This window comes from Schistocerca nitens, chromosome 3, assembly GCF_023898315.1.
Source record: "Schistocerca nitens isolate TAMUIC-IGC-003100 chromosome 3, iqSchNite1.1, whole genome shotgun sequence".
Taxonomy (NCBI): domain Eukaryota; kingdom Metazoa; phylum Arthropoda; class Insecta; order Orthoptera; family Acrididae; genus Schistocerca; species Schistocerca nitens.
The window spans coordinates 325,423,511-325,567,689 of record NC_064616.1 but is presented as its reverse complement, the minus strand read 5'-3'; the positions used below and the strand labels follow the sequence as shown (position 1 = coordinate 325,567,689).

At 43.6% G+C, this 144,179-nt stretch overlaps 1 pseudogene; it reads left to right on the top strand.

Annotated features, from left to right (window-relative positions):
- The first annotated feature begins 117,753 nt into the window (after positions 1-117,753).
- On the top strand, positions 117,754-117,870 carry LOC126250319 (5S ribosomal RNA; annotated as a pseudogene).
- Positions 117,871-144,179: the final 26,309 nt, after the last annotated feature.

Here is a 144,179-nt window from a genome sequence, read left to right as displayed (position 1 = left end):
ATAAGTAGATTTAGATGTGGCAATTGGAGATTCTCCGAATCCGGACGCAAGGGAGTTATTTTAGCTTTGTAGCTAGCGAGTCATATAAATCCCTCTAAAGGCGTTTAGGGCGTGCTATAGAGTCCATCGGTGGCAGGACTGCTGTCTTTGAGCCTTTGGCCTTGCTTCTCTTTTCTTTCCGAGATCCACCCTCTCGACTCGTCCGCCGTTAAGACTGCTGCCCGTGTTTTACTTAAAGCTGTAGACGCAGGGCCTACCACCCGGAGCCAGATGGACACCAAGTTTTTACCCTTCCTCTGCTTCTGCTCCCATCTCTTGTGGAATGGGGTTTTTTGCTTGGTACCGACAGTGGCGTGGTTCTCTCAAAGTGGTGCCGTCGATGTTAAAGCTATTGATGTAATCGGAAAATTTTCAGGCGAAAGCTGGATTGTTCTTGGAGCTCCTTTCCGTAGTCCGTGGACGTTAGGCATGTGGCTGCAAAATTGGAAAACAGCGAATGACTTGGTTCGAATTAAGTAGGCAGCGACGTGTCTACCACCGGCAATGTTTTCGTTGCAAGTCCTCGGCTGTGTGCCAAGTTTCCCGTCACGTAATATATTTACAGGCGCGTGAGTACGGCACACGTTTCAACGGAACCGTCTGGTTTCGCGAACGCATAGCTTTTTAGCTACTCTCTTCCATTCGTAGTGAGCTATAATGTACCCTGTCAGTGTCATGATGCTGCAGGTTTCATAAAAATTCTACGGTATATGATCTACTATGTTCACAGGCTTAGAGAGCTGTATGTCCGAGTTTTACATTGATTGTATCGTATGTTGTCATCATTATCCAGGTTACAGGGAGTGAAGTTGACGCCCCTTCCAGATTATTGATGTCTGCAAGGCAGTGTTGTGTGTGTGTGTGTGTTGTTTTGTTTATATTTTTTGTCATATTTTTGAGCGGACCGAAAAGAGTCTCCCTATAAATTACACAACGGATTTTTCTACCAATTTTCATGGGAATGTGAAATGTAAAAAACAGGGTAATTAACTCACCAGCGTGAGGTCTAGTTTTGCAAAAAAGTATTTAACTGAAACTTTGTAATGTTGTTGCATTCATTTGTTATGAAAGCGGTGCTGATAGACCATAAAAGCAGGTTAACAGCTGTGAGCTATCTGAGGAAGTTAACCTTGCATTACTGCGCAACTGTTTCACCAGGTATCCAGTCTAGCTTACCAAATTCCCAACCAGACTAACATTAATTATAATCTTTTAGTACTCATCTTACGATAACCGATGATTATATATATATATATATATATATATATATATATATATATATATATATATATATATATACAATTTAAATAAATAAATCAGTTTATATTTGGACATTTATTTTAACATTGATCATTGTTCCGTTATAATTTCAGCATATCAAACTTGATTCATAACTAAACTGGTGCCTTATTTAGGATTGTGTAAATGTGAGTTTGTAATCTTACGGAACACATCAAATAGGGAGTCAAGATTGGGAGACTACATACAACACTGCATTCATAAAATAACACACGAAGAACGTTGAAACATATGCAAGAGGAAATTAACCACAACCAACCGATTCAATTTTCACCCAAAGAAGTTATGTTCGTAGCGCAATCCTGTCCGTCATGAAATTACCACACACTGGTATACTAAATTCATACTAACTCTCTGTGAAATCTTCCCGAAAAGAATAGCTGAGGGCTACTTTGATGCTTACACCACATGCTTCACGTGGTCAACTTGGTTTACACAAAGAGTGTAACTCCACAATAATTTTGATAATTAAAATAAATTACATCGAAACGCAATTTACAAAAGAAAAACCTCGAACTGGTTACTATCGTCTTACTATTAACCTGATGGGTCAAACAATTGTATAAGCACGTGGTACTGGTCTCACAATGTACACCCCACGTGGGTTGAACATAAAGAAAAGTTGCTATATTGAAACATATTGTCAAGACGAGACGTTATAATCTCACGCACATTCGCATTTAGGATTGATGATCTTAGAGTTAATGATCAACACGTGGTTCCACTTTACTCAGAAAGTAGTGACAAAGCAACTACTGGAAGATACTCTGAACTTCACACTCGAAATACACTGTGTTGCAATTTAAGATAACATTAGATATTTTAGAGCTAAACCTGAAATAAAGGTGATTAAATTTTCAGTTAAGCTGAACTTAAGAAATCCATTGTCCTACGAACTTAGCAGACACGCGCTTAGCCAGAGGTCTTACCACTTCAGACGCTCGCCGCGGACAGACTGACCTGGGATCCTACCGAGCGTGCTTAACAGATACAAACGGAAGTGACCAGATAGGCAGCTTCCTATACCAACATGACAAGGGACGGACAGGACCATACTAAGAATAGAAACCTCTCTGCTTTTAGAAATCGTAGCTACCTGCTCCGACGTTGGTCCTACTGTTCTCTAGCAGACAGGCTTGTCTGCTACCATCCAGCATGCAACTAGAAATACATTTGCTCATTCATCCTCTCACACAGAAGGGAAGGGGTATGACAGTATCTTATGATATACAGTATATAAAAGAAAGCGGATGCAGGTTCTGTATGAGACTGTGTGACATGAATTACATATAAACTGTGTTTTAAAGTGTAGTAATGTGACAGATCGTTCTTGTTTATGTGTAAAAGTAACACCTTTCACTGCTCAGTCTCCTCCCAGATAGCCAGAAACACCACAGTAAATGTAGAAGAGGAATTTATGCCGTAAATGACAAAAGATTTAAGAAATTAACATGAAAGGAATCCAACAGAGACCTTTCAACTTTCTTTGGGTGAAAACTGTGTGCCAGATTGGACTCGAACCTGAGACGTTTGCCTTTCGCGGGCAAGTGCTCTATCGACAGAGCTACCTTTTTCCTCTTGACCGGAAAATTTTGAAAATGAAGCGCACGTTGTAAAACGAATATAACTACATTCTTTCTTATTATGCCTAATTGTCTTTTTTTATTTGTGTATGATGTAAAGTCTAAACTTAATGACTTCCCATCCTGTTATTATTGTCTTGTCTACGCCCCTTGTAGAACATTATATGGAATCCAAAATAACGAAGGGGGGGGGGGGGGAAAGGAAAAGAAGAAAAATGCACTGTTGAAATAAAGCCGCACGAATGTTGACTCAAACTTTGTTAGTAAGAATCCTGTCGGAGGAACATCCGCAATTGAGCATTATACCAGAGGTTGAAAATACCGCTACAGGTGCAAGGTTCTTTCATTTAACACATGACTGGTTTCGGGCTCTTATACTCCCATCTTCAGGTGTCGTACTGAAAACAGCAAGAGACGGGAGATAATTTTTACACGCAGCAATGCACATAAAAAGCAAAAATTCCATAAAAAATTTAAAAACTACCGATCGGGCTAGGTGATGTGAAACCTAAGCCAATGTCAAAGTCACACCAGGCAGTACTACGGGCGACTGCCTGGGTAAAGAAACATGCAAAGAATACCAGGACACTTACAGTTGGTGCTGTGACACCGAGGGCCACGGTGTACTTGTACAAGACACGGTGTGCTACAAACGAGTGCAGAGCATGGAGCAGCGGACGCGATGGAGGAAGCAAAGTGGTAAACCAGAATGACGAAAGTACTGCCATTTTTTAAAAATATTTTTAACCGGTCGTGTGTTAAATAAAAAAAACTTACAACTATAGCGGTATTTTCAACCTTTGGTTTGTTATTAACGTGTTACACAATTGTATATTTTTAAAAAAAATTAGCATTAGTCTCTTTATATTTCTTCGTCATGGTCATGTTGTGATACTGCGTGATAAGTTATAGCCAAATGTCTTCCTTGCATTTGGTATTTGCCGTCAGGAAGTAATGGATTGTACGTACCTTAAGCCGGCTGGCGACATTTCTTTTCGCGTTGTGGTATGAAACTCCATCCGAATGCATAAAGTCAGCCAGTGTGATATTATTTGGTAATATAGTGGATGCGCAAGCTAACTTCCTAATAATGGTTTGCCAAATGTCCTTCACTTTTTCACACACAAATCTGTCTTCCCCAATATCCATTAAGCTACAAGAAGCACACAAAGGCAACTTATTTTGGCGGATAGCTTGAAATTCGGATGTGGTTGGTACTTTTTTATTCACATCTTTGTGTCACGTCACTTTCATATTCGAAGTTAAATTTCAATGGCTGATGTTTTTCCAGAACTCCTGTGGGTATTTCTGTTCTGATCTTCCATTAATTTCTGATATAAGTGTTTCAAATTTGTCACATTCTTAGCAATGAGTTTCATTTGGGTATAGCTAAATTCTATTAACTACAGCCTAAAATGATAAAATTCTTTTGGAATGTGCTGCACACCTAAGGGTGGGTTCAAATTGACAGGAGTGACGTTCTTCAGTAACTGGGCTGTTAAAACTATTGGGCCCCTTTGTAGACACCTGTCGGCCGGGGTGGCCGAGCGGTTCTAAGCGCTACAGTCTGGAACCACGCGACCGCTACGGTCGCAGGTTCGAATCCTGCTTCGGGCATGGATGTGTGAGATGTTCTTAGGTTAGTTAGGTTTAAGTAGTTCTAAGTTCGAGGGAACTGGTGACCTCAGATGTTAAGTCCCATAGTGCTCAGAGCCATTTGAACCATTTTTGTATACAGCTTGAAGGTGCTAATCACGTGTAACGTTTGCGATTTGAAACTAACGTCAGTGAGGTTTAATCGACTATTTTCTGCCAGGAGAGAGGGGGAGAGAGAGAGAGAGAGAGAGAGAGAGAGAGAGACTGTCAAATTTTGCTTTAGAAATATTGCTACAGCTTACGTAACGTTCTAATGCGACATTATTCTCATGGCAATATCTTTCGAAACTGGTAAAACTTAGGCGACATAGTTTAATTTGGATATGATGTGTGTATCGGCAGGTCCTAGTGTGTGGACCTCGTCCACCTTCCTTATGCTGTTTTCCTGGATGCAGCACATACGAGTATGTAGTTTATTTTACACTTCTAGTCCTACATGATGTCTAACGTTTGCATGTGGGAGACCACTTTTATCTCTCCGGTGTTTTACATAGGTAGTCCCCATCCTACGGTTATTGTAATTAATTTCGCCTTATTCAGTTCTGCACCTGACGCGAGTTCGTATCTGTTGTATCTCAGGTGGTCACAACAATAATTCGATTAGGAACATCAGACGGAGCAGGGTAGCCGGGTACACTGCAGAATATCAATAGATAGTTCTGTAACTGAATAACCAAACATATGTAGTTATCTTTTGAGAAGCAGTAATTCAGAACATAACAACTATTTCCCATCTATGAATAAAATCTTTTATGATTTCAACGGCAGACTACTTTTCTAGCTGCGCTGGTACTCTCAGACGTAACTAACTATGAAATCGGCAGCCGCTGTCCCGTGGAGCTGAGCTGTCAAACTGAGGAGACGATCTGCGCTGATGAACTGGCCCCCGAGAGCTGTCGCTTGCGTTCGTTATGCCATAGTGGGTGCTGGAGTCGTGTAGTCGTCCCAAGAGAGGTGAGGTGCGGCGCCTGATTTGCGTGTGCTGCACTCTGGCGCCACCCCTCGGGGTCCGCAGGTACAGACGTTCGCGCTGGCGGGCTTTTGCCGGCCATCATACGAGTGGTGTATTACGATGACATCACAGTATTAGCTTGTGATCTGTAGTGTGATCTGTTACCACAACACGTGCGTTGTCGGCGTATGCTTTGCAGAAAATGTTACGCTGTGTGTGTATAGTCCTCGAAGCTTTTGCTGCAGGGTGGCAAGCAGAGGTTCAATAGCAATGGCAAACAGGGCTATCGACATTGGGCAGCCCTGCTTCAAGGAACTTCTAAACTCAAAGCTCTTCGATAAGTGACCTTTGATCATGATCCTACATGATCTGTTTTTTTAGTACTATATGTATCATGTTGATAAACCGTAGTGGGAATCTCATTGAGCTGGTCGTCTCTAATGGTACCAATTGTTTACAAAATCGAAAACCTTTTTGAAACTAATGACATCATTACACATCTAAATGCAAGAACATTTGTTATAGCTCGTATAATGTATCTATAATCACCCACGATGTGGTGGAATAACGTGTCATAGTCTGTACAACTTTGATAGGAACCGCTGACCCTTTTGAGCCTTTGTGCAGGGATACGGGCCAACATTTTGTAGTCAGTGTTGAGCAGTAGGTTTCCGAGAAACACACTTCGTTGATTTTTTCCGGTAGGAGTACAATAATTCCTTCCAATAAATCTTTTGGGGTTTCGAAGTCACGGCTCGTACATTGTTAAATACTTTTAATAACTTAGGGATCATTTGCGCCCGGATACTCTGGTAAAAGACTGCAGAAGTGCCATCCGGCTCAGGCGAATGAGTTTCCGGATTATGTACTACGGCAGCATGTAGATCATCATTCTTCTATGTAAAACTGTCAGATGCAGCAGCATCAAGTGTCTCTTAAAGATTTCGAAACAAACCATCTGTGCATTGTTATCAACAGCACTGTGGCACATTCTACTAAATGTCTGTATATCGCTCCTTTAATTTCATTTTGGGTGCTTAAAACGATTCTACCTTTCATATGAAATTCTGTGAATAAATTCCTTTTCCCCCTCTCCCTTTTGGTGAAACATGAAACATTGAAGTTTCTTCGGGAAAAAAAAGTGTCCTGCCTACTCGACCGAGCTCTGTGGCGCTCTAACTGTTTGCGCTTCAGAGCCAAGATTTTCGATTTTACTTTCCTGATATGGACATAATTCTCGATCGCTCATGCATGACGTTTATGGAATACCAGCCGACACTACCAATAAAATTCAACCGGTCTCTTACGCCAAAAACGTTTTTCGGCCAAATAGTCCACTAACGTTTCTCTTAATTTTGGTTTAACAAATTGAAGCCGCCATGTCACAGCAGATTTATAGGAAGTCAACTTACCATGTATTGCTAAAACGCTCGCGACATGCGGAATCTCTGAGGCGGGCAACATTTAACTTCCAGTATCCCTATGTTCCGTAGGTTTCTTGCCGCGCCATATTTTATTTGGTTACGTAAGCGGCATAGTCGGAAAATCGCGTAGGCCACACTTAGCGTTGCAGTACTCTGTTCTTCAAGTTGTTAGAGATGTAGATCGCGTCTAATCGGCTCGCTGAAGTATTCTACATCTACATCGATACTCCGCAAGCCACAGTACAGTGCGTGGCGGAGGGTGGGTGTACCACTTCTTGTCAATTCCTTTCTTCTTCCACTCTCAAACAGAACGAGGGAAAAATGACACTCTGTATGCCTCCGTATGAAACCTAATTTTTCTTATCTTACCTTCGAGGTCCTTAGGCGCAATGTATGTTGGCGGCAGTAGAATTATCCGGCAGGCAGCTGCAAATGCCGGTTCTCTAAATTTTCTCAATAGTGTTTCTGGAAAAGAACGTCGCCTTCCCTCCAGGGATTTCCATGTGAGTTCCCGAACCATCTCCGTAACACTCTAACACTTACGTGTTGTTCGAACCCACCGGTAACATATCTAGCACCCCGCCTCTGAAGTGCTTCGATGTCTTCCTTCATTCCGACCTGGTACGGATACCATACACTCTTGCAGTATTCAAGAATAGGTCGCACCAGCGTCCTATATGCGATCTCCTATACAGGCGAACCACTCTTTCCTAAAATTCTCCCAATAAACCGAAGTCGACCATTCGCCTTCCCTGCTACAGTTCTCACATGCTCGTTCCACTTCATATCGATTTGCAACGTTACGTCCAGATATTTAAATGACTTGAAAGTGTCAGCAGGACACTAGGAAAACTGTATCCGAAGATTGTGGGGTTGATCCTTCTCCTCATCAGCATTAATTTACATTATTCCACCTTTTAGGGCAAAATGCCGTTTATCACACCAACTGGAAATTTTGTCTAAGTCATCTGATATCTTCCTACTGTCACTCAACTGCGATACCTTATCTTACACCACAGCATCATCAGCAGACAACCGCAGATTGCTGCCCACCCTGTCCACCAAATTATTTACGTATATAGAGAACAACAGCGATCCTATCACACTTCCCTGGGGCACTCATGACGGTACCCTTGTCTCTGATGAACACTCGCCGTCGGGGATAACATAATGGGTCCTATTAAGTAAGAAATCTTCGAGCCACTCACATATCTGTGAACTTATTCTTTATGCTCGTTCCTTCGTTAACAGCCTGCAATGGGGCACCGTTTAAAAAGGGTTTCCGGAAATCTAGAAATATGGATTCTGCCTGTTGCCCTTCATCCATAGTTATCAGTATATCATATGAGAAAAGGGCAAGCTGAGTTTCGCACGAGCGATACTTTCCAAAACCATGCTGATTCGTGGACATTAGATTCTCAGTCTCAAGAAACTTTTTTGTATTCGAAATAAGAATATGTTCAAGGATTCTGCGACAAACCGAAGTTAAGGATATTGGTCCGTAATTTTGCGGGTCCGTTCTTTTTACTCTTCTTATATACTGGAGTTACATGCGTCTTTTTTTTTCAGTCGCTTGGGACTTTGTGCTGGTCGAAAGATTCCTGATGAATGCAAGTCATGTAAGGGGCCAATGCCGTAGAGTACTCTGTCTAAAATCGAACTGGAATTGCATCCTGACCTGGTGATTTATTTGCTTTCAAATCTTTCAGTTGTTTCTCTATGTCAGTTATGCTTATTACTATGTCGTCAATACGGGAGTCTGTCGGATGACAAAATGACTGCATATTTGTACGATTCTCCTTGTGAGCGATTTCTTGAACGTGAAATTTAAAACTTCAGCTTTCGTTTTGCTATCTTCAACTGCCACACCACAGTGGTCAAAAAGGGGCTGGATAGAAGTCTCAGATTCACTTAGCGATTTTATGTAGGACAATAATTTTCTCGGGTTCTCTGCAAGATCTTTTTCTAAGGTGTGACGGTGGTAGTTGTTGTATGCTTTGCGCATAGATCTTTTCACAGACGCACGAATATCTACTAACCTTCGCATGTCGTCATTTGCGCGTTCCCTTTTGAACTGAGAGTGCAACAGCTTCTGCTTCCTCAGCGTCCGCCAAATGTCGTTATTAAACCATGGTTGGTCTTTCCAACCTTTATCCACTTACTAGGCACATACCTCTCCAGATCACGATTTATAATTTGCTTATACCTTGCCCATAATTCCTCTACATCCTCTCACTTACATAGTGAACTGGCATCACTTAGTTCCAGTAAACTAAGTGATGTCAGTTCACTATGTAAGTGAGAGACTAGTAACTGATTATCTGCTCTTTCTCCTAGCTTTTTTAACTGATTTATTAACTTTCGTAATCATAGTTGCTATAATGACATCATGATCGCTAATGCCCGTTTCTATACCGACGTTGTCGATAAAGTCTGCCCTATTCGTAGCTACAAGTTCTACGATATCTCCACTGCGTGTGGGCTGCCTAATTAGCTGCTCAAGACAGTTTTCAGAAAATGTGTTCAGAAGTGTCTGTACCCCCTACAATGAATCCATAGACATCCCAGGCTATACTCGGCAGGTTAAAGTCGCCTCCAACTAGTACTGCAAGCTCTGTATTTACGCTCTATTGAACAAAGACCTTTTTTTAAATGACTCTAGAACCGTCACAGCAGAATCGGGTGGTCGGTAAAAACATTCAACAATTAACTCGGTTTTACCTGCACCTGTTACACACAAGCAGACGACTTTACTGCCACACTCAGCTTCGACCTCAGTAGAGACAATATTTTTGTCAATTGCAATGAACACTCTCTCTCCCATGGTCTCTAATCTGTCTTTCCGATATGCGTTCCACGACTCGCTAAATATCTGAGAGCTTTCCACTTCGGGTTTCAGTCAGCTCTCGGTCCCAGGAATAATTTGAGCGCAAGAACTTTCCTGGACGGCAGTAAATTCGGGAACTTTATTACGAGTACTTCTACAGTTTACTGACAAAATTGTGACAGTCGAAGTGTCTTTATTCTGAACGCTGTTTGACTTCCCTTGCTGCATATCGACTGGCGAGTGTTCATCACAGCATCTTAAATTACTGCCTAGCCTAAAAAAAACCTCATGTGCACACCACAAGCTACCCGAGCAGCCGCTTTCTTTGTGTAGTGCGCCCCGTGATCTATGAAAGGGGAAAGGGAGTTCTATAAATCCCCACATGATATTGGCGGTCTAGAAATCTGCAGCCAAAGTCGACGAAGCCTTTGTTCGAGACCTTCCACTCGACTCCAAACCAAAGGACCCCGATCAGCTCTGGGAACGATGCTGCCAGTTGCGACCTCTGCTTGCACCCCGAGCGCGAAGCCAGAAGTCTTCACCACCTCCGCGAGCCGCCTATACGTACTGAGGATCACCTCAGAACCCATGCGACAGGTGTCGCTGGTGCCGACGTAAGCCACAACATGCAGACGACTGCACCATGCACGCCCGATGGTCACAGGCAAGGCCACTTTCCCGTCCCAGATGAGGCCCCACGGCAGACATACCGAGTGCACATTGGCTTTCTATCCAGCCATAAACACTATGTGCCTAAAGGGCTCCGTAATGCGCCTAACATTGGAGCTCCCAGTAACTAGTAAACCACTCCCCCGTGTGCCTGCTCGGACCCTGCTGAAGGAGGGACCACATGTCCACTCACAGGGTGAATAGGCGAGGCCAGGCGCCAGATTGGCCCTCCGCCTCGAGCGACGCGAACGCGTTACCATCCGCCATTCATCCTGCTGTGAGAGCGGATACACCGCGTTGGATTCACTAGGAGATGCCTCGAAGGCAGAGCCCGTGGGCAAAACAAGCGACACCTGCAGTGTCCAACGTGACGCGTCATATTCTTCGCTACCGCTACACCCCGAGGCAGCAGCCTCAAGGTGACTGACCGTAGCCAGGAGCACATTCAGCTGGTCGCAAACTGCGGCAAACTGCGGCAAGCTGCTCCTACATCAGCACAAAGCATGCACACAATCTAGACATTCGAGCAAGACTAACTGAAGAAGTGAACTATAAAAGCAGGCAATTCTAGATATAAAATGTACCCTCCTGGTATGTCACCAATGGACGCTGATGCGTTAATGAGCTACGTAACTGGGTGTTCAGTGAGCAACTATTGCGTTACAGACTGAATGAATTTACACATACAAAAACGCGAGAGATAGCCTCTTCAACCGAGAAACACGCACGAAATTTAATAAATATACTACAGGAAAACACAGAAAAAGATAAACATTTAACTTGCCGCTCTGTAGTAGTACTCGTATATCAGCCGAAAACTGCAGCCTGACTCGTAATAAAAGTGAATCCAGGAGCATTGCATTTTTTGTGCTCCCACGTGCCAGACTGGCTAAACTGTTTCACTATGTAACCAAACTCTATGTACGTGCTAAAATTGGGGACTTGATCTCTGAGCTTTAGGACACAGTTAAAAGTAACTGAAATTCTTTCACTTTTTGAATAAAGACAAAGTCGGTATCGGCGTCATATAAAAAGTCTTTCGCACTATTTAATTTCAGTGAACTTCGAACACTCGAATAATCAAGGCTACAATGCGATAAGCTTGAAGGGAGGTCATGATTTATTGAACGATATTGAATTAAGAGTCCCATCACTAACACTCGTCACTGACTCTTTTAATACACTATCGGAAAAAAAGATTATTACATTCTTATCGAAGACCCTTTTAGAGGTTTCTGTTTCACTCAAGATTCATTGTTGCGACAGTGTATATGGAGTTCATGAAATGATTACGTTTACAAACCAATAGCACAAAGGTTTCTGAGGTACCAGGTATCGACCCATGCTGAAACACCCGTATTAGTGCGTGGTGTAGCCTCCACGGGAGGCAATGCATGCGCTGACTCTGGCATCCGTTATGCCATATGCGCTCGACCTGTTCACGTAATTCTGTAAGAGTTGTTGGTTGACAAGTCGCACGAATCACTTCCTGTCCTCTCATATTCCACACGAGAGTTGTAGCTTACAGCACCCAAGATTATAGGGCTCGGGGTGGTCCCAGTGTGCCTTGGACGAATGCACTTCACGAGACAAAAATGTTCAAATGTGTGTGAAATCTTATGGGACTTAACTGCTAAGGTCATCAGTCCCTAAGCTTACACACTACTTAACCAAAATTATCTTAATGACAAACACACACACCCATGCCCGAGGGAGGACTCGAACCTCCGCCGGGACGAGCCACATAGTCCGTGACTGCAGCGCCTTAGACCTTCACGAGACGGCCTCACCAGGTCTACGTCGTACGCGCAAACGGCCACGACCTCTGTGCAGATGAATCTGATTTCATCGTTGAGGAGCATGGGACGCCATTCCGCCATCCAAGTGATCCTCTGACAGTGTCAGTCGAGCCGTACACATTGATGCTGTGGTGTGAGTGGAATACGGGCTAGAGGTGTGCATGGCCGTAGACTATCGTGTATTGGTGTGAGAATGTTCACTGATACCGGCATCTTTGCACAACTGACACAGCACGTCCGAATTGTGTGGCAGTTTCTGCGAAAGGACCATCCCACCACTCGGAAGGTCACAATTTGACCCCTTTCAAACACACTCAGTTGGCTGTAGGAAGCACGAGTGCATCTCCATGGCATCGTTGCCTGCTTACTTCACCCGTTTGCACCACACTGAACCTTTTGGCTGTGAACATTCCCTATTAAAGGGTAGACACAGATGGTGCTATGCCACTACGGTATCTGTTGGCGGACGGCGTTGAAACCATTATCGCTACATGTGCTATCCACCAGGTGGCATATGCCGACAACGGATCAAAATCGAATTCGTCTTTCCAGGTGTTCAAATTCAAATGGCTCTAAGCACTATGGGACTTCACATCTGAGATCGTCTTTCCAGGTGTTCAAATTCAAATGGCTCTAAGCACTATGGTACTTCATGTCTGAGATCATCAGTCCCCTAGACTTAGAACTACTTAAACCTAACTAACCTAAGGAAATCACACACGACCATGTCCAAGGCAGGATTCGAACCCGTGACCATAGCAGACACATGGTTCTGGACTGAAGAGCCTAGAACAGCACGACCACAATGGCTGGCTTTCCAGTTGTACTAATTTTTTTTGGTATTGTATGTGTCCGACACATAACCACTTCCCATTGTCTAATCGGTTAGAGTCACACTTTTACTGCCTAACTGCGTCTTCGTAGAGTCGGTTTTTTCTTCATTATTAGGTACCGCTATTTCACTTATCTCTTCATCCTCGGTTGGTTCGCCTTCCCATTTCTGTTGACTAGAATATTTTTGCCCTTAGTCGTGAAGGATCTGTTCTGCATCTTTAGCATTTGCTGCACTTGTAGTCTGATTTAATTTACAAGGAGTGTTGCACTGCTGGCGGCTGATACTAGCGGATTTTTGGACAGAGGTTCCCACATAACCTTCGTTGATTTTACTGGCTACTTGTTTAGCCATCACACGTGTTAGCGAAGCAGTTCGCTCCGTGCTTTGCTGCAAAAGCCATCGCTTTTTATGTTTTCTAGGGGAACGGCTTTTTGTTGGATTCCCTGAAATTTCCGTTGAAGTTCTCTGTTCTTGATAGAGAATGTCATCGTCAGCAGACGCTTCCTCATTGATTCTAGTGTTACAGTCGATATGCAGCCGGATTTTAGAACATATATTGTATTCGAACATTATGAATTACCTCGAAGGAAACGGTCTATTGACACACAGTCAGCATGGGTTTAGAAAACATCCTTCTTGTGAAACACAACTTGCTCTTTATTCACATGAAGTGCTGAGTGCTATTGACAAGGGATTTCAGATCGATTCCGTATTTCTGGATTTCCGGAAGGCTTTTGACACTGTACCACACAAGCGACTCGTAGTGAAATTGCGTGCTTATGGAATATCGTTTCAGTTATGTGACTGGATCTGTGATTTCCTGTCAGAGAGGTCACAGTTCGTAGTAACTGACGGAAAGTCATCGATTAAAACAGAAGTAATTTCTGGCGTTCCCCAAGGTAGTGTTATAGGCCCTTTGCTGTTCCTTATCTATATAAACGATTTGGGAGGCAATCTGACCAGCCGTCTTCGGTTGTTTGCAGATGACGCTGTCGTTTATCGACTAATAAAGTCATCAGAAGATCAAAACAAACTGCAAAACGATTTAGAAAAAATATCTGAATGGTGCGAAAAGTGGCAGTTGACCTTAAATAACGAAAAGTGTGAGGTCATCCACATGAGTGCTAAAAGGAACTCATTAAACTTCGGTTACACGATAAATCAGTCTTATCTAAAAGCCGTAAATTCAACTAAATGCCGGCCAGAGTGGTCGAGCGGTTCTAGGCGCTACAGTCTGGAACCGCGCAACCGCTACGGTAGCAGGTTCGAATGGCTCTGAGCACTATGGGACAACTGCTGAGGTCATTAGTCCCCTAGAACTTAGAACTAGTTAAACCTAACTAACCTAAGGACATCACAAACATCCATGCCCGAGGCAGGATTCGAACCTGCGACCGTAGCGGTCTTGCGGTTCCAGACTGCAGCGCCTTTAACCGCACGGCCACTTCGGCCGGCCCGCAGGTTCGAATCCTGCCTCGGGCATGGATGTGTGTGATGTCCTTAGGTTAGTTAGGTTTAAGTAGTTCTAAATTCTAGGAGACTGATGACCTCAGCAGTTAAGTCTCATAGTGCTCAGAGCCATTTTTTTCAACTAAATACCTAGGTATTACAATTACGAACAACTTAAATTGGAAGGAACACACAGAAAATGATGTGGAGAAGGCTAACCAAAGACACCGTTTTATTGGCAGGACACTTAGAAAATGTAACAGACCTACTAAGGAGACTGCCTACGCTACGCTTGTCCGTCCTCTTTTAGAATAGTGCTGCGCGGTGTGGGATCCTTACTAGATAGGACTGACGGAGTACATCGAAAAAGTTCAAAGAAAGGCAGCACGTTTTGTATTATCGCTAAATATGGGAAAAAGCGGCACAGAAATGATACAGGATTTGGGATGGACATAATTTAAAAAAAGGCATTTTACGTTGCGACGGGATCTTCTCACGAAATTCCAATCACCAACTTTCTCCTCCGAATGCGAAAATATTTTGTTGACACTGACTTACATAGGGAGGAACGATCACCAAGATAAAATAAGGGAAATCAGAGCTCGTACGGAAAGATATAGGTGTTCATTCTTTCCGTGCGCTGTACGAGATTAGAATAATAGAGAATTGTGATGGTGGTTCGATGCAACCTCTGCCAGGCACTTAAATTTGATTGGCAGAGTATCCATGTAGATGTGGATGTAGACCTAGGATGCTGGTGGCTGGGGATTTTGTCACAGGTTCTGCAGAGATCGATCATAGATCAACAGAATAAGTATGTGGTCTTTGCAGCCCCTGTTTGGTTACTGTACAGGAGTTTAATACTTTTAGAGTTTCTGATTAAACTGTATGTGGTGCTCAATATAGCAGAGCAATGCTAGGGATAGCATGTCAGGGTGATGGAATGCTAATAATAACGTCTCATTCGTGGAAACATCTCAGACAAGTAAGAAACTTAAACCGTCCAGTTATTCAATTAGAGGGTGTTAAAGTGTAACACTGGCAACAGTTCCCTATATGCAGTTGTTATCTCGCTCCCTGAGGCTGGTAGTGGCTGTCTCCACGTTTCTCTCTTCCTGCTGCGTGGTGGAGCGGTTATTATGTTTATTCATGTTTGCTGGCCACATCCCAACCTTGCGGTCCCTCTGGCCACGCTATTAAATTCATCCACACACTGGACCCCCAGTCAATCAGAGGCGGTGGTGGGTGGCATGAGCTATCGCTGGCAGGAGCCCAAGTGGCAGCAGCAATGGCTGTGGTCCAGCACGAAGTGTTACATACTCCGCAGATCTCTAATGACACGCGGCTCAGCGGCAGCAGCATTGGTGGTGTCCTCCTTGTACAGTATTTGTTTATATACATAAACGTTCCTGTCAAATTCTATGCTACAACACGCGTGTAGCCGTAATTGCCTAACAATTTAAAGTTTCGTATTTATGATAATCCATGTGTGTCTTAGGATGACGATCCTAAAATGAGTCCTGGTAATGTTGTCTGGTCTGAGAACAAGTTCCTTACAGTGGCTACGTTTATAAGAGTTCCTGATTCACGATTAATAATACTAGACAGTTGTTATACAACGTATTTTATGCCATCTTATGCATAGCACAGTGCTGGCGATGCCCGTGACAAGAGATTTTTAACATAATAAGAGTAGATATATTTATAGACCATGCCATATCACTTGGAGTTTTTTAATTTCCAGCCATGTTTACATGTCCTTGCTATAGTGTCTGATTTACCTCGGGCATCATGATGGCGATGACATAGTTTTTTGGCCATACTTTGTCATAAATTATACTAATTAAGGTAAGTGGGAAAACATCTGGTGAGCATATTGTATGATAAATTATAGCGATGAATGTAAAAATGACATCAATACACATGTCGCCATGCCCGAGACAGGATTCGAACCTGCGACCGTAGCGGTCGCGCGGTTCCAGACTGTAGCGCCTAGAACAGCTCGGCCACTCCGGCCGTCCATTAGTGGAGGAGGAGGAGACTAGTGTTTAACGTCCCGTCGACAACGAGGTCATTAGAGACGGAGCACAATCTCAGATTAGGGAAGGATGGTGAAGGAAATCGGCCATGCTCTTTCAAAGCAACCGTCCCGGCATGTGCCTGAAGCGATTTAGGCAATTCATGGAAAACCTAAATCAGGATGGCCGGATTTGAACGTCATCCTCCCAAACGCGAGTCCAGTGTGCCAACCACTGCGCCATCTCGCTTGGTATGACACTAGTACGGCCGATGCTTTTATATGGTTGTGAAACCTGGGCGACATTAGCAACAACTGGAAAAACGATCTGTGGCTTCGAGAGGAAGGTACTTCGAAAGATCTGTGGTCCCGTGTACAGTATTAAGGAAAGTACGAGCGTTTTGGAAAGCCAAATGTTGGCCTACTATTAGGGCACAAGCGGCTACAGTGGTTTGGCCACATCCTTCGAGCTGACGGATTCCTCTCATACCGCGTCCTCCATTCTCAACCTGCTGGGAAACGCTCAAGTGGACGTCGAAGAGCACGATGGAAGGATCGAGTATTAACAACGCTTAAAGAAGTGCAGCCGACAACATTGGAAGACAAAGCTGGAGAGCGACAACGATGGACTACTATCTGCAGTACATATCTCCTTCTTGTGACCGACTGACCTCCTTTTTATTATGCTTTTTGTAATTGTGTCTTTTATAATATTTTATAGAGTGCTGTTTTTCTCCTTTTGTAGTGTGATTATTACCTTTGTTTTCGGCTGTACGCTTTAAAGACCGCTTAATGCAATAGATGATGAGGCTGATTATGATGATGATGATGATGATGATAATGACGACGATGAAGAAACAAAGCATAAGCTTAGAGTAAACAAAGATGGGCAGGATTTCGTCTGCAGCCTTTACAACGGAACCATCAGGACATTTGCCTGATGTGATCGAAGAAGCCAGAGGTTGGTTAAAACACCGCTCCTCATCACTATGAGTCCAGCTCCTTACCTTGAGTACAAGGTTTATGACAGTGACTAATACTGTCGTCGTTGTTTTGGTTCTTGTGATCTTCAGTTCGGAAACTGGTTTGATGCAGCTCTCCATGCTAGTCTAGCCTGTGCAAGCCACTTCATTGATGCGTAATTACTGCGACCTTCATCCGTATGAACCCGTTTACTGTAGTCAAGCCTTGGTCTCCCTCTACAACTTTTACCTTCCACATTTCCATATTGACTATTCCTTGATTCCTCAAGACGTCACTTATCACGCGATCCCTTCTTTTGGTGAAGTTGTGCCACACATTTCTTTTCTCCTTAGTTCGCTTCAGTCTCTCCTCATAAGTTATCCCTTCTAGCCACCTAATCTTTAGCGTTCTTGGGTAACATCTCATTTCGAAAACTTCTGTTCGCTTCCTATATGTACCGTCCACTTTTCACTTCTATGTCAGGCTACATGCCATACAAGCCATTTTAGAAAATATTGTCTATCATTACAGTTTTGTATTCGAATTGAACATATTTCTCTTTTTCGGGAACACTTTTCTTGCTAAAACATGTCTGCTGTGTGTTTGCCTGTCTTCAGTCTGTCTTCTTGGCTCGCGTGTGGTGCTCATGCACGCATGCGAATATCTCTCTCCGACGTGAGTACTTCCTCTTTACATCGCCACGTTGTGTCTGTGGGAAGAGCGGAAAACTGTGAAAGTACCACATGCGGCATGTGGGTCTGCTTCATAATTCATCTTTCTCAACAGCATATATCACCTGCAAAACAAATTTCTGGTATTATTTAATTATTTTTGGGGCGCAGAAGATTAAGTAAAATTTATGTCTGGTACAAACTGTCAGCATAGGGATGGATTCTGACAATTTCGCAGATTTTCTTCACTCAGGTTGCCGCGTAATCGTGACATATTTAGTTCATGTTCAAAAAAAGATGTTTTCGCAAATATGTTGATCAGAATATTGATATCACGCAAGTAACCTCATTATCGAGAAGTGGAAAATCTTTCGGAGGAGCTGACCGCGGTGGCCGCGCGGTTCTAGGCGCTTCAGTTCGGAACCGCGTGACTGCTACGGTTGCAGGTTCGAATCCTCCCTCTGGCATTGATGTGTGTGATTTCCTTAGGTTAGTTAGGTTTAAATAGTTCTAAGTTCTAGGGGGCTGTTGACCACAGATGTTAAGTCCCATAGTGCTCAGAGCCATTTGAACCATTTTTTCTTTCGGAGGAAAACACTGTAGAACTCCTGGACAGTTTTAACGTTAAAGAATTTCTCTTTCGCCTTCAACTGAAATGACAAACGGCCTCAAAAACAAATGTAAGATCGGCAGTTTCCTCAAACGCTTAGAATACCTGCAATTCTTTCAATGTCATAATCGATTGTTCAAACTTCGCGTCTTTTTTTAAAGCCAGTATGCTTAGGGAAATGGACGGTGTTTCTTGTCAGAAACTATCCCTTCCACTACGCGATTCTCTTTTTAAATGCATCTACTTTTGCCATGAAATCAGGAATAATTTTCTTCTCACCTTGCAATGTGTTACTGAGGGCAGTCTGCAGACAACTCTATTTTAAATGCAAGGTCTGCAATCCCCGGATCTTCTAATCATCGTTCTTGCTTTACTTTTGCCTTCATAAATTCATCAATAGTGGGTCTTAAATAGAAAACTCGTTACATGCATGTCGTTGGACTTAGCCAGCGTATTTTGCAGTATTATATAGCGTCTCCATACTCTCTGTTTAGTTCCATCAAAGACGGTTGCAACTGACGAGGTAATAATGGGCGCGACTTCAAAAAATTTACTATTCGCAACACCAATTCTGTCACGTATTCCATGCCTGCATGTCTAACACAAAGTGCTTCTTCACGTATAAAACAATGAATTCCGTAGATTGTTATAATTTTTAGCTCTTTCATCGTCAACGAAATCTTCAACTACTTTCTGCGCGGTGTTGCAATGCAATTTCGTAGAAAATTTGTGGTACCCGTGGATTATGCAACTAAAGAGTACTCATCCTTCTCCTGTGTGGTTCCCATTCATTTTTAAAGTACTGCGGCGATAGATCGCTAGATTGCCACTTTTTGCGCAAACAGCCCCTGGACCTGTGAGCTTCCTGTATACCACGGTAAATAGCAGAGTATAACAGCGCTTATGTCACGATTCTGCCGAACTGAAGAAAGTCGTGCCTATAAAAATGACCCCGCAAGCGATCAACACATCGTGCATGAGTGAAATTCTGCACGCCGTGATCGCCTCTGTTCTAAGATAAGTCTATACATTCTTGTGTAAATAGTTCATGTTAGTATTTTGCTACCTGGACTTTTTACACTGAAGCACCTGTCTACTTTGGAACTGGAAGTATTGGAGTCTTCTTGAATCTGAAGGTATTTCACCTGTCTCATATGTCTTGCATTCCACGTGCAATATTTTTGTCACAGAATATTGAAGATATTACTAATATTCATCTGCATTAATGTCCACTCAAGAAACCATTGAGCTTGTAGATGATAAAACTCCACTGCGGTTTCGGTAAACATAATGTGAAATTAACCCCCATCAGTATTAGTTCATTGCTACCTAAGGAGCAGTGGGCGAGCACACGAAGTTAGCTTTTAATTTGATTCATCTGGTCAAAAGTGGTTCGGTCATGCACTGTTGTTTTCAACCCTCTTATGAGCAAAGGTTATTCATGAAGCATCTTAATTAACAAAGACAGGAGTGAAATAATTAAATAAATAAATAATAGTGATTATTAAAAGCAAAAAATTAAGAAAAGATCCCTTAACATAATAATGTGGGGTACAACAGACCCTTGACTATATGTTTATTCATATAATGATATCAATGTGTTAACCAGAATGGTAGCCTCGCACAGCCTGTAAACTCAAAATAATTAAATCCAAATACCACTGAATGATTAATTTTTAATTTGTAGTGCAAACAGTGCATTTCACAGTCAGTAGCACTGCAGATTAAGTGCACGAGCCAAGCAACAAAATGAGACAAACTTGCAAGGATAATCACGAAGTCCAACAGTTGTACAGTAGTCTTTAAATATTAAGAAATTTTACTTTGGTTAGGATTATTCAGTCACTGATAATCAGCCTGTGACTGTACAAGGAGACCACATTACAGTCAGTTTTTACAATTTTTATGTTTATGGTAAGAGATTCTCACAACACAAGTGTCAATCGTCAACAGCAGTTCTATGCAACTCTAAAAATTTCTCTAAGGAATCGATTTTGAAGTTTTCCGAGTATTTTTAATTCCCTAAAGCTAAAAGGATATTTTCGCTTGACCACGTGGGCTGTGACAGAATGCTTGCTGGCCATGTGGGCAGCACAGGTTTGATTCGCAGCCGATGTAAATTTTCAAGCAAATGTATATATTCAGTGTGCATTTCCGTGAAGTGTAAAATACGTAACGATGAGAAAAAAAGGAATCGGTGGCTCTCGAGACTGGTAATCGCTGGTTTGAGTCTTTTCTTGATCATTATTTATTTCTGAATTTTCCGTTCGGCTAGAATACCAAACTCATTGAAATATCACATTTTTTTCAAGCATATGCTAATCAACACATATCTAATCGTCATTTACTATTAAAAATGCGATTCTTATTATTTCGAATTACACCACACTCAAAATGCCAGTTTTCGTTGCAAATATAAATTATTAATTAGGTACAGCTCTCTTCTATAAAATATTGTTAATAATGATTGTTTAAATTGAAAAAAAATAAATATTATGCTTTCAACGTTATGTATTTTTAACATTTCACAGAAAAACTCGTAAAATAAGCACTTTTGTTTAAAAATTTGCGTCAGACGGTAATCGAAATTGGGTCACCCGCAAGACAGATTAGAAATTTACCAAAGTTTGAAAAGTTGACGGCAGCTGGGAGAACGTGTGCTGATCCCCATAGCCCTCAACACCACATCAAAATGAGAAATGACATTATTGGCAGAGGATGAGACGGCACCCGGTAGACATCGCATAGTTTGTACACCGAGAAAAGCGTTTCCGTGATCAACACACTAGACTCGCATTTAATTTCCTATCTAGCCACCCAGGTTAAGGTTTTACGTAGTTTCCACAAAATCGTTTGCAGCGAGTTCCGGTGTGGTTCCTTAGGGGGCACACGGCCCATTTCCTTCAAATCTGAGTCCAGTCCGGTCTTTTTTCGTTGTTCAGTGGTCAGCGCCCCTGACTGCTACGCGGAGGACCAGGGTTTCATTCTCGGTACTGCCAGGGACACTTTCCTTGGTGGGAGGACTGCACCGGGACACACTCAGCCTAGTAATGCCAATTGAATAGCTACTTGAGTGAGTGAGAAGTAGTGGCTCTAAGGCTTGGGAAGCTGAGAAAGGCCGGGAGACCGGTGTGCTTACTCCATGCCCCTCCGTGCCGGATTCAAATTACGCCGGTGGTAGAGGATGACTCGGCGGCCGTTCGGTACCGAATGGGCCGACGGAACCAATAGAAGGAGCTTTTCCAATCCGAGGATGTGCTCTGTCTTTAGTGACATCGTCATCAGTGGGGCATTATTACCAAATCTTCCTTTAATATTATCTATATTTCGGATCAGAAATATTAAAAATACCAACACAACTCACAGTACTGGAAGGATTACTAAACGAAATATGATACCCTCTACCCCTAAGAGGAAGACGTTGTTTTATTGCGTTTTGAGGCATTCGGCATCAAGGACCATAATCTTCTCGGAGGTCAACAGGAATAAAGTATTCGAACGAATATGATAGCAAAGAACGACATAGAAGATAACGTACCTTATTCCAGTTTCGAAAGAAACTTGACCCAAGGTTCCTGCATTTCTTGCGCACGCTCATACGGACGAGACACGCTTCCTGCTCGCCATCTGTTTGTGACCTCGCGTTTGTAGCGGTAATAGAACAGGTAACCGAGAAGCAACATCCTGCAAGTTGCTGCCTGTCTGAGTCTTCATCGGCGGGGCGTGTGATCCGGCAACAGGATACGATTGGGAGGCTGAGGAAAATACGCAACAGGAACTAGGATGGCTGGCCGTGGCCGCGGTCGCCCCCGGAATCAATAGCGGATCCTCCGCGCCAAAGGCCAGTCTGCCGGGCTCAAACACCCTACGCTCTTCCAGCTACGTCCTGTCTTCAAATCTGCTAACTTACCACAGTTGTAACGTCGTTATTACTGTTGAAAGCCACCAAGTCCCTTGCAGCTTCTGGAGGCACAGGGCATAGTGTCTTTTTCTTATATTTTTCTTTCAATTTGGTATTAGGATGTGCCGGCCGAAGTGGCCGTGCGGTTAAAGGCGCTGCAGTCTGGAACCGCAAGACCGCTACGGTCGCAGGTTCGAATCCTGCCTCGGGCATGGATGTTTGTGATGTCCTTAGGTTAGTTAGGTTTAACTAGTTCTAAGTTCTAGGGAACTAATGACCTCAGCAGTTGAGTCCCATAGTGCTCAGAGCCATTTGAACCATTTTTTGTTAGGATGTGGTGTTGTTGCGGTCTTCAGTCGGAAGACTGGTTTGATGTAGCTCTCCACGCTAGCCTACCGTGTACAGGCCTCCCTATCTCTATGTACTTAGTGCAACATACACCCACTTGAAGGTGCTTACTATAGCCAGGTCCATTAATCTCCCTCTACAAATCTTACCATCCACACTGCCGTCCATTACCAAATTAGCTGTTGCTTGGTGCCTCAGGATTTTTCTTCTCAACCGTGTCGATGCGTTTATTAAGTTGCGCCACAAAGCCATTCCTAGACGCTCGATTCGCTAACCTTTACACTTTTAACTCGCTATACCCATCTAATCTTCAGCATTCTTCTGTGGCATTACATTCCAAAACCTTCTTTTCCTTTCTCTGTAAAGTTTCGCGCTCACGATTCACTTTCGTGTAATACTACACTCCAAACACACTAAAAAAGAGAAGAATAAAACGTGTAATACCTAAATTTATATTCGAGTCTCACATATTTTTCTTATTCAGGAAAGCGTTTATTGTCATTTCCAGTCTTCTTTTTGTATCGACTTTACTCCTGACGTAATCGTCATTATTACTGTCCAAACTGTAAAACCTACCTTCTACCTTTAGTGTCTCATTTCTCAATTTAATTCCTTCAGCTTGTCCTGATTTAATTCTATTATACTTTATTATCCTTATTTTACTTGTTTATGTTCCTCTTATAACTTGTTTTTAAGACACTATCCATTCCGTTCAAATGATCTTCCCAATTCTTTCCTGCGTGTGACAGAAGTACTATATCAAAAATGGTTCAAATGGCTCTGAGCGCTATGGGACTCAACAGTCCCCTAGAACTTAGAACTACTTAAACCCAACTAACCAAAGGACATCACACACATCCATGCCCGAGGCAGGATTCGAACCTGAGGCCGTAGCGGTCACGCGGTTCCAGACTGTAGCGCCTAGAACCGCTCGGCCACTCCGGCTGGCAGTACTATATCATCTACAAACTTACGGTTTTTATTTTTTCTCATTGAACTTCAATTGTTTTCCAGAGTTGTCTTCGGTCATTTTTACTACTGACTCTATGTAAAGATAAAATAACGTGTGGGCTATGCTACTAGCGCCGCGTCGCATTACCTTCTCAGTCACTGCCTCCCTTCCATGTTCTACGACTCTTGTACTGCAGTCCGATTCCTGTACAAGTTTTTCGCTCACTATATGTTATCCGTGTTATTTTCAGAATTCCAGAGATTGTAGTCCAGTCAAGATTGTTAAAAATCTCTTTTTCAGATTATAAGTGCTGTTAATGTAGGTTTATCTAGAATGTAGCTTGTAAAAATATGTTGTAGGGCCCATATTACTTCGTGTGTTCCTGCATTTCTCCAGAAGCTAAAATGATCATCCCGCAAATCGTCTTCTATCATGTGTCCCATTCTTCCGTAGATAATTCGTACCAGTAGTTTGCTACCATTATTTATTGCACTGACGCTTCGGTAATACTGATCTAGTGACTGCTTCAAATGGTCGAGATACACGTAACTGACAAAACAGGATTCTGAGAGACAACAAATTCTTAGTAAGTGTCCGATAACTGGCGTAGCGAGAACACAATATAGACATTCACGGTAACATAGCGCTGGATGTGAGGTACAGGGATGAAAATGAAATACATTGCTATTTACAGGGTATATTTTCTGTAGTAAATACATGACGGGTCACTTAAATTGCAATAATCTTTTTTCCGAGCCTGTGTAAAGAATATGGCTCAGTAGCACTAACAGGTGATTCTGAAGCTGTTTTTATCGTACAGCCAGAGATTGCGCTACAAAACTGCTTCATCGTCATTGCTCAACGCTGCTGAATTATACAGTATACTTTACACACGTCCCCCTCTTCCCCTCACCCCCAAAAAACTGTGGTAGTTTATATCCGAGCATCTCTCTCAGTAAAATATATTTATTTTGTGTAGATAGACGCTTAATTTCAGTTTCATGCCTTGTTATTTCAAGTTGTTTTCACTGTAGTCAGAATGACAGCAAAATATCAGAAATAACTTTCAGTGATGCATTACCGTAGTTCTAAATTTGACGAATCCATTTACAGAATTGACATGTTATGAAGTAACAGAAACATGCAACACTACGATTGTTTAAACATCACAGCAGCTTTATGGTTTAGTAGCTGATTTATAAATACCTTGTTCCTTCAGTCTATCCAGTATATAGCCGTTCTCTTCCCTAAGAGCGAAGTTTAAGTCGTGTTTAAGAGAACTGAGTAATACACTGTCGAGTTAAATTAATGCCACCGCCTGTTAAAAAGCCTGGGTAACTGACTTTTGCAGCGCGAACCGCTGCAAGACTTTGAGGAAGAGAGTCACTGACGTGGAAGGTACCCTCTGTTGAGGATGCATGGCGCGACCGGCCCGATCGAGGTGGTCCCACAGATTACAAATTATGGTATATCCTGGGAGTTTATCGGCCAGGAAAGTTCGGTAAACTCATCCTAGTGCTCTTTGAACCATGCAGGTACTCTGCGAGCTGTGTGACTCGTTGCATTGTCCTGCTGGTAGATGCCATCGTGCCGGCGAAGAACAAACTGCATGCATTGGTGGACATGGTCTCCAGGGATAGATGCATACTTCTGTTGATCCATTGTGCCTTCCAGAACGACGAAATCACCTGGGGAATGCCACGAAAATATTCCCCAGACATAACGCTCCCTCCCCCGGCCTGGACCCTTCTGACGATTGCTGTAGGGTTGCTTTCCGTCCGAAGGAGCAAAAAACGTGACCCATCTCAAAAGGCACCTGGCACCACTCAGTGGCCGTCTAGTCGCGGTAATGGCGTGCAAATCCCAGCCTTCGTCGCCGATGAACAGCGTTCACCATGGGTGCATGAACCAGACGCCTGCTGCGGAGGCCCATACGTAGCAGCGTTCGCTGAAAGGTCTTTGAGGAGACACTGTTGGTAGCTCCTTAGTTCATGTGTGTGGTCAACTGCTCAACAGTTGCACGTCTATTCCACCGTACACATCTACGCAACCATTCTTCGGCCCCCTTATCTATGGGCCGTGGTGCACTACAGTTGGCTCGGCTCCGGTTTTGGATAGCGCCATTTTCAATGCTCGGTATATTTTAACCATAGTGCCACGCGAACTGTTTAGAAACTTTGCCGTTTCAGATATGCTTCCACCCCTGGACGGAAAGCAAATGATCACGCGCTTTTGGACGTCAGAAAAATCGCTCTGTTTCTTTAATGCGACAAAGACTGCACTGTTTTCCGCGTTCCCCGATTAGGTTTATTTACCCTCCACTGCTAATGCTGTCACCTGCCGTCGCACGTTGAAGCCGGTGCAGTGTTACGTGGCTTTATGCTTAATTACAGACTTACTATTTTATCAGTTGATTTGTTTTCACCACGTAACGCCCGCTGTTTATGCCCTTCTTCGTTGCTGAGCGATGTATCACTTTTCGTTCTGACGCCGCAACTCTTCCTATCCTATATCTTTACTGCTTTTTATCTATATAAATGATGAACTATTGGTTTTGCCGTTTAACAACTTTTTAATAACTGTGGAAGTATTACAGGCATCGGGTCTCACCTAATGCGTCACCCGCCTATACGTTTTACATGAACCTTTCAAGACTCGATCGATCTGTTTACAAAGAGAAAGCAGAATATCTCTTCCTTTGACGTTGTCCAACAACGACCTAGGAAGCTCGACGCCCTCGCGGCCCAGACTCTTCCATGGCTCGCGGTACTTTGCAGCATTCGTTTTGTCCCTTACCCACTTGCCGCTACGTCGAACTTTCGTGGTGATCGTTGGGCAACGTCTTCCACGTTATCTACAACATAAATAAACTTTCTTCCCACAGTATTTCTGAAAAACCAAAAACAAACTTAAAGAACATAATAATAATAACTGTTTTTACAATTATTCGTACAAGTCTTGGTCGATTTAATGAGGGGTGGGACAGGCCTAAGCCTTGTGACACCACACCGGCTATGACCACATTAATGTGACTGGGCGGTGTATTCTGAATGTGCGAAATTCGAATTCATATTCCACCATCCAGCTTTTCAGTTCGTGGTTTACTAAACAATTCGAATAGAATGTTGGGCTTGTTCCTACAACGGAACTAATTTTCTTTTTACCATCCTACTGCAACATAGTGAACAAGCCGTTTATACTTGCGTTTCATTGTTGATGAGGCATCAAAATTCCCTTTTTTTCTCATGGTATGCCCCAAAGAAGCATAAGTACTAACTGATTACTACACTCCTGGAAATGGAAAAAAAGAACACATCGACACCGGTGTGTCAGACCCACCATACTTGCTCCGGACACTGCGAGAGGGCTGTACAAGCAATGATCACACGCACGGCACAGCGGACACACCAGGAACCGCGGTGTTAGCCGTCGAATGGCGCTAGCTGCGCAGCATTTGTGCACCGCCGCCGTCAGTGTCAGCCAGTTTGCCGTGGCATACGGAGCTCCATCGCAGTCTTTAACACTGGTAGCATGCCGCGACAGCGTGGACGTGAACCGTATGTGCAGTTGACGGACTTTGAGCGAGGGCGTATAGTGGGCATGCGGGAGGCCGGGTGGACGTACCGCCGAATTGCTCAACACGTGGGGCGTGAGGTCTCCACAGTGCATCGATGTTGTCGCCAGTGGTCGGCGGAAGGTGCACGTGCCCGTCGACCTGGGACCGGACCGCAGCGACGCACGGATGCACGCCAAGACCGTAGGATCCTACGAGTGCCGTAGGGGACCGCACCGCCACTTCCCAGCAAATTAGGGACACTGTTGCTCCTGGGGTATCGGCGAGGACCATTCGCAACCGTCTCCATGAAGCTAGGCTACGGTCCTGCACACCGTTAGGCCGTCTTCCGCTCACGCCCCAACATCGTGCAGCCCGCCTCCAGAGGTGTCGCGACAGGCGTGAATGGAGGGACGAATGCAGACGTGTCGTCTTCAGCGATGAGAGTCGCTTCTGCCTTGGTGCCAATGATGGTCGTATGCGTGTTTGGCGCCGTGCAGGTGAGCGCCACAATCAGGACTGCATACGACCGAGGCACACAGGGCCAACACCCGGCATCATGGTGTGGGGAGCGATCTCCTACACTGGCCGTACACCACTGGTGATCGTCGAGGGGACACTGAATAGTGCACGGTACATCCAAACCGTCATCGAACCCATCGTTCTACCATTCCTAGACCGGCAAGGGAACTTGCTGTTCCAACAGGACAATGCACGTCCGCATGTATCCCGTGCCACCCAACGTGCTCTAGAAGGTGTAAGTCAACTACCCTGGCCAGCAAGATCTCCGGATCTGTCCCCCATTGAGCATGTTTGGGACTGGATGAAGCGTCGTCTCACGCGGTCTGCACGTCCAGCACGAACGCTGGTCCAACTGAGGCGCCAGGTGGAAATGGCATGGCAAGCCGTTCCACAGGACTACATCCAGCATCTCTACGATCGTCTCCATGGGAGAATAGCAGCCTGCATTGCTGCGAAAGGTGGATATACACTGTACTAGTGCCGACATTGTGCATGCTCTGTTGCCTGTGTCTATGTGCCTGTGGTTCTGTCAGTGTGATCATGTGATGTATCTGACCCCAGGAATGTGTCAATGAAGTTTCCCCTTCCTGGGACAATGAATTCACGGTGTTCTTATTTCAATTTCCAGGAGTGTACTTTCAGAGCCATTCTTGTAAGTTTTACCTGATTATCCTAGTGTGAGAGAATTCGCCGGCTCAATACGTTATCAGGGAAAGCCACGTACAGACTTCTATCGTGTCTCTCAACGTAAGAAAAGCTTTATGGGTACAATACAAGGCATCAGTAATACACCACAACAGACAATGCGGCACCAGTGGAAAGAAAGAACTGTGTATCTCAGTGATAGGACAACACCCGCAGAAGTACTCCCTCTAAGCCACATCGAGACATGAACGACCTGGAAGTCTATTGACTGTGCTGTGAAGTTGCAGGGTTCAAAGAAAGCACCTGGAGGAGGGGGGGGGGGGGGGGGAGCTCGTTTACGAACAGATTCAGTTTGGCTGCAGATACCTGCAGACTACCAGCCACCCCCTGTAGAGTGAGTTGTGTTCAAACACCTGCACTACGAAGGATCTATACAAGGACATCCCAACATCACTGGACGTGGCCAGCTTTTGATGTAAGACAGTATAATCTAAAACAATATCATAAAACATCAGTATAAGTTTTGCGTCACCCTGATATGTCGTGCAAGTGTCTTGCAATTCTGACTGTTGCTCTACCGCCGGCCGAAGTGGCCGTGCGGTTCTAGGCGGTGCAGTCTGGAACCGCGAGACCGCTACGGTCGCAGGTTCGAATCCTGCCTCGGGCATGGATGTGTGTGATGTCCTTAGGTTAGTTAGGTTTAAGTAGTTCGAAGTTCTAGGGGACTAATGACCTTAGAAGTTGAGTCCCATAGTGCTCAGAGCCATTTTTTGTTGCTCTACCCCTGAGGTTGTAAACTGACAGTTACCTTGACTATGGTGTCTGTTCTTTCGGACACGCCACACATTCATGTAATTTGATAGGCTTATATGGGCAATGAATCCATCTTCTTCAGTGCGGATGCAGAAATACGTCCTACCTCCTGTGGGAATCACGGCAGAGTGAATTTGGGGGAAATGGACAAGGATCGTGGATAGGTGGCGAGCGATGGGAGTGTAGATCGGCCGTGAGGCGAGCTGAGATAGTCTGTGCCGTTGCGGTAACACTGTGTCCCGGATGGCGCAGTGGTGACCGCATCCGCCTAGTAAGCAAGAGATCACGGGTTCGAATCCCTGTCCGGTATACATTTTCACTCGTCACCGCTGATTCCATGTAATGTCCCGAAACTCGCTGCCTCCATCAACGGCTACAAGCTGCAAGACACCAAAGTAACATGTATGGCATATGCCGATGACTTGAGCATTTTCGTGGACGGTAAAGAGGATATCGACAAAGCCCTCCCAATAATAGAGTCATTTGGGAAGGCATCTGGGGCGAAAACCAACCCCAAAAAAACAGTTCTGCTCCCGATAGGAAACGTCAAACTGAGAGGGGTCAGACCATGGTACCATGTGACTGACATATATAAGGTGCTAGGTGTTCAGCTGCAGGCGTGCCCACTCAAAATGGCCGCAGAAAACTGGCGGAACATCCTTAACACCACCAGAGGGCTCGTCAGGACACACGCCAACAGAAACCTAAAGTTGGATCAGAAAACGCAGCTGATCAACGAAACGATCCTGGCGAAGGCTTGGTACATGGCACAAGTCATAAACGTACCAATGGAGATAGGGAAGTCTATAAGTAGCGCTGTGTACTACCTGCTGTGGAGGCGGGAAATCTTCAAAGTGTCGCAAGCCACCAGCACTCTCCCTAGAGAAGAAGGGGGGCTGGGCCTGATAGATGTCACGACAAAATGCGCGGCACTGTTGCTCCATCGAGCTCTACAAATGGAGGACAGAAGTGTAGACTGTACCACGTCGTCTCTACTGAAGGAACACAGACCCGATTCCGAGGAAGCGCCGGTAGACGTCAGTAGAATACCCTTCAAGATGCGCTACTTGAAGCAAATAATAATGGACAGTAGCTACATAACATCCACCCTAGCAGTGAAGGAGGTGAGAACTGCAGCGAAAATCTATCGCGCACTGAGAGGCAAACAAGGCAGAAGCAGAACAGAGACGAATCTCCCAGGCCATGACTGGCCACAAGTCTGGAAGCATCTCTCCGAGAAAGCCATACCTCCAGAAGCTAGAGACACGTGGTACAAAGTCGTACACAACAAGATACCCACGAACGAGCGTCTAGCGCGCATCGGCATGCGCGAGTCGCCGCACTGCGAAGCGTGCAACGAGATCGACACCGTGGAACACCGCTTCACATGTCCGACAAGTCAGGCGATATGGGAGACATGCAGAAAAATGGTGGCACTCATGAACATAGCGGACCACCGAACTATAGAAGCTACAGCCCTCACGATCCCGGCTCAAAATGTTTCCCACGACCCAAACGAGTCGCGACCATGTGGACGTTCGCGATGACAGCGCACGCCATAATCGCGAAAAAACAAACGGACGTAGTGCAGTTCCTCACCGATCTCTGGGAGGAACACAAGCGAGCCAAGCGGAAAAACAACTACCGGCAGACGTTCGAAAACTACCTACAGATAGCGCTGGACGCCGCCTTCAAGGACGCCCTCCGTCCCCACATGCCGCGACCGCCTCCGACGCCGCCGACGCCGCCGCCACACCACGCCCCCCCTAGCCCTCCACGCCTCCGTCGTCGCTGATGCAGAGACCCTCCAACGCCCCCAAAGTGTTGTGTGTTTTTAAAAGTGACTGCGGTGTAAAATTTGTGCAGTGCAATCACAGTGTCTGCAACGCAAAATACTGCGACAAGACGAAAATATCGTCGTCTCAAATGGAAAATATATTAAGAAAAAAAAAAGTGTAAATATTATTAGATGAGTGCTACGGCTACACATATAACGCATAACCAGGTAGCGTTCATACAAATGTGCGAAACATCACTCGCTACGCCGAAGATGACTATGTGAGTACACTAACGAAAGAAACATCTCTCTGCAATTCCTATCTAATCATGTTAAGCTTACCTAGAATATGTTTTGTCCACTTACAGAGTTTTTTTAATTGTCTCAATGTGTTCCTTATCGCCCCCCCCCCCCCCCTCTCTCTCTCTCTCTCTCTCTCTCTCTCTCTCTCTCTCTCTCTCTTCCCCTCAACCACCATCTCGTAGACACCTCGCAATATATATAATATTCAGTCATACATATTTGTCATTGTTCTTTGTTTCCTAGATGTAAGCCTTAGCCAATAAAACAACTCTACAAATTAGTTACATGCCACATAATGGCACCAGACCAATAACTCTACCTAAAGTCAAGAACTTAGAAGTGTTTGAATCAACAACCCATAAAATTAACAAAAATGCAAACAAAACTGAAAAAATTAAATATTTTTGCTCCTCTGACTTACAAATCAGTGCAACAGTGTAAATCAACCTGCAAACGTACAAACATATAACGAAACAGACAACTGCAACAAAGCTACATATCAGAAAAGAAAAGAAAAAGACTCGATAACTAACAGAAATAGAAATTGAAAGTACCTTCGAATCTCATAACTGTATTTGTTATTTTGTAAATAAAAGTTTATTACGTTTAAAAAAAATGTAGCTGACAGCAATGATCGCTCACTTTTCGTTTCCTTCGTTTCCTTTCTTCCCCCTCCACTTTCAGTTTACATATACTTGTCTTTCTGTCTCCGTGGTCCCTACCACACGTTTGTGAAAGTGAACATGAATATAACTAATTCCAGGGCATGAAGGAAGAAATATGCATTCCAACTATTTTGCTAAAAAAGTAACGAGATCAACCAGTATCCTTGATTAAATCAGTCATTTCAGCAGCCTATTCTCTCAGTACGTGTTACTATGACCGTATGCGAAGCGCGTGTGTTTTAGAGGTTTGTGTGCCGAGTATCAGAGGCAGAAAAGCGCTGCCAGCGAGGAGTGCATTTGGACAGTTGTGGTAAGCCGCGCGACGACCGCATCGGCATGCTAACTGAAACGTCGTTGATTGACAGCTCCAGCTTACGAAATGCAGCGAACCGACTAATTAGCTGTGAACATTCAGCATAAGCGCCATCCATTCCTTTGAGATTTTTCATTCGTTCGAGTTCAGATGCAGTATGTGTCATAATTCTATAAATTTTCTGATAATGTTGCCCAGATAGAAATAAAGGAGGAGGATTAGGGTTTAACGTGCATTCGACGACTATGTCACTATGGACGGAGCACAGGCTCGTTTAGGAAGAGGATGCAAAATTGTCTATTAAAACTGACTGAAGCGATTTAGAGAAACCAAGGACAATGTGAATTAACATGGTTGGACAGGGACTACAATCCTGCACATCCAGTGTCATAACATGTACGCCACTTCGCAAACTGTGTGGAAGTAGCTGTTGCTGTGTTTTGGTCGAACGTGCCACCGTCGTGGGCAAATATATCGCGAAACACTTTTTTGTCACGGGATTTTTGTTTTTTCATTTGTCTTCCCATACGAATTACTGCACTCATCAAACGTTTCAAATGGCTGTGAGCACTATGGGACTTAACATCTGAGGTATCAGTCCCCTAGAACTTAGAACTACTTAAACCTAACTAACCTAAGGACATCACACGCATCCATGCCCGAGGCAGGATTCGAACCTGCGATCGTAGCGGTCGCGCGGTTCCAGACTGAATCGCCTAGAACCGCTCGGCCACACCGGCCAGCACTGCACTCATCAATCCTTTACCTGACAAGCGCCCCAAGGAAGTGCGATATGACAGCTCTTGTTGTCTATCTACATAAAATATCTGCAGATTAATGTCTGTCGAGGTCCGGTGTGCCGGCCAGTCTATGGATGGTTTTTAAGACGGTTTTCCATCTGCCTCGGCCAATGTTGCCTGGTTCCCGTTATTCCGCCTTAGTTTCACTATGTCGGCGATTGCTGCGCAAACACTGTCTCCACGTACGCGTACACCATAATTACTCTACCACGCAAACATTTGGGGTTACACTTGTCTGGTATGAGACGTTCCCATGTAGAAGGAGGGGGGGGGGGGTGTTCACTGGGAGCCGAACCGCACAACCACTCTGGTTTCGGTGTGGGGCGGTGGTGGGGTGAGTGGAGGGTGGACTGCTATGGCCTGTTGTGGGGTTGTGAACCACTGAGGGCTACTGCGGGACGAAGCCTCCCCATCGTTTCTAGGTCCCCGGTTCAATACACAATAAACATAAAGTATCTGACGGATAGGGTGAGCACCAACCTGCGAATGTGTTTGCTGACGAAGCTGTAGTGTACGGGAAAACATCGTCGTTGAGTGACTGTAGATGGGTATAGGATCGCTGGAAGAGAATTTCTATTGGGATGGTGGATGACAGTTTGCTTTAAATGTGGAAAAAGTGTAAGTTAATGTTAATGAGTACGGCAAACAGTACTGTAAAGTTGGAATATAGTATTGGTGGTGTAGTGTGTGTTAAACAGAAGGAACTTGCGTTTGCTCAAGGCAGAACCAGATTCCCATAATTACACCGCAGTGTGTTGCTTGACACAGTCGCGTAGATTAAATATCTTAACGTTGTAAAGCGACATGAAATGGAAATAACACGTAAGGTCGGTTGTATGGATGGTGAATGGGCGACTTCGGCTTCTTGAGAGGATTCTAGGAAAGCGTAGCTCATCTTTAGACGAGACAGCTTACAGAACAATTGTACGATCCATTATTGAGTACTGACTGAGTGTTCGGGACCCCTACCAGGTCGGATGAAAGAAAGACATCGAATCAGTACAAAGGCTTGCTGCTAAATATATTACCGATAGGCTCAATCGGCACGTGAGTATTGAGGGAATGCTTCGTGACCTAGTGGGGATCCCTCGAGGGAGGAAGCGAATCACTGTTGTGAAACTTTCGAGAACCTGCATATTTGACAGCCTGCAGAACGATCCTATTGCCACCAAAATACATATCGATCAAGGACTGCAAAGATAAGGTAAGTGAAATAAGAGCACGTACGGTAACAAATTGTTTTTTCCCTCACACCATTTGCGAATTGAATACAAAAGGAAATGACTAGCAGTGATTTAAAGGACCCTCCGCTTTGCATCGTATGGTAGGTTGCGGAGTATGTTAATGGATACAGATTTAGAATAAAACACATTTTTATTACTTCTGTCGTTACCCTGAATTGCAAGGACCAGAACGTTCGTGTCAACTTTATTCAGGGTATTTTCGTTATTCATATATTTGAGCGTTGTGTTTCTAGGGCGGAAATGGGTTCCTAGTCTGGCATTCACCTAATTGGTTGTGGGATCTGCCACAAAGCCGCATCCAGACCCTCAGCTGTACCACATCTATGGTTGGTAATTCTGTGTTAGTTTGATATTGGTGTGGCCAACCTACTGTTCAAAACGAAACATTGTTGTGTTTCAGACATTTATAGATTGTTATTTTTGTTTTTGAAGTTCATGTTGTGAAGTTGTGCTTGAGTTCACATAATTGAGTTTTTCATCCGTGGCTGTGATTTGTTGACCAGTTCTACTATATCGTTTGAGCATACATCACGTTCCAAGATGTTACTCCAGATGGGTGTAAAAATGAATGTGCGCAACAGAAAATAATAAACGCTAAAATTATGATTTGGCCCTGTCTGACTACCCCCTGAAACAGATCTTAGGAGTTCTTAATGCTCTTTTTAACATATAAATTACAATCTAAACATAAATGAATGATGAAGGCAACTAATACTACTAAATAATAAACGTTGTTGTTAAATATATATTTATTATAGATTAAAAGCAACCCTTTAAGTACAATTGTCTATACTTCCTAACTAAAATTATTAATCAATTGCCCAACTCTGCCCCTTATTATGACTGCGCAGTCTAATATCACTAACGCGAAATGACTGACATCATCTACGTACCAAACACTAGAAGACACTACTTTCAAAGATGATGTACAGTGGTGTGGAAACTCAGTGGAAATAAACTAACGTGATCATAGCTGTTTAGCTTTATAGCCTTAATAAGCCGAAGCAATTTGCGATATCGCTGTATGTACTGCGTCTGGTGCGTCGAAGTGATGGTTCTTGTACTCGTCTGCGACGATGGAAGAACTCCAGCCACAAATAAACGCTTTCAGACACTAGGACGGCAGAAAGCGGTCCTCTGACTAATATACTCTAATACTGTCTTCTCCTGTCTGTGTTCTACAGACGAGAAACGCAAACTCCCAGCCACAAGGACGGAGTTCAGATAACGTTTCAACGTAAGTATAGGCTGAAGAAGTGCTCTCAATTACTGAACGCTGCGTACTCAACGACGACTTCCAACCCAGAGGTGAAGTCCAGAATGGTATAGGTTCGCAACAGTATAGTGCCTAACTGCTCTAACTATAAACTCTCCTGAGAGCAAAGACAGCAAGTCCGTCTGTACCAACAAAGCTGATACCGAGCGACCGTCGGCACACGAGCGCTCACAACGGAAGACCTCGTCTCTCCACCGCTGGCTTCCCAGCAATTCACGGCTCCCCACCCTCGTAATTCCGAAAACGAATCATATTTCCGAAACCACGGAATATTCTCCCTCTCTACAGATTCTTCCGAACGCCGACCAACCATATTTTAGTCTTTTGTCGTCCAGTGCGGAAAGTTTGCGAGGAACAATCTATACTCGTACAATGGCATGCTTCTGAGTAAAAATCCTTGGAAATAACTCAGCCTCCGTGGTTTACGAGGTGTCGCTTCTTCGTTCCTCTCACCCGCATCCAAGATTTGCAGAGTTCCCAGCTATTCCTCCGGTCCTGCTACAATAGCGGCCGGCCGTCGCCCTATTGTGCTCCAGAGCTCAGGTGCCACGACGTCCATCTAGCTACTTCCTGTTTTTAAGCAGGACCAACACCTGTGCGGGCCTTCCACCCAGAGCTTGAGTTCTGCCTGCCATTCCATCTCCACTGGCGTTCCAACCTTTACTAGTATAGGCAATCATTCATTACGCTCTTCTGATAATAAAGAAAATCCGTCACCTTTCATGCAATAAGCGTTAACAATTATTTACAAGGCGTACGTGACAATGTCAGTCTCCTTTAAATATTCATATATACGATGTACAACTTATCAAATGATACCTAATTGTGGTTGTAGTTCACGGCAAAGTATGTGGATGAGTGCTTGTAAGGTGCAAAATTATAGCCACCTTACAACGTATTTACAAATTCTGATTAGTATCGGTGAACAGGTTTTGTAATGGAAACACTGCTTCTGCTTGTAGAGAATACAGTAGACGATTTAACTGTAGGGTCCGAGTTTCAGTAGTGTTTACTCATGTTTTCACTAAACTTCTTTAGAAAGGTGCAGTGCGCGGCAGTCATATTTCATCTGAACGTGCGACGAAGTTGAAGACTTTATTGAGTTGGTAGATTGAAGTCCTTTTTCCAACACGCATGCTCAGGATTTCTACACGTATCGGTGCTCCACATCCAAGCAATTGGTGGACTTACGTATACAAGACCTCTTTTCTATCATTTACAGCGGATTGAACATCTTTGAGAAGGAGATGAAGGTAGACAATTGGTTTTAGGTAATGGTAAACTGTTGAGTAATCCCGTGAACACTGTTTGCTGATGAAGCCACATTCACACGTGACGGAATCATTAACACTTGTAACTCACATCGGTGGGGTGACGAAACGCGACATGCCTGTGTGGAGACATATTTTCAGGAACGCTTCTCTGTATGTATATGGTGTGGTACGATAGACAATCAGTCGATTGGTCATGTTGTATTACCGCATCATCTTACGGGGCCCCTTATCCTGTCTTTCTTGTTGTAAGAGGCCACTCTGCCTGCGTGGATGTGTTATCCCGGTATGACGGGGCCCTTGCTCATTCTAGTCGTCAGCTAGCGCATCATCTAAACCTAACATTCGCCTTAAGATGAAACAGAAAAAATGGCCATTTGTGTTTTTTGAAATCCGCCTTATGGAAAACATTGTTCCTTTTCATTCACCCACACCTGTTTCGACACCTGTGTGCCTTCTTCTGTGCGTTAAGTTTATTGCTGTAAGGTATGACATAAAATTTATATAATCATTTATTTATTTCAGGCCAAAACATTATAACGTATATTTTGTTTGATCTGTTTCGATTGCTCGCCTGTAAGTTACATTGCCAGTGAAAATCCGTTTTTACAGATCGGTTTTGTACCATTTTTTGTCAGCTTGACAGCATGCCCTATGTGCAAAGCGGTCATGAAGAAATTTGTGCATTTTTGAAGCCTAAATTGTCGTGGGTAGTGTTTTGTACGTTACATTTTTCGTCCTGTTGTGTATCTCTGGTGGACATCTCTTACTGCTACTATTGATTACACCTTTTGCACGCCATTTTTATGTAATGTCACTTTCACATTTACTTGACTCGTATTTCCCCGAAACGTGATTTGAGCAGACTCTTCTGTCTCCTTATTCGTTGAGAGGAGCTTCGTTATTGTCGCTGCTCACTTGTTCACGACATGAGGTGTTCTTCCATTGCAAGCAGAGATAACTTCGTACCTGTCTGTGCTTGCTGAAAATTAACGGGCCTTATTAACTTGTGATTTTATTTGTTCCACTCATTTTTTTCTTGTTGCAACCCTTGTTCACAGTACGAGCAGCCCTTGGCGGCTCGCCATCTCACAACTATTCATGATGTCGCCTTTCCGGCTTAGATCTTTTTTAATATGTGACTTGTAAGTACTGCAACTTTTCCAGTCAGTACAAACTTTAATTTTATTAATGTATTACATACCTAATATGTTTTAGAGCAGTTAGTCTAATTGTGAAGACGACGCTCATAGTAACGTCGAAACCTGGTCAATTTTGACTTAATATTTGTGACCGAGGGCTTATTTGTTCTAATATCATTTTTTTTCTACTAAATAAAAAATAGCTAAATGTATTTCAACTGTCTTCGCTGGCGTGGTTGGGTAGCCTCTGCACAGAATTGTGTCTCTTTGGTCGCTCCATGTAAAAGCGAGGAACTGTGACATGATTAGAATAAGACTAAGAGCAATATTACTCGCTAAAGGTACTGAAAACTCTACTGTTAAAATAAAGATGATCTAACGCTTCACTCACCAATTTACATGCGTACGAAGTACCACCGAAGGCTCTATTGCTAACTGAAGAAGCAGTTGATAGTCTGCTATTTTCATAGTGTAAATGACGAGTCCCCCTTATACTTGCGGTCACCGTAACCTGTAGAGGGGTTATACCGCAGAGTCATTAAGACGGGAGCCTGCAAGGCTATTGTCTGAGCGTGGGAAGTGCTGTCGTCGACAGCCCGGATGCCATGCCGTGGAGGCTAGAGGTTCGCGATCCGGATACTGCTGCCTAGGAAAGTCTTCTGAGGCAGCGCCACCACGACAACGACGTCAAAGGCACCATCAAAGATCATTATTTTATTTGTTGTTTCTTTATCAATTCCTCTTAGAAATTATTAGATTCTAACGTATCTCGTGCGTGTAGAACCATTTAAGTGATACAAGAGCAAGTGTGTACGTTTTTTTCTACACTGCAGGACCTTCTGAATGAAAGCATGTTATAATTTACAGTGTGTGTCTCAACGGTTGGGTGCAAGCGTTTCAGTTGGATGCCACTTCTGCGAAGTGTGTGTTCCTAAGCTACTACAGTTATCCAACCGAGGAAAAGGGACCTACCGTTTAACTTGAAATCAAAACCATGTGTCATTGCTGGCGACTCCTCATGTCGTTGAGTGCTGAAGGCTAGATTAAAAGCAGACTGAAAATTTCCGTGGTCTGACCGGGTTTGGTATGGCAACCTCTTGGTTTCCAGGCACGCGTTTTACCACTATACCACCACGCCCGTGAGAAATGCACTGTAATCCTCATAGTTGATAATCTTTTTATCCAATTAACAACTGTAGACACAATACCCGGTAATATGGTACAGCAATCAGGCGTCACATTTAGACAAACGGTGTCTCATTCCGCTGATGGTCCGTATCTTAACAATATTACTACGTTACTGATACCATTGAAAATGTAAAAATTATCAGTCTCGGCGAACTGCAACCGCTGCTTCATGGAGTAGATGCTGGCCGGGATGCGAAACCTCTTATTGTACACCTCTTTACCTCCAACAAAGCAACAGTTTGTGTCAGTCTCTGTAAACATACTAGGCGTTTGTAAGGGGGAATTTAGAAATACTCTGTAAACTATTTTTAGATTGGTAAGTAGCGAAAAGGCCTCCTAGCCTTCACTTGCTTCTCAAAAATTTTCATTACGGTTATAATCCAGGAGATACGATGAGAGCGAATTAATTATTCCGGAATACTTCATGAATACTAGCACTTGATATTTCTTGAGCATCACTGAGAGAGAAGGAATTCGTCCCACCTCCGACGTTTCCTAATTTAAGGCTCCTCACTCCCTGGCACAGCGTTTAGTGTGCTCACTAATGCGTGCCTCTATCTAACAAAGGGGCGCTTGTTCGAACCATGCTACGATTGTGAGTACTGATTTTAATCTGTGTTGCGTTCGTCTGTACTATGGTCAGTTTTGTCTTCTGTTATCAGTCATGTGCAATGATGACCATATTTTATGGATTCCCGCCTTTATGGTCAGCAGCTGTATTGATGTAATTTGCCGAAAACTTCAAGAGCCCGTTTAAAGTTCTTCGCAGCAAGATATAATATCATAGGCAAATTCAGGAAGAGTAAAGACGGGCATGCCCTTCGTGTATCGACTCTATCATTACAGTCTTCAACATGTAATGAAAATTATCTTTTTTTATTGAGCCGCGTAAATAGCACTAATGTTGTTTAACTGGTGAAGTAAAAATTAATGCTCGTGGAAGGAGAATAATTTGGAAACCATAGACCACATGTACGACTGCATTGTGACGCTTGTGACCATTCGGTGTCTCTAGCACAAGAAACGTATGTTGTGTATGAACTTTTGCTAATTGGTGTCAATCGGTATTCATAAAACTTATCCCTAAACGGGAGAGTGTGCACTTGGCATCCTTATTGATACTACCTTCATGTTTACAAAAACGCTGATATTGAGTGAAGTTGTTATGATGAAATTAAAAGTGCTTGTTAGTGACCCTAGTCCGCAGCTCGTGGTCTCGCGGTAGCGTTCTCGCTTCCCGAGCACGGGGTCCCGGGTTCGATTCCCGGCGGGGTCAGGGATTTTCTCTGCCTCGTGATGACTGGGTGTGTGTGTTGTCCTTAGGTTAGTTAGGTTTAAGTAGTTCTAAGTTCTATGGGACTCATGACCATAGCAGTTAAGTCCCATAGTGCTCAGAGCCATTTTGTTAGTGACCTTATGATTATTTAGTGTGAATACAATGTCTGTCAATTTTCCAAACTAATATCTTGATATAGTTTGTCATTTTCTTTCTTTTTGTTGTAGTTAAATTAGTGAAAAATTAGTAAAGGCCAAGAATGGAAGAACAACTTGCACAGTTGTCTGCTTGTATATAACAGGAAACTGAATTAAAGTTCAGTCGGAAGGTTAAGTCCCGTCAATTCATCAGTGGTTGGTTATCAGGGTGGCAGCTTCCATTCCGGTTTCTTTGAGGAAGTTTGTTTGTTTGTGTTTGTGTGTGTGTGTGTGTTTTTTAAATTAGCAGGACCGTTACGTTCCGCAGTTTGTGAGGCAAACCTCTGGTTGTACGCTGATTTCTTTCGCTTCAAGGACACTTCCGGTTTTTTCAACGATAAATGAGTCCGCGAAAGGGGCAACTTGTCTCCAGTAATGTCTGTGAGTAACTGCCATACAGGAAACCTGCATATCCTCCGCACCTAGTCCCACAAGTTTCAAACTTGTTTTTAAACGATTCAGCAGTGAATCACTACATGAAGGTGGTGTACATTTATTGTGATTTTAGGGTAATATTTTCTGACAGCTATTTTTTCATGTGTACTAGTCAGGCGTGAAAATATCCTGACAGTTTTTCACAAAATTCAAGCGTTTATTTCCTTATTAGATTTTGTGAAATTTCCACCAGTACCGAAGTACCTATTATCTTCACACCTGTCTCCTGTTTAAACAGTGTGACTCCAAATGATTCTTTTAAGGAAAGGACGGAGATAAAGAGTTTTTGTTCCGTTGACGACGAGATCAGTAAAGGCGGAGTACAAGCTCGGACTGGGGAAGAACAGGGAAGTAAACTGGTCGTGTCCTTTTAAAAGGAACCATCCCGGTATTTGCCTTAAGCGATTTCAGGAAAGCATAACAAACCTATGTAGGAGGGTCGAATGGGGATTTATACCGCCGCTTACAGAATGAGAGTGGGGTGTGTACTACTTCAGCACCTTACTCGTTTTCTCTGTCAGTTAGTGGTCGTTTCTCATGAGCGCAGGGATGTCACAACGAGATAATGACATGGATCACCGACGACACCTGCGAATTGCAGTAAGGATAGATGGGTGACAGTAGACTATATGACTCCTTAATTCTTTATAGGACAACACTTCATGACCTGCTAAATCCCCACTGCCATCTCATAATGTAGTACAGAAGCTACCGCCCAATGTGTGAACCTCTGATCACCACACGTCGTAGGGCACAGAGATTAACGTGTAGCCGGCCGCGGTGGCCGTGCGGTTCTGGCGCTGCAGTCCGGAACCGCGGGACTGCTGCGGTCGCAGGTTCGAATCCTGCCTCGGGCATGGGTGTGTGTGATGTCCTTAGGTTGGTTAGGTTTAAGTAGTTCTAAGTTCTAGGGGACTTATGACCTAAGATGTTGAGTCCCATAGTGCTCAGAGCCATTTGAACCATTAACGTGTACACTGGAACACCATCTATGGACTCTGGTAGGAAGACAAAGGTCCTCAGGACTGATAAGTTATGGTTCACGTAATTACACACCGATGACAGAATACAAGTGGGTGGAAAACTCTATGAGGAGATTTTTCATGCTTGCAGAAAGTATGCCGTTGGAACAAGTGTTCGAGGAATTCTCGTGTGGTGTATGCTTAAATGGGATGAACTGAGGTCCCGCGTTCACCTAGCATCGATGAACGATAAGGAAACGTACTATCTGATCATGTACACCCATTTATTCGTTAATAGCAAACCGCAGGTGACCTGTACCTTCAACAAGACTATGAACCACTGTAAACCTGCTGAATCTTGTGAGATAATTGGCAACAGGGTACCTGTGTGGCCCTCCATCCTATGAAGCATATCTGAGATGCAATCGAGTGATATTTGCGCGCCTTGGATTAATTTCCATCCAGTCTCAGTTAGTTCTCAATGGCGGCTGACCCGTTATGGATAAGTAAGGCTCTTTGACACCCTCGGTGTATTGTGCTCTCTCCTTCAGACAAAATGACTGCAATCATCAGTCGAAAGGGCGTGCCATACGGTGCTGCGTAGATGTGTCTAACTCGACTGATCGTATGTGCATGTGACATTTGATTCACTATTCGACATTTCTGTGAGACACATTGCTTTCGTAATACTGTAACAACAGTAAGTATGTAATAATTGAAATACGAGCCTAGTGCCTAGTCTCGTACCTGAAATTAGGATATGATAACACTTAAAAATTAGCTTGCATTTGACGACGAATGTTTGTTGGCAGGGATAAAAAACAGTGCACGAAAATTTATCTACAACTTATACAGAAACCAGACAACAGTTTTAAGACTCAAAGGGCACGAAAGGGAATCAGTAGTTGAAAAATGAGTTTGATCGATTTGTACATTGATCAAGCTGTGAAGGAAATCAAGAAGAAATTTGGAAAGGAAATTAAAGTTCAGTGAGAAGAAATTGAAGGAAGTTTGGAAGGTAGGAGACGAGATACTGGCAGAAGTAAAGCTGTGAGGACGGGGCGTGAGTCGTGCTCGGGTAGCTCAGATGGTAGAGCACTTGTCCGCGAATGGCAAAGGTCCCGAGTTCGAGTCTCGGTCCGGCACACAGTTTTAATCTGCCAGAAAGCTTCAAGAAATTGAAACTTTGAGGTTTGCCGACGACATTATAATTCTGTTAGAGACGGAAGAAGACTTGGAGGATCAGCGATACGAAATGGGTAGGTTATCAATACTAGTAATAAATGATGTTGTTGTTCGTCCGTGTGTACCAATGTAACTCCACAACCGACTTCTGCAGCCCCATAGGGAGTTATGTGGTATCACAGGCCTTCACTCCACATCCAAAATGGTGGTTTCATTTGAAACTGCAGGGGCTTGGTTAAAATTTGTGGATGAAAAAAAGAGGGCATCGCACCATTGGAGTTCTCATGGGAGGTCTCTAAAGCAACTAGGAATCGAGTGGCCAAGAGGCTGAGTCTGGCCGGAATGTTATTCCTAGAATACTTGAGAATTTTGACGAATGTAATCGGTTAAGATTAAAAACAGAACAACTAATTAATTTTTTGAGAAATTTAAATTTACCAAGATCATGTAACAGTGAAGCAGATTACGAAATACAGAATTGGAACAAAATCAATGTCAGGAAATGATAAAGGAAAAACAGTATTTGTTCCGAGGATTCTATTTATATCCACAGAACTAACGTTTCGGTTCAAAAGACGGCAATTTCCAGTAAGATCAGCGTTAAGTATCACTGTAAATAAGGCACAAGAAAGAAATTTAAGATACTGTGGTATTAACAGAATGAAGCATTCTCACGATCACTTACGTATATGTAGCTTGCTCTAGAGTGATAAAACCAAAGAATTTCTATATTAACACACCAAATAATATGTCAAATGTAGTTCATAAGAAAGTGTTGTAATAGAATAACTTAATTACGTATAAAATAAAGGGTTAATAAACCAGAGTTTACTTTCATTGAATTAAATACAACTGTACTGAGAATATGATGATTTAGTTTAACTTTATAATTTCTATATTTAAAATTTAATTTTTTAAGTTCTTTTGACAGGAGCTGGCTGGCTTTGTCCGAGCGAGACGAGGGTAACTCCTGCTGTTTATAGGAGACTTTACCCACTCCCAATCACTGGTTTTTATGTCTGCTGCTACCCTTGGTACCCTTGCTGTGCATTATAGTGGTTGTGGGGTGGTAGTTGTTGTGGTTATGGAGATGTGACTCTCTGAAGTAGCCGGTATCATATTGTGGTGGTCACCATAAAATCTTTATTTCGCATTAATGTATATTTCAAGGGGAAAAATAAGAGATTTATATATCATGTTCTCGAGCTTTTACGGATATTCATGAATTGTAATGAAAATTTTCAAACATTCCCTAATTTTCTAGAATACTCTAGAGTGTTATAGATTATTCTGGAGTAGTCTTTAACGTTGCCGAAAGTTCTTGAAGTTTTCGGAATGTTCTGTAGTACTGTAGAAACTTCCAGAGTTTTATTCAACATTCTCGAATATTTATGAATGTTTTGGAAAGTTCTGGAATGTTTGAAATGTTCTCGATATTCTACAAAGAAGTGAATAGGTGAGTGTCAGAGTATTTTAAACTAGGGGATTGAATAATACTTAACTCATTTACATCATGAAGAGCTGTGGTCGCAGTGAAAGCAGAAGTGAAAGTGTATGTCATTGTAAAAAGTGTGGTGTTGCTCTACATTTAGAACAATTTTTGGAGGCCTACCATACCCAACAATCGTCCTGGCTGATATATAAAAAACTAAAATCTGACTCCACAGCAACCAGTAGGACATTTCAATTCGACATTATTGAGTTAAGTGGATTTGCAAGTACTTGGGCGGGAAATACTAACATATTTATGATTTTTGAATGTTAATTTTTACGATGCTTTCGAATGTTCTCGAGTGGTATGGAATGTTCTCAGTAAGCAAATGAAAATAAAGAACAAGCGTAGCTGGGTCATTTTCAGGTATTAAGATGAATAACAACAAAAATAATATAAGAGTAATGGCAGTTTTCGAATTAAGGCTGTGAAGGCATTAGATTAGGAACTAAGGCACTAAGAGTAGTAGATGAATTCTGTTATGAGGGCAGCAAAAACTAAACTAAACTCCACCCAAACAGGCCATGAAGGCCCAACGGTTCCGACCGGCCGCCGTGTCATCCTCAGCCCACAGGCATCACTGGATGCGGATATGGAGGGCCATGTGGTCAGCACACCGCTCTCCCGGCCGTATGTCAGTTTACGAGACCGGAGCTGCTACTTCTCAATCAACTAGCTCCTCAATTTGCCTCAAAGTGCTGAGTGCACCTCTCTTGCCAACAGCGGCCGGCAGACTGGATGGTCACCCATCCAAGTGCTAGCCCAGCCCGACAGCGCTTAACTTCGGTGATCTGACGGGATCCGGTGTTACCACTGCGGCAGGAAAGTAACTTACAATGGCCGATGTAGAGATAATATAAAATTTAGTCTTTTCTGAAAAAGAGAAACTTGTAACTCCGAATATAAATTTAAATGTTAGAAAGACTTTTCTTAATGTATTTATGTGAAGTATAGTCTTGCACGAAAGTGAAACGTCTACGATAAACTATTCAGACACGGAGAGAATGGAAGTTTTTAAAACGTGATGCTACAGGAGAATGCTGAATATTATCTGTATACGTCGGATTGAAGAGGTGCTGATTTGAATTGGGTGAAAATAAATTTATGATACAACTTGATTAAAAGAAGGGATTAATTGACAGGGCACACGCAGAGACATCAGTGAATCATTAGTTTGATAATGAAAGGTAATGTGTGTGGGAGGGCGGGGGGCGGAGGGAGGGAGTAATATGGTAGAGGGAAAACAATTACAGAGAACTACTACAGCAAGCAGATTCAAATGAATGTTAGGTGCAGTAAATATGCAGCGACGAAGAGGCTTAAAATGATAGATCAGCGTGGAAACCTGTATTAAACCGGTCTTCGGACCGAAGACAGCAGCAGCAACAACAACAAGAGTTGTTCTCTCCCAAACTAACATAAACACATTTGTCTAAGACAATAAACGAAACCTTGGGAATACACGTAACACTCTTTAAAGATAATGTTACTGCAATTTAATATGCTTAGAACTGTTTGTGATTATCTTCTTGCCTGAGACACCAAAGCTGTCGGGCTAGAGCATTAGCCAAAATCTGAATCAGCGTTCTACGTGTAAAATAATGGCATGCTTGGGAATCCAGCTGACAAGAAGAATTCCTGGAAAACAGCAGTGTGTTTCATATTATGCCTGTGACAGGTTTGTCGAGGTTCAAGAATGTTGCTCTACATGTAGAAATTCCATTTGAACATTATCATTAACTCTATAAATAGATCGTTGCGATACTTTCTAAATGGTTGCCTGGTGGCTCAGAGTTATACTGGGTCGGTATATAGTTTTTAATCGATTGCTGTAGCCTTTAAATCATATACACAGTGCTCCTTTAATCAAGGATTCCACATTTTACTTCAGATGGCTAAGTTGCCCGTAATACAAGCTAGTTGGTATGGCAACCATTAAAAGAAAGGCGGTTGTCATCGCGACTAGATTTTTTTCGAAATTCCAGTCAGCAGCTTTCTCTTCTGAATGAAAAAACATGTTGATTCTCACCTACATAGGGAGAAATGGTCATTGTAATAAAGTAAGAGAAATCAGAGCTCGCCTAGAAAGATTTATGTGTTCATTTTCCCCTCGTCCTTTTCGAGAGCGGAACGGTCGAGAAATAATCTGAAAGTGATTTTGTTTATCCTCTGCCAAACAGTTAAGTGTGAACTGCAGAGTAATCATGTAGGTTTAGATGTAGATGAAGTCATGTAGTCTGAGAGGAGAACGGGCAAGTATTGTCATGTCCGTCAAGTGTTTTTGAAACCATTCTGGTGTAGTACGGAAGTGTCTGGACGGTGGATTGTCTTCCTGGGGGTACGAATCCTGTTGCCTCCTTTGTGTGAATATGTTTCTGTATGATTCCACTGGGAGATGGTGGTAGACTGTCTGGGACTCAGTTTTATCCCATGCGAACATACCTCTCATGAAGGTAGCTACTCGTCCCAAAACACTGCTCTGATGGGAAGTAGAATGGATCACTTCATGTGATGATGGACGTACTCGAACACAACTTACTGCGTGAAACAACTTATTTTGCAGCTCTTCCATCCTGGTGACCTACTTCCCGTGCTTCGACCATTCATTGGTGTTGCTGCGCCAATTCGTAGTGACACGTGTGGACCAATAACTTCTGTACTGAATGGCATGGTTGGTCGACAGTTGTTGTCGTTAGCCGCAGCGATATGCTGCACAGTATCCCTTCAGTCAGGTGATTCATCTGACTCTAGTAGTCGCGATTTTCCCGAATCGAGGGACTCGCGCCGGCCGAAGTGGCCGTGCGGTTAAAGGCGCTGCAGTCTGGAACCGCAAGACCGCTACGGTCGCAGGTTCGAATCCTGCCTCGGGCATGGATGTTTGTGATGTCCTTAGGTTAGTTAGGTTTAACTAGTTCTAAGTTCTAGGGGACTAATGACCTCAGCAGTTGAGTCCCATAGTGCTCAGAGCCATTTGAACCGAGGGACTCGCGGCAGATACTTGACACGGTGGCATGTTAGTCCTCTCAGTAGACGGAAGCAGGGAAGGAAGAAAGGAAGATTAGGGTTTCGCTCCCGTCGACATCGAGGTGTTTGGAGACGGAGCACAAGGAAGGAAATCGGCCGTGTCCCTTCAAAGGAACCATCCCAGCATCCGCCTGGAGCTATTCAGGGAAATCACGGAAAACTAAATCTGAATGGCCGACGCTGATCTGAACCCTCATCCTCCCGAATGTGTGTCTAGTGTCCTCGCTTCAGAATGTCCCACATGTCGTGCACCCAAGACGTTGCTCCGTTTTGGTGATCCTGCTCTCTACTGGCATCCAACACAAGGTCTGACGACACTTCAATCGCGTAACATGCCGCTTCTATACAACAGCCTTTGTTCCACTGGCAGGTGGCCACACTGCTCTAAATGTTGTATGTTTGATTTACGTCTCACCACTCTGGTGGAGTTAACAGGGTTATAATATAGTATCACTCACATAACAACACAATAGTATACGTTTCGAACAGGCCTTCGCTAGACCTCCTGATCAAAACCGTCGGTAACTGTGCATGTTGTACCTACATTTTTCATATAGCGGCGATAATGCAATGTAGTTACCAAAAGCTCGACGTAAATTACATGCGACAACTAAGGTATAAGGTTCGCCTTAACATGAGACTGCAGTCTTAAGTTCTTAATCTCTTAATTTGGCGTAAATTAACGCAAAATTACAGTCATAATAAGTGCTCATTATAAATCTGACATACTGTATGTGAAAGACGTCATATAACAGTTTAAAAATGAAAAGTGTTAAAACACTTGAGCAAACAATTATTAACAAAATAACATCAAAAATAAAGTTATTTTTCACTGTACATCCCATGTATTTCTACACTGAAAACTTCCTTGCGAAGATGAAGCCTCGCTGAAATTAGCAGGAGTTAAACACAGTGTTTTAGTTGTCGGCAGTCTCACAAATCCCACATTGGTTTCTGCAAAGAGGGAAGAATGAGGAGAAAAACAAAAGTGTACCGTTAATCTTGCTTTTTTTCCCTCATCATCCACCGTTGCTACATGTTGACTCCTGGCCGTCCACTCAGTCATAAATTGTTTGCAGCGTACACACGTTTCCACTCCTGATTTTGGTGTTTTTTATAGACAGAACAGGTCCTTAAATGTACACGTTGTTTTACGAAGGAGTATAGTCTGAATAAAACTTCGCTAGAAGCGTCCGTGCATCAGATTCTATACGCCTTGCACAATGTCACGGCTGTTCTCGAGAGACATTACAACTTCCTGCGCCTTAAAAATTAACGCGCAGAGCACAAATTAATTGCAGATTTGGTAACAAACTGTTACTCTACTTTGTAATACAAAATGTGCTTGGCTTTTTTTCATGGCAACATATATTTTTTGTTAATGAAACGTTATCTCACACTATAGGAGTCGTTATCATCATTATTGTTCACGTAAGAGTAGGTAGGCTGCAGTTTATTACCAAATCTGTAACTACCTCGTAATTTTGTTTTAATTTTTAAACCGCTGAAAGGTGTTTCACGACAACATCTGTGGCACGTAGAAAGCTATATATTATTGCCTGGTCGTAGCCGCTGACAAAAATGTTCGTCTGCAGAGAAACCTCTTTCGAAACACATCTGTAGCTGGTCTGTGACTTGCAGTGCAATACCCATGTGAAAAAGTATGTCTAATGCAAATGATTTATGATTTATTTAGGGGCCAGTAGTGTCTCGCCACGATATGTTACGAAAAATAAACACTTGTAATCTGCGAAGACCCAAGGGTAAAATGAAGTTGCATTACAAATAAAGGTTAAGTGTTAACGTTAATTGGTTCTATACGGTACAGCAGAAAAAGTTTTTTACTAGAAATTTTGATTTTTTCTTTCTTTAAAAGCCTATATTTGTAAATCCTATTTGTGGGCGAAATATAAAATTCGGTATTGCATAACTGAACTGTCTATTTATAATCTGTTAGTACCAAGCAGTATCTTATAGATATGAAACTTGTCATTGTAATTTTTTATATACTGTAATTTTTGAAGATGATGGAACTAGTGAAGGGAGTCTAATTAGATTCAACAGGAAGCCCCTTGACCCTAACCATAACAGGTAAAATAAACTGAAACAAAGAAAGAAAAAGCAGAATCCAGCTGTGCTCGTGTTTACGGACATATTACGGTTGACAAGTGATGGGTTAGCCTCGAAACGTCTAAAACCCACTCGTGAGACATAATTTTTATTTAACAACTAAAACACCTTACAATCATATATGTAACGTGAAACCTTCATTTGGTAAGATGATGCCACCATAATGACTTGATTGCTTTACAGAATGACGTTGAATGAGGTTTTTCTACTTCTTGTTCTTCTTGAAGCCGTTATTTCCTTGAGGAAAGCTGATGTCAGATCTGCATGTATATTATTGAAACAAAAAAATACTGTCCATAATTCGTGTTATGTATAAAGATTGTTATTTATAAGTAATAATTGTCTAAATTTTGCCAAGTAGTTAGCTGTCACTGGCCTTAGATGGTGGGCGTCGTCAAAATGGAGTATGACTCAGTGGTTATGTGTGAAGATGAATGTGCGGGAGCAATGAGGGATTACTACTGCAGCAATAATGGGTGACGCTAAATTGTGTATAAGATAGCAAGTAGCTCTCCGTTAGTGGTACATATGTTACAAAACGAAAAGGTGAATAAGAAAAATGGCCCTAAGCACAATGGGACTTAACATCTGAGGTCATCAGTCCCATAGACTTTAAACTACTTACACCTAACCAACCTAAGGACATCACACACATGCATGCACGAGGCAGGATTCGAACCTGCGACCGTAGCAGCAGCGCGGTTCTGTCAAGAACCGCTCGGCCAGAGCGGCCGGCGGTGAATAAGGTATGTTACATATAGCAACATCTGAAGTGGGATACCATTTTACATTATAATGATGGGATGTAACTTTCCTTCTTTCATTACTTTACTTGTAGATTTAAATATTGCCTAGTGCATCTGAAACTTGTCATGTCAGTAAAACAGGAGATTCAATATATTTTGTCCAAGCGGTACTATATTGTTTCCAAACCACCGGGATGCTGCAGTATGACGTTACTTTATCCAGTGATTCGTTTCGATAGCATTTTCATCATGTTGCCGCACTTATTGACACAAAATATTCCTTTAGAGAGTGAATAGAGGGGCAGTGCCGGTACAGACGCAGATAAAGGTCTTATATCAAGTTCACTGATAAGATAAGATCTCCACTGACAAAACTTCTGGGTTATCATGTTGCAACTCAGGCAGCAGCGCGAGATATATTCAAGGTACCACCCCTTCCCCCCTCCTGGGGACGCTTTGTCTCTTTACCAATAAGAATAAAGCACACACCTCCCTCTTCTATTACTAGAGCAATTTCATGGGCAATATTATTCGAGGTCTGTTCACCATATTGAAAGGATCAACATCAGTGCCAGCAACAGCAGTCATTAGCCAGCGCCCCCCAGGGAGAATAAAAATAATTACAATTGACCTACCACAACACGTTATTTAAACAAATAAGCTTTTGCTGCATATTTAATCTACGTCACACCTACATTATTAGTGTTGTGTGTTGTGTGTATGTGTGTGTGTGTGTGTGTGTGTGTGTGTGTGTGTGTGTGTGTGTGACGTCATACTTTGTGTTAAAATAGGTGCGTTGTCCTATCGGCAGAATTACTATTATTTTCATTTTTATCTGTTTTCCGTCTTTCCCTTAGTTGCTCTAAATTCGTAGAGGTTTGTACCGTCTATGCAACTAAATGAAGGCAGTTTTTTTTCCTGCTATATGCGTTTCGCTTCTTTTATTTGGGAAGCATCATCAGTGGCCTGAAATACATTTTTCTTTTTGTACATATAATAAACGTATTATGTGATAGATATAATATGCTGCTATATTACATTTTGTCTTGTTTTTCTCTTGCTTTTTAGGCTAGAAGCAACTTTTTTGCACAAGTTACGTGTTGTGAATGTATCATTCGATGTTACTTAAGATTTCCAGCGCTGTTAACACATGTGTGTGGGCCTGTGTGCTGGTGTTTTTTGTAAGCACTACAAAGCATGACCACCACCCAGTTTTCAAAAACACATATAGAAGATATTTAAATGTTTAACAAATTCCATTATACATTATTTTACAACAAATACGTTCTTGCTAAGTACCAAGTATACCAGTTGATGAAAAAGTCAGTATAAATTTGAAAACTGAATAAATCACGGAATAATGCAGATAGAGAGGTACAAATTGACACACATGCTTGGAATGATTTAGAACCAAAAAAATACAAAAGTTCAAAAAATGTCCGACAGATGTCGCTTCATCTGATCAGAATAGCAATAAATAGCATAACAAGTAAGACAAAGCAAAGATGATGTTCTTTACAGGAAATGCTCAATACGTCCACCATCACTCCTCAACAATAGCTGTAGTCGAGGAATAATGTTGTGAACAGCACTGAAAAGCATGTCCGGAGTTATGGTGAGGCATTGGCGTCGGATGTTATCTTTCAGCATCCCTAGAGATGTCGGTCGATCACGATACACTTGCGACTTCAGGTAACCCCAAAGCCAATAATCGCACGGACTGAGGTCTGGGGACCTGGGAGGCCAAGCATGACGAAAGTGGCGGCTGAGCACACGATCATCACCAAACGACGCGCGCAAGAGATCTTTCACGCGTCTAGCAATATGGGGTGGAGCGCCATCCTGCGTACAAATCGTACGTTCCAGCAGGTGTTTATCACCCGTCACGGTAGCAGTTTTGCTGTCCAGCGCCATCTGTCGGACATTTTGTGAACTTTGTTTTGTTTTGGTTCTAATGAAACCCGATGTCATTCCAAGCATGTGTGTCAATTTGTACCTCTCTATTTACATTATTCCGTGGTTTATTAAGTTTTCAAATTTATACAGACTTTTTGATCACCCGGTACATTATCTCTGCATTATTAGTATGTGACTTCACTATAAGGAAACCTTGGAGATATCTGGCGGGATAGTATTATAGTATACATGTAAATAACTATGGAAAAATCCGAGAATGTATATCTACAAAACTTCGTTAAATTCACACTGTAAGCTATTTCGTCACAGCCATACTTTGGGGATAGGATAGACATGCACTTTATTCAAAAACTAATTAAAAATGCATATGCAATCTTCTTCTGCGCGATGAATATTGTAACCGTGTGGGAGACACACGACCACCGTTGGCCACCAGTAACGGACTCGCCACAGCTAGAACTGCAGCAGCCGCGATGCAACAGCGCCTGAACATCACGCAAGCACCGGACGAGAGAGAAATAGTAGCTCCACGACCGTTAGAAATCGAGAAAGGAACCAGTGAATGCCCAGAATTCCTACTTGCCGGTAGCACCTGTGATCATATATAAGATGCTAACAGCTGGAAGCAGAGAACTGGTAAGACAGGCAGGGTACCACCAGTCGAAGCACAGAGCAGAGGCGAAAGCAGTCAGTATCAAATTCTCTAATAATAACTTTTATTATGTGTCTCTCTAATTACTGGGAATGTAATGAACGTGCTTGTTGAAATGTTTAACTATGTCAGACATACGAGGGTGAGTCAAATGAAAACCTTAAATTTGTAATAACAAATCTGAATTTCGCGCCGTTATCCTGTAAGTTGGTAAGAGTGCAACAAACAGCGTGCAGAATGGCCTGTAGGTGGCAGCATAGTGCAGATGGACACAAACCGTCGCAGTATCAATATAAAGATGGCCGCCCCACTTGCGACTTGCACCAGGGAAGAAAAGCGTTCTGTTATTCGGTTTTTGCGTAGTGAAGGTGTGAAACCTATTGAAATTCATCGACGAATGAAGGTTCAGTACGGTGATACACGTTTGTCTCAGCAGCAAGTCTATGAATGGTGTAGGAAGTTCGCAAATGGTGTGACTTCAGTGGAAGATGCTCCTCGTCCAGGTCAGGCACAACGAGTTGTGACTCCACAGAACATTGCAGCAGTTGAAGCCATAGTGAAGGAAAACCGCCGAGTGACACTGAATGACATTGCAGTATGTTTACAGATTAGTCACGGGTCAGCACACCATATTGTGCATAATGTGCTCCAGTTTCACAAAGTGTCTGCAAGATGGGTGCCACAGCAGCTGACTCCTGAAATGAGAGAACGGCGTGTTGATGCTTGTGAAGAACTTCTTCGGCGCTTTGAACGAGAAGGTGATGGCTTCTTTGCAAGAATCGTTACTGGGGACGAAACCTGGGTTCACATCCACCAACCGGAAACGAAGAGACCGAGCAAGGGATTGCACCATTCCTCATCACCAAGTGATTTCCATATGTTTGGACCACTCAAAAACGCAATGGAACGAAAGAAGTTCAGTTCTGATGAAGAGGTACGCCACATGGTGCATGAGTGGTTGCGCGGCCTACCAAACGAATTTTTTCCTAAAGAAATTTATGCACTTCGTAAGCGTTGCAGGATTTGCATTGAGCGTGGGGGAGATTATGTTGAAAAGTGATACAACTTTGTACCACTTCTGCACAATAAATAATGTTTTTAAAAAAGTTTAAGGTTTTCATTTGACTCACCCTCGTGTATTAACATTTCACCATGTACTTAAGAATGGCTATAAAGCCAAAATTATGATTTTGTAAAATAAATGAACAACTAACACTCAAATAGCGGAAATTTCTTTAAAAAATGTCGATAAGTTTTTGGAATTAACGTGTCCAAACCATATGCTAAAAATGTTTAATTATTTGTGTCACATGATGAAAATGATTCGCCGTAGTTAACCACTAAGACTCAGTGACAGAAGTTGTTACATCATGTTTCGATATGTCTTTAGGTATTGTCAGTTATGTAGCCTTTGAATCCTTTCTAAGTCAGGATGTTGTGTTAATAGCTATGATCAGATAATAATAATAATAATAATAATAATCCCCGTGGAGGCCCGGGAAAAGAATAGGCCTCCGGTATGTTCTGCCAGTCGTAAAAGGCGACGAAAAGAACAAACCACTAGTAGGGCTAACCCCCCTTTTAGTGTGATTACTTGGTTCAGGACAGAACTAAAGAAGCCTCGGACAAGCGCCGTCATGGTCGGGGACGACGCTTGAACCCTATGCCCGCCCACAATGGTAACGACACTGCTAGCAAACTGGAAAATGATTTAAATCCAAATAGAGGTGTTTTGCAGGATATGCTTCCTGCAACCACCCTAGAAGGAAAAGAAAGACAGAGGATGAGATGGTCAGATGAAGTTAATCGACACCTCATGTTCTGTTATTACCAAGCAACAAACCTAGGAACCAACACAACTGGATACAGATCACAAGTATACACAACATTTATTACCAGATACCCAGAATTAAAATTTTTAACAGAACAACGACTAGCTGATCAGATCCGTGTAATAATAAAAAATAACAGGATACCCCAGTCAGAATTAGAAAACATCAAACAACAAGTACAACAAATACTGGAACAAAATAATGTGCAATCAGAAGAAGAAGAAAATACAGTAATGGACTCAAACATCCCAGAGCAAACAAACAAGGAACAACACACATCAATTAAACAATCAGAGGAAAACGAAATCTTAAGACAGCCACCAGAACAAGCACAAATAGAACACGAACTGACACACATGTTAGATATAGAAGAAAAATTTCAGCTGACATATATAGAATACAAAGACACAAATACAGACATTAGACCATTCTTGCATAGACCGCCAAATAACCCACAAGTCGAAACAACAATAAAAACTATAAACACAATCTCATACACAACAAAATAAATGAAAACACAACTATGGAAGAGTTACAACTACTGGTTTATATAGGAGCACTCACTACACTAAATATACACACTAGGCAGAGATCAGAACCAACCAACACATAGAAGAAACCCACAAAACCAGCATGGCAACACAGGCTACAGTTCAGAATAAGATTACCAAAAAGCTTTTGATAGCGTACCCCACTCATGGTTACTACAAATATTGGAAATATACAAAGTAGATCCCAAATTGATACAGTTCCTAAACATAGTAATGAAAAATTGGAAAACCCCACTTAATATCCAAACAAATTCAAATAATATCACATCACAGCCAATACAGATTAAGCGTGAAATATACTAAGGAGACTCATTAAGTCCTTTCTGGTTCTGCCTTGCTCTGAACCCACTATCCAACATGCTAAATAATACAAATTATGAATACAATATTACTGGAACACACCCACACAAAATCACACATTTGCTATACATGGATGATCTAAAACTACTGGCAGCAACAAATCAACAACTCAACCAACTACTAAAGATAACAGAAGTATTCAGCAATGATATAAATATAGCTTTTGGAACAGACAAATGTAAGAAAAATAGCATAGTCAAGGGAAAACACACTAAACAGGAAGATTACATATTGGATAACCACAGCGACTGCATAGAAGCGATGGAAAAAACAGATGCCTATAAATATCTAGGATACAGACAAAAAATGGGAATAGATAATACAAATATTAAAGAAGAACTAAAAGAAAAATATAGACAAAGACTGACAAAAATATTGAAAACAGAACTGACAGCAAGAAACAAGACAAAAGCTATAAATACTTAGCTATACCAATATTGACCTACTCATTTGGAGTAGTGAAATGGAGTAACACAGACCTAGAAGCACTCAATACACTTACACGATCACAATGCCACAAATATAGAATACATCACATACATTCAGCAACAGGAAGATTCACAGTAAGCAGAAAGGAAGGAGGAAGGGGATTTATCGACATAAAAAACCTACATTATGGACAGGTAGACAATTTAAGAAAATTCTTTATAGAACGAGCAGAAACTAGCAAAATACACAAAGCAATCACTCATATAAATACACTCCTGGAAATGGAAAAAAGAACACATTGACACCGGTGTGTCAGACCCACCATACTTGCTCCGGACACTGCGAGAGGGCTGTACAAGCAATGATCACACGCACGGCACAGCGGACACACCAGGAACCGCGGTGTTGGCCGTCGAATGGCGCTAGCTGCGCAGCATTTGTGCACCGCCGCCGTCAGTGTCAGCCAGTTTGCCGTGGTATACGGAGCTCCATCGCAGTCTTTAACACTGGTAGCATGCCGCGACAGCGTGGACGTGAACCGTATGTGCAGTTGACGGACTTTGAGCGAGGGCGTATAGTGGGCATGCGGGAGGCCGGGTGGACGTACCGCCGAATTGCTCAACACGTGGGGCGTGAGGTCTCCACAGTACATCGATGTTGTCGCCAGTGGTCGGAGGAAGGTGCACGTGCCCGTCGACCTGGGACCGGACCGCAGCGACGCACGGATGCACGCCAAGACCGTAGGATCCTACGCAGTGCCGTAGGGGACCGCACCGCCACTTCCCAGCAAATTAGGGACACTGTTGCTCCTGGGGTATCGGCGAGGACCATTCGCAACCGTCTCCATGAAGCTGGGCTACGGTCCCGCACACCGTTAGGCCGTCTTCCGCTCACGCCCCAACATCGTGCAGCCCGCCTCCAGTGGTGTCGCGACAGGCGTGAATGGAGGGACGAATGGAGACGTGTCGTCTTCAGCGATGAGAGTCGCTTCTGCCTTGGTGCCAATGATGGTCGTATGCGTGTTTGGCGCCGTGCAGGGGAGCGCCACAATCAGGACTGCATACGACCGAGGCACACAGGGCCAACACCCGGCATCATGGTGTGGGGAGCGATCTCCTACACTGGCCGTACACCACTGGTGATCGTCGAGGGGACACTGAATAGTGCACGGTACATCCAAACCGTCATCGAACACATCGTTCTACCATTCCTAGACCGGCAAGGGAACTTGCTGTTCCAACAGGACAATGCACGTCCGCATGTATCCCGTGCCACCCAACGTGCTCTAGAAGGTGTAAGTCGACTACCCTGGCCAGCAAGATCTCCGGATCTGTCCCCCATTGAGCATGTTTGGGACTGGATGAAGCGTCGTCTCACGCGGTCTGCACGTCCAGCACGAACGCTGGTCCAACTGAGGCGCCAGGTGGAAATGGCATGGCAAGCCGTTCCACAGGACTACATCCAGCATCTCTACGATCGTCTCCATGGGAGAATAGCAGCCTGCATTGCTGCGAAAGGTGAATATACACTGTACTAGTGCCGACATTGTGCATGCTCTGTTGCCTGTGTCTATGTGCCTGTGGTTCTGTCAGTGTGATCATGTGATGTATCTGACCCCAGGAATGTGTCAATAAAGTTTCCCCTTCCTGGGACAATGAATTCACGGTGTTCTTATTTCAATTTCCAGGAGTGTACATCGGCTACACCACTACAATTTCATAACCACCTCTACAACCCCTTAGATCACATAACATCAACAGATACGAAGAAAGTAAATTGGAAAAACAAAACGCTACATGGCAAGCACCCGTATCGTCTAACACAGCCACACATCGATCAAGACGCATCCAACACATGGCTAAGAAAAGGCAATATATACAGTGAGACGGAAGGATTCATGATTCCAATACAGGATCAAACAATAAACACCAGATATTACAGCAAGCATATTATTAAAGATCCCAATACCACAACAGATAAATGCAGACTTTGCAAACAACAAATAGAAACAGTAGATCACATCACAAGCGGATGTACAATACTAGCAAATACAGAATACTCCAGAAGACATGACAATGTAGCAAAAATAATACATCAACAACTTGCCATACAACATAAACTTATAAAACAACACGTTCCCACATACAAGTATGCACCACAAAATATACTGGAGAATGATGGATACAAATTATACTGGAACAGAACCATTATAACAGATGAAACAACACCAAATAACAAACCTGACATCATAGTTACCAATAAAAAGAAGAAATTAACACAACTAATCGAAATATCCATACCCAATACAACAAATATACAAAAGAAAGCAGGAGAAAAAATTGAAAAATACATCCAACTGGCTGAGGAAGTCAAGAACATGTGGCATCAGGATAAAGTTGACATTATACCAATTATACTATCAACTACAGGAGTCATACCACACAATATCCACCAATACATCAATGCAATACAGCTACATCCAAACTTATATATACAAGTACAGAAATCCGTAATTATTGATACATGTTCAATTACCCGAAAGTTCCTAAATGCAATATAACATATACCGTAGAGTTAAAGGGAAGTCACGCTTGATCAAGGTCCGCATCACTTTCCATTTTTAACCAGACATAACGTCTGAGACAAGAAAGAATAATAATAATAATTATTATTATTATTATTTTGCTACCAAAACTAGCCGTAGAATAAAGTTAAGTCATATTATAGATTACTGGAAGATCTAGACTGTGCTTGTTTAGAAAAATCATGATATAAGATGATGGTTTCTTCTGGCAATACAGGTCCGCCTTCGTGTCTATAGCGTCTGTGGACGTTATTTCCGTTTCTGTTACGATGTGACCTAGATGAAGTCTGTCTTTGTTTCGCAGCTATTTCTGGAAGTGTTAGGATGCTGTGAGGAGGTCTCGGCGGAGTGCGGGTTAATCCCATCAGGGGCAGGACGTCGTTGGGGCAAACTCCCGAGGTCACGGATTACCGCGTTCCGGTAACAAAAAAAAAACAAAAAAAAAAAGTCGCTATCAGCTCTTCTCTGAAAGAGCGCCTGTAGACGGTGTTAAAAGGCGATTTATTTCCTCTCCAACCACCACCAAGTCTCTCCAACATCGTTTCAGAAACGACGATATTTAAAATATACACTTTTACACAAGAGACAATTACTAAACTGATGACATGTTTAAAAATATTTTATTGTTTCTTGCTATTGCTGGTGTAGAGCACCTTTTCATCATCAGATGGGTTCATTGCATTTACAGAATGGACTATTAACCATCTTCTGCCCTATAATGGAAAACAGCAATGAACTGAGAATTCGAAACGGAAGGATAAACCCAGGTTGAAAACAACAGCGTAAATGTATGGTCCGTGTACTTAGGAAGAAACGTCTGTTATTTTCGAAAATATGCGTATTACGTGTAGTGTGAAGTAGAGCTGTGATACTTTTAGTACTGTAATGTATGCTTTTGTCAACACAGCCACCAACGTTTCGAGAGAGTGGATCACCAGTAACCACAGTTCACTGAGCCGTTTGATCTCACATTCAAACCTCGTGTTTTAACGTGCACTGATAGCATACAGAGATATTACGATGCAGGGCGAAGCAGCTAAGACCGGTCACTCCAGATTTATCCAGAACGAGTAAATATGTCGCATGCTATTCCCACTAAGTTACAGCGGAAAATGGAACGAATTTTGTACCGTACATAAATAATTTTTAACATTTATCACTCCCAAGTTATGACACCGACTTTTTTTTAATGCATACGATGTGTGTCTCGACAGTTGTCAGACACATTGTTTCTGGTGTTTCAGCTATCTGCAGCTGCGTTTTTGCAATTTGTAGATGGAGTCGTGCAAAGCAAATCTGCTCATGACATGTTTCATGTGATGTCCGGTGTTAAGGGGAAGTGTCGGTTTGTTTCCTGGTACAAGCAAAATGATTTTTAAAGCGGAGAGCCCATTAGGTAGAGTGGTCTCCAATTTTGTCTTGTGCGATATTCGTTTTATCGATCTGTATTAACAGGAACAGTAAAACAGGAAGAATTATCGGTACTCCAGAAGCAGTTGTTGCCCAACTTACGCCGTCTCGGGTGCCGCCCAGCCCCACGCTGTCTTCTTCCGCCATGCAGCAGCACTACTCGGTCGTTGTTGGAGTACTGATTATTCTCCGTGTGTACTGTCACTGTTAATACATATGTATAAAACGAATATCGCCCTAGCCTAATTTGGGACCCGTACATCGAACGGGCACGTAAAATTCCGATTAAAAATGATTTTGTTTGTTACGGGAATAGAACTAGGAACAGCCTTCGAAGAGGACTTCAGTGACTTAACATGCGTGGAACTTGATCACACAGTATCAAAATAACACTGCCGAAGGTCACAAACAACGCCACAGAATTCTGCGCTATTGTATTAACTGACGATTATTGAGAACTTCACTGAGCTGTCGGGGTCGGACATCCTAGTGCCGTACTCTCCTGAGACGTTCCAGAAGAAATGGCCGCTGGTGGGTCATATGAAGATGTTCCACTCTGAGGGTGTGGAACCACGAATCTGATACCAAGAAAAATTTCCTGATGGCAGGCTGGACATCTCACATTTTGAGAAAATAAAATGATTTTGTGTCTGAAAGACTTCCAGTGGAATGGTTAATGTAACATGAAACAGAGTAATTCAACGGAAGTCCCATTGTAGAAAAATGTTCAGTTGTTATAGTGAGTGACAATACTGTGTTACCTTTCGATAGTGAAGTATAAATTCTTAGTGCTGGCGCACCTGTACGTCCAGAGATATCAGGTCATAAACCTAGGTAAAAAATAATCAAAGTTACATTACACAAACCAAATAAGCCACATATGTACTTAAAGTGGGGTAAGTAGTGTGCTGTGAAGATAGCATTTCATGCTACACGAGCCCAATAACCCCTGCATACGGGAAGTTACCCCTCGCCCCTTACTCCCCGTCACACACACACACACACACACACACACACACACACACACACACCGAAAAACGAACACCAACGTCATGCAGAGCCACAAAAGTAATGAGAAAATAATTCGTCCTCGGTTGTACATCGCGACGAATAGTCGACTCTTTCCTTGGTTCTTAACTATAGCGCGTTTTTTTCACCACGCATTAAGTGACCACGATTTCCAAACGAGAATCATCTTTGGCACCTGGTTGCTAAATCACAATATAGACTTTGCGAATGTCATATTGTAGAATGAGGAAGCCACTTTCAGATGGAATGACGAGGAACAATACTCATAGAAGAAAACCATCACTTGTTATTTAACTGTTTATAGTAACAATTTCAATACGTATGGATACAGCCTGTACTTAAATTGTACGTAACATGTTACAGTGTGATAAATGAATAAAAATAAATACTTCCAAAGCGATTAGTTTGCTACTGAAAATTCGTTGCCTCGGTCACGCGGAGCAAGATTCCCACGGACGGTAGAGCAGCTGCCTGCCTGGAAGCGGTTTTTCCACATTCGTTCACACAACGGCTGAGCCGCTCTGCAACATCCGCTTCACATACAATACGTGAAACATGAAGTGCTGTGATGCAAGAGCACATCTGTTTCTGTTTCTTCGCACTTGCATTATTTGTGTAAGCCGGCTGAACTATGTTTTAACAACTAACCATTCCCTTTACGGCTGCATCATCTAGTTTTTCTCAGTACGTATTATTTTCGTAGCAGGGACGACATGGCTTACTTGCGAACAATACTTTTCCTTCTTATTCTTTCAAGTGTAGACGATTTTCTGGATAAATAGGAAGTTGGTGCGACGTTTCCTTGGTCTTCCATTATACAGAGTGATTCAAAAAGAATACCACAACTTTAAAAATGTGTATTTAATGAAAGAAACATAATATAACCTTCTGTTATACATCATTACAAAGAGTATTTAAAAAGGTTTTTTTTCACTCAAAAACAAGTTCAGAGATGTTCAATATGGCCCCCTCCAGACACACGAGCAATATCAACCCGATACTCCAACTCGTTCCACACTCTCTGTAGCATATCAGGCGTAACAGTTTGGATAGCTGCTGTTATTTCTCGTTTCAAATCATCAATGGTGGCTGGGAGAGGTGGCCGAAACATCATATCCTTAACATACGCCCATAAGAAAAAATCGCAGGGGGTAAGATCAGGGCTTCTTGGAGGCCAGTGATGAAGTGCTCTGTCACGGGCTGCCTGGCGGCCGATCCATCGCCTCGGGTAGTTGACGTTCAGGTAGTTACGGACAGATAAGTGCCAATGTGGTGGCGCTCCATCCTGCTGAAATATGAATTGTTGTGCTTCTTGTTCGAGCTGAGGGAACAGCCAATTCTCTAACATCCCCAGATACTGTAGTCCAGTTACAGTAGCTCCTTCGAAGAAAAAGGGACCAAAAACTTTATTGGCTGAAATGGCACAGAAAACGTTCACCTTAGGCGAGTCACGTTCATACTGAGTTGTTTCCCGCGGATTCTCAGTGCCCCATATACAAACATTGTGACGGCTGACTTTCCCGTTCGTGTGGAAAGTTGCTTCATCACTAAACACAATCTTTGAAACGAAAGATTCATCTGTTTCCATTTGAGCAAGGATAAAATCACATAAATCGACTCTTTTAATCTTATCAGCTGCAGACAGTGCTTGAACCAATTTCAGACGATAAGGTTTCATAACTAACCTTTTTCGTAGGACTCTCCATACAGTTGATTGTGGAATTTGCAGCTCTCTGCTAGCTCTGCGAGTCGATTTTCCTGGGCTGCGAACAAATGCTTGCTGGATGCGTGCTACATTTTCATCACTCGTTCTCGGCCATCCAGAACGTTTCCCTTTGCACAAACACCCATCCTCTGTAAACTGTTTATACCAACGTTTAATACACCACCTATCAGGAGGTTTAACACCATACTTCGTTCGAAATGCACGCTGAACAACTGTCGTCGATTCACTTCTGCCGTACTCAATAACACAAAAAGCTTTCTGTTGAGCGGTCGCCATCTTAGCATCAACTGACGCTGACGCCTAGTCAACAGCGCCTCAAGCGAACAAATGTACAACTAAATGAAACTTTATAGCTCCCTTAATTCGCCGACAGATAATGCTTAGCTCTGCCTTTTGTCGTTGCAGAGTTTTAAATTCCTAAAGTTGTGGTATTCTTTTTGAATCACCCTGTATATTTCGTCACTTGGTCTGAATGATAAAATGTACTTCCTTCTTGAATTCTGTTCAGGTCTTGGAACCATTTTCTTTATTTCGGTTTCTTCAGTCTTATATTTTACAAATATTCGATTCTCTCTTCTCATCGTCCTTTGACTGATACGGTTTACCAGTTTTTATTGTTACACGCATTAGGAACTTCACATACATTGCACAACAAGTTTCATAAATGACTAACAACTAATAAATGATCAAGAGTACAAGAACTATACAATTTCAACCCAAAGACGAAACAGTGCACTCCACTGGGCAACACAGATACAGGTATTTATAGGAACACTGCCCAGGGCACAGAAGACGGAAGTACTTACTTGTAACTGTCGCCGTCGCACCACACTCGCAGCATCAAGCAAACCCTCGTCGTCTAGAGTTTCACTGCATCTGGCAACATCAGTCCTATGTCGGCTCATAGATTTCCATGTAGTCTAACTCACCTCGTATCCAGCTGCGAACTCTTCTAATGGTGACAACCTATGCTGTTACTAGGTTTTTATGCGCTCCCCAGTGGGGAAGTAGTTTTTTGCAAGATTGTATCTCAACTTCCATCGTACAGTGGCTTGTATGTGATGAAGCGATTGTCGTGTGGAAATATAGTTCCGCTCTCTTCCTGAAGAGAGTCACTTACTTCTGATTATTAGAGGTTCATTGCCGGACAAATAATAATGTTTCTGATTTGACAGTGGCCTTAGACAGTCAGTCTTCGGTCTGTAGCTCGTATTTAGGGCACAGTCGACTTTCTTGATACGTTTGTGAAGCCTGACATTGTCTGGGAGGAGATGGCGATCATAATGTAGTTTATGAAATAAATAAATAAATTATTGTAAAAAGCTTTTAATGACTATATCGCCAATTTATCGTGACGTAATTGTATACTGAAAACTCCGGTCCACGCATAGAAAGTTTTTTACAATAAAAAATTACTTCCTAAATTCTTCATTTGTACCGATTTAAAAGACGCTGTGGCACCATACTAGTCATTGAGAAATAAATGATCAAAGCCGTGGTTATCACAAATGATCCTCTGGAACGCTACGTTGTTTCATTTGATGTCCTAAGTAAGCTTACTGGACAAAATATTAGCAGGCACCCTGTCGTACCTAGATTTTGCCGCTAAATCATCCTACACTTAAATGAATTTTTCGCTCTGCAGCGGAGTGTGCGTTGATATGAAATTTATGGCAGATTAAGACTATATACCGAACCAAGACTCGAACTCGCGACCTTTGCCTTTTGTAGGTAAGTGCTCTACCTGTTGAGCTGCCCAAGCACGACTTAAGGTCGTTCCTCATATCTGCACTTCCGTCTTACCTTTTAAACTTCACAGACGTTCTCCTGTGGAACTTGCGGGACCAGCACTCCTGAAAGAAAGGATATTGCGGTGACATGGCTTAGCCGCAGCTGGGGCGATGTTTCCAGAACGAATTTTTCACTCTGCAGCGGAGTGTGCGCTGATAGGAAACTTCGTGTGTGCCGGACCGAAAGTCGAACTCGGGACCTTTGTCTCTTGCGGGCAAGTGCTCTATCAGCTGAGCCATGTCTCCGAAATATCCTTTCTTCCAGCAGTACTAGTTTCGCAGGAGAACCTCTGTGAAGTTTGGAATGTAGGAGACGAGTTACTGACAGAAGTAAAGCTGTGAGGAGGTGTCTTGAGTAATGCTCGGGCATCTCAATTGATAGCTCACTTGCTCGCGAAAGGCAAAGTTCTCGAGTTGGATTCTCGATCAGGCATACACTCTTAATATTCCAGGAAGTTTCACCGTATACTTAATCCATACGAAATATCTGGGGCAACTTAGATCAGTTGTTAAAAAGTAGCAGTCAACATCCCTGCGATTTGGTAGCTCTACTGATCTAATTGTTAATGAGGGGCTTCAGTTTAAGGAACTTGTGGACTCTCTTCCTTGGCTCACTGAGGCTGTTTTCAAGGCCAGACTACAGAGTCGGAGGACATGATAGGGGGCCAGTAGTAAAGAAGAATGTGAGAAAAGTTTGTAGCATATCGTGCATATTAGTCAATCTGTACACTAAGCAAGCAGTAAAGAAAAGACTAGAAAGGGAATTAAATTTCAGGAAGAAGGAATGAAAATTTTGGCATTTCCCAATGACATTGTATTTCTCGCAGAGACGGCAAAGGACTTGCAAGAGCAGTTGAACGGCATGTATAGCGTCTTGAAACGAGATTATAAAATAAACATCAACAAAAGTGGATGTAAACCAGGCGAAGTTGAGGAAATTAGTTTAGAAAACGACACACTAAAACTAGTAGATGAACTGTGCTATTTGGTCACCAAAATAACTGGTCACGTGCAAAGTACAGAGGATATATAACGCAGACTGTGAACTACAAGAAAAACTTTTCTGAAGACGAGAAATGTGTTGACATTGAATATAAATTTAAGTGCTAGGAAGTCTCTTCTGAAGGTATTTGTGTGGAGTGTAGCCTCTACGGAAGTGAAACGTGAATGTTAAACAGTTCGGAAAGGAACAGAACAGAAGCATTTAAAATGTGGTTCTAGAAGAAATTTCTGGGGGTTATATGATGAGATCGGATAACTAATAAGGAGATTTACCGAAATGCGGAGAAAAGAAACTTTTAGCACAACTTGACTAAGAGGATGGATCGGTTGGTACGATACATCCGGACTCCAAGCAACAGCCAGTCTGGTGATGGAAGTAAGTGTCGAGGGTTAAAACTGTAGATGGAGACCAAGGCTTGAATACAGCATTCAGATTCAAATGGATGTAGGTTGTAGTAGTCTCGTAGAGACGCATAAGCTTGCCTGGAGAGCTGCATCAACATACTCTGAAGACCAGCACCACCACAACCACCACCATCATAACAACAACAACAACGGCTGTGCCGGTCGAAAAACCACTCGTCGGCATTGTAGTGGCAGATACTACACATACACTAAATATTAGAGCTCTTTATTATAACTTGAACAAGATAAAATGCTTTGAAACAATCCATGTGCACAGGACCGTCTATGTATATTTGTTATTGTCACTGGACACTAACAGATTACTTGATACAGTAGAAGATAGTAGTCTTTCCTTTCCATGTGCAACTGACTAAAAACTTTGCTGCATAGTTCTGTCTAATAAAGTTCTCGCGCTGCTGGTTCTGTAGTGAGACGATGCTGTTGTCTTCGGTGATGATTGCAGGTAGGTCTGAACGGCACTCCGCTTTGACGTAACTACGTAAGTCTTCAACAGCGGTGGCGTATGAACTCCTGAAGGTGTGTCTAATCTCTCATTCGCCGCTGCGTCTGGCAGCGAATGTGCTTACTTGTGGTTTCGTCGTAAGGTACCAACTTTGTTATTGTTCCGCGTTCCTCGGACGACATCACAGCAACAACAACAACAAAAACAATAACAGTGAAAACATTATTGGTAGAGGCGGTGTTATGCGGTACTTTTCGAGGGTCAATAATTGTTAGTCAAATATGCTTAAATTATTTGTATCACTGATCTTCAGATTGGTACTGGAACAATTTTTCTGAAGTTAGTGTGATTGGCATAGTGGGGAGGGGATGAGGTATGGGTGCAGGTGGTTCGCTGGATAACCTTGCGCAATTGCCTCTGTTGCTTGGGCTATGGCTGCTCTTCGGAGGGGGTGGGGGTTTCATCCAGATCCCTCAGGTGTAATACACCTTTCTTATTTTATCAGTTCCTGGAATTACCTTTGTCTTATTAATTTCTGATATTAGATCATTATCGCAGCCAATATGTGCACTATAACCTACTTATACTGTGTGTAGTACATGATTAATAAGTTATTTGTTTTCTAATTTGTCTAATTTTTTGCACTGATGAGGCGAGTAGGATAATTATGTGTGGCATCAGAATAACCACTTAATCTTTTGGTTTCAAATAAGTTATCTTCAAACAGAGATACATTGATTTTGAATATCTCGACAAATGTGAGATTAGATACTTACAACGTTTGACATTTACATCCTTCATTTGTCTGCCCATGTCGTTTTAGACTTTCCTCCGCCATTTCTATCCGTCTCTTTATAAGCTACCGAGCGACGTGGTGCAGTGGTTAGCACACTGAACTCGCATTCTGGAGGAAGACTGTTCAAATCACCGTCCATCCATCCAGATGTAGATTTTCCGTGATTGCCCTAAATCGCACCGGGGATGTACCTTATAGTTCCTTTCAGAAGGGCACGACCGATTTCTACCCGTCATTTTTTAATCCGATCTTGTAATCCATCACTAATGACGACACTATCGACGGAATGTTAACTCTAATCTTCCTTTCTTGTTTATAAATTAGTATTAATTTGGGAAGGCGTGCGTTGTTACATACAAGGTGTTACAGTATTTAACTTCACTACATTCAGTTCTCTCTACTTCTAAGTCTTCTATGAATTTGGTTTCATACGTGGTCTGCTCTTGTGTATTAGACATTTTAAATTTTTCTCGCGTACTATACCGTGGTCCCAAGAGTTCTATGTAAAATCTTAAGATTTGGTCTTCATCTCTTAAGTGGAGCTTAATTTGAAGTCGGGGTTTCGGTGCCACTGGTGTACTTACTTATAAGATTCCAAAGTCTTAAGGTAAGTTTTACACACGCCTCGGTTCTACATTCTCTAGTTTAATCTGAGCTTATTATCATAATTGGGCTAGAGTTTTCTCTGAAATGCCTCTCACCACAATTCGCGTTGCTATACTTCTTTTCAAAAAAATGGTTCAAATGGCTCTGAGCATTATGGGACTTAACTGCTGAGATCATCAGTCCCCTAGAACTTAGAACTACTTAAACCTAACCAACCTAAGGACATCACACATCCATGCCCGAGGCAGGATTCGAACCTGCGACCGTAGCGGTCGCGCGGTTCCCGATTGTAGCGCCTAGAACCGCTCGGCCACTCCGGCGTGCCATACTTATTTTCTCTTGTTAAAAAAAATAGTAGAAGTTGCATGCGTTTTACCATCGGAAATTATAGCTATAAATTGTTTATTTATAAAATAATAATGAGAAGTTTCCCGTCAGGTCATTATCAAATTTATTACACAACATTCACTTATTTTTAATTTCGAATTTTCGTAATTCGCATCCACTGCAACATTATCGTAGGCAGTATTTTTCTTCCAATCACATATACAGTTTATTTCAGTACGGATCCATGTATAAGAACTAGAATTCCGGACTGACCCCGCTACATGATTTCCGTCCGGAAAGAAACGTCAGAAGCCAATCAGAAATGGGTAAACACTTGATAGCATTCATATTCTAACAAAACCTTGAATACAGACCTGCAACAGCAGGGCAGAATATGTTACATAGTACGCAGTGTCACGTGCACATTAAACTTTATTAACAACCGGTTTCGATGTCAAGCCTCCATTTTCAAGTTTCAAAGAGCGATGAAGCCACTACTTGGTTGCAGAGAAGCGGTGGCTTCGTCGCTAATTGAAAACCGACGCTTGACTACCTAAACGGGTTGTTAATAAAGTTTGAGGCACATGTGGGGCTGTGTGCTACATACTAAATAGCATCAGTTTCTCGTTTTGCTAACATTTCATGTCAGTATACAGAGGCAGGGGTTTATAAGAATAGCGGATGATTTTATAAATCCCATGGCTGAGGAGCAGTAGTGGCGGAACATAAACTTGGAGAATATTTCGCATACATTTCCTGGTCGTGGTGTAGTTTTAGATGGAGATTTAAACTTACCAGATACAGAGTGGGAGAAAATTTGGAAACTTGTGGTAAGTTCCTAGGGCACCAAACTGCTGAAGTCCCTAGCCTTACACACTACTTAAACTTAGGCTAAGGACAACACAAACACACCCATGCCTGAGGGAGGACTCGAACCTCCGACGGGGTGATACGAGAGTGGGAGACAAGTGATTAGGGCGGATATCAGGGACAAGGAATCGTGTGCAATCGATTTAAATGCCTTATCCGAAAATTAGCTTGAGCAGTTAATCAGAGCACCAACTCATGAAGGTAACATGTTAGATCTGCTGGTACAATGAGCCGAACTTCCGACCAGTTAACGTAGAATAGGGGATCAGTTACCGTAATGGCGTTACAGCATCACTGAATACGGCTTTAAATAGGAATACAAAGAAAGGCAGGAAGATGTTTCTGCTTAGCTAGAGCGACAAGAAACAGATTATCTGATCGATCAGCACGAAATTTCTTCTCCAGCACTTACAAAGTTGACTGTCAATGAACAGCGTTCAAAAGCTTTGTAAAATACGCTTTAGACAGGTTTGTACCGAGAAAAGTTGTAAGAGAAGGAAAAGACCCGCCTTGATTCGACAGCCATGTCAGAAAGCTGATACGAAAACAAACAGAGCTTCACTGCAAATTTAAACGAAGCCAAAACCTCAAACACAAACAATAATTAAACGAAGCTAAAGTCAGCGTGACCAGAACCATGCATGAAGCGTTCCACAAATTCAAAAGTAAAATTCTGTCCGCCGGCTTGACAGGAAACCCTAAGAAGTTTTGGTCTTACGTTAAATTAGAAACAGATCGAAGCCATGTGTCCAGACACTGTGACATAATGGCATTGACACGGAAGACGACACAGAAAAGGCCGAAATACTAAACGTCTTTTTCCAAAACTGTTCACAGAGGAAGATCGCACTGTGGTGACTACTTTCAATCGTCGTACGAAGGAAAAAATAAGTGACCGTGGGATAGAAATCAAATGAAATCGCTCAACATAGGAAAGGCCACTGGACCTGACGGGATATCAGTTCTGACCTAAACAGAGTATGCGAAAGAACTTGGCCGTCTTAGCGGCAATGTGCGGCAGGTGTGGAGCAAAGTACTCCCGCTGAATGGGAAAAGTACAAGACATTCCCGTTTTCAAGAAAGGTGGCCAAGGAGACGCACGAAACTGTAGGTTTGCGTCTCTAACGACTGTCAGCTGTAGAATTTTTGAATATGTTCTATGCTGGCGTATTATGACATTTATGGAGACCGAAAATCTCCTCTTTGGGAATGAACGAGGATTCAGACAACAACGATCGTGTGAAACCCAGCTTGCTCTGTTCGTCCACGAGACCCAAAAGGCGGTACATGTCCAGATAGATGTCGTGTTCCTTGACATCTGTTAGGCAATCGATACTGTTCCGCGCTGCCTAATAAACGAAATACGAGCGTACTGGGTATCAGACCAACTGTCTGATTTTTACTGAAGAGTTTCTAACAAACGGAACACAGCATGTCATTCTCAATGGAGAGAAGTCTTCAGACGTAAAAGCGAATTCGGACCTACCCCCAAGAGAGTGTAATAGGTCCATTACTTTTCACAACATATACGTAAATGACATAGTAGACAACATCGGGAGTTCCATGAGACTTTTCGCTGTTGATTCTGAAGTATAGTGTATACAGAGAAGTCGCGTCGCTAGAAGATTGTAGCAAAACCTGCAGAGGATCGAGCTTGGTGCGGAAAGTGGCATTTGACTCTCAAACAAGTCATGTATTGCGTGTACAGAGAGAGGAAGACCCATTATTTTATGAATACACGATTGTAGAACCATCGATGGAAGCAGCTACTCCCATTTAAAAAAATCCAAGAGTGTGCGTACAGGATGATTTTAAGTGGAACTACCACATAAAACTAATGGTAGGAAAGACAGATGGCAGAATGAGATTAACTGGAAGAGTGCTCAGGAAATGTAGCCCATCAAAAAAGAAGGTAGCTTACAAAGCTCTCGTTCAACCGATACATGAATATTGTTCGTCAGTGTGGGGTCCGTGAGAGATAGAGGAAATAGGGGAGATCCAAAGAAATGCAACACGTATAGTTGCAGGTTCATTTAGGAAGCACAAAAGCGTCACAGAGATGATCAATCAACTTCAATGATAGACGCTACAAGAGAGGCGTTCAGCATCACGGTGTTGTTTACTGTTAAAGTACCGACTGCACACTTTCCTTGAAGAATCAACAAATATAATGTTTTCTCCTATTTATACCTCGCAAAAAACACGATGAGGATAAAATTAAAGAAATACGAGCCCACACGGAGGCTTATCGGCAGTCGTACTTCCTGGAAACTATTGGCGGCCGCTGTGACCGAGCGGTTCTAGCCGCTTCAATCCGGAACCGCGCTGCTGATACGTTCGCAAGTTCGAATCCTGCCTCTGGCATGGATGTGTGTGATGTCCTTACGTTAGTTAGGTTTAAGGAGTTCTAGATTCTAGGGGACTGATGACCTGAGATGTTAAGTCCCATAGTGCTCAAAAAAAAAAAAAATGGCTCTGAGCATTATGGGACGTAACTTCTGAGGTCATCAGTCCCCTAGAACTTAGAACTACTTAAACCTAACTAACCTAAGAACATCACACACATCCATGCCCGAGGCAGGATTCGAACCTGCGACCGCAGCGGTCGCGCGGTTCCAGACTGTAGCGCCTAGAACCGCTCGGCCATAGTGCTCAGAGCCATTAGAACCATTTGATCCTGGGAACTATTAGCGACTTAGATAGGAGTGGTACACGTAGTACCCATCCGCCACACATCGCAAGGTAGCCTGCAGAATGTAGACGCAGATGTAGATTATGGGCCGGCCGCGGTGGTCTAGCGGTTCTAGGCGCTCAGTCCGGAACCGCGCGACTGCTACGGTCGCAGGTTCGAATCCTGCCTCGAGCATGGATGTATGTGATGTCCTTAGGTTGGTTGGGTTTAAATAGTTCTAAGTTCTAGGGGACTGATGACCACAGATGTTAAGTCCCATAGTGCTCAGAGCCATTTGAACCATGTGGATTATGGTACATACGCCAAATACTTTGTATGACTTTTTAGTCATAACAAAAATGTACATTTAGCGGTAGGAATATTTGTGGTCGACAAGTCTACGCAGCCATGGGAGTAACTCTTCTACGTTGCATTTTCTGTACCGGAAATCATATTCTATTCTACTTTGCACCTCGCTCTTTATAGTTAAAGCTATGAGAATATTTTACAGTACAACATATCGTAGTAAATAAAACCTTTTTTTGTTCACCATCGTTATGACAGATACCAGTTGACACGGTACCCTGCATTACGTTTTTTTTCTCTGATATTCTGATGAACCACGCCCGAAAAGCGTAAGTTAAAAAAAAATTAACATCTAATGGACTCCTGTTATTAAATGTCAAAAACCGGTGACAAGTACGTGCTCAGTTCATTTATTCGTCTGACCGTCGTATTGTCCACGTACAGCCGACCACGACTACACATCATATATATACACTACTGGCCATTAAGATTGCTACACCAAGAAGAAATGCAGATGATAAACGGGTATACATTGGACAAATATATTATACTAGAACTGACATGTGATTACATTTTCACGCAATTTGGGTGCATAGATCCTGAGAAATCAGTAACCAGAACAACCACCTCTGGCCGTAATAACGGCCTTCATACGCCTTGGCATTGAGCCAAACACAGTTTGGATTGCGTGTACAGGTACAGCTGCCCATGCATCTTCAACACGATACCACAGTTCATCAAAAGTAGTGACTGGCGTATTGTAACGAGCCAGTTGCTCGGCCACCATTGGCCAGACATTTACAATTGGTGAGAGATATGGAGAATGTGCTGGCCAGGGAAGCAGTCGAACATATTATGTATTCAAAGAGGCCCGTACAGGACCTGCAACATGCGGTCGTCCATTATCCTGCTGAAATGTATGGTTTCGCAGGGATCGAATGAAGGGTAGAACCACGGGTCGTAACACATGTGAAATGTAGCGTCCACTATTCAAAGTGCCGTCAATGCGAACAAGAGGTGACCGAGAGGTGTAACCAATGGTACCCCATACCATCACGCCAGGTGATACGCCAGTATGGCGATGACGAATACACGCTTCCAATGTGCGTTCACCGCGATGTCGCCAAACACGGATGCGACCATCATGATGCTGTAAACAGAACTTGGATTCATCCGAAAAAATGTTTTGCCGTTTGTGCACCCAGGTTCGTCGCTGAGTACACCATAGCAGGTGCTCCTGTCTGTGATGCAGCGTCAAGGGTAACCGCAGCCACGGTCTCCGAGCTGATAGTTCATGCTGCTGCAAACGTCGTCGAACTGTTCGTGCAGATGGTTGTTTTCTTGCAAACGTCCCCATCTGTTGACTCAGGGACCGAGGCGTGGCTTCACGATCCGTTACAGCCATGCGGATAAGATGCCTGTCATCTCGACTGCTAGTGATACGAGGCCGTTGGGATCTAGCACGGCGTTCCGTATTACACTCCTGAACCCACCGATTCCATATTCTGCAAACAGTCATTGGATCTCGACCAACGCGAGCAGCAATGTCGAGATACGATAAACCGCAATCGTGATAGGCTACAATCCGACATTTATCAAAGTCGGTAAGGTGATGGTACGCATTTCTCCTCCTTACACGAGGCATCACAACAACGTTTCACCAAGGAACGCCGGTCAACTGCTGTTTGTGTATGAGAAATCGATTGGAAAGTTTCCTCATGTGAGCACGTTGTACGTGTCGCCACCGGCGCCAACCTTGTGTGAATGCTCTGAAAAGCTATTCATTTGCATATCACAGCATCTTCATCCTGTCGGTTAAGTTTCGGGTCTGTAGCACGTCACTTTCGTGGTGTAGCAATTGTAATGGCTAGTAGTGTATATATATATCCACAGACTGACGTGGCTCATTGCTGATGTTATCGGAAAATAGAAACAAAATTTGCCATGTCCTACATAGCCGTTTTTGCTATGGTGGTCTGAAAATTTGTGGACACGTACCTTACCTAGTCTTTTACTTCAGTACTTCACAGGTACCCTTTGTAATATTAAAATTGATTGTAACAGTATTCGACAGCTCGAAAAAAGCTGATGGCGATATGATGTGTGATATCCTATCAGAAAGGTCACTGTAGCAGTAATCGATGGAAAATCATGGAGTAAACCAGAAGTGATATCCGGCGTTCCTCAAGGAAATGTTATAGACCCGCCCCTGGTCCTACTCTATATAAACGATCAGGAGACAATCTGGGCAGCCATCTTAGCTTGTCTGCGGATGATACTCCCATTTACCATACCGTGAAATCATCAGAAGATCAAAACCAACTGCAAAATTGTTTAGACAATATCTGTGTAGTGCAAAAAGTGGCAGTTGTCTCCGAATAAGGAAAAGTATGAGGTCTTCCACATGAATACGAAAAGAAATCCGTTAAATTTCCGTTACACCATAAACTACACAAATTCAGAGGCTGTCAGTTCGACTAAAACTTACGAATTATAATTACGAACACCTTAAATTTGAACGATCACATAGATGATGTGGTGGGGAAGGCAAACGAAAGACTGCGTTTTATTGGCAGAACAGAAGATGCAACAGATCTACTAAAGAGACTCGCTATACTACACTTGTCCGTCCTCTGCGGATTGCTGTGCGGTATGGGATCCCTGCCATATAGGATTGACGGAAGACATCGACAAAGACCACATAGGAGGAGTTCGTTTTGTATTATCGCGAAATAGGGGAGAGAGTGTCACGGATATGATAAACGAGGTGGCATAGCAAACATTTAAAACAGGCGTTTTTCGTTGGGGCGAGAGTTTTTCACGAAATTTCAATCACCAACTTTCTCCTCTGAATGTGAGATTATTTTATTGTCCTGATCTACATAAGGAGAAACGATCATCGTAATAAAATAAGAAAAATTAGAGCTCGTGCAGAGAAACTTAAGAGTTTTTACACACGCGCTTTTAGAGATTGTAACAGAAGAGGAATAGAGTGAAGGTGGTTCGAAGAACCCTCTGTCTGGCACTTAAGTGTGAATTACAGAGCAATCATGTAGATGCAGACGTCCTTGAGCGCATCTCAACGCTGGTCTTTAACTGCAAAAAAAGGAATGACATTATATAAGTGAATAAACATTTCCAAGAATGCATGTCAAACAATTTAAAGAAGTTGCAACAAACATATACTTGATTATGGTTGTTGCTAACAGTATCAATCCATACGATATTGCAGTGCCTGTGTTGTTCAGAAGTGCGACGCAATACCGTGTTTATCCGTCGACAATGGGCAAGCGACATCCTGTTAAAGTGTCCCCCTGTACGGGAATGTACACTAACCAAATGGTTCAAAATGGCTCTGAGCACAATGGGACTTAACATCTGAGGTCATCAGTCCCCTAGAACTTAGAACTACTTAAACCTAACTAACCTAAGGACATAACACACATCCATGCCCGACGCAGGATTCCAACCTGCGACCGTAACAGTCGCGTGGTTCCGGACTGAAGCGCCTAGAACCGCTCCGCCACAGCGGCCGGCCTACACTAACCAGCCAGAACATTATGTCCCCCGACATACTGTCGATATAAATCTGTCGAGGCGATAGCAGCTCACCTGGAGAGGAATGTCTAGTAATCACAGACACGCACGGTGCATGTAGTATCAGTGAGCCTTCTGTCCGTCTGTAGAATAGGAAAGGCGAGCGGTCCATCTGAGTTTGACCGACGGCAGATTTTGATAGCCCGGAGGCTCGCCACAAGCATTTCGGAAACTGTATGACTTGTGTGTTAGAGGAGTGCTGTGGTGAGTGTCTTCAAAACGTGGGGAAACTAAGGTGAAACCATGTCCAGACGTAGTGGGGTTGGGCAGCCACCCCTAATTACAGGTGTCGGGCGTTGTGGGCTAGGCAGACTGGTAAAACAGGACAGGCGGCGAACTGTGGGGGAACTGACATCAGACTTGAATGCTTGGCAGAGTACAACTGTGTCTGAACACACAGTGCGCCGAACACTTCTAACGATGGGCCTCCGTAACCGATGAGCTATGAGTGTGCCAATGGTAACACCACGACATCGGCAACTACGACAGAAATGGATGGTTCAAATGGCTCTGAGCACTATGGGACTCAACTGCTGAGGTCATTAGTCCCCTAGAACTTAGAACTAGTTAAACCTAACTAACCTAAGGACATCACAAACATCCATGCCCGAGGCAGGATTCGAACCTGCGACCGTAGCGGTCTTGCGGTTCCAGACTGCAGCGCCTTTAACCGCACGGCCACTTCGGCCGGCCACAGAAATGGACACACGACCATCGGCACTGGACGCTGGCGCAGTGGTAGAGCGTTGCATCGTCTGATGAATCACGATGGCAGGACGCGAGCCGGCCTGTGTGGCCGAGCGGTTCTAGGCGCTTCAGTCTGGAATCGTGCGACCGCTGCGGTCACAAGTTCGAATCCTGCCTCGGGCATGGATGTGTGTGATGTCCTTATGTTAGTTAGGTTTAAGTAGTTCTAAGTTCTAGGGGACTGATGACCTCAGATGTTAAGTCCCATTGTGCTCAGAGCCATTTGAACTATTTTTTGGAGGGCGCGAATCCGTCTTTTCCAGGGGAACAGATTTTTGACAGCCGTACTGTGGTACGGAGACGAGTTGGCGGTGACTCCATTATGTTCCGGGGAACATTCGCATGGGCCTCCATGGAGCTCATGCAACAAGACGGCCAAGGATTACGTACACTGGTTGCAGGCCAAGTGCACCCCTTCATGATGATCATGTTTCCCAACTGCAGTGGCACTTTTGAGCAATATAATGCTCCATTTCACAATGCCAGGAATGTGATGGAGTGGTTCGAGGAGTTCCAGTTGATGTGCTGGTCTCCCAAGTCGCCAGATCTGAATCTGATTGAACACATCTGGGATATAATTGAACGCGGCGTCAGAGCTCATCACTCCCCTCCCTTGAATTTACGGGAATTAGGGACTTGTGTGCGTTTCTGCAGATGTGGTGCCAACTCCCTCCAGAGACCTACCAAAGCCACACTGCTTGCATGCCACGAAGCGTCGCCACTGTTACCGAATTTAGATAGGTGCTCATAATTTTTTGGCTGATCAGTTTACGTAATGTATTTACGATACAGGTTGCATACACATGGTTGACGACATATGGAAGTTTGGGTCTGGCCATGAGTCCTGCTCCGATAGCGTAATGGTAAGGTGACCGCTCGCGACTAGCGGGAATTCGGGTTCGAGTACCGATCCGGCACAAATTCTCACTGTCGTTATTCCAGTATACAGCTGATGGTCGCTCATATTCACAACTGGGAATACATTTCATGTGTCAGTCCACGTCTCCTGTGAAACAGTCATTCCCACATATAAAATACTGCAGAGGTTGAAGGATAAGATTCTTGGAATGCTATCCATGAACGTACTGGGTTCAACCGACTGAAAATTGTATCTGATGTCTGCACGAATGATGTCCTGCCACGCTGGATCCGAGACCCTGCTTGTTACTTTAAAATAATGGCTGCATTGGTGAGGAGGAGTGGAAGCACGGCTCAATGTTTGGAGCATCTGACCCAAAAACGGTCCCGATTCTTCTGATTTTCAGCCGAGTGGAAGAGTTAGGTCAGAAGCTCCTACTCTGGTAGCAATATACGTGTGATGTACTCATGGGCGGGGGTTTCAGATTAGAGCAACCTCTACATAGGTTCAGTGATGAGTTGCCTGCTGTGACCGGAGAAAGATCAGTCACATTAATGTCGCAGAAGATCATATGACCTTACAGACCAGTACGACAAAATTTTAATGTGGTATCAGTAAACTGCAGGAGCATACATGTTGAAAATTCAGAATAGTCGCACTTATAAAAGGCAATAACATCCACGTAGTAATAGGAACAGAAAGCTGGCGGAAACCGAAGGCGAATAGCAGCGAAATCCTACACTAAAAATTTGAATATATATCGAAAGAGTAGGCTAAACACTAATGGCGGCGTTTTAGTTACTCCCGTTAGGATCCACACTATTAACTGAGGGCCGGCAGCTGTGGCCGAGAGGTTCTGGACGCTTCATTCGGGAACCGCGCTGCTGCTACGGTCGCAGGCTCGAATCCTGCCTCGGGCATGGATGTGTGTGATGTCCTTAGGATAGTTAGGTTTAAGTAGTTCTATGTCTAGGGGACTGATGACCTCAGATGTTAAGTCCCATAGTGCTTAGGGCCATTTGAACCATTTTTTACTAACTGAGGTTATTACTGATACCGAATGTGAAATGATATGGGGAAAGATAGGCATCAACGGTGGATGAAACATGGTAATCGGATGACGTCATAGACCATATGCTTGAGGAACAGTAGTAGCTGAGCGATTTCGAAAAACCCTGGAGAATATCGCGAGTAATCGGGCAGCAATAGATCCTTGCGATTAAAATTGGTGCCAAACATAGGGATTCATGTGAAATTGTTCTGAACTGTCTCCTGAGGAGTAGGACAAGATGTTAAGTAGATAACCTACTTGTGAGAACAATGTCTTAGAGTTCTTGGTAACCAACAGACTCGAAATTTTCGAACCAGTTGACAAAGAATAGAAAAGAAGTGACGGTAAAGCAAGTAAAGTAACAGTGACTATCAACAAGGAATGTTTGTAAGGGTAATAACATATTTTTACTTCGAAAGATTATCAGAAGACAAATGGTAAATTAAGTGAGCAGTCAATATCAAATATGCAAACTTGCGAACGAAGATGTGAAGTACAACAGGATAAAATTCAAAACCACTGCACAATCTAATCAGCCAACTACTATGAACTGTAAATTACACCGTCTGTGACGGTGCTCTTGTTAAATTGACCAAAACCGGCCAGCCAAGAGACTGAGCGCGACTTGTGACAGTCCTGAAAATCTTAATTTCAACGGTCGCTGTTTCACCTGCAGCTTAGGCCTGCTCTGGCTACAATACGCCTTAGACAAGAACATACCGAGCAAGTCTGTGAGGCATGTGAAAGATTCTCTATAGTTCAATAGCCATGGAAGCAAACGGAACTTCGGCGGTCGAAATGGCCGAGCGGTTCTAGGCGCTACAGTCTGGAACCGCGCTACGACTACGGCCGCAGGTTCGAATCCTGCCTCGGGTATGGATGTGTGTGATGTCCTTAGGTTGGTTAGGTTTAAGTAGTTCTAAGCTCTAGGGGACTGATGATCTCAGCAGTTAAGTCCCATAGTGCTCAGAGCCATTTGAAGCAAACAGAACTTCACTATTTTTTCCGGCCAAGTAGAAGTCTTATTGGCAAACAACAGCTGAAAGAAGCCAAAATGAGCGTAAGGAGACCAATGTGAGAGCTGTTCTGTGAATTCGAAAGTAAAGTTCTTCGAACTAATATGACCAAAAACAGCAAGACGTTTGAGTTTTCTAAAAATCAGTAATAGAACTAAATTGTTCAGTCTGTTCTGTGATGATATCACAATGCTGTACGCCCTTGCACACTTATCTACAAAGGACTTCGGGACTATGCATGGACTAAAACAAGAACTTCGGCCCACTGTCCGTCTTACGATTGACCACGCACAGCCGTAATATGTGCTTCAGATTAAAGTAACACATTTGTAATGGCTGCAATTATATCACGTACTTTGATCAAAACGATATACTATAAATAATTTCACCTTCAAGAATTTGTGATTTTGGTACGTTTATTCGGATCCAAAAGAGTTCTAAACAGATGCGACTTGAAACAATTTCCACATGACTTGACGCTCTTTGAAAGACGCTGTCTTCGTAATAAGGAATAGTCGGACGTCAGATTCAGAAAGCAAATATACCAGCATGTATCTCTCTCTCTCTCTCTCTCTCTCTCTCTCTCTCTCTCTCTCTCTCCCTCCCTCCCTCCCTCCCTCCCTCCCTCCCTCCCTATCTATCTGTCTATCTTACTTGATTATACATCATTTCTACGGTCAGAAAGCAAATATACCATCATGAAGCTCTCTCTCTTTCTCTCTCACCGTATATATCCATCTATCTTACTTAATTATACATCATTTCTATGGTCTCAACCGACGTTACGATTTCCATGTAGCGTGCTTCCGTCAGCTCCCTCATCACTCGAAACTGTCACTCTCCCCCCACCGTATCTCAGACATTCCTTTCTCTCCCCTCACTCTCTCCGATCGTGCCATTCTGACGTATAATACCAAAAACTGTGAAATCGAAACAGAAGGTGATTTAGAGAAATACTAAATTTCGTTTTCCGAAATTGTTTCACAGCAGAAGATTGTAACAGGACTCCTCCTCTCAATGATAATACGAACACTGAAATTGCAGGTATTGAGATAAGTTATTGCGGAATAGAAAATTAATCGCTCAAAAGTGGGAAGGCAAATAGATCGAATGCGGTACCTGTGAGATTCTACAGCGATGAGAACTTGCACCCTTTCTAGCAGCCGTCTATCGTAGGTCGCTGGAGCCGCAACTGCCCAATCAACGTAGGCCAAAAAAGGTCCAGTAGGAGAAAAAAATAGTGTAGTCGCCAATTTTTGTACAGTGATAGGAGAGCGTTTCGTGAACAAACCCCGGCCGGTAGGATGGAGCGTGTGACGTTACTCTCGAGCTTCCTTCTCCGACTCCTTACGTTGTGTAGCCCCCCCCCCCCCCCCCCCTTTCGATACAGACAGTTACGACGCAGCAGTAAGTTCAGCCAAAGTCTGGACAATGTACGGCCATAAACTAACTTTGAGTGCGGCTCGTTATCATCAATAAGGTCCGCAGCTCGTGGTCGTGCGGTAGCGTTCTCGCTTCCCACGCCCGGGTTCCCGGGTTCGATTCCCGGCGGGGTCAGGGATTTTCTCTGCCTCGTGATGACTGGGTGTTGTGTGATGTCCTTAGGTTAGTTAGGTTTAAATAGTTCTAAGTTCTAGGGGACTGATGACCATAGATGTTAAGTCCCATAGTGCTCAGAGCCATTTGAACCATCAATAAGGGGTGGCTTTATACCGTCGCTCTACAGGCCAACAATTGAACACAATAATGTTTATACCTAACCATTATACAAAGAGTGAGACACATTAGCGAATAATTAAATAAAATATTAACTGAGATTGGATCTGTTGGCTGAAATCCTGAAGGCTAATAATATTACTCAAAACAGATTTATTTTAAGTTTGATATAAATCCCTTTTATTCTTCAGAAATGCAAAGTGTATGCTAATGATAGTCACATACAAATAATTCATTGAGCAACTGTTCAGTATCTATCAGCGGAGCAAAAAGTTTGGAATTACGTTGTGCAGGTGTAGCATTTACACTCAGCAGCATGCGCTGAATAATAAAGTACATCAGTGCAATAAACTCTTGAAAATCTGAGCTGTCTCTTAACGTTCTTTAGCATGGGCTTTATCATTCGCAGCGAATCTCAATTTTATAGTCTCTAGTGCTGTTGCAACGAAATGGGTTCAATTCAGTCACAATATAAATCTGTTAAACCACAAGTCTTTACATGTTCACCACTGCATTGATGTACAACAGAAACTAAAGTCGGCTCATGCGAGATCTCGTCACTAACTAAACTGCCTCTAAAGCTTGAAATCAGAATCACGAGATTTCCAAACTATCACACGCGTACAAAATTATTCTAAGTCTCGCTACCCGAACGTTACATATGCATCATACACACCGCTCATAACTTTACGGACTCCAGATGAAACCAAAAACTCCAGACTCAAGACGACAGACGAAAGACAACGAGCTCTGCCCTGCACGTTTGTTTAAAGGTTCGATCACATGACCACTTCTCGGTTCAGTACACTTACTATCATCCTCACCACCATTCATAATTTCCACAATAATTTCATGTAGATACTTATGATAAAACATACAGAAAATCTCTGCGATCAGTTTGAGACCTCTTAATAAAATAACTTATGTCTTAATTCAACAATTTTAAACAAATCTCAAACATATAAATCGCCATATCCGACACTTGAGTCGAAATACTGACTTGTCCTATTTTATATATCACAACAATAATTAATAAGTATAAATTGAAAGTTATTGGAATATTAAGGAAGGAAAGTCATGCCGTTAAGATCATTTGGGTCTCTGTGAAGGATTCCATCGTTATAGCACTATTTACGTAAATAAATTAAATTGTTAATAACATTTTTTATATTTGTTTAATTAGAAAAGTGTTCTGTTCATTATATTGCTGACATCATCCTCTTTCATTTGACGTATCGCTAGTGTGACTTTAGTGATGAGTTCGGTTGTTACAATTTCTTATAAGCAATAAAGGCAATAATGTTTATAACTTTTTAAATACTGCAGCTTCAAACATGGTTTTTTGTTCAATGGCCTCGTCCCATTGCCACGGTTCCAAAGCTGTCGTTGATGTCTTTTAGTATGCTTGCAAGGCATTTTACATATTTTCATTATAATTATATTATTGACGCTATATTCCAAGTCACCGGTCACTCCATATTCGCTTTGCCGCCGGAACACACCCCTGTTTCCGCCCGAGAAAACGGCAATAACCGCTGGGCGTCGTGGCTTGCTGGCCACCTTTACCTGCGCTCAGCTGGCCAGACACAGTGCGTCCGATAGCTGGCCGGCACAACAAACATTCACGTCGGCCAACAGCTGACCTGTCAGATTCAGTACGCTCAGCGGCAGTCGAACCAGCAACTTGTAACGTTAAAAGCGTAAGGGGTGGAAAGGGGTTTAAAGGCTTCTTTCACGTTTTTCGTGAACAGTTCGAAAACTACGGCTTCTAGAGAAAATATTTCCTACAGAAAAGGTTCTGTTCATGTTTTCTCTATGACTAACAGTTTCCGCCCCCCCCCCTCCCCCCCCCCCCATGAACCTTGGACCTTGCCGTTGGTGGGGAGGCTTGCGTGCCTCAGCGATACAGATAGCCATACCGTAGGTGCAACCACAACGGAGGGGTATCTGTTGAGAGGCCAGACAAACGTGTGGTTCCTGAAGAGGGGGCAGCAGCCTTTTCAGTAGTTGCAAGGGCAACAGTCTGGATGATTGACTGATGTGGCCTTGTAACAATAACCAAAACGGCCTTGCTGTGCTGGTACTGCGAACGGCCGAAAGCAGGGGGAAACTACAGCCGTAATTTTTCACGACGGCATGCAGCTTTACAGTATGATTAAATGATGATGGCGTCCTCTTGGGTAAAATATTCCGGAGTTAAAATAGTCCCCCATTCGGATCTCCGGGCGGGGACTACTCAAGAGGATGTCGTTATCAGGAGAAAGAAAACTGGCGTTCTGCGGATCGGAGCGTGGAATGTCAGATCCCTTAATCGGGCAGGTAGGTTAGAAAATTTAAAAAGGGAAATGGATAGGTTAAAGTTAGATGTAGTGGGAATTAGTGAAGTTCGGTGGCAGGAGGAACAAGACTTCTGGTCAGGTGACTACAGGGTTATAAACACAAAATCAAATAGGGGTAATGCAGGAGTAGGTTTAGTAATGAATAGGAAAATAGGAATGCGGGTAAGCTACTACAAACAACATAGTGAACGCATTATTGTGGCCAGGATAGATACGAAGCCCACACCTACTACAGTAGTACAAGTTTATATGCCAACTAGCTCTGCAGATGACGAAGAAATTGAAGAAATGTATGATGAAATAAAAGAAATTATTCAGATAGTGAAGAGAGACGAAAATTTAATAGTCATGGGTGACTGGAATTCGAGTGTAGGAAAAGGGAGAGAAGGAAACGTAGTAGGTGAATATGGATTGGGGCTAAGAAATGAAAGAGGAAGCCGCCTGGTAGAATTTTGCACAGAGCACAACATAATCATAGCTAACACTTGCTTTAAGAATCAAGAAAGAAGGTTGTATACATGGAAGAACCCTGCAGATACTAAAAGGTATCAGATAGATTATATAATGGTAAGACAGAGATTTAGGAACCAGGTTTTAAATTGTAAGACATTTCCAGGGGCAGATGTGGACTCTGACCACAATCTATTGGTTATGACCTGTAGATTTAAACTGAAGAAACTGCAAAAAGGTGGGAATTTAAGGAGATGGTACCTGGATAAACTGAAAGAACCAGAGGTTGTAGATAGTTTCAGAGTGAGCATTATTGAGCGATTGGCAAGAATGGGGGAAAGAAATACAGTAGAAGACGAATGGGTAGCTTTGAGAGATGCAGTAGTGAAGGCAGCAGAGGATCAAGTAGGTAAAAAGACGAGGGCTAGTAGAAATCCTCGGGTAACAGAAGAAATATTGAATTTAATTGATGAAAGGAGAAAATATAAAAAAGCAGTAAATGAAGCAGGCAAAAAGGAATACAAACGTCTCAAAAATGAGATCGACAGGAAGTGAAAAATAGCTAAGCAGGGATGGCTAGAGGACAAATGTAAGGATGTAGAGGCTTATCTCACTAGGGGTAAGATACATACTGCCTACAGGAAAATTAAAGAGACCTTTGGAGAGAAGAGAACCACTTGTATGAACATCAAGAGCTCAGATGGAAACCCAGTTCTAAGCAAAGAAGGGAAAGCAGAAAGGTGGAAGGAGTATATAGAGGGTCTATACAAGGGCGATGTACTTGAGGACAATATTACGGAAATGGAAGAGGATGTAGATGAAGATGAAATGGGAGATACGATACTGCGGGAAGAGTTTGACAGAGCACTGAAAGACATGAGTCGAAACAAGGCCCCCGGAGTAGACAACATTCCATTGGAAGTACTGACGGCCTTGGGAGAGCCAGTCCTGACAAAACTCTACCATCTGGTGAGCAAGATGTATGAAACAGGCGAAATACCCTCAGACTTCAAGAAGAATATAATAATTCCAATCCCAAAGAATGTAGGTGTTGACAGATGTGAAAATTACCGAACAATCAGTTTAATAAGCCACAGCTGCAAAATACTGACACGAATTCTTTAGAGACGAATGGGAAAACTAGTAGAAACCGACCTCGGGGAAGATCAGTTTGGATTCCGTAGAAACAATGGAACACGTGAGGCAATACTGACCTTACGACTTATCTTAGAAGAAAGATTAAGGAAAGGCAAACCTACGTTTCTAGCATTTGTAGACTTAGAGAAAGCTTGTGACAATGTTGACTGGAATACTCTGTTTCAAATTCTAAAGGTGGCAGGGGTAAAATACAGGAAGCGAAAGGCTATTTACAATTTGTACAGAAACCAGATGGCAGTTATAAGAGTCGAGGGGCATGAAAGGGAAGCAGTGGTTGGGAAGGGAGTGAAACAGGGTTGTAGCCTCTCCCCGATGTTATTCAATCTGTATATTGAGCAAGCAGTAAAGGAAACAAAAGAAAAATTCGGAGTAGGTATTAAAATCCATGGAGAAGAAATAAAAACTTTGAGGTTCGCCGATGACATTGTAATTCTGTCAGAGACAGCAAAGGACTTGGAAGAGCAGTTGAATGGAATGGAAAGTGTCTTGAAAGGAGGATATAAAATGAACACCAACAAAAGCAAAACGAGGATACTGGAATGTAGTCGAATTAAGTCGGGTGATGCTGAGGGAATTAGATTAGGAAATGAGACACTTAAAGTAGTACAGGAGTTTTGCTATTTGGGGAGCAAAATAACTGATGATGGTCGAAGTAGAGAGGATATAAAATGTAGACTGGCAATGGCAAGGAAATCGTTTCTGAAGAAGAGAAATTTGTTAACATCGAGTATAGATTTAAGTGTCAGGAAGACATTTCTGAAAGTATTTGTATGGAGTGTAGCCATGTATGGAAGTGAAACATGGACGATAAATAGTTTGGACAAGAAGAGAATAGAAGCTTTCGAAATGTGGTGCTACAGAAGAATGCTGAAGATTAGATGGGTAAATCACATAACTAATGACGAGATATTGAATAGGATTGGGGAGAAGAGAAGTTTGTGGCACAACTTGACTAGAAGAAGGGATCGGTTGGTAGAACATGTTCTGAGGCATCAAGGGATCACCAATTTAGTATTAGAGGGCAGCGTGGAGGGTAAAAATCGTAGAGGGAGACCAAGAGATGAATACACTAAGCAGATTCAGAAGGATGTAGGTTGCAGTAGGTACTGGGAGATGAAGAAGCTTGCACAGGATAGAGTAGCATGGAGAGCTGCATCAAACCAGTCTCAGGACTGAAGACCACAACAACACACAACAACAACAACAGTTTCCACGTTGCAGGGAATGGAAAAACCGCGGATTTTTTAAAATAGTATTTTAATGGTATGAAATTAATGCAATGTCGTGTGACTAGGGCCTCCCGTCCGGCAGACGGTTGGCCGGGTGCAAGTCTTTCGATTTGACGCCACTTCGGCGACTTGCGCGTCGATGGGGATGAAATGCTGGTGATTAGGACAACACAACACCCATTCCCTGAGCAGAGAAAATCTCCAACCCAGCCGGAAATCGAATCCGGGTCCTTACGATTTACATTCTGTGGCGCTGTCCACTCTTTTTTGTCTGTTTTTAGTTGTGTTTGGTGTTTGCGGACGTCACATGACTTCCGTTCAAATTCGTTGTTTATCCTGTCACTCAGTTTTTTTTATTACAGAGGCCAACCAGCTCTCTGACCGAACACGCTGAGCTACCGTGCCGGCATCCACTCAGCTACCGGGTGCGGATATAAAATTAATCTTTACTGTTAACTGAAGTGGGTTAAGAACAAATATTAAATGTGTGTACGACGTCTAAGTGCAGCAGCGCTGTAGTAAGGGATATATGGGCATTTGTCGTAAGTTCTTATAGGGCCAAACTGCTGAGGTCATCGGTCACTAGGCTTACACACTACTTAACCTAACTTAAACTTACTTACGCTAAGGACAACACACTCACCCATGCCCGACGGAGGACTCGAACCTCCGACTGGGGGAGCCACGCGAGTAAGGGATACACTGTGTTCTGGTGTGTAACAGGATGGAAGCGAGGAGGGGCAGGGGCGGTGGGTAGAAACGCTAGGAAAGGTAGGTCGCCGAATTGTTGGCATGGAATTTCCTCCTTCATAGGTCTACAAACTACAGAGCGAGCAGGTGGCTCCCCTATATCGATAACCCCCTACATAACAAGAAACAACTTCGAGGTGTTGGCCCTCCGCATCGCGCCTCATGAATCACTGGCGACTCAGTGCTCACACATGCCCGACGTTCGGGGTGTTTATTTTTTACAAAGTGCTTTCATGAACACTACATGGAACACAGAAATGAGTTACTAATAACGCTGGCCGTCCGGTTAAAGGCGCTGCAGTCTGGAACCGCAAGACCGCTACGGTCGCAGGTTCGAATCCTGCCTCGGGCATGGATGTTTGTGATGTCCTTAGGTTAGTTAGGTTTAACTAGTTCTAAGTTCTAGGGGACTAATGACCTCAGCAGTTGAGTCCCATAGTGCTCAAAAAAAAAAAAAAAAAAAAAAAAAAAACTAATAACGCTAAGGCAAGAAACGCATATGGACAGAATCTTCATATGTCTCCTGCTCACTGTGCTGTACTGCTGGAGGGTAAATTGATTCTCAGTCATCTTGTACAGCAGCTGCCCGCCACCCCCCCCCCCCCTCCCTTTTCCCTTGCTTTTCAGTTTACAGACAGACAACACGTCGCCAGCAGTCCCTATCCAGTTCTCTGATGTGAGTAGGCAAAATGACTTCACTAAGCACGTGTTTATGTAGTGAACTTACTTTTCGTTTATTAAGTGAGTACTTATTTGCAGGTGTTACGGGAGCTATTATGTAACCAATTTCAACAGCTGGTGCTGTCAACCGTGTACCGCACTGAAGAGCGCCAAGTTCAAGAATGGTTCAAATGGCTCTGAGCACTATGGGATTTAACATCTGAGCTCATCAGTCCCCTAGAACTTAGAACTACTTAAACCTAACTAACCTAAGGACATCACACACACCCATGCCCGAGACAAAATTCGAACCGCGACCGTAGCAATCGCGCGGTTCCGGACTGAAGCGCCTAGAACCACTCGTCCACCGCGGCCGGCAAGAGCACCAGTGTAACATCCTGTTAACATGTATTTGACAATGTCGATTTCATTGTCTCCACTATCACTGGCTGTAATACGTCTCACAGTATAAGGGGGTACGAAATGCATCACCTGAGCCGCGTGGCGTAGCCGCACAGTCTTGTGCACCTTGCCACGGTTCGCACTGCTCTCCCCGTAGCAGGTTCTAGTCCTCCCTCGGGCATGGATGTGTGTGTTGTCCTTAGGGTAAGTTAGTTTTAGCTAGCTCAAGTAGTATGTAAGCCTAGGGACCGATGATCTCAGCAGTTTGGTCCCATAGGACCTTACCCTCACCGCTACATCACCCCAGCCTCAGCTCTCCCAACATCTGAAGCAGCCCAGAGGCTTAAATTGTCTCCCTTACTTTATGTCACTATTTCTTTACTGGATGCCCTTAACAGTAACATCTTAAAGGTGCTGATAAAGCACAAAACTTTACCTTTGCACTCCGCAGGCATCGTTCCTTGCGTGAGTACCGTATAAGGTGACGATCAAAAAGTTTCCGTTCGAAGGTCATACAGTCTAGTATCGGTATGCCAATCAGGCAAAATCACCTTCATCATTAAGTCAATCATCTCACCGGCGAGCCTGCTGCACATCCTCGTCCGACAGGAATCGTCAAACCTTCAAGGACGTTTTTAAGGGACTGAAGGCGTGATAAAGTCATAGTGAGAGACCAGAACAATGGGGCGGGCGCTCGAGTGTCTCCCACTTAGCTGGCGAAACTTTTGCCTTACGACGTTCGCGTCGTCATGAAGCAGCAACACCCAGCACGGAGTCTAGAGCACCATATGACAACTGTGGTTTGCGACAGCGTGCTCCCCCATGCTCATTCTTCATTCTCCGATGGATGTCTCCCGGTGTTTGTGCTTTGACAGCCAAGAAAAGAATAACAGCAATTTGGTCCTGTTTGGGCACATTTGACTATAACCTCGCCTTGGTTCGCCTTTCCACATTTACCGCTCGCACGTCCGAAAGACACTAATGCTTCAATAATCCCTTGCCTACGTGGCACTGCTTGTACACTCGCATCGGAATCGCGTTACGTTGCATATACCCTGTATTAACACCCTCAGACGGAAACTGTTTGGTCGCCGCTTGTAATAAGACCACTACTTCATTTTACATCACGTAAGATCATTATGTGTAAAATACATAATGTTTCATCGATCTCAGTAGGCACAACTGTTACCATAATCGCAGTTTAACGGCGTCACAGACGTTTCGGTTTGTCAGGTTCATTAGCCAATCACAATATTATTGCACATGGGAGCGACAGCGCTTCGGTCGGATTGTCGTGAGCTTCTGTCGCCATATTTCAAAAGGACACTCGGAATCACATGATACTATACGCATAACATCCCTGAAATTGTTCACAGATTACCTTGCGTAGATGTGATGCTTACACACAGGCTACGGTAAACTTCAGTGGTGACCATGGCTTCGATCGTAAGAAAAAGCGCCTGTTGCTTGCTTTTAAAACACAAGAAACGTGGGAAGTGATGTAAGGAATATCTTTTGAAAAGTAGTCAGCACAACCACATCTACAATCACATTTAGACTCCGAATCCATCTTATGGTTCGTGGTGGAGGGTACTCTTCATACCATTGTTAGGTCCCCAATTTCTATTCCAGTCCAGAATGGCCGGAGGGAATAGCAACTCTTAGCCTCATTGTGAGCTGGAATTTCTCTAATTTTACCTTCATGCCTTTCCGTAGAATATACGTTGCTGGAAGGCAATATATTGATTGACTCTTCTAGGAACGTACGCTTTCGGAGTTTGAAAAATACACAATACGTGATGCAGAATGCCTCTATTGAAGCGTCTGTCATTGGAGTTGGCTAAGCATATCCGTGACTCTTTCACACTTACTAAATGAGCTTGTAACGATGCTCGCTGCTCTTCATTCGCTCTTTTGTATATCCTGTCAGTCCTTCTGGTATGGATCCCAGACTGACGAGAAATATCCAAGTATCGGTCTAACGAGAGTTTTGTAAACTACCTCCTTTCTGGGTGGACTAAATTTCTCGACTATTCTTGCAGTAAATCTCAGTCTGGCAGGTGCCTTACCTGCGATTAGTTTTATGTGGTCGTTCCACTTTAGATCGCTCTCCCAGATATTTAATGGGTCCGGTTCTCCTCCAGTACCTGTTCTCCAATCGTCTAATCATACAATAAGGGACCTTTCTGTCTATTTGTGCGCAGTATTTACAGTTGTTTAGATTGATATTCAAATACCAGTCCTTGCAATAAGCATAGATACTCTGCAGGTCTTCCTGCATTTCGCTGTAATTCTCTAGCTTTGTGGCTTCTGTGAATACAACAGCATCATCCGTAAAAAGCTTTCTGATCTGACCCCTTAGGCCATATATTGCTGACTGTGAAAAGTAATGATCCAATAATATCCGCCTTGGGGTACTCCCAAAGTTAATTTTAGATCTGAATATTGTTTTCTGTTAAGAATGACATGTGTTCTGTTTGCTGATAACTCTAAAATCCAGTCAAAAAGTTGATCCGAAATTCCGTATCCTCTTATTTTGTTCATTAGGCGGCAGTGCGGAGCTGCATCGAACGCTTTCTGTAAGTCAAGAAACACGGTACCAGTTTAGTCCCTGGTATCTACTACCTTCTGGGTCTCGTGGACGAACAGAGCTAGCTGGTTTTCACACGATTGTTATTTTCAGAATCAATGTTGATTCCTACATAAGAGTCATGGCGTCCAGAAATGGCATTTTTCGTGAACAAAAATATACTCCAAAAATCTACCAGATGCTGATGCCAGCCATATCAGCCTATTGCTTTGCGCGTCTGTTCAACGGCACTTCTTGAAAACGGAAATTACCTTCGCTTTTCTATATAATTAAGAATGCTTCATTCCTCCAGTGACCCACGGTATATTACTACTAGATGAGGGACAAGTTCTTTCGCATACTCTGCGTATAATCTGATACGCATCCCGCCAACTCTATCTCCATTCTTTTGCTGAGCGAGTTCAGTCGATTTTCTGTCTTGTAGTCACTTACTTCGATAATGGTCTGTTTGAAGTTCGTGCGGAGATTTAAAGGAAGAACCGTAGTTCGATTTCTTCAGTGAAACACTTTTTGAAAAAGAAGTTTTAGTGTTCCGGTCTTCTCTCTGTTATCGTCAGTTCCCATAACATTATGGTACAGTGTGTGTGGACAGACTCCTTTGATACGTTTACTGATTTAACACAGAACCAATTTTTTTAGGATTTTCTTTTAGATCCGTAGAAAGAATTTTACTTTAGAATTCGTTGAGAGCTTCAAGCGTGGCCCTACTTACTTGCAAAATAAATTCAAGACTGCATACGTGAAGCTACTGTCTGTTGTAAACTCCGTTATTAGAATTAAAGGTATTGTGATGTGAAAATCCACATCCACTCGCGAAAGACTGTGACTCCTCGCAAGTCGGTCTTCATGTGTGAGTGCCTTCGTAGTTTTTCTCCATCCTGAGATTGCCGTAATCTTTCAGAAAACCATACAAGTCATAATATTACAACGATTGCTCGCAAACGTCCTCTTAAAAGTATTTCAGTGAATGTTTCTTTTTATTCTGTTTGTGGTGGTGGCTTCACTATTGCTTTCCTTTCGGGATCCTTTGTTTATTCCGCCATTTTTGTGTAAGCAGCCTTTCGCGTTCGTCGGTCGTGATACTCGTTGCTTTTTGTTTTCCATGTATACACTACTGGCCATTAAGATTGCTACACCAAGAAGAAATGCAGATGATAAACGGGTATTCATTGGACAAATATACTATACTAGAACTGACATGTGATTACATCATCACGCGATTTGGGTGCATAGATCCTGAGCAGTCAGTACCCAGAACAACCACCTCTGGCCGTAATAACGGCCTTGATACACCTGGGCATTGAGTCAAACAGAGCTTGGATGGCGTGTACAGGTACAGCTGCCCATGCAGCTTCAACACGATACCACAGTTCATCAAGAGTAGTGACTGGCATATTGTGACGAGCCAGTTGCTCGGCCACCAATGACCAGACGTTTTCAGTTGGTGAGAGATCTGGAGAATGTGCTAGCCAGGGCAGCAGTCGAACATTTTTTGTATCCAGAAAGGCCCGTACAAGACCTGCAACATCCGGTCGTGTATTATCCTGCTGAAATGTAGGGTTTCACAGGGATCGAATGAAGGGTAGAGCCACGGGTCGTAACACATCTGAAATGTAACGTCCACAGGTCAGAGTGCCGTCAATGCGAACAAGAGGTGACCGAGACGTGTAAGCAATGGCACCCCATACCATCACGCCGGGTGATACGCCAGTATGGCGATGACGAATACACGCTTCTAATGTGCATTCACCGAGATGTCGCCAAACACGGATGTGACCATCATGATGCTGTAAACAGATACTGGATTCATCCGAAAAAATGTCGTTTTGCCATTTGTGTACCCAGGTTCGTCGTTGAGTACACCATCGCAGGCGCTCCTGTCTGTGATGCAGAGCCAGGGGTATCCGCAGCCACGGTCTCCGAGCTGATAGTCCGTACTGCTGCAAACGTTGTCGAACTGTTCGTGCAGATGGTTGTTGTCTTGCAAACGTCCCCATATGTTGACTCAGGGATCGAGACGTGGCTGCACGATCCGTTACAGCCATGCGGGTAAGATGCCTGTCATCTCGTCTGCTAGTGATATGAGGCCGTTGGGATCCAGCACGGCGTTCCGTATTACCCTCCTGAACCCACCGATTCCATATTCTGCTAACAGTCACTGAATATCAACCAACGCGAGCAGCAATGTCGCGATACGATAAACCGCAGTTGCGATAGGTTAGAATCCGACCTTTATCAAAGTCGGTAAGGTGATGGTACGCATTTCTCCTCCTTACACGAGGCATCACAACAACGTTTCACCAGGCAACGCCGGTCAACTGCTGTTTGTGTATGAGAAATCGGTTGGAAACTTTCCTCATGTCAGCACGTTGTAGGTGTGGCCACCTGCACCAACCTTGTATGAATGCTCTGAAAAGCTAATTATTTGCATATCACAGCATGTTCTTCCTGTCGGTTAAATTTCGCGTCATCTTCGTCGTGTAGCAATTTTAATAGCCAGTAGTGTAAGAGTTGATGTATAACGTTCAATGAATTCGTCGAAGGTGTTGCTCTTTTACGATCTGACGTGTTGGTAAACGAACATAAGGTCCAAACCAAATGACACTATAAACTGAAATTAGCACAACACAAACAAAGTGTCTCACTTTTGAAGTTCTCATGTGCCGACAAGAAGGAGACGGGCGAACACCCCAGTAATCCCGAAACCTGCATAGGCAGCTCGCAACTCGCTCGGTCTGGATACTTCCGCAGATAAAAAGAATCCAATCTTGATTCTTCTACGGTCGACTGTTCTGGCATCTTAACGTGCACATCTTTGTTCACAAAACAATCCGATTCTCCTGTTCAGGTATGCCGGAACATATTGGGCGGGGGAAGAGAATTATTGTAAAAGTTCACAGTGACAGCCACCAACCATAAGTACCCAGACGTATTACTACAGCACATTTTTTGTCAGTTTCTTTTTTGATGTGTTGCTTGAGCAACGCAGTGCTTCCAGTTGAACGATCTGCTACGCTATGATTATGTTATTCCGCGCCATTTGTGGTTATGAAGGGCATTTCTTACTATATGATTCGTGTGTGAAATAGAGCGTAAGCAGCGACGACGTGTACTGGAACATGCAGTGTGACTGGACCGCTTGGTTCAAATGGCTCTAAGCACTATGGGACTTAACATCTGAGGTTATTAGTCCCCTAGACGTATAATTACTTCAACCTAACTAACCTAAGAAATCACACACATCCATGCCCGAGGCAGGATTCGAACCTGCGACCTTATCAGCAGCGCGGTTCCGGACTGAAGTGCCTGGAACCGCTCGTCCATAGCTGCCGGCGACTGGACCGCTTGAAAATCCTCACGTGGTTTACACAGCTACAGCGGCGCTTTCAGCTACACCCCCACAGGAGCACTTACACGAGTGCACATCTTTCTCTGTCGACGGTTCGGTGCCTTCTGCTGCAGTCCTAAGTGGTGGCACTCAAGCCATGGCTTCGGATTGTTACCCTGATGACATAAACGCAACAGGCAGGCGAACGTCTCATCGATTTTCTCTGTCTACTACTGCTTCTGTCGCCTATGTCAATGATTTGCAATGTGAAAAATGTAAAGTTGTATCGTGGTTCAGAGGCCACGCTGAACTGTGGGCCTCCCTATAACTGGCTGGCTTAATCAGTTCTAAGATCGGGGAAGGTAAGGGCATACCTCCTCCAGTAGGAACATGCGTAGTAAAGCACTGTGGTGTTCAAAGTAACCTTCTGGTTGATGACAGGTTTACCTTAATAATGAAACACGTTGACGAATAATTAAGTGAAAGAGTAAATGTAAACTTACCATCGTTTAAGAGCTACTACTTTATTGTCATATTGTAGTCTAACACTAGTGCTTGAATATAAATTTTGCCGTTGTATTTATGTTTTTTATGTGTACATAATGTTTACTGAAGTTGAGTATAAAGACCTTTTGGTTGGAACCCTAAAAAATGAAACAAAAAGAGAGAATCTAAAAGCCTATAATACTAAGTATTTATTATGTTGTCATGTACGAAACCTACGATACAAAACTGATTTCAGTCAAAAGTTACCTGCTTAGTGTTGCAGCTTTCACGAATGTAACTACTTACGGTACAGTACGAAATGGTAAATACCACGTAGTTAATTGTGTTCCAGATATATGCTATACATAATAACATTACTGTAATTGTAAAAAATATACGTTACAAAGACATTGAGGACTGAGGACATGTTTTTTTATGCGTACCTATTGTTTACAGTAGCTGAGTATAAAGACCTTTTGTTGGCGTCCTAAAAAATGAAACAAAAAAAGAGAATCTTAAAGTCTATAATACTAAGTATTTTGCCACGCGGGATTAGCCGAGCGGTCTTACGGCGCTGCAGTTATGGACTGTGCGGCTGCTCCCGGCGGAGGTTCGAGTCCTCCCTCGGGCATGGGTGTGTGTGTGTTTGTCTTTAGGATAATTTAGGTTAAGTAGTGTGTAAGCTTAGGGACTGATGACCTTAGCAGTTAAGTCCCATAAGATTTCACACACATTTTTACTAAGTATTTATTATGTTGTCATGCACCAAACCTACTATACAAAACTGATTTCAGTCAAACGTGCCCTGCTTAGTGTTGCAGCTTTCACGAATGTAATTATTTACGGTACAGTACGAAATGATAAATACCACGTAGTTAATTCTGTTCCAGATATATGCTATACATAATAACATTGCTGTAAATGTAAAACAACACACGCTGCAAAGACATTGAGGACTGAGGACATCGAACGACATTTCTACGATTGTAGGTTTCTGTATTTTGTTTTTTTATGTTGGTGCGCTGTTGGAAACGTCCGATTGTAAAATTTAATTAAAGCAGGTATTTTTTCCAGAATTTCATATGATCTTTTGACAGCTCAGTGCCCATGTTATACATCAAAACATGTGACGCTACATTAGCAGTTGTCAAGCAAGGCACTTTATAGATGGAAAACGAGGAAGTTTTTGAATATTCTGTGACGGCGTAAGACCAGCGCTGCGGGTTCTATCATCTCGTTAACCACGCCCAGATATGTATGAAAACGAAGTAATAAGCATGCCCTTTCAGCACCTGCACGTTGTTATGGAGGCACTGATCTCTGTATACAAAGCCTTAGGGCACAAAGGATCTTCTGAAGACGACCCTTCAACACCGGGAATACCTTTTCACTCTGTCTGCTTATGAATGACCCGACGCTCATTTCGTAGCAGACTGACGTAGCTTGCGTCCTTCTCAGCCGAGAAATGAGATCAACGACGGTGCGAATATTTCACCGTCAAATATACGAGACACATACGAGATCCCAGATAAAAGTGGAGAGACGTCCACAGAAAACCCTTTGAAACTTCAGTCAGCAGACAATGGTGAATAATATCTTCGAGTACGTTCATTAAAGGAAAAGATTAATTTTCTTTTTTGAAGTTGTTACCATTTTCTACCAAGCACGAACGGAAAATTCCATTAAAGTTCCCTTGACATACAGTTTTCAAATGGAAAAATGTGAAAATAAAATTGTCACTGAGAGGGATAACTATTGTTTATCTCGAACAGTCTATCGATTGCTTTTAACTAGAGTTCAGTATCCTTTGTAGTGCGTTTGGAGGAATCAATAGTGCGCAATTTTAACGTTTCTGGCATTTAACAATGATGGAAAAAGAAGACACGCTAATGCTAAAGGCGTGACATAATGTGCTGTTCGAAGAAATTGTAGGATTCTAAATGTTAGTTGGTAGCTGTTCTTTCCGAACATTACCACACTGCTGTTGTCTGAACACAATAAATTACTGCCAATGCAGTTTGTTCTGTCATATTATTAAAACATCATCTAACGCAAATTACAATCAAGATGAGGCATCTTTATCAAAAGAAGTCCTTATACTGCAAAGGCTGTTCATTTCAAATAAAAATGACTTCTTTTAAAACACTTGTAGCGGCTGTGGACCCCTTTCTAAGAAGGACTGTTGAGTGGTAACTTGTTGTAATACCAATTTCAAGCATACACTCTGTCCCAAATTTGACTATATGTCACCCAGTGAGCATTATTTTTGAACGGCGGTTTTCTAGAAACACACTGATTAGTTTCGATCAGCTGTAGAGAGGAATTGTAAAACAAGGATGCAAGCATTGCTCGGCAGATGTGTAAATTTCTAGTCAACTGTATTTTTAGTTTATACGATATTGGCCACTAAAGGGACTGAAGATATTATCTTGTTCTTGAGAATCACGTAGACTAATTGAATTCGGACTCAAGATAACACTTCCCTCATAGCGTGATTGCGCTGGGTAGTTATGAAGCTTTAATTTTCACCTCGAAAAATATTTATATATACATGGTAGGCAGCCTGTAAAAGGAAAAAGAAGGCGTATCAAAAATGGCTACATACTAGAACTCAGGTAGACAGAGAAAGTTATGTTGAAGAAAGAAACAAAGCCAAACAGACAATTGCAGCATCCAAGAAGGAATCTTGGGAAGACTTTGGAAACAGGTTGCAGACTATGGGTCAAGCTGCTGGAAAACCATTCTGGAGTGTAATTAGCAGTCTTCGAAAGGGAGGTAAGAAGGAAATGACAAGTATTTTGGACAGGTCAGGAAAACTGCTGGTGAATCCTGTGGATGCCTTTGGCAGACGGAGGGAATATTTTGAAGAGTTGCTCAAAGTAGGTGAAACTGTGCGAGGTGCCGGGGCTAGCAGTGTATTTAACACTAAATTCTTCTAGAATCTACATATGTAAATGATGCTCTAAGCCCCCCCTATTCTAACTCCGACTTTTGCTGTTGCACATGGATTAAAAAAAATACGCTAACTGACTGTAATCAACCCTGCCAGTGGAGTAGAAAAGAGTTTGGCACCTGCAATAATTTAATTTGATAAATAAGTTAAATAAACGAAGGTTTCATTAACGTAGTGAGAAATGATAGGGTTGCTCTACCGATCAACAGAATGAAAGTTCTGTCCAAAATAACAATATGATTTATTAAGACTAAACACAAAATAATAAACAAAAACACATGAAACATTTACAATACATCAAATTGGCTCAAATTGGATACTCAAAAAAACGCTGTGAAGGTGAAGTTGTCCCTAAACTAGATTGTGAGGATTATGATGAAGTGGTATGTGGAGCCAATTCCTTGCCACTCAAATCTTAAGAGAGACACACAGCTAACCCAACATTAATTGCTGCTACATTAGTGAGAACTCAGACGATGAACACCACCCGCATCTCGTGGTCGTGCGGTAGCGTTCTCGCTTCCCACGCCCGGGTTCCCGGGTTCGATTCCCGGCGGGGTCAGGGATTTTCTCTGCCTCGTGATGGCTGGGTGTTGTGTGCTGTCCTTAGGTTAGTTAGGTTTAAGTAGTTCTAAGTTCTAGGGGACTGATGACCATAGCTGTTAAGTCCCATAGTGCTCAGAGCCATTTTGAACGATGAACACCCAAGACAGAAGAAAGTTAGAGAAAGACGAACAGGCGCGCTCTGCTTAGCTCTGATTATCACCTAGGAAAATCCCTATCTGCCGGTGCTGCGGACATACATTACCAAACTGTCTTCTTAACTGCCAGAACACGATCTGGCATACCGGAGGCGATGGCTGATTGCTTCGACGTCCTGTCGTGGTGATGATAATGTTGCGAGTATAGCCCGAAACAAATTACCCTGGTTTGGTTGTTCCAGACTAAAGACTTCCTAGCAATGCAAATGCGCCTCTGAGGGAGACAAAGAAGGCTCGCCACACAATCACTGACGGTCCAGTGATTGATTTTATCAAGCGAAGTCACACTGTAACTCCGATACAGTCAACTTTAGGCAAAACTGCTCAAGACAGACAACATAGGCCGCTTGTACGCAGAATGCTCAATTGCCAACTGTATTCAGAAAGTTACGTTGAAGTCGAAACTTCAGCAACTTCGTCAAACAGTTACAATTAAATAAAAGTATATTAGACAGCCAACGGAAGGCAGGCTGTCCAGAGCAGCGAGAGCTCAGTCTTGTAACCTACTCCGACCGAAAGGCGAGATGCGACTACCCCACAAGAGCACCCATACAAACCGAACACAGAACATTCCCGCCCCCACGACAGTGGCCGTGGTTAACCGTTCCAATCAGCAACTCGAAAACCGGCGGAAAATTCCACTCTATTGCTGGAGCACTACCATTCCACCAATGGAGATTCTTGGCGCCAATTTCTGCGCCGATTTTGCTACGTCACGGAGCTATGTCCTGAGTAAGCCAATCACAGTTACGATTTTGCAGAAAGCGCGGGAATTTGCCTGCCACAACTGCCAGGGTACACAAGTCATTCCCACGCCTCACTGGTAGCCCGCCACAAAGTGTTTTCGCTAAGTTTCTGCGAAGTAACGGAACCTCTAGCCCAGCCGCTACTTCAGGCCCCTGCGGGCGTGTCTCTTGACAATGTCGGCGTCTGGAAAGCATTCACTCGACTCCCTCACACCCGATGGCTTACCCTTTCAAAATCAGCAGTGCCCGCCTGTCACCGGACCACCCGGGTGATGAGAGATGCTGCGTGGGAAGTCCGCATGTGAAGGAATAGCAACTTTCCACCGCATGCAATTAGAGAGGAAAATCGTAAGATAGAAATATGAGAGGGGGCTCATGCCACCTCTCAAATGCGATCAGTAATGTTCAGATTTCGAGGTAGAATGGGATAGGAATGATGATGGAAATAGGATCACATTTGAGGAAGTGGAGAAAATGGTCTATAGATTGCAGTGCAATAAAGCAGCTGGGGTGGATGAAATTAAGTCGGAACTCATCAAATACAGTGGAATGTCAGGTCTTAAATGGCTACACAGGATAATTGAAATGGCCTGGGAGTCGGGACATGTTCCATCAGACTGGACTAAAGCAGTAATAACACCAATCTTTAAACATGGAAACAGAAAAGATTGTAACAACTACAGAGGTATCTCTTTAATCAGCGTTGTGGGTAAAATCTTCTCAGGTATTGTTGAAAGGAATGTGCGAGTATTAGTTGAGGACCAATTGGATGAAAATCAGTGTGGGTTTAGGCCTCTTAGAGGTTGTCAGGACCAGATCTTTAGCTTACGGCAAATAATGGAGAAGTGTTTCGAGTGGAACAGGGAATTGTATCTATGCTTTATAGACCTAGAAAAGGCATTTGACCGAGTTCCTAGGAGGAAGTTAGTGTCTGTTCTACGGGATTATGGAATAGGAGGCAAACTTTTGCAAGCAATTAAAGGTCTTTACATAGATAGTCAGGCAGCAGTTAGAGTTGACGGTAAATTGAGTTCATGGTTCAGACTAGTTTCAGGGGTAAGACAAGGCTGCAACCTGTCTCCACTGTTGTTCATATTATTTATGGATCATATGTTGAAAGCAATAGACTGGCTGGGTGAGATTAAGATATGTGAACACAAAATAAGCAGTCTTGCATATGCGGATGACGTAGTTGTGATGGCAGATTCGATTGAAAGTTTGCAAAGTAATATTTCAGAGCTAGATCAGAAATGTAAGGACTATGGTATGAAGATTAGCATCTCCAAAACGAAAGTAATGTCAGTGGGAAAGAAATATAAACTGGTTGAGTGCCAAATAGGAGGAACAAAGTTAGAACAGGTGGACGGTTTCAAGTACTTAGGATGCATATTCTCACAGGATGGCAACATAGTGAAAGAACTGGAAGCGAGGTGTAGCAAAGCTAATGCAGTGAGCGCTCAGCTACGATCTACTCTCTTCTGCAAGAAGGAAGTCAGTACCAAGACTAAGTTATCTGTGCACCGTTCAATCTTTCGACCAACTTTGTTGTATGGGAGCGAAAGCTGGGTGGATTCCTGGTTACCTTATCAACAAGGTTGAGGTTACGGATATGAAAGTAGCTAGGATGACTGCAGGTACTAGTAGATGGGAACAATGGCAGGAGGGTGTCCACAATGAGGAAATCAAAGAAAAACTGGGAATGAACTGTATAGATGTAGCAGTCAGGGCGAACAGGCTTAGATGGTGGGGTCATGTTACACGCATGGGAGAAGCAAGGTTACCCAAGAGACTCATGCGTTCAGCAGTAGAGGGTAGGAGGAGTCGGGGCAGACCAAGGAGAAGGTACCTGGATTCGGTTAAGAATGATTTTGAAGTAATAGGTTTAACATCAGAAGAGGCACCAATGTTAACACTGAATAGGGGATCATGGAGGAATTTTATAAGGGGAACTATGTTCCAGACTGAACGCTGAAAGGCATAATCAGTCTTAAATGATGATGATATTGATGATGATGATAGATGGTAGGCAATGAGAGCCTCGTAACTCCATTTAGTTACATTTTACAGGGAAGCAAAACTATAGGAGTGGAAGCCTAGTTATTAACAGATTAGAAAAATTCATGCACTTTCAAATCTCTCTTTGATAATGGAGTTACTGGTAACTGGAATTCCGAGGTTTCCACAGACAGATGAAGTTGCGAGATTTTCATTGCTTACCACTGATATGTATTAAAAAAAAATTAATTGAATTTTCCGTCGGTGCTTGGCGGAACATTACTACGATATTGAAATGGAAATACTTCCCAGTGTTCTGCAAAATTATATTTGACTACATAAGAAAATTCTGTTCACAATAGAGCTGGCAGGCTCCTCCGTAAGTTTCTTGGGACTTAATATATATACTGCTACGAAGAGACACTTAACATTTACAGTAAAACCGTAGCTATAGATACGGTAATCCCTGGAACGTCCCAGCACCCACAGACACACCAATACGCAGCTTTCCATTCAATGGTGCATCGCTTCATATTTTTCCCATGGGAATCTGGTTTTCAGACAGAACCACAGACCAAAATGTAGACTTTCACGGCCGGAAATGTCATGTTCATTATAAATAGTTCAAATGGCTCTGAGCACTATGGGACTTAACGTCTAAGGTCATCAGTCCCCTAGAAACTACTTAAACCTAACTAACCTAAGGACATCACACACATCCATGCCCGAGGCAGGATTCGAACCTGCGACCGTAGCGGTCGCGCGGTTCCAGACTGTAGCGCCTTTAACCGCTTTTTTTTTTAATTTTTTTTTTAGTCACCAGGAAAAGGGTAAATGAAAAAAGATCTTTATTGGTACAAACTTAAATACAACAGAAATGCCATCCTTCCGGCGAAAATAACACAAGACAATATACTCGTACAAGGCGAGGAATTTTTTTTTTTATGAACAAGGTGTAGGGAAAAAAAGAATAATAATTCTGATGTAATCTAAGAGGTGTGAAGCAATATACAGTGGAGTGAGGGAAAGACCAGTGTTGTCTGGGGTAGTGCATTGAAGAAAGGAGGCGCGTGTCCATGCGCCTACTCCACTGTGGGTGACAAATGTAGAAAGGAGCGCGGGGAGTCTCACATGTCAGCAGGGGGGGCGGGAGTGCTGTCGGCGTGTGGCACCATCCAACTGAGCGGGGGTGAAGTAAAGATCGCATGTAGGTAGTTGGCGAAGAAGGCGCGGTAGCACGGTCGCTGTTCAACTTCACTGTGGGCGGTTTGTAAGTACTGCCAGAAATCAAGGCGTGATTTGTCGCCACCATTATACATGTAGGTGATCGTCCACCCCCTGACCCATACAATCGCATGATTTTTGGAGGCGGGGAAATAAGAATTCTCAGGATGGATAAAAGTCCGTGGGTCAATCGAGTCCGGCGGAACGCGGAGGTAACAGGCAACAAACTGTCGGGCAAGTTTCCAGACGTCACTGGTGGCAGCACAAGTCAGTTGGTGGACATCGTCATCCACGAGGTGGCAAATGGAACAAAGTGGAGAGTCCTGTAGTCCGATGGCGTGAAGGCGATGGTTTGTGGCGAATTTTTCATTTGCGAATTGGTACCATGTTGCCCGGACGTTGGAGGGAAGAAAAGGCTGGTGGATGTGACGCCAAACCGTTGGCCACCGCGTGGACGGATGTCTCAGTTCGATATTGTTGCTGGATATGGAACGAAGGAGTGGGGTGTAAAAATCTTTAGGTCGAGGAGAACGCGTGGTCGGTAAGTGCGTGTGAGCATAACTGAAGTCGACGATGAAATCAGAAATGTGGGTCAAATGGTGCTTGATGTGTCCGACTGGTACTGGTGGTGTTATGGTCGCGGGCACAAGAATTTCCAGCAAGCTGCGCGTAAGGGAGGTGCCCCCGTGCCACTTCTTGTGCATGGTGGACATGTACAAGGACGCCGCTCGGAGTCGCACATTGACAAGGCCGAGGCCTCCTGCTCGCGGGGGAAGGGTGAGCGTGTCGCAGCGGACCTTAAAGATCGTACCGGCCGTAAGGAAGTATCCGAGGGCAGCCTGGAGGCTGCGTCCAATAGTTGATGGCAGCGGGAGGACCTGTGCGATGTGGACCATTCTGGCCGCCACATGTTGATTGAGGTATTGGACACGTTGTAAAGAATCGAGTCGTCGGAGAAGATTTTGTCGCACCGTCGTGCGGATAGTTTGGAGTGCACGCCGATAATTGATGGCAGCGGAGCGGCGCACGGTGGAGGTGAAAATGATATCAAGATATCGTAGTTGTACACACGGGAGAGGTGCTAAGTCGTCGTGTGAGAGGCCGCGTCCAATGGGCATCGCCGCGGATTTAGCCACATTCATGTTACTGCCCGCTGCAGTGCCGTACGTTGATATCAAATCAAGTACCGTGTGCGTTTCACTCCGTGAGCGGATCAAGAGGAGGAGGTCGTCCGCATACGCACGACATCGAAAACTGTGCTGTCGCAAAGTGAGACCAGAAAGGTGGTTCGTCAGACTCCCGATGAGTGGCTCCAGGCTTATGGCATACAGTAGGGTCGAAAGTGGGCAGCCTTGCCGTACGGAACGCCGGATCGCCACTGGTCCCGCCACACGGCCGTTAACCTGAATCAGAGATTCGGCGGTGCCGTACAGGCGCCGGATCACGTCGATAAAGGTTGGTGGAAAACCCATGCGGTTCATCACTGAGAACAGAAAAGGATGCCGCAATTTGTCGAATGCGCTGTCAAAATCAATGGCAACCACTGCTGCGCGGAGTCTGCACGCCGCTGCCAGTGCAATTAAATCGCGACATTCTCCTGTGGCCGTTTGTATATTAACTGAGCCGCCCGGAGTTGTCTGTTCCGGGGATAGAATGCTAGGCAGGATCTTGCGGCATCGCGTTGCCAGTAGGCGTGTAAAAATTTTACAGTCTGCGTTAAGCAGAGTCAGGGGACGGTAATGTGCTGTCGTCACACCTGGTGTCGGTTTGTGGATGGGTATAATAATTCCCGTGACGAAGGACGGCGGTACGGCGTTCCCCATCGTCAGCAGTTCATTAAACATCGTTGTCCACCGTGACGCCATTAGTGTGAAGAAAGCGCGATAAAATTCTATCGGCAATCCGTCGACACCAGGTGACTTATTCAGAGCACCTTTTTTGATTGCATCGTGGATTTCGTCACGCATAATGGGCTCCATCAGCTCGTCCGCTTCGTCGCTGGTGAGGGTGCGAGTTACGTGTGGTAACACAGACTCCTCAGGGTGGTTGTTGGTAGTCTCCTCCTGGTACATTGTACGGTAGTGGTCGACAAAGGCACTGACGATTTCGGCCTGGCAAGTGACGTGCTGGCCGCGACAGGTGGTGATCTCGGTGATGAGTTGTCGTCGTCGATGTTTCCTATCGGAGGCGATATGATGCATGGTCGGATGTTCTTGTTCCGCCGAATCTTGACGTCGGGTTCGCACCATAGCCCCCTGCAGTCTACGGCGTGTCAAAGTTACAATTTGCGCCTTAATCCTGCTGCGTTCCCTCTGGGTGTCGGGGGTGGGCGGTTGGGCGTCCAGGTCGCGGAGAACGGCGTAGAAATAGTCGGTAGCGTGCCGGCGCCACATAGCAACTTCCTTTCCATACTGAATCAAAGTACGTCGAATGGCAGGTTTGGCACATTCTAGCCACCAGGTCAAGGTCGTGCCGTATTTAGGTAAGCGACGTTCACAGGTGGCCCATGTCTCGGTAACACGTTGAAGACATTCGGGATCATGAAGATGGGAGGTATTTAGCTTCCACGGTGCACGACTACGCCAGACCACTTGCTTGGGGAAGAGAATGTTGCAGATGTAGGCACAGTGGTCCGAAAAGGCCAGGGGCCAAAGTTCTGCACCTTGGACTGCAGGCGTGAGTTCCCGAGAGACGTAAATTCTATCAAGGCGGCTCGCGGAGTGACTCGTCTGGTAAGTATGTCCAGGCGCGTCGCCGTGCCGAACTTCCAAAGTGTCGCGGAGCAACAGATCTCGGACGACAAGACGCAGTTCTTGACAGGTGTTGTAGTGAGGCACTTGATCTTTAGGGTGCAAGACACAATTAAAATCACCCCCAAGCAAGTAATGGTCGCAGCGTCCAAGAAACAAAGGAGCGATGTCTTCTGAATAGAAGAGTGCCCTGTCGCGTCTGCGGGTGGAGCCTGACGGAGCGTAAATGTTGACGATAATGGTCCCCATGACGGTGACGGCCATGCCTCTGGCAGATGGAAGGTATGTGATATCGGCCACTGGAATGCCTTCTCTGGCGTAGATGGCTACGCCGCGTCCCAGGTGGTCACCAGGAGAAGGATAAGTGTTATATCCCGCGACGTCTGGAAGAGTGGCCAGGTGTACTTCCTGTAGTAGTGCGATATCGACGTCCGACGCCCATATCATCTCTCGCAGCAGTTGAAGTTTCACGGGTGAGCTAATGGTGTTAGTGTAGATCGTCGCTATTCGGTAGGTTTGGAGCCGTACCCCGCCGTGGAGGGGAACTCCACCGGCGGAGGATGAAGAGAGACGAGGCAACGGTGAGTCGTGCCGTACGCCACCCGACGGCGTTATCAGCGGCGTAACGATGCTTCCGTCTGGGGTAACTCTGTCCCCAGCGTGTGGTCCGGGTCCTCATCGACGTCCTCACTCCACACCATTGAAGGCGTTGTCGTTGTGATGGTCGTACGTTCCACTTCGGTCGTAGGGGCAGAGGACGTCTCGGCGGCAGTCGCATCTGCGGAGTCCATTGGTTCAGGAGCACCTGAGCGAGCCAGTAGAGTAGGCATCGACGTATCCACAGTCGGCGTCATGTTGTCGTCATTCGTATCGTCGTGTAGGTTCTCCGAGGCCTCGTCGGGTCTGACGACCTCTGGAGCATCGGGGGGTGGTGATCCGTCTCGTTCCGAGACCGTACGGCGCCTCCTCTTGCGCCTCTTAGGTGAACGTTGTTTGCGGGTTCGCCCCTCCGTGTCGGAAGACGGGAGGGAGTCGCGCCGCTCTGAGAGGAAGGCCGCCGCGGGAACGTCAAATGAAGGGGCGTCCATATGTTCAGGCGGGTGGGTGTCGGAAGTCGTCGCTGTTGGTAGTGGCGCCGGAGTAGCGTCAGGCTTTGAGCGCGACGCGTCGGCCCCAGCGGTATCCGTAGCAGCTGGAAGGGTCACCGGTGCATGGTCCGATGGGCGGCGGCCGGTGGGAGGAGAAGAGAGCGCCGATGCGTAGGTGATCGGTAAAACCGTCGTCGGAGCCGGAGGTGCCACGGTAGCGGCTGGCAATTGGGTGATTCGTCGCTGAAGACACTCAGATCTGAGGTGGCCTTCTTTGCCGCACCCGGAACAGGTCTTGGGTTGGCCGTCGTATATGACAACCGCGCGGCACCCGCTAATTTGCAGGTAAGATGGCACGTGGCGATGGAGGTCGATGGTGATCTGCCGTACACCGTTAAGAACGGGGTACGTTTGGAATTGCGCCCAGCGTTCGGCAGTGTGGCCATGTACAGTGCCATAGGGGCGGAAAGCCGCGATAACGTCTTCCGCTGGAAGCTCGAACGGGAGTTCGAAAACTCGTATGGTGCGCATTCCTAAGCCGGCATGGTCGACAGTGGCCGCTCTGACATTGCCGTCGGCGTGGCAAAAGCGTAATCCATGGTTGGTGTCACGAAGTATTCCTTCACATACCGCGTCATTGACGACTTTGACGTACACAGTACTGCTTAATATGGACAAATGGATGCCCAAGATGTCAGAAGCTGGGATCTTAGCAACGTCGCGTAGGAAGCGTTCCACTTCCAAGGCCTTTGGTCGTGCGTAGTCGTTGCAGAAGTTGAAACGTAAAGTTGATTTTCGAAAACGGTTGGCCATGATTCTAGTGCACGTAAGCGACACGTAAGTGACGGCCGCTGAAATGTAAACAACAGCGAGCGCGCGCGCTCCGCAGGCGGAAATAACAACACGTCCGCACTGCACGGCGGCGAAAGCCGGACTGCCAACCCCGGCCGGCATGTCCATTATAATTACCCGGGCTGTTATGCCGTGGTCGGTTGATGAATGCTGTTTCAATTCCCAACGTTTCGTCCCCGTGTGTGGAGGACATCTTCAAGGGAGTCTGTAGCTCGATGGAAAGTTCAACACACCCACTGGCTCGCTACTGACTGCCGCTAAATTCCGTGTCCGCGTGCTCCCGCGCCGAGGCGTGACGTCACGTGTTTTGAAAACGTCAGTGCAATTGTCCGCTGTCCGCTGCCGTCGACAGCCGTTGCCATCACCCAGTGGTGTGTGTGTGTGTGACGTGTGACGAGGGCCTCTCGTCGGGTAGACCGCTCGCCTGGTGCAAGTCTTTCGACTGGACGCCACTTCGGCGACCTGCGCGTCGATGGGGTGAAATGATGATGATTAGGACAACACAACACCCAGTCCCTGAGCGGAGAAAATCTCCGACCCAGCCAAGAATCGAACTCGGGCCCTCACGATTGACAGTCTGTCGCGCTGACCACTCTTTTTTGTTTGTAGTTACGAAAACCTTGCCAAAAGTTGAAGTTCCGCAACTGCAGACCTGAATTTTCATAACACCAACAGCATATCAAAATTTTTATTTAATGTTAAAACCAGACTGCAACCTTTCACACAGAGTGGTGTATACAGGGTGTCTCTCCCAAGAGTCATCAAGCACATTTTCTCTGGTGTTTCAGCAGATAATCGCGATTTCATTTTCGCATTGTGTAGCTGGAGTCAGTCCAAACCGATAGTGCCCATCACGTCTTTCATGTGAAGCCCAGTGGCGACGGAAAGCGTCGGTTTTTTCTTTTTTTTTCGTTATAAACGAAATGATTTTCAAAGCGGAATTTTACGTTCTCATTCGATAGAGCGATCACAGATTAGTCTAGTCCGATATTCGTTTTATCGATATGTATTAACAGGGATAGTAGAACGCTAATAATAACTACTTTATTAGTGGGCTGTGTATTTACCCGTCTAGCGGCGTGCAGCGGTACTGCGGAGCGGGTCTTTCAGCGTGTTCCAGGAATGAAGACACGTGCATGCATTAAAACATAAAAATTACATAACGTTATTTTTTCGAAGTGATAATATTATAACTTGATTGATTACACTTCGTATTCTGTTTTTGTTTTCCTTTAGGTCTGAATTAATGCTGTGAGTTGAACAGAAGTAGATCCTTAGCAACACATACTGGACTGCATTTGTAGATTAAGCTCATCCAAATCTCTAATGACCTAGTTGTCGACGTGACGTTAAACACTAATCTCCTCCTCCTCCCATCTCAAATTAAAAAAAAAGGTTATATTGAAGTACGGTACGAGCTGATCCTTTTAAACAGATGTAATTATTTCCCAGTCTGGATTTAATTGAAATGGTTGATATGGCTCTGAGTACTATGGGACTTAACATGTGAGGTCATCAGTCCCCTAGAACCAGCGACCGGCCTATCTTCTAAGATAAGTTGTAGGTTCAGTATTGCCTCACGTGTGCCGACATTTCTACGGAATCCAAACTGATCTTCCGCAAGGTCGGATTCTACCAGTTTTTTCATTTGTGTGTAAAGAATTCATGTTCGTATTTTGCACATTTGACTTATTAAACTGATAGTTTGGTAATTTTCACACCTGTCAACGCCTGCTTTCTTTGGGAGTGGAAATATTACATTCCTCTTGAAATCTAAGGTATTTCGCCTGTCTCATACACCTTGCTCACCAGATGGAAGAGTTTTGTCAGGACTGGCTCTCCCGAGGCTATCAGTAGTTCTAATGGAATTTTGTCTACTCGTGGGGTCTTGTTTCGATTTAAGTCTTTCAGTGCTCTATCAAATTCTCACATAGTATCATATCTCCCATTTCATCTTCATCTACGTCCTCTCCCAATTCCATAATATTGCCCTCAAGTACATCCACCTTGTACAGGCCCTCTATGTTCTCCTTCCACCTCTCTACTTTCCCTTCTTTGCTTAGAACTAGTTTTCCATTTGAGCTCTTGATATTCATAAAGGTGGTTCTCTTGTCTCCAAAGGTCTCTTTAACTTTCCTATAGGCAGTATCTATCTTACCCCTAGTGATATATGCCTCTACATTCTTACATTTGTCCTCTAGCCATCCCTGCTTAGCCATTTTGCACTTCCTGTCGATCTCATTTTAGAGATGTTTGTATTCCTTTTCGCCTTCTTCATTTACTGCATTTTTATATTTTATCCTTTCATGAATTTAATTCAATATCTCTTCTGTTACCCAAGGATTTCTATTAGCCCTAGTCTTTATACCGACTTTATCCTCTGCTGCCTTCACTATTTCGTCTCTCAAAGCTACCCATTCTTCTTCTACTGTATATCTTTCCCCCATTCTTGTCAATCGCTCAATAATGCTCACTCTGAAACTCTACAACCTCTGGTTCTTTCAGTTTATCAGGGGTCCCATCTCCTTAAATTCCCACATTTTTGCAGTTTCTTCAGTTTTAATCTGCAGTTCATAACCATTAGATTGCGGTCGGAGTCCTCATCTGTCCCTGGAAATGTCTTACAATTCAAAACCTGGTTCCTTGGAACCTTCCAGTGTCTGCAGGCCTCTTTCATGTATATAACCTTCTTTCATGATTCTTAAACCAAGTGTTGGCTATGATTAAGTTAAGCCCTGTGCAAAATTCGACCTGGCGGCTTCCTTTTTCGTTACTTACTCCAATTCCATATTCTCCTACTACTTTTCCTTCTCTTCCTCTTCCTACGATCGAATTCCAGTCCTCCATGACTATTAAATTTTCGTCTCCCTTCACTATCTGAATAATTTCTTTTACTGCGCCATACATTTCTTCAATCTCTTCATCATCTGCGGAGGTAGTTGGCAAATAAACATGTACTACTGTGGTGGGAGTGGGCTTCGTGTCTATCTTGGCTACAATAATGCGTTCACTATGCTGTTCGTAGTAGCTTACCCGCGCTCCTATTTTTTATTCATTATTAAACTCACTCCTACAATTCCCCTATTTGATTTTGTATTTATAACCCTGTATTCACCTGACCAGAAGTCTTGTTCCTCATGCCATCGAACTTCAGTAATCCCCACTATAGCTAACTTTAACCTATCCATATCCCATTTTAAATTTTCTAACGTGTCTGCCTGATTAAGGGATCTGACATTCCACACTCTGATCCGTAGAACACCAGTTTTTTTCTCCTGATAACGACGTCTTATTGATCAGTCCCCACCCGGATATCTGAACGGGAGACTATTTTGTCTCTGAAATACTTTACCCAAGAGGACACCATCTTCATTTAACCATACAGTAAAGCTGCATGCCCTCGGGAAATTTACGACTGTAGTTTCCCCTTGCTTTCAGCCATTCGCAGTACCAGCACAGCAAGGCCGTTTTGGTTCATGTTACAAGGCCAGATGATTCAATCTTCCAGGCTGTCGCCCCTATAACTACTGAAAAGACTGCGGCCCCTCTTCAGGAACCACACGTTTGTCTGGCCTCTCAACAAATACCACTTCGTTGTGGTTGCACCTACGGTCCGGCTGTGTTTGTCGCTGAGGAACGCGAGTCTACCCACCAACGACAAGGTCCATGGTTATTGGGAGGAGGTTCTATTACTACTAGCCCAAATGACAAAATATCGCCCAATATGTCCACCTGGGCGGTAGTCAATTATGAAAACCAGTTGCGATACGGAACGATGGGGGGAGGGGGGGGGAAGGGTGCGGAGAGTGGAAGGGGTATGTGATGAGAGTACATTCTATAGTTCGTTTCTAAAAGATTTTTTCAGCAGGTTACCTGATTTCGTCCGAGCCGACTGCGCTCAGCAGCCCAACCTCCTCTCTCCTTTCGCAAAATGTATTTAGCCTCTTGAAATATTATAATAACTAGAATTGTTGATCACTTAAACAAATTGAAGAACTGTAATGAAATGAAAGATACTAGAATAAAATCTGAGATTGAATCGAGGAACGTGGGATGCTTTGATGTGCTGAAGGACTTCGGACTTCATTTTAGATAAACCGTAAATTTAAATACAAAATTGCAGTAGGAGAAGATACTTATCGTCAAAAAAGTTTTGAACTCATTTAACTTTATAAGTAATTTAATGCAATGTTAAGATTTTTCTGCTGTACGACGGTAAACCATCTACTAGAACATTAAACTGTGTTTTGTTAGCAAAGAGGTAATGCATTGTATTACAATTTTAATTCTTCTGGTAATAGAGTGAAGTCATCATATTGAAAAAAAATTAATTTGCCCTTTTATTGTACTTATACTAATGAGCTCTCTCCAACAAATCGGACCCATCCTTTCACAAAATCCTGGCTACGTCCTTGTATCATGACAACTCCGCCTCTTATACCTCCGTGCTCAGATAGCAGTATTTCGACATGGATTAGGCTACAGAACACCGGTGATGTGAGAATAGCAAAGATATGCGTATACGTTGTGGGAACGGCAAAGATGTTACTTATTATTTGTGTTTCTTTTCAGAAGATCTATATTTGGTGATTTTTCATTTACCAATATCTGCTTGTAGACTGAGGAAAAAAAAATAAATAAATCGCTTGCATTCATCTTAAAAATCATTCTTCATTGTGTTACGATGTTACAGTGATAACAGCTAGACATGATTATATGCCATCCTGCGTGAAACACTGGTTGGCAGAGACCCTATCTGACAACAGAACAACTTCAACATAGCATACTGACCTCCAAGTTTACGGCGAGGGGAAACACCAAACCGTCAGCGTTACTCCGAAGATCTTTCCATTTTACGTCAAGTTAAATTGGCTCAAGGGAGAATGAGATGAGGGAATTGAGATCCATTATTGGGAGCAATGTAGCTTTACAGCTGCGGTTTTATTCTCGGAAGGTACAAAGATAATTCCACATCTACCCGTGCCCCTTCTCTGCCGTAACCCAGATACGCCACAAAGCGCAGTCAGGGGGAATCTCGATAGCACATTGCGACAGGGAGAGTGTGCCGTGAGTCACACGTGCGCCGCGCTACAGCTGGCAGACAAAAGCTGCGCCCCCCTCCAATGCACCGGTGGGAATAGGGAGGGGAGGCCGACCGGCCTGCGCAGCCACTGCGTCACTTCAGGTACGACCTCCCGCTCCGCCTGCGGTCACGCACTGCCAAATGTCACACGCCGACACTCGGCACAGCAATTTTGTCAGTACACGCTCACATAATGTTTGCTCTTCGCTTGCAGGTTTTGTGCTAGCTGTCAGTAGGCAAATATGCTGATGTACTTTGATAGTGACAATCCGTCAGCACAACCGCTAATTTAAAAAGTCGCCTTAAGTCCGTAATGAAATCTATAATCAGAAATAAATACAGTTTACTCCATATATGGCCTAGAGAGACACAAAGGAAAACTGTATTAATTCATTTATTTTACTTATTTATTGATTTATTTACCCCAACTAACATAGGACATTCGGGCTCTGTCTTACATCGAACTAAATACGTTACGCTTAAAGTGTAGGGATACATAGTTTCACACAATGTTAACACATCTCGTTGAATTCTGAAGGGCTTGTAAAACTATTTACTTGTGTTAATATGACAGTTTGTAAAGTAGAAAAAAAAATTACTTTCCTCCATTGCCCAAACTTGTTCCGCGTAGGGCTGCCAGTTCCAAAACTAGAAAAGCTAGACTAGGCGTTGCATTTAGCTGGACATTTTGCCCCAGAAGGCGGACTAGCTATTTTAAATACAAACACAATCCGTTGGATGTTTTCAGTCGTCTCTTACAAGGGAAACTCCCCATCGCAACCCCCTCAGATTTAGTTATAAGTTGCCACAGTGGATAGGCCTTGAAAAACTGAACACAGATCAATCGAGAAAACAGGAAGAAGTTCTGTGGATCTATGAAAAAATAAGCAAAATATACAAACTGAGTAGGTCATGTGCAAGATAGGCAATATCAAGGATACTGTGAGCCCAGGAGCGCCGTGGTCCCCGGGTTAGCGTGAGCAGCTGGGTAACGAGAGGTCCTTGGTTCAGGTCTACCCTCGAGTAAAAAGTTTATTTTCCCAAAGTTATGATTTTTCCGTTCGTTCATTGACGTCTCTGTTCACTGTAATAAGTTTAGTGTCTGTGTTTTGCGACCGAACAGCAAAACCGTGCGATTAGTAGACGAAAGGACGTGCCTCTCCAATGGGAACCGAAAACATTTGATCGCAAGGTCATAGGTCAATCGATTCCTCCGCAGGAAAACACGTCTGATATATTCTATACGACACTGGTGACGGTATGTGCGTCACATGACAGGAATATGTTGTCGACCCACCTAACTTGTACACTTGGTGAATGGGTAAAAATATTCTTCTACCTTGCCCGATTTAGGTTTTCTTGTGGATGTGATAATCACTCCAAAAAAAGTGATGAAAACATAAGAGTTTGTCACATAATCTGCAACAAATGAATGCAACAGTTTCACGGTCGCACAGTTCTCCCTGTGCTCTGTCAAAACATACGTTTTTAATGTTTTCAAAATTTTTCGTGTATAGACCGTCAAATCCTGCATATGTCTAAGCAAATCTGAACATGTCCTGGAATTCTGGAGAGCGAAGTTGATTAGATAAAAATTAAAGTTTTCACTCGAGGGAAGACTTGAAGTTAGGACCTCTCATTCCGCAGATGCTCACGCTAACCACGGGACCACGGCGCTCCTGGGCTTGCATTATCCTTGATGTTGCTTATCTTGCACATGGACTACTCAGTTTGCATATTTTGCTTATTTTTTTCATAGTTCCACACAACTTCTTCCTGTTTTCTCGATTGATCTGTGTTCAGTTTTTCAAGGCCTATCCACTGTGCCAACTAAATCTGAGGGGGGTGCGTTGGGGAGGTTCCCTTGTTAGTATCCAGTTACAGTTTCGTTTTGCGAGATCAACCTTAAATGTGCTTAAAATAAATAAATAAATAAATAAATAAAAGGAACATTCAGTAAACAGTCTTATAATTTGGCGGTTACAATAACAAGTGAGTGCTCAGTCCGCTTAGTTGATGTCTCAAAAAATATTCAAATGTGTGTGAAATCTTATGGGACTTAACTGCTAAGGTCATTAGTCCCTAAGCTTACACACTACTTAACCTAAATTATCCTAAGGACAAACACACACACCCATGCCCGAGGGAGGACTCGAACCTCCGCCGGGACCAGCCGCACAGTCCATGACTGCAACGCCTAAGACCGCTCGGCTACTTCCGAGTTGATGTCTTCTTACTTAGATAATCATACGTCAAAGTGAACTAAAAGTTCTTTATTAAACAAAATAGTCAATTATCTATTCTTCTGGGACGAAAAATGAAAACATATTCAATAACTTTTGTCGTTTTAATTAGGCTTATTAAGAAATAGCAATAATCTGTAGATAAGTAATAACATTTCTCATTTGAATCCAGTTTATCGAGAACGTTATTTTCCTTGAAAATCACTTCGTGGAACTCTTGACAGGATAATTTTAAACTGCACAACTTCATATTTGTTACTTTGTCGGTGTGCGATTTATTGCGTTCCTTTATCCATTGGGCGTTCATGAAACTGAACACTTTTTCGGCGTTGGCATTATGGCCTGGAACTGTAGAGTAATAGTCTGCCAGTTTCAATAAGTGCGAATAAAATCTCCACTACGCCCTTGCGTGTCTCAGCACGGGTAGCAGCGAAGGGCGACTGTGGCGGATTGGGGCTGGTTGGCGTCAGCTGATCGGCACGTCCTACTTGCGTCACTCTCTCTGTGCGTCGAGTGGTTGTGACAGTGTGTTAGACTCGTTCGGTCGGAAAAAAATAGGACATGACAATAGCATTGTTAGGTATACCCATATATCCATATGGTGTATCTCACTGTTCATTCTTACACTTGCTTCTCGCGCTTAGACATTAACTCCAAATGGACCATTGTTGTGCGTTCTCTACTTCACCTCTAAAAAGCCTAACAAAAGCTGGGCAGACCATACTAGAATGTATCTGGGTGGACACGACCGTAAGAAGCCGGGCGCCTGGCTACCCTAGTTCCGCCTTATGTGGGCCACATTCAGTGGGCTTCCTTTTTCTGCAGATACTTACAAGGGAACCTCCTCATCGCACCCCCCTCAGATTTAGTTATAAGTTGCCACAGTGGATAGCCCTTGAAAAACTGAACACAGATCAATCGAGAAAACAGGAAGAAGTTGTATGGAACTATGAAAAAAATAAACAAAATATACAAACTGAGTAGTCCATGAGAAGATAGGCATCATCAACGGTATTCTGAGCTCGGGAGCGCCGTGGTCCCGTGGTCCCGTGGTTAGCGTGAGCAGCTGCGGAACGAGAGGTCCTTGGTTCAAGTCTTCCTTCGAGTGAAAAGTTTTAATTTTTTATTTTCAGACAATTATTATCTGTCCGTTCGATGCGATCACTTTTTTGGGAGTGATTATCACATCGACAAGAAAACCTAAATCGGGCAAGGTAGAAGAATCTTTTTACCCATTCGCCAAGTGTACAAGTTAGGTGGGTCGACAACATATTCCTGTCATGTGACGCACATGCCGTCACCAGTGTCGTGTAGAATATATCAGACGTGTTTTCCTGTGGAGGAATCGGTTGACCTATGACCTTGCGATCAAATGTTTTCGGTTCCCATTGGAGAGGCACGTCCTTTCGTCTACTAATCGCACGGTTTTGCGGTGCATTCGCAAAACACAGACGCTAAGCTTATTACAGTGAACAAGGACGTCAATGAACGGACGGACAGATCATAACTTTGCGAAAATAAAGAAAGTAAACTTGTCACTCGAGGGAAGCTTTGAACCAAGGACCTCTCGTTCCGGAGCTGTTCACGCTAACCACGGGACCACGGCAGTCCTGATGAAAAATTATCCTTGTTTTGATTATGTTGCACATGGACTACTCAGTTTGTATATTTTCCTTTTTTTTCATAGTTCCACACAACTTCTTCCTGTTTTCTCGATTGATCTGTGTTCAGTTTTTCAAGGCCTATCCACTGTGCCAACTTATAACTAAATCTGAGGGGGGTGCGATGGGGAGGTTCCCTTGTTAGTGTAGGTTTAACTGCTTTCCTGCAATAGATGCATACACTTCTCATGTGACTGATCGGATGAAGTTCCATAGCTGAAGACTTGGGTTTAAGACAATGGTAGGCATCCTTTCGAACACTTCATGGCCCGACAGCGAGCCATCCGAAATTTATACAGTTAAGTCACTCCCCAGGTTAAATCACGGGCTTTACCGTTTTCTGACTGAACTTGGAACGTGAGCTCATGGAATCATTTTTGAGTAACGTTTTCCGCAATGCATAGCGTCTTTTTCTTCGAACGTCTCCCATTGCAGTTCGTTAAGTATTTCTACGACTCTCTCACGCTAGCTACACAGACCGGTGACGAATGACGCGGCTCTCCTTCGAATCTTTTCTGTCTCTTCCGTTCATTTAAGTGGGTAAGTGTAGCAAACCAACGAACGATACTCAAGAACTGGTTGAACGAGAGTCTCATAAACGTCCTCCTCCCCGCATGGATTACGATTTCTTAGGATTCTTTCAACAAATCTGAATCTGGCAGCTGTCTTCCCCACGGTTAAATTTATGTAGTCAATCCACTTTATATTACCATGCGCAGAAACTCCTAGGTATTTGAAGGTTGTAGAGCAGCCAAACTACGTCGGATCCTTTAGTCTGTTTACATGCACTACATTGATTTATGTTGAGGGGCATTTGGTTCAAAAATGGCGCTGAGCACTATGGGACTTAACATCTATGGTCATCAGTCCCCTAGAACTTAGAACTACTTAAACCTAACTAACCTAAGGACATCACACAACACCCAGTCATCACGAGGCAGAGAAAATCCCTGACCCCGCCGGGAATCGAACCCGGGAATTCGGGCGTGGGAAGCGAGAACGCTACCGCACGACCACGAGCGAGGGGCATTTGGGAATCCTTGCTCCAGGCAACGGCCATCTACAAGAAACTTTTCATTACTTACATACTAACTTTCAAACAATGCTGTCTCTCTCTGTACGACTACGTGAACTGTGTACATTTATTTAACTTATCTCTTTGCTGTTATATCTATGGTTTGCTGCCTAGAAGGTAAAGCAAATCGTACAACTGCTTTTAGAAACATGTAAATGAGAAGAGGAAAAGAAACATTACGCTAATTACATAGAAAATAAATTCTGGAAATCAAAACGGATTATCCAACCAAACGCTCAAATTGTATCTGATTCTACTTGTAAACGGCAACGGCCTTGCCGCAGTGGATACACCGGTTCCCGTGAGATCACCGAAGTTAAGCGCTGTCGGGCGTGGTCGGCACTGGGATGGGTGACCATCCAGCCGCCATGCGCTGTTGCCATTTTTCGGGGTGCACTCAGTCTCGTGATGCCAATTGAGGAGCTACTCGACCGAATAGTAGCGGCTTCGGTCAAAGAAAACCATCATTACGACCGGGAGAGCGGTGTGCTGACCACACGCCCCTCCTAACCGCATCCTCAACTGAGGATGATACGGCGGTCGGATGGTCTAGATGGGCCACTTGTGGCCTGAAGACGGAGTGCTACTTGTAAACTGTTTCCTGAATCTGATCGTCAGCCTGAGGTCTGTTCGTTACACCAAGGCATCGTGTATTGCTGTCCGCGTCCATAGCTGAGTGGTAAGCTTGGCGGACTGCCATGCACGGAGCCCGAGCTTTATCCACTCGGGGCTAGGTTTCTGTTGTTGTTGTTGTTTGGGGAAGGAGACCAGACAGCGAGGTCATCGGTCTCATCGGATTAGGGAAGGATGGGGAAGGAAGTCGGCCGGGCCCTTTCAAAGGAACCATCCCGGCATTTGCCTGGAGCGATTTAGGGAAATCACGGAAAACCCAAATCAAGATGGCCGGACGCGGGATTGAACCGTCGTCCTCCCGAATGCGAGTCCAGTGTCTAACCACTACGCCACCTCGCTCGGTTTTCTGTTGTCCTCCTCATTTCATCGGCATCGACAAGCAAGTCGCAGAAATGGCGTCAAATAAAAAGCATTGCACTAGGCGACCGAACAACCCAAGATGGGATCTCCCGGCCAAAAATGCCATACGATTATTTCATTTCATGGCGCATTGCTCTCATTCTCCGCGAGCGTGCTGACACAAAGCTACGGAGGCTGAGTCGTTAATGTTATACCTGTTGTTATGTACCACGTATCTTCTTTTCTATATAATAATCACTTCCTTGTTATTAATTTTAGTTCAAAATGGTTCAAATGGCTCTGAGCACTATGGCACTTAACTGCTGAGGTCATCAGTCCCCTAGAACTTAGAACTACTTAAACCTAACTAACCTAAGGACATCACACACATCTATGCCCGAGGCAGGATTCGAACCTGCGACCGTAGCGGTCTCGCGGTTCCAGATTGTAGTGCTTTGAACCGCTCGGCCACCACTATTAATTTTAGTGGTCTGAAACAAATCACAATGGTTGTCTTGCATTATGGAGGCTATCACGCCTCGGTACCAGTTTGCGCGTTGCGTCCTCCAAGAGGCGCCCTCATAATGCTCTCCTTTTCCAGTTCTAGCTGCCTGCTTCCTAAATAAGACACCGCCATCATGTTTCACGCTTATATCCGAAACGTGTAGGAAGAGGCAGCGGAGTAACCTGCAATTTGTTTTCTGTATATTCGCACCCATAAACGCTGCGAATTATACGCAACTTAGGCTATTTCATAAACTTTTCTTTTGCACATTATTGCCTACAGATTACGTATTACTTTGGATAAATGAGTGCGATGATGTTACGTACAATGTGATGTGCTCCTTATTACCTACAGTTTATCTACATCTACATCCTTACTCTGCAAGCCACCTGACGGTGTGTGGCGGAGGGTACTTTGAGTACCTTTATCTGTTCTACCTTCTATTCCAGCCTCGTATTGTTCGTGGAAAGAAAGATTGTCGGTATGCCTCTGTGTGGGCTCTAATCTCTCTGATTTTATCCTTATGGTCTCTTAGCGAGATACACGTAGGGATAATGCTTGACTCCTCGGTGAAGGTATGTTCTCGAAACTTCAACAAAAGCCCGTACCGAGCTACTGAGCGTCTCTGTTGCAGAGTCTTCCACTGCAGTTTATCTGTCATCTCCGTAACGCTTTCGCGATTGCTAAATGATCCTGTAACGAAGCGCGCTGCTCTTCGTTGGATCTTCTCTATCTCTTCTATCAACCTTATCTGGTACGGATCCCACACTGGTGAGCAGTATTCAAGCAGTGGGCGAACAAGTGTACTATAACCTACTTCCTTTGTTTTCGGACTGCATTTCCTTAGGATTCTTCCAGTGAATGTCAGTCTGGCATTTGCTTTACCGACGATTAATTTCATATGGTCTTCCCATTTTAAATCACTCCTAATGCCTTCTTCCAGATAATTTATGGAATTAAGTGCTTCCAGTTGCTGACCTGCTATATTGTAGCTAAATGATAAGGGATCTTTCTTTCTATGTTTTCGCAGCACATTACACTAGCCTACATAGAGATTCAGTTGCCATTCCCTGCACCATGCGTCAATTCGTTGCAGATCCTTCTGCATATAAGTACCATTTTCCATTCTTACAACCTCTCAATATACTACAGCATCATCAGCAATAAGCCTCAATGAACTTCAGATGTTATCCACAAGGTCATTTAAATATATTATGAATAGCAACGGTCCTACGACACTCCCCTGCGACACACCCGGAATCACTCTCACTTCGGAAGACTTCTCTCCATTGAGAATGACATGCTGGGTTCTGTTATCTAGGAACACTTCAGTCTTATCACACATCTGGTCTAATAGTTCATATGCTCTTACTTTGTTCATTAAACGATTGTGGGGAGGAACTGTATCAAACGCCTTGCGGAAGTCAAGAAACATGGCATCTACCTGGGAAACCGTGTCTATGGCCCTCTGAGTCTCGTGGACGAATAGCGCTAGCTGGGTTTCACACGATCGTCTTTTTCGAAACCCATGCTGATTCCTACAGATTAGATTTCTAGTCTCCAGTAAAGACATTATACTCGAACATATTACGTGTTCCAAAATTCTACAAATTATATTGTGCAATGTACAGGAACTGAGGAGTTATACAGACAATATCATCCTCCGATTCTGTGGAACAGCATATTTAACTCATTCTTGCTAGTTCTGTCATTTGAGATATTTCATTCCTCCCATCCCCCTTGGACGGTATATGGGTCGTTCCTACTTACCATAGATGCTCTTCTTCCTCTCCTTGGTGAGTCTTAATGCCATCTCAATTATGTTGTTTTTTGGTGCTAGTTATTTTTCTGTGGCTGCATCTTGTCTTGCTGGACAATTTCAATTCATGCTGCGACACATATTCTGGTGATCTGTTTAGCACTTCATATACACTCCTGGAAATGGAAAAAAGAACACATTGACACCGGTGTGTCAGACCCACCATACTTGCTCGAGACACTGCGAGAGGGCTGTACAAGCAATGATCACACGCACGGCACAGCGGACACACCAGGAACCGCGGTGTTGGCCGTCGAATGGCGCTAGCTGCGCAGCATTTGTGCACCGCCGCCGTCAGTGTCAGCCAGTTTGCCGTGGCATACGGAGCTCCATCGCAGTCTTTAACACTGGTAACATGCCGCGACAGCGTAGACGTGAACCGTATGTGCAGTTGACGGACTTTGAGCGAGGGCGTATAGTGGGCATGCGGGAGGCCGGGTGGACGTACCGCCGAATTGCTCAACACGTGGGGCGTGAGGTCTCCACAGTACATCGATGTTGTCGCCAGTGGTCGGCGGAAAGTGCACGTGCCCGTCGACCTGGGACCGGACCGCAGCGACGCACGGATGCACGCCAAGACCGTAGGATCCTACGCAGTGCCGTAGGGGACCGCACCGCCACTTCCCAGCAAATTAGGGACACTGTTGCTCCTGGGGTATCGGCGAGGACCATTCGCAACCGTCTCCATGAAGCTGGGCTACGGTCCCGCACACCGTTAGGCCGTCTTCCGCTCACGCCCCAACATCGTGCAGCCCGCCTCCAGTGGTGTCGCGACAGGCGTGAATGGAGGGACGAATGGAGACGTGTCGTCTTCAGCGATGAGAGTCGCTTCTGCCTTGGTGCCAATGATGGTCGTATGCGTGTTTGGCGCCGTGCAGGTGAGCGCCACAATCAGGACTGCATACGACCGAGGCACACAGGGCCAACACCCGGCATCATGGTGTGGGGAGCGCTCTCCTACACTGGCCGTACACCACTGGTGATCGTCGAGGGGACACTGAATAGTGCACGGTACATCCAAACCGTCATCGAACCCATCGTTCTACCATTCCTAGACCGGCAAGGGAACTTGCTGTTCCAACAGGACAATGCACGTCCGCATGTATCCCGTGCCACCCAACGTGCTCTAGAAGGTGTAAGTCAACTACCCTGGCCAGCAAGATCTCCGGATCTGTCCCCCATTGAGCATGTTTGGGACTGGATGAAGCGTCGTCTCACGCGGTCTGCACGTCCAGCACGAACGCTGGTCCAACTGAGGCGCCAGGTGGAAACGGCATGGCAAGCCGTTCCACAGGACTACATCCAGCATCTCTACGATCGTCTCCATTGGAGAATAGCAGCCTGCATTGCTGCGAAAGGTGGATATACACTGTACTAGTGCCGACATTGTGCATGCTCTGTTGCCTGTGTCTATGTGCCTGTGGTTCTGTCAGTGTGATCATGTGATGTATCTGACCCCAGGAATGTGTCAATAAAGTTTCCCCTTCCTGGGACAATGAATTCACGGTGTTCTTATTTCAATTTCCAGGAGTGTAATACACTGTCACTAACTACGCTGGAGACAGTAGCGCCGCCCCTCCCTCTCCCCCCCCCCCCCTCTCTAACTCTCTCTCTCTCTCTCTCTCTCTCTCTCTCTCTCTCTCTCTCTCTCTCTCTCTCGGTGATATTTGTATGTAATTCAAACTCGATGATGACGCACTCAGGAGTAAGTCGCTTTCCCTCCAGCGTACAGCCTGATGGGATAAACTTTAACTGGCAGATCATTTGGTTATATCTTGAACAGCATCGGCTCTACCTTACTAACTTGACGTAAGGCAGACACTACCTTCTCTTCTCGAGATGTTTTTCCATTAAGAACGATGTAGTGAGTTCCGTTTGCAAGAAAGGCTTCAGTCCAGCCGCACATCTGTTGGTATATTTGTACCCATATACTAGATTTACTGCCTGCATGTCGTGGTCGTGCGGTAGCGTTCTCGCTTCCCACGCCCGGGTTCCCGGGTTCGATTCCCGGCGGTGTCAGGGATTTTCTCTGCCTCGTGATGGCTGGGTGTTGTGTGATGTCCTTAGGTTAGTTAGGTTTAAGTAGTTCTAAGTTCTAGGGGACTGATGACCATAGATGTTAAGTCCCATAGTGCTCAGAGCCATTTGAACTAGATTTACTAGGCGGTGGTATGGAATTGTATCGAGGGCATTCTGGATGTCAAGGAACATGGTGCTCATTCGTGTCCATTCAGAGGTTTTGGTTCGTCGGTAATGATCTCGTCACTGAAGACACTTAAGACCTAGTCTTCCATCCTTTTACAGACATAGCTCTAAATTCTGCAATAAGTATTTTGTAGTAACAGTAATGCGTAGTGACGTAGTGACTACTGCTGTGTACAGAGACTACACCTACCTCTCTATGCAAGTCACTCATTCATCTCTCGTATCCACTACAGCACATATCGTTAGTTCTCATCCGTGCCGCAAGCAATTATTTGTATATGGTGTTACTCTCGATCCCTACACCAGGCCACTAGGTTACATTGTTGGCCATCTGTCCCCAAATGCCGCAAACAGAACGAAACATATCCGTGCACTAAAGAGATCAAACAAATAGTTACCATAATAACGCGTTCCCATAATTATTTTTAACGATCGGTCAACCGATAGGAAGTCTGTTGACGAATGCACTATTATGTCATTTATCCTGTTCGCTTTGTCGCCATGTGAGGTGTGCGGTGGAGGCAGCAAATTTGTTAAACAGTCTTCCTTGAATATCGGTTCTCTAAATTTACTCAACAGGATTTCATGAGATTTTCGTCCTTGCTGAGTATCACATGTAAGTTCCCCTAGCATCTCTGCTACACTTTCATACGGGATATACCGACCAGTTAAGATCATCGCAGCGCGGCTCTGGATTGCTTCGAGGTTTGCTCTCAGGCTAATTTGGTAAGACCTACTGGAGCAGTAGTCGAGAATAACTGACGCTAGCGTATTGCATGCGGATTATTTTACAAATCCACCGTACTGTCTCAGAAACCTCCCAACAAATCTAAGTCTTCTAGCAGCATTCTTTACCACTGGTTTCGTATTGTTTCGTACTGTCACTAACCATCCACACCAGCTTCTTAAATTATGTGTCAAGCTCAAGACGTTTGCAGCTAGTTATGTACAATTCGGTTCTCTCTTTTTGGTATAGTCTTTATCTTGCATTCATATAGAGCTGTCATTCTATACTTTAATTGGGAATACTGTCTTTAGTCTTTCTGCATTCCCTTACGATCAACCAACGATTATAATTTCTTGTAAACAACACAAGAATGCTGCCCTTTCTTAAGAATCTTTTATCTACATCTACATTTATACTCCGCAAGCCACCCAACGGTGTGTGGCGGAGGGCACTTTACGTGCCACTGTCATTACCTCCCTTTCCTGTTCCAGTCGCGTATGGTTCGCGGGAAGAACGACTGTCTGAAAGCCTCCGTGCGCGCTCTAATCTCTCTAATTTTACATTCGTGATCTCCTCGGGAGGTATAAGTAGGGGGAAGCAATATATTCGATACCTCATCCAGAAACGCACCCTCTCGAAACCTGGCGAGCAAGCTACACCGCGATGCAGAGCGCCTCTCTTGCAGAGTCTGCCACTTCAGTTTATTAAACATCTCCGTAACGCTATCACGGTTACCAAATAACCCTGTGACGAAACGCGCCGCTCTTCTTTGGATCTTCTCTATCTCCTCCGTCAACCCGATCTGGTACGGATCCCACACTGATGAGCAATACTCAAGTATAGGTCGAACGAGTGTTTTGTAAGCCACATCCTTTGTTGATGGACTACATTTTCTAAGCACTCTCCCAATGAATCTCAACCTGGTACCCGCCTTACCAACAATTAATTTTATATGATCATTCCACTTCAAATCGTTCCGTAGGCATACTCCCAGATATTTTACAGAAATAACTGCTACCAGTGTTTGTTCCGCTATCATATAATCATACAATAAAGGATCCTTCTTTCTATGTATTCGCAATACATTGCATTTGTCTATGTTAAGGGACAGTTGCCACTCCCTGCACCAAGCGCCTATCCGCTGCAGATCTTCCTGCATTTCGCTACAATTTTCTAATGCTGCAACTTCTCTGTATACTACAGCATCATCCGCGAAAAGCCGCATGGAACTTCCGACACTATCTACTAGGTCATTTATATATATTGTGAAAAGCAATGGTCCCATAACACTCCCCTGTGGCACGCCAGAGGTTACTTTAACGTCTGTAGACGTCTCTCCATTGATAACAACATGCTGTGTTCTGTTTGCTAAAAACTCTTCAATCCAGCCACACAGCTGGTCTGATATTCCGTAGGCTCTTACTTTGTTTATCAGGCGACAGTGCGGAACTGTATCGAACGCCTTCCGGAAGTCAAGAAAAATAGCATCTACCTGGGAGCCTGTATCTAATATTTTCTGGGTCTCATGAACAAATAACGCGAGTTGGGTCTCACACGATCGCTGTTTCCGGAATCCATGTTGATTCCTACATAGTAGATTCTGGGTTTCCAAAAACGTCATGATACAAGAGCAAAAAACATGTTCTAAAATTCTACAACAGATCGACGTCAGAGATATAGGTCTATAGTTTTGCGCATCTGCTCGACGACCCTTCTTGAAGACTGGGACTACCTGTGCTCTTTTCCAATCATTTGGAACCCTTCGTTCCTCTAGAGACTTGCGGTACACGGCTGTTAGAAGGGGGGCAAGTTCTTTCGCGTACTCTGTGTAGAATCGAATTGGTATCCCGTCAGGTCCAGTGGACTTTCCTCTGTTGAGCGATTCCAGTTGCTTTTCTGTTCCTTGGACACTTATTTCGATGTCAATGCGTATTGAGAACACCCTAATACGCTTCTTCGGGTCACATTTTATGTTTGTTTCTGTTGATCATTCACCGCTCGGTTTAATGTACTGGGTTCTATTAGTCAAAAATTTTTTTGCTAAGCACTGCACCTTAATCACATACGTTGTTACGTGTGAAACACCGTTTGTGCTTGTGTTTTATGTATCAGTCATAAGTGCGACTGATGACAATATGACTTTCGGATATACAGGATTGTACAGTCGTACTACTTGGTCTGTTTCACAAATTGTTTTCTAGTCGATAAGTTCTGGAGGAAAATAATTTCAGGTAACGACACTTCCTTCCGTTTCCACTGCTCTTTCTCCGTTAGTTACGAGTTGCTTTGTTCTTTTTTTCAGGTGAGTGAACGCTGCGCGGGCATTAGATGTAAAAGGAGCATACAACACGACACGATTCAAATCATTCACTCGTAAGTAATATTAAGTATTATTATTATTATTATTATCAACTCAGATAGAAATCGCAATTAAACGTTATACTAAACTGCACAAAGATCTGCTTTTGCCAAAACAGTATATGTCCTCTGTGTTTAGATGAAGTTAACGCAGTACTTGATGTAACACGGTGTCTTTATCATCCACGGTACGCAGTGCTTACACGTTCCCAAGAGACTTCATTCATTACTTTCCTCAACAGTTTAGTTGGTAGTCTGCACTGCACTGCACCTTAATCACATACGTTGTTACGTGTGAGACACCGTTTTTGCTTGTCGGAGTTGCATAGCGCCCGTCGATTGCTCTACCAGGTCAGAATTTAACCCGTGAAAAAATGTATAGTAGTTTTTTGATACATTATAGTGAATGTGAGCCCCTCCCCATTATCAGATATTTGAAAATGAAATTCGTTGTCTAGAACTGTCAAAAAATTAAACGGTGTCAGGAGAAAAGTTATTCTCAGAAGATAAAAAGGAACTAGTATAGATCACCATAAAAATGAATAAACCGGGATATACTGAATTTGAGATGAACATTTGATTATTCTGTTACATAATTTGTACTGTTGCAAACATTAAAGATTCCCAGTGAAAAAAGTACAGACACAGAATTTTTTAGAAAGATTTGTCATTATGTTTCTAGATTGGAAAAAAATGGCTCTAAGCACTATGGGACTTAACATCTGAGGTCATCCGACCCATAGACTTAGAACTACTTAAACCTAATTAACCTAAGGACATGACACACATCCATGCCCGAGGCAGGATTCGAACCTGCGACCAGACTGAAGCGCCGAGAACAGCTCGGCCATCTAGATTGGAAAACGTTCATCATTATACCTATCAACTATTCCGTCTATACTCAACGCTACGTTTTGCATTGCCGTCATCTCTATGTAGAATCAAACACAATAAACTGTATGTGCTCGTACGTGTGTTTACGTTCATAGATTTTTTAAAATTCCTTCCGCTCAGAATAATATTTACTCCATATTTTCTCGCAGCTGTATGGCTATTAGCGCGAGTTGTTGAACAGACATATAATACACATTTTCGGACCATCTGATAATCAGTGGCCACTTACTCGAAATTAGTTACAGGATTTAAATAAACAATTACGAATAATCACAAGTGACTGGTTGCGGTAATTATATTAATAATATCTGACATATTGCCATGAGAGATGTAACTGTATTTTTTTAATATTTATTTTAACAGTTTGTTACAAATTGTCAGGAATGATTACTAATTTCGTTCAATTGCTGATCATATTCTGATATATAAATAGAAATGAAAGCTTTAAGTAGTGGACAATTTTACAAATTAAAATAAAATCATACCTGATTAATCACAAGTTCTGAAAACTCAAAAATATTGTGTAAAATAACTCAGTCATATGTCGTAAAATAAGAGGAATAGCTCCATAGCAGATTTTAACGGCATTAAGTGGTATCCAACATATTACTAACCCCACTCTGCGTCCCACTACCCACATATAGCGGAGGATGGGTGGGGGGGGGGGGGAGGGTTAAAGGTTGTCGAGGGGCCTGGCTACACAACTAAAAATGTGTGTTATTAAAATGTAACAAAGTTATTTATTTATTTAAACTGGCCACATTGATTGATCGTATGATGATAAACATGTCATAATTCGAAGTGTCAGAAGCGTGTACTAAAATTAATTTAATACTGGCTAGTTGTTTGGGTAAATACACCTAACATCCATACATGATATTTCTTATTAAAAATTAATAATTAAATGAAAACATTGCTCTTAATCACTGAGTGCACGCTGTTATCAGTAGAGGCCGTCTGAGACCTGTATTTCTGCTAGTATACAATGGTCTCAGTAGTTGACAAGCTGCCTACCTAGTTCGCTTCGTTGCTGAGCCATTCGGCCATCCAGAATTAGTTTTTCCGTGGTTTCCCTAAATCACTTTGGGCAAATGCTGGGTTGGTTACTGTGGAAAGGTCATGGTCAATTTCCTGCCCTGTCTTACCTCAGTTCAAGCTTTGCTCTGTCTCTAACAATCTCGTTAGCCCCTAACCTTCCTTCCTTTTTGCAGTGGAAAACGAATTATTCATTGTACCGAGACAGCTTATAAATCCATTGTAACACTCAGGCACACTGAAATTACTTAGTTAACAACGTATATTATGACTGGCGTTCGTATTCATGATGGAACATATCGACTCTGATTTCGTTGTGGATACAGATCGTGACAGATGGTTTTTCTAAAAAAAAACATATTTGATTTTTTTCAGTACATGGTGTACCCTTATCGATTACCCAGCTATAAGCAAATAATGACCATTACACTTTATCATTCTTTATTTTGTACGCTGATTTTTCTTCATTCTCTTACGACGGAGAATTAAGCCGACATTCTGAAAACACCTAGTAAGTGCAGTGTGTCACTAAAGTACCAGGTCAGTACTGTTAAAAGAAAAATAAGAGAAACTCATACTGTGTTGTCTAGGTTACTTGTCTTGCTGTTCTAAAGTTTGATGACGGAACGATGGAGCAACGTAAAACACTGGACTCGCATTCGGGAGGACAACTGTTCAATCCCGCGTCCGGCCATCCTGATTTAGGTTTTCCGTGATTTCCCTAAATCGCTCCAGGCAAATGCCGGGATGGTTCCTTTCAAAGGGCACGGCCGCCTTCCTTCCCCGTCCTTCCCTAATCCGATGAGACCGATGACCTCGCTGTCTGGTCTCCTTCCCCAAACCAACCAACCAACCAACCAGCAACGTAAATTTCTTCATCGAATTTTTAACTTCAAGGGTTTAGCGCTGAATTGAAGTCAACACGTCTCAAATGTATACCTACAGCCAAATTTCAGGATAGTTCCTATGAAAAGGTACGACCAGTTTGCTGTTCCCATGCTTCCACGATCGTGGAATTGCTACAACTCTTCTGATCTCGTCTTCCACGTGACTAAACGTCCTAAACGTCTTTGATTTCGAAGTGGACTCAACGTGTCTCGAATAATACTAACAGGGCCGCCTAAAGTAGCTTTCTTAATCGAAGAGCGGATAAAAAACGGTAGTACCGAATTTCTCCCCGATACTAGATAACTTGAATTGCTGTTTATTACAAGGCCTTGGCATGAAGTTTGGTGACGAGAGCCTGTTCACCAACAGTGCCTGTTTTTCAGTGTTGCACAAAATACTATTGGTGAACTTTTTCCGACACCTGTGTGCGAAACAGTTGCTTCTGATACGAGCGCCACTTCGTTGTCGTACTTTCTCTGTGTTGTGAAGGCGGGTTTTTGGATCCTCATGTAGTTGTAATAACGCAACACAGTGAAATTTTCAGGAACGTAACAGTTAATCTATTGTTATATTATTTTTGTTCTAACACTGTCCATGTAATTAATTCTTTGCTTTGGATTTTCTCGATCTCTATGACTGGAAAGCCAAATAGTTTATTGTTTGATACACAACTTCAAGGAAAAAAAGAACTTATGACATGGAGAAATATTGTTTTCTTAAATATCTAAATCATTGGTTGATCGTGAAAAATGAATGACGACCAAAGACGTTTATTAGCGTGGGCCATGTCAGGCCTTCATTGGATTAGACAAATTTTCAGTGTCGCAAAATCAGTGTATTCAAGTGTACGCATGTTACCAATAAAGAATGTTTTGTGTGCCACATCAGTCTATATTGTCCATCAATAACTGTTGCAGCCCGCATACATTTGTATTACAAAACTAAGTGGTATCTGTAGTGCCCGATTTCTTGGACACAGAGGTTGCTAGTAATAATACAGTTAATTAGAACACTCTGAATAAGTAATACTTTATTAATCACAACAAAACTTATCTTTGCTTGCTGGGCCCGGCTGTAGCTATGAAACTGCACAGGTGGACTTGCAGTTCAGAACACACTAAATGAGCTACGATTATTGAGTGACGAATTGATATAAGGTCAGAATGGTCGTACTATGGCTTCACTACAGTCCATAGCATACACAACTTTGTAGACACTTGTTGACACAGTTTCGATAGCTTTGGCGTGTAGGCACAGTTCACGGGAGACGAAAGTGTCTTCACACCTCGACAGTTGACACGGGCTATGTCACGGCGAGAAGGCAGCACAACGACGTTACTCTGACAGGAACTTCCTGGAAATGGGCAGGATCCGACCTCGAACAGAACTGCCTTCCTGGCCTCTGGCAGCGCTATCTCAGGGCACAGGAACGGCGGTGACGCCACGAAGTACGGGTGGCACGACTTCTTCCTAGCATCTCACTGGCGCCTCGTGATACCACTTTGCTGTGCACCATGTCTGCAATGGTCGATATTTACCGCTGCGCTCTCGATACTCGAGGCCACCGTAGTGTCCTACTTATTATGGACTGATGCAGGCTTGTATATTTGTACTAATTAAACGTTTTCAAAGTCGATGTTGGCAGCTTCTGCTCGGAGTAACTCCCAAACTGACTGTGTGTGTGTGTGGCTTTTTTATATAATTTGTGTATTTAGATCGTAGCGGATAGTCACAATAAAGAAAAAGTCGTTAATTTTGCGGGATTAACTCTGAGATCAAAGTTTGGGGCAAGGTCTGCCGCAAGCTCGTATTCCTCAGCTGATAACAGTGTTACCCGTCAACTGCAGTGGTGCAGGTTGGAGTCCCGGTGCAGTATATAATCTTAATCGGCATGTTAATATTCATACACTACTGGCCATTAAAATTTCTACACCACGAAGATGACGTGTTACAGACGAGAAATTTAACCGATAGGAAGAACATGCTGTGATATGCAAATGATTAGCTTTTCACAGCATTCACACAAGGTTGGCGCCGGTGGCGGCACCTACAACGTGCTGACATGAGGAAAATTTCCAATCGATTTCTCATACACAAACAGCAGTTGACCGGCGATGCCTGGTGAAACGTTGTTGTGATGCCTCGTGTAAGGAGGAGAAATGCGTACCATCAGGCCTTTCGCGGTTTATCGTATCCCGACATTGCTGCTCGCATTGGTCGAGATCCAATGACTGTTTGCAGAATATGGAATCGGTGGGTTCAGGAGGGTAATACGGAACGCCGTGCTGGATCCCAACGGCCTCGTATCGCTAACAGTCGAGATGACAGGCATCTTATCCGCATGGCTGTAACGAGTCGTGCAGCCACGTCTCGATCACTGACTCAACAAATGGGGACGTTTGCAAGACAACAACCATATAGACGAACAGTTCAACGACGTTTGTAGCAGCATGGACAATAAACTCGGAGACCATGGCTGCGGTTACCCTTGACGCTGCATCACAGACAGGGGCGCCTGCGATGGTGTACTCAACGACGAACCTGGGTGCACGAATGGCAAGACGTCATTTTTTCGGATGAATCCAGGTTCTGTTTACATCATCATGATGGTCGCATCCGTGTTTGGCGACATCGCGGTGAACGCACATTGGAAGCGTGTGTTCGTCATCGCCATACTGTGATGGTATGGGGTGCCATTGGTTACACGTCTCGGTCACCTCTTGTTCGCACTGACGGCACTGTGAACAGTGGACGTTACATTTCAGATGTGTTACGACCCGTGGCTCTACCCTTCATTCGATCCCTGTGAAACCCTACATTTCAGCAGGATAATGCACGACCGCATGTTGCAGGTCCTGTACGGGCCTTTCTGGATACAGAAAATGCTCGACTGCTGCCCTGGCCAGCACATTCTCAAGATTTCGCGCGCGCGCGTCCGTGCGTGCGTGTGTGTGTGTGTGTGTGTGTGTGTGTGTGTGTGTGTGTGTGTGTGTGTGTGTGTGTGTTGATATAATTTGTGTATTTAGTTTGTAGCTGATAGCCACAATATAGAAAAAATCGTTCATTCTGCGGTATTAACTCTGAGATCAAAGTTTGGGGCAAGGTCTGCGACAAGCTCGTATTCCTCAGCTGATAACAGTATTACCCGTGAACTGCAGTGGTCTAGGTTGGAGTCCCGGTGCAGTATATAGTCTTACTCGGCATGTTAATATTCATATATTCTGATTGAACAAATAGTTTCGTGTAGGTGTTTTCAGCGCTTCAGCTGTTCACCTTAAGCGTGACCTTTCGTGTACGTATCGATCATAGCGCCACGCGGTCGTGATGTGCCTTTTTGGGAAACTGATGCAGCTATCTGTGTATTGAGTGTAATAAGTTTAGTTTTAGACTTATTGTACGAAAACTCACCCGCTGACGTGAGTCATGACTCTGTAGTGGTGTGAATGTGACAGTCGGTCGTGGAAACAGCACATTAACCTGGGTCGACGTGAGGACGTGACAGAACCACAGAAAGGAGTTACCGTGTTGGAACGTTATTATGACCACGCCGTGAATGTAGTTGCCCGATTTGTTATTGTATCGTTATTGCCCATCGTGTCTATTAGAAGTGGAGTACCGCACGGCGTAAGAACAGTAATCGTTAAAAGATACTTACCGACAGGGTCGGGAAACGAGATTCACGCCTGGTCACTGATAGTCGGGTCGAAACCAGAGAGGAAGTGCGGCTGTTAGTGAATGTAGATTCATCTCAGGAGGTTTTCGAGCAAAAATTTCGAAGGGAACTGCATTCTATGAGCGTTTGATGTCGGTCTCACAGCGGCACGTAAAGCTACATGTCTTTATTGGGCCAAACGAAGAAGAAACAACAGTAGCTGGCTGGTTGGTGTAGTATGGTCCGAATAGTCGCGAATTTTTCCTCTTTTTCAGTTAATGCAATGCGTCGAGTGCACCGACAGCCCAATGAGGCTTTTAACGTGGAGCACCCGGGTGGGCAGGGGGGGGGGGGGGTGTAGTTCAGGCTGTATTTGGTCTGTGAAGATTTGGGGGGGGGGGTCTTTTTCCGCACGATGCACGATGACTGGCTCATAGTAAATTTGGTCATCGTTAACATTTCTTTTTAGCAAATGTTGCCCAATCTTCAACATCTTCATGATGAGTATGCTGTAGACATTCCCATCTTCGAAGATGGTGACAACATCCGTGTTCACAGGTCCGCACGCGTACGTTCCTGGCATGACGAACACTCAAGAAGCAGTCTACTGCACCTAAAAAAAAAGCTCTAAGCACTATGGTACTTAACATCTGAGGTCATCAGTCCCCTAGACTTAGAACTACATAAACCTAACTAACCTAAGGATATCACATACATCCATGCCCTAGGCAGAATTCGAACCTACGACCGTAGCAGCAGCGAGGTTCCGGACTGAAGCGCCTAGAACCGCTCGGTCCCAGCGGCCGGTTACAACGCCTCGACTGGCCCGATTATTCATCCATTCTTAATCCATTTGAAAAGATTTGCGACTATTTGGAACGTCAGATCAAAGGTAGCAGTTAACACTTCCGCAGCGAGGTAGCTGTATACCAGTCTACGGGATCAACGAGCAACTTCAGCTGGATATGGACACCTGAAGAAATTTCTGGACGCTCTTCCTCAACGAACTGAGGCGATTATGAAGACTAGAGGCAATATTGCACGTTATTAGTGTCATGTCTCCTGATGGTGATTAATTTTTCTTTCGGTGTGCTTACAAGAAAATGAGGATCAAAGGAGGAGGATGATTAGAGCTGGTGACAAGACCATGGGAGACCAAGCAGAGTCTCGGATTAGGGAAGGAAATCGGTTCTGCCTTTTTAAAGCAACCATCCAGTATTTGGTTGAAGAAATTCAGGCAAACCACTTCTCCCGAATGTAATTTATTATGCTAACAGCTACGCTACCTCTGTCGGAGGAGATTAAAGATGATTTGGTAACTCTACAATTGAAACACAGTGTGGCTATAATTAAATTTTAGTTACTTGAGCCAGTGTAGACGAAAAATTATTTACCGACATCACAGACAGCGTTCAGACTGTGCGCTGCAGGATTTGTGTTGTTAGTAGTGTTAGTGTGATAACTTGCCGGTACTGGTACGGCAAAGTAGAGTTGAAACACCAGCATCATTACAGCTGGGAACAGTCAACACTGGTTTGAACAAGGTGAGCAGGGCTATGCTCGTAAAGCTGCTCTACCAAAACAACAACAATACTGCTGCTGCTCTTCGCGAGTATCTTCGCATTAAGGGAGTGCGGAGAGGTCCTCTTTCTGCACCGGGGTTGAAGAACATGATTCGGCAGTTCGCATTAAATGCCGATTTGGGATCTATTCCTGGAAAGGAATTCCGCCACAGGTTGTTGAAGAAGCTACTGTTGCCATGGCTGAGAATGCTGGACGCAATGTGCGATCTTCAAACAGTGCATCAGCTGTCTCACGACAACTGAACATTGCATGGTCCACCGTTGTTTTTAAGAGCAGTAGAGTAATATCTAGTGGCTAGCGGTTTCAAGCTGTCCTGGATGCACATTGAGCAACATTTGTACTCTGCAACGTAAATATGGTACGCAATTAATAAATGTTAGCTGCTCACGTAGGAATTAAAATGTTTCTTTCAATAATTTATTCATTCTTTCTCTTTGGCATGTCCTTACAAAATTTTTCAAAAATTTTAATGGTACTACGATGCCTTTTTGGCATGGGGATCCTCTCAAATAGCAAAAGTTCATTAAAACCATCTTGTACATCCGACATACCCCAGTGTAATTCCAGGCGTACTTTACTTGGCCGTGCTAGACCGATATTTGTTGTTGATTTACCTAATTTTACAACCTGCCAGCTCATCTTTCTCAGAAACTAAAGTGGGGCGGTCTTGAAACTTACAATTTGTATGGTATGATTCATCTATGTGTCATCTTATGCAAGTATTCTGACACAGTTACGCACGCTGCACTACTGAGATACTGGTTGGATGCTGAGCCTTACTACTGAATGTCGCCGGGTTTATCTCAAGTGTAACACGTATCAGTTTGCTTTTCGCATATAGAGAAATAGAAAATAGGAAAGACATCTTGCTTCGTTTTTAATTTTTATTGCATGTATTCGAAGTGAATGTAAATCTTCAGTCCCGATACTGATACTCTGACAATACAGATTTCTATTTTGGCAAATAGAATCATAAACTCAATACAGCCTAATATTTTTTACCTGCAGCCACGAAATAGAAAATAGGAAAGACATCTTGCTTCGTTTTTAATTTTTATTGCATGTATTCGAAGTGAATGTAAATCTTCAGTCCCGATACTGATACTCTGACAATACAGATTTCTATTTTGGCAAATAGAATCATAAACTCAATACAGCCTAATATTTTTTACCTGCAGCCACGTCTAGAAGAGGTGAAAGTCCATTTCAGTGTGATAGAAAATATTTGAACTACTAGGGAAGCTTCATTGCACTTACCACAGCCCTCCATTCTGCAACGACATACTTCTTTTCATTCGTTTACCTTGATCGCTCATAAATACATGAGATGCCGTGTTTCAAACTGACTTCTTGGTTTTTTTTTCTCCATGTCCTTACCGATTCACCGGCCGAGGTGGCCCAGCGGTTCTAGGCGCTACAGTCTGGAACCGCGCGACCGCTACGGTCGCAGGTTCGAATCCTGCCTCGGGCATGGATGTGTGTGATGTCCTTAGGTTAGTTAGGTTTAAGTAGTTATAAGTTATAGGGGACTGATGACCTCAGAAGTTAAGTCCCATAGTGCTCAGAGCCATTTGAACCTTACCGATTCGAGGCTTCCTCGTTTGAGTCTACGACCTGCCCACAGAGTTCAAAGTTTTTCATTCATGGTAGATAGTAGTAAAGGTGGTTTTTGGGTACCACGTTATGGTCACTGTTTGCTACTGATTCGTTAAATTACGAATTTCTTTCATACATGAGGAGAAAATTTCATTTTCTTTCAGTGTAAAATATACTTCTGCAGTTGTCAAGACAAGTTACAAAGTAATATAAGAAATGGTATTGCAATTGATCTCACTCTGCTAACTTACTCGTTTGGTAATTTTCTCTTACATTACAAGTAACAAGTACAGATTCATATATACAATGCATTATATTCAGCTGCTGCACGTTTGTCCATCACCAGAGCTCACAGGACGCGAGTTACGTAATACAATGCGCAGCAAAGCCTGTCGTCACTGAAGGTCATACGTAGACACGACACTTGAAGTGACCGCTCTAGTTTATACATCACCTGTCGACAGTCCTCTACATCATAGAGCTATTTCACAATGTGCTATTTTCCATATCTGCGTATCTCTTGCTTCCACTCGGTACTTCTTTTTTTAAAAGTTGATACTTCGGGGAAACAGCTGATTTCAAAGTTCGAGACCACGCTGAACTGTGAGTCCTCATATAATTTGCTGGATAACTCAGTTCAAATGCCAGAGAAAGGCAATGGCATACCACCTCCAGCAGGAGCATGGCCAGGAAAGTGCTGCGTCTTCAAACCAACCTACGGATTGATGACAGCTTTACCTTTTATTATTTTAATCAAATTGTCACACATTTCCATCACCAGTCATTTGCTCTTCTTTCGAGCTTCGAATATTCTAATGTAATCATCTTAAGGTTGAAGCTTTTCTGTCCACGTTTGCTTACAAATACACTCCTGGAAATTGAAATAAGAACACCGTGAATTCTTTGTCCCAGGAAGGGGAAACTTTATTGACACATTCCTGGGGTCAGATACATCACATGATCACACTGACAGAACCACAGGCACATAGACACAGGCAACAGAGCATGCACAACGTCGGCACTAGTACAGTGTATATCCACCTTTCGCAGCAATGCAGGCTGCTATTCTCCCATGGAGACGATCATAGAGATGCTGGATGTAGTCCTGTGGAACGGCTTGCCGTGCCATTTCCACCTGGCGCCTCAGTTGGACCAGCGTTCGTGCTGGACGTGCAGACCGCGTGAGACGACGCTTCATCCAGTCCCAAACATGCTCAATGGGGGACAGATCCGGAGATCTTGCTGGCCAGGGTAGTTGACTTACACCTTCTAGAGCACGTTGGGTGGCACGGGATACATGCGGACGTGCATTGTCCTGTTGGAACAGCAAGTTCCCTTGCCGGTCTAGGAATGGTAGAACGATGGGTTCGATGACGGTTTGGATGTACCGTGCACTATTCAGTGTCCCCTCGACGATCACCAGTGGTGTACGGCCAGTGTAGGAGATCGCTCCCCACACCATGATGCCGGGCGTTGGCCCTGTGTGCGCCTCGGTTGTATGCAGTCCTGATTGTGGCGCTCACCTGCACGGCGCCAAACACGCATACGACCATCATTGGCACCAAGGCAGAAGCGACTCTCATCGCTGAAGACGACACGTCTCCATTCGTCCCTCCATTCACGCCTGTCGCGACACCACTGGAGGCGGGCTGACACTGACGGCGGCGGTGCACAAATGACGCGCAGCTAGCGCCATTCGACGGCCAACACCGCGGTTCCTGGTGTGTCCGCTGTGCCGTGCGTGTGATCATTGCTTGTACAGCCCTCTCTCAGTGTCCGGAGCAAGTATAGTGGGTCTGACACACCGGTGTCAATGTGTTCTTTTTTCCATTTCCAGGAGTGTAGATTTTTTTTGGAGAGGATCCGCCTTGAGCAAAACTAAATTTTTTGTTTCCCAGACGTGTTTCGCTGAAGTTTCCGCACCATTACTAAGCTTTTAGTATCTTTTTAAAAGACAGGAAAAATGCTCTTTACTACTTGTACACGTATACCTTTGAGTTTCTAAGACAGAATTTACAAATTTGAAAAACAGACAAAGTTTTGTATATACATCATGTTGCCTCATGCTCTGATTCTCCTGGAGTTTTATGTTTTTAACTGCAGTTGTTTTCTTTCACAGTTTGTCATCTGCAACCATGTAGAGCTTAAGATAGAATAGTTATCTGCTTCTAAATTTTACGACTGGGTTGGCTTGGTTCAAATGGCTCTGAGCACTATGGGACTCAACTGCTGAGGTCATTAGTCCCCTAGAACTTAGAACTAGTTAAACCTAACTAACCTAAGGACATCACAAACATCCATGCCCGAGGCAGGATTCGAACCTGCGACCGTAGCGGTCTTGCGTACGACTGGGAATGTCAGGGTTATGCATTAATGTTTGAGAGGTGGCATGAGCCCCCTCTCATATTTCTATCTTACGATTCTCCTCTTTAATTGCTTGCGGTGGAAAGTCGTTATTCCTTCACACGCGGACTTCCCACGCAGCGTCTCTCGTCACCCGGGTGGTCCGGTTAAGCCGACGGGTGTGAGGAAGTCGAGTGAATGCTTTGCAGACGCCGACATTGTCAAAAGACACCCGGAGGGGTCTGAAGTAGCGGCTGGGCTAGAGGTTCCGTTACTTCGCAGAATCTTAGCGAAAACACTTTCTGGCGGGCTACCAGCGAGGCGTGGGAATGACTTGTGTACCCAGGCAGTTTTGGCGGGAAAATTCCCGCGCTTTCTGCAAAATACTAACTGTGATTGGCTAGCTCAGGGCATAGCTCCGTGACGTAGCAAAATCAGCGCAGAAATTGGCGCCAAGAATCTCCATTGGTGGAATGGTAGTGCTCCGGCAATGGAGTGGAATTTTCCGCCGGTTTTCGAGTTGCTGATTGGAACGTTTAACCACGGCCACGGTCGTGGGAGCGGGAATGTTGTGTGTTCGGCCTGTACGGGTGCTCTAGGTAGTCGGCTCTCGCCTTTCGGTCGAGGACGTCGAAGCAACCAGCCATCGCCTCCGGTACGCCAGATCGTGTTCTGGCAGTTAAGAAGACAGTTTGGTAATGTATGTCCGCAGCACCGGCAGATAGGGATTTTCCTAGGTGATAATCAGAGCTCAGCAGAGCGCGCCTGTTCGTCTTTTTCTAACTTTGTTCTGTCTTGAGTAGCAGCAATTAATGTTGGGTTAGCTGTGTGTCTCTCTTAAGATTTGAGTGGCAAGGAATTGGCTCCACATACCACTTCGTCTTAAACCTCACAATCTAGTTTAGGGACAACTTCACCTTCACAGCGTTTGTTTGAGTATCCAATTTGAGCTAATTTGATGTATTATAAATGTTTCATGTGTTTTTGTTTATTATTTTGTGTTTAGTCTTAATAAATCATATTGTTATTTGGGGCAGAACTTTCATTCTGTTAATCGGTAGAGCAACCCATCATTTCTCACTACGTTAATGAAACCTTCCTTTATTTAACTTACTTATCAAATTAAATTATTGCAGGTGCCAAACTCTTTTCTACTCCACTTGCAGGGTTGATTACAGTCAGTTCGCGTATATTTTTTAATCCATGTGCAACAGCAAAAGTCGGAGTTAGAATAGGGGGGGGGGGCTTAGAGCATCATTTACATATGTAGATTCTAGAAGAATTTAGTGTTAAATACACTGCTTGCCCCGGCACCTCGCATATTAACTAATTATATGTGGAAGTTTGTGTGTGTGTGTGTGTGTGTGTGTGTGTGTGTGTGTGTGTGTGTGTGTGTGCGTGCGTGCAATATGATTCACTTACTTTTTCTGGTTCCTCCATTATCTTCAATGCGAAACCACCACTAAGTAAGTTTCACTGTCACTCTTTACAAGCGACAGAAACAAGATATTTTTAATGTTGTTGGACCCTACACATCATAACTGAGCGAAGAATAGGATAGTAGCATGGCTGACATCTCCGTCAGGCAGTCAGAATCTTACTTTTTCTGTGATTCCCCTAAATTGCTTAGTTAAATTCTGAAATACTTCCTTCAAAAACGCCAAAACGTATTTTCATCTTTACTGTATGATTAAATGATGATGGCGTCCTCTTGGGTAAAATATTCCGGAGGTAAAATAGTCCCCCATTCTTGAGGACAATATTATGGAAATGGAAGAGGATGTAGATGAAGATGAAATGGGAGATAAGATACTGCGTGAAGAGTTTGACAGAGCACTGAAAGACCTGAGTCGAAACAAGGCCCCGGGAGTAGACAACATTCCATTAGAACTACTGATGGCCTTGGGAGAGCCAGTCATGACAAAACTCTACCATCTGGTGAGCAAGATGTATGAGACAGGCGAAATACCCACAGACTTCAAGAAGAATATAATAATTCCAATCCCAAAGAAAGCAGGTGTTGACAGATGTGAAAATTACCGAACTATCAGTTTAATAAGTCACAGCAGCAAAATACTAACGCGAATTCCTTACAGACGAATGGAAAAACTGGTAGAAGCGGACCTCGGGGAAGATCAGTTTGGATTCCGTAGAAATGTTGGAACACGTGAGGCAATACTAACCTTACGACTTATCTTAGAAGAAAGATTAAGAAATGGCAAACCTACGTTTCTAGCATTTGTAGACTTAGAGAAAGCTTTTGACAACGTTAACTGGAATACTCTCTTTCAAATTCTGAAGGTGGCAGGGGTAAAATACAGAGAGCGAAAGGCTATTTACAATTTGTACAGAAACCAGATGGCAGTTATAAGAGTCGAGGGGCATGAAAGGGAAGCAGTGGTTGGGAAAGGAGTGAGACAGGGTTGTAGTCTCTCCCCGATGTTATTCAATCTGTATATTGAGCAAGCACTAAAGGAAACAAAAGAAAAATTCGGAGTAGGTATTACAATTCATGGAGAAGAAGTAAAAACTTTGAGGTTCGCCTGTTGTTGTTGTGGTCTTCAGTCCTGAGACTGGTTTGATGCAGCTCTCCATGCTACTCTATCCTGAGCAAGCTTCTTCATCTCCCAGTACCTACTGCAACCTACATCCTTCTGAATCTGCTTAGTGTATTCATCTCTTGGTCTCCCTCTACGATTTTTACCCTCCACGCTGCCCTCCAATGCTAAATTTGTGATCCCTTGATGCCTCAAAACATGTCCTACCAACCGATCCCTTCTTCTAGTCAAGTTGTGCCACAAACTTCTCTTCTCCCCAATCCTATTCAATACCTCCTCATTAGTTACGTGATCTACCCACCTTATCTTCAGCATTCTTCTGTAGCACCACATTTCGAAAGCTTCTATTCTCTTCTTGTCCAAACTGGTTATCGTCCATGTTTCACTTCCATACATGGCAACACTCCATACAAATACTTTCAGAAACGACTTCCTGACACTTAAATCTATACTCGATGTTAACAAATTTCTCTTCTTCAGAAACGCTTTCCTTGCCATTGCCAGTCTACATTTTATATCCTCTCTACTTCGACCGTCATCAGTTATTTTACTCCCTAAATAGCAAAACTCCTTTACTACTTTCAGTGTCTCATTTCCTAATCTAATCCCCTCAGCATCACCCGATTTAATTTGACTACATTCCATTATCCTCGTTTTGCTTTTGTTGATGTTCATCTTATATCCTCCTTTCAAGACACTGTCCATTCCGTTCAACTGCTCTTCCAAGTCCTTTGCTGTCTCTGACAGAATTACAATGTCATCGGCGAACCTCAAAGTTTTTACTTCTTCTCCATGAATTTTAATACCTACTCCGAATTTTTCTTTTGTTTCCTTTACTGCTTGCTCAATATACAGATTGAATAACATCGGGGAGAGGCTACAACCCTGTCTCACTCCTTTCCCAACCACTGCTTCCCTTTCATGCCCCTCGACTCTTATAACTGCCATCTGGTTTCTGTACAAATTGTAAATAGCCTTTCGCTCCCTGTATTTTACCCCTGCCACCTTCAGAATTTGAAAGAGAGTATTCCAGTTAACGTTGTCAAAAGCTTTCTCTAAGTCTACAAATGCTAGAAACGTAGGTTTGCCTTTTCTTAATCTTTCTTCTAAGATAAGTCGTAAGGTTAGTATTGCCTCACGTGTTCCAACATTTCTACGGAATCCAAACTGATCTTCCCCGAGGTCCGCTTCTACCAGTTTTTCCATTCGTCTGTAAAGAATTCGCGTTAGTATTTTGCAGCTGTGACTTATTAAACTGATAGTTCGGTAATTTTCACATCTGTCAACACCTGCTTTCTTTGGTATTGGAATTATTATATTCTTCTTGAAGTCTGTGGGTATTTCGCCTGTCTCATACATCTTGCTCACCAGATGGTAGAGTTTTGTCCGGACTGGCTCTCCCAAGGCCATCACTAGTTCTAATGGAATGTTGTCTACTCCCGGGGCCTTGTTTCGACTCAGGTCTTTCAGTGCTCTGTCAAACTCTTCATGCAGTATCTTTTCTCCCATTTCATCTTCATCTACATCCTCTTCCATTTCCATAATATTGTCCTCAAGTACATCGCCCTTGTATAAACCCTCTATATACTCCTTCCACCTTTCTGCCTTCCCTTCTTTGCTTAGAACTGGGTTGCCATCTGAGCTCTTGATATTCATACAAGTGGTTCTCTTCTCTCCAAAGGTCTCTTTAATTTTCCTGTAGGCAGTATCTATCTTACCCCCTAGTGAGACAAGCCTCTACATCCTTACATTTGTCCTCTAGCCATCCCTGCTTAGCCATTTTGCACTTTCTGTCGATCTCATTTTTGAGACGTTTGTATTCCCCTTTGCCTGCTTCATTTACTGCATTTTTATATTTTCTCCTTTCATCAATTAAATTCAATATTTCTTCTGTTACCCAAGGATTTCTATTAGCCCTCGTCGTCTTACCTACTTGATCCTCTGCTGCCTTCACTACTTCATCCCTCAGAGCTACCCATTCTTCTTCTACTGTATTTCTTTCCCCCATTCCTGTCAATTGTTCCCTTATGCTCTCCCTGAAACTCTCTACAACCTCTGGTTCTTTCAGTTTATCCAGGTCCCATCTCCTTAACTTCCCACCTTTTTGCAGTTTCTTCAGTTTCAATCTGCAGTTCATAACCAATAGATTGTGGTCAGAATCCACATCTGCCCCTGGAAATGTATTACAATTTAAAACCTGGTTCCTAAATCTCTGTCTTACCATTATATAATCTATCTGATACCTATTAGTATCTCCAGGATTCTTCCAGGTATACAACCTTCTTTTATGATTCTTGAACCAAGTGTTAGCTATAATTAAGTCATGCTCTGCGCAAAATTCTACAAGGCGGCTTCCTCTTTCATTTCTTCCCCCCAATCCATATTCACCTACTATGTTTCCTTCTCTCCCTTTTCCTACTGACGAATTCCAGTCACCCATGACTATTAAATTTTCGTCTCCCTTCACTACCTGAATAATTTCTTTTATCTCGTCATACATTTCATCAATTTCTTCATCATCTGCAGAGCTAGTTGGCATATAAACTTGTACTACTGTAGTAGGCATGGGCTTTGTGTCTATCTTGGCCACAATAATGCGTTCACTATGCTGTTTGTAGTAGCTAACCCGCACTCCTATTTTTTTTATTCATTATTAAACCTACTCCTGCATTACCCCTATTTGATTTTGTATTTATAACCCTGTAATCACCTGACCAAAAGTCTTGTTCCTCCTGCCACCGAACTTCACTAATTCCCACTATATCTAACTTTAACCTATCCATTTCCCTTTTTAAATTTTCTAACCGACCTGCCCGATTAAGGGATCTGACATTCCACGCTCCGATCCGTAGAATGCCAGCTTTCTTCCTCCTGATAACGACGTCCTCTTGAGTAGTCCCCGCCCGGAGATCCGAATGGGGGACTATTTTACCACCGGAATATTTTACCCAAGAGGACGCCATCATCATTTAATCATACAGTAAAGCTGCATGTCCTCGGGAAAAATTACGGCTGTAGTTTCCCCTTGCTTTCAGCCGTTCGCAGTACCAGCACAGCAAGGCCGTTTTGGTTAATGTTACAAGGCCAAATCAGTCAATCATCCAGACTGTTGCCCCTGCAACTACTGAAAAGGCTGCTGCCCCTCTTCAGGAACCACATGTTTGTCTGGCCTCTCAACAGATACCCCTCCGTTGTGGTTGCACCTACGGTACGGCCATCTGTATCGCTGAAGCACGCAAGCCTCCCCACCAACGGCAAGGTCCATGGTTCATGGGGGAAGGAGGTTCGCCTATGACATTGTAATTCTGTCAGAGACAGCAAAGGACTTGGAAGAGCAGTTGAACGGAATGGACAGTGTCTTGAAAGGAGGATATAAGATGAACATCAACAAAAGCAAAACGAGGATAATGGAATGTAGTCAAATTAAATCGGGTGATGCTGAAGGGATTAGATTAGGAAATGAGACACTTAAAGTAGTAAAGGAGTTTTGCTATTTAGGGAGAAAAATAACTGATGATGGTCGAAGTAGAGAGGATATAAAATGTAGACTGGCAA